This window comes from Mesoplodon densirostris, chromosome 3 (genome assembly GCF_025265405.1).
Source record: "Mesoplodon densirostris isolate mMesDen1 chromosome 3, mMesDen1 primary haplotype, whole genome shotgun sequence".
Taxonomy (NCBI): domain Eukaryota; kingdom Metazoa; phylum Chordata; class Mammalia; order Artiodactyla; family Ziphiidae; genus Mesoplodon; species Mesoplodon densirostris.
Genome location: NC_082663.1, coordinates 45,458,814 through 45,602,992, shown reverse-complemented (window position 1 = coordinate 45,602,992; position 144,179 = coordinate 45,458,814). Strand labels below are relative to the sequence as shown.

At 39.0% G+C, this 144,179-nt stretch overlaps 1 protein-coding gene and 1 non-coding gene across 3 annotated transcripts; both read right to left on the bottom strand.

Moving 5' to 3' along the window:
• Positions 1-41,044: 41,044 nt before the first annotated feature.
• Positions 41,045-114,079, bottom strand: GPBP1 (GC-rich promoter binding protein 1). Of its 2 annotated transcripts, XM_060092907.1 has the most exons (13): positions 113,904-114,079; positions 111,713-112,669; positions 79,589-79,708; positions 66,798-66,921; positions 66,438-66,661; positions 64,922-64,988; positions 63,798-63,857; positions 55,515-55,699; positions 54,756-54,896; positions 53,019-53,186; positions 52,355-52,542; positions 47,833-47,935; positions 41,045-41,539 (listed from the first exon to the last, which is right to left on the bottom strand). In XM_060092907.1, the coding sequence occupies exons 3-13, from the start codon at positions 79,649-79,651 to the stop codon at positions 41,381-41,383; spliced, it is 1,482 nt and encodes a 493-aa protein (XP_059948890.1). In that variant the 5' UTR covers positions 79,652-79,708; positions 111,713-112,669; positions 113,904-114,079; the 3' UTR covers positions 41,045-41,380. The 2 variants fall into 2 exon arrangements, with proteins under 2 accessions (XP_059948890.1, XP_059948891.1); XM_060092908.1 differs by lacking the exon at positions 63,798-63,857 and having other exon boundaries at positions 113,904-114,078.
• On the bottom strand, positions 94,902-94,974 carry TRNAR-CCU (transfer RNA arginine (anticodon CCU)). The gene has a single exon. It is a non-coding gene; the product is annotated as a tRNA-Arg (tRNA).
• Positions 114,080-144,179: the final 30,100 nt, after the last annotated feature.

The window sequence follows — 144,179 nt, the reverse complement described above, 5'->3', positions numbered from 1 at the left end:
ATATAATGTTATGTTGGGACTTCCCTGGTGGTCCAGTGGTAAAGAATCTGCCTTCCAATTCAGGATTTTATCCCTGGTTGGGGAACTAAGATCCCACGTGCTGCAGAGCAACTAAGCCCACATGCCACAACTACTGAGCTCATGTGCCTCAACTAGAGAGTCTGCATGCTGCAACTACAGAGCCCACGTGCCCTGGAGCTCGCGCACCACAACTAGAGAGAAGCCTGAGCACTGCAACGAAAGAGCCCGCGTGCCACAACTAAGACCCAACGCAGCTAAGCAAATAAATTAAATAAATAAAATATTTTAAAATTCTTAAAATATATACAATGTCAATTATACTTCAAAAAAATACTTCTCTCAGTAAAAAGTGCAAAATATAATTTTGCTTAATCTTAATATGGTTTATTTTTTATTCTTAAAATTTTCATTTATCTAATTTTGTCCCATTATTAAAAATGTTAACTAAAATTTGATTATTTCTTGCAGGAATTTATTCATATTGATTCCATATTTCCTGTCTACTATAATTCACATGCAAATTTTATTTAATAAGTTCTTTCCGTGATTTTACAGTTCACTATAATTTGAAAAGTATCCTTTAGTCAAATGAGTTCAGAAACCCCACCTCAATATGAGCTGTACAGTCTCTTGTTGATAGAACAGGCAGCCTCAGTATTTACAGTTATTTGTTAACATCAGGCATTATAAAGGGTCATCCTGGTGGCAAGATGTTGGGAGTACCCACGTCTATCTGAGGACTTTTCTGTTGAAAGCAACTAGTAGCTATGTGACACCAGATACCAAGAATCCTAAAAATGGAAGGTAAGTTGAAACCCTAACAAAAACTTTTTTTAATGGGGGAGGAGGATCATATTACCATGTTGCTTTTCAATATTTCATGACAGGTCAGTGGTTTACAATAGGATATGAAGTGTTCTGATGATGTTGGGTGGTAGGTTGGAGAGTACACTTGAGAAGGGTTTGGAAAAGTGTTATAATTTGGAAAGGAGATTCTCTCGTTTAAACTTTGGTCGAATTTGAATCCTTTGAGCTGGTCCTATTCCCAGAAGGCCAGTAGCTCTTGTGAACCCCACAGATCATCCTATGAGACTTTGAGCTGTATAAATCACCCTCTTCAGTATTTTTAGAGAGGGGTATACATGGGCATGTGTGTACATCATGCTCACATATGAGGGAAGTAGTTGTAGTACAGTAGCATCAACTTATGATTTCTGACATCCACTTTATAAGGAAGGGTAGCCAGATGGGGAAACTGAAACTCCATGAGTCTAAGAAAGATGGTTACCGAACGGTGATCACCAAATCCCAGAAGGTCCACAGAGGCCACCTGGATGGGGTGAGGGGGATCAGAGGAAAGGATGAGGGGGCAGCATTCCTAGGAGGAAGCCACCCCCACTTCCACCAGAGCAGCACCATGCCCCCATGCTTTACATACAGGCCTCCACCTAAAATTTCATTTTGAGGAAAGGTTTCAGCTTCTAGAATTTGAAAACCACTAGACTAACTCTAGGTTCCTTTCCTGCTTAAACATCCTGAGATCCCATTAGAGCTGGTTCATTATCCATTTGATGATTTAGCTGGCTAATCCCCCCCAAATTGGGGTCCCAGATATAATCCAGGCACAACAGTAAGAAATAAAAACCAATAAGACACAGCCTCTGTTCTCAAGAAATTTATGGTCCAACGGGATCCAACAACAGATAAACTAAAAAAAACTTCTGTCCAGTACTCTAGTAAAAGGACTTATAAGTTGAAGGAAGCAAAAGGAAGGAAGTCTTTCCCTGCGAGGAGGAAAAGGAGGAGATTCAGGAAATGTCTTCAGGTGGGGCTAGGTTGTTATAAACAGCAAGAAGGAATTCTAGCTAGCTCAAGCAGAAATGGGATGTAGTGCATCTTAGAGCTAGGAAGAGTTCAAGAGTAGCTCACCAGATGGAGATCAGAACTGCAGGAAGCGGGGCCTGGGGATGAGACCCAGGGACTCAGAAACATGGCTTCCAGGGTTCACTCACTGAAAAGCAGGCCCTCTGTACTACAGAAAAAATATACAGTCATCCCTCTGTTACCCGCGGGGGATTGGTTCCAGGACTTCCACAGGTATCAAAATGCTCAGATGCTCAAGTCCCTGACAGTCAGCCCTCCCTCTGTCTCTGCGGATGCAGAACCTCAGATACAGAGGGTCTACTGTATATGGGTGCCTGCAGTCCCAGTTTAGCGGCCAGAGGGGAGAAAGCACCACGCCCCTCTGCTTAGTGCTTCTCTATCAATTACAAGGAAGGATCCTTCTTGCCTCTAAGTTATGTGCCGCTGTGCTGGGGGATGCAGTACAATGACTGGCCATGTCAGGGTCATGAGTACCTTGCCCATCCCCCCACCCATCATCAAAGGGGTTAAAACCAAGACAAAGGGAGATGGGAAAGCCTCTGAGCAGAACAGTCAGCACTCAGGAGGCTTAAAACAATCCAGGCAAAGGAATCCACCTGTGTGAAGGATGGCTGTCCCACCCTCCTACCAGCCTTCTTTCTATCACACCTATTATACCATCCAGGTCACCTAGAGCCATTTCTGTGAGTGACGCTTCCAAAGGAGGGAACCGCAGGTCCAGACATCATTAGCCATTAGTTTTCTAAGGCTACCATAACAAAGTACCACAAACTGGGTGGCTTTATTTATTTATTTATTTATTTATTTATTTATTTATTTATTTATTTATTGCAGTACATGGGCCTCTCACTGTTGTGGCCTCTCCCGTTGCAGCGCACAAGCTCCGGACGTGCAGGCTCAGCGGCCATGGCTCACGGGCCTAGCCACTCCGCGGCATGTGGGATCTTCCCAGACCGGGGCACGAACCCGTGTCCCCTGCATTGGCAGGCGGACTCTCAACCACTGCGCCACCAGGGAAGCCCTATTATTTTTTTAAGGTTGTTTTTATTTTTATTTTTTATTTATTTTTAAATTTTAATTTATTTTTTGTCTGGGTTGGGCCTTCATTGCTGTGTGTGGGCTTTCTCTAGTCGTGGTGAGCAGGGGCTACTCTTTGTTGTGGTGCGTGGGCTTCTCATTGCAGTGGCTTCTCTTGTTGAGGAGCACGGGCTCTAGGCATGTGGGCTCAGTAGTTGTGGCTCGTGGGCTCTAGAGCGCAGGCTCAGTAGTTGTGGCGCACGGGCTTAGTTGCTCCATGGCATGTGGGATCTTTCCGGACCAGGGCTTGAACCCATGTCCCCTGCATTGGCAGGTGGATTCTTTTTTTTTTTTTTTTTTTTGTGGTACATGGGCCTCTCACTGCTGTGACCTCTCCCGTTGCGGAGCACAGGCTCCAGACGCGCAGGCTCAGAGGACATGGCCCATGGGCCCAGCCGCTCCGCGGAATGTGGGATCTTCCCGGACCGGGGCACGAACCTGTGTCCCCTGCATCGGCAGGCGGACTCTCAACCACTGCGCCACCAGGGAAGCCCGGCAGGTGGATTCTTAATCACTGCACCACCAGGGAAACCCTGGGTGGCTTTAAACAACAGAAATTTGTGGTCTCACAGTTCTGGAGGCTAGAAGTCCAAGGTGTTAAAAGGGCCACACTCCCTCTGAAACCTCTGGGGGAATCCTAGCCTCTGGTGGTTTGCCAGCAATCTTTGGCACTCCTTGGCTTATAGATGCATCACTCCAACCCTCCGTCTTCACAGGGCATCCTCCCTGTATGTCTGTGTCTTCACATGGCCGTCTTCTTGTAAGGACACCAGTCATATTGGATTAGGAGCCCAGACTACTCCAGTATGACCTCATCTGAACTAATTCCACCTGCAAGGACCCTATAATCAGATAAGGTCACATTCTGAGTTATTGGGGGTCAAGACTTCAACATATCTTTTGCAGGGGGACACAATTCAAACCATAACCACCATCTACCTAACCAGACACTGGACTTTAGGGCAAAAACTCTGAAAGGAAAACCTTAAGCCTTTCCTATTTTGGGTGCACCCAAAAACATCTCTTGCCATAAGGTCGAAGACAGTAGACTGAGGTATAATCTAACCAGGGAAACAGAGTTCAGTCCTTACAAGAGTGAAAAATGTTAAAAATACATAATGCGAAAAGCTCATATTAACATGAAACTCCAAGTTAGAATTCATGGTCTGTGCCTGCAAAGTCCACAGATTTGACTGCCCCATAAAATCAGTATTCTGCAATTTTCCTCATTATACAAGACCATACAGTAATTTATGGAAATATAAAATTGGAAACTCAGTCCTTAAACCATATGTGTTTTTTTTTGTTTTTTTTTTTTGTTTTTTTTGTGGTACGCGGGCCTCTCACTCTTGTGGCCTCTCCCATTGCGGAGCACAGGCTCCAGACGCGCAGGCTCAGCATCCATGGCTCACGGGCCCAGCCGCTCCGCGGCATGTGGGATCTTCCCAGACTGGGGCATGAACCCGCATCCCCTGCATCGGCAGGCGGACTCTCAACCACTGCGCCACCAGGGAAGCCCAACCATATGTTTTAATAAGTAGCAGCTAATCAGCCATCGTGTTTGCATGTCTGCTATTTTGGGACTGTTTCAACCTCTCCCAGGTACTGTAAATGTCCTTATTTGCAGCAAACTTCACCCAAAGTAGTAGCAAAATATAAGCCACAGCTCTGCAATTATGCTGCTGTGAGAATGTGCTCTCAGCAGGTGAGAAAGTGAACCCTGGCAAGGATTAGGAAAGAAACCTAGAAATGAAGTTAGCACTTGGGAGAGACCAGATGAGGGACTGCAGCCTCTGAGTAGACATCACTTAGCTCTAATGCAAAGAATTTAGCTTTGTCTAAATGTTGAGCTACATGATGAGATTAGCTGTCTCCTAGCCTGGGACTGCCCTTGTTACAACCTTAGCTGAAAGGTCGGCTTTACTTCCTTCTTACTAAGAGAGAGAAAGAAGCATGGGAAGGGTGAGGAAAGTGGAGGAGGGCAAGGTGCTTCTCCTTGTTTGTAATAGTTCTGAGTGAATCAACTGACCTTTTATTTTTCTGAAATGAGGAACAGTGAACTATCAAGTGACTTTTGCTGCCCTGACAAATGATAAACGCTTATTAAGCAAAGAAGGTCTAGTCACCCAAAGTATTATAATTTGGAAGCTTTCACCCTGTGCACTCACAGGGGTCATAGCACCCTAAATTCCACCAGTTAGCATTTGGGGGAAAGAGCTGCACCTTTTCCTGGGGTCCTGCTTTAAAATGCAAAAGTTCAGGAATTCCCTGGTGGTGCAGTGGTTAAGAATACGCCTGCCAATGCAGGGGACACGGGTTCAAGCCCTGGTCTGGGAAGATCCCACATGCCGCAGAGCAACTAAGCCCGGGTGCCACAACTACTGAGCCTGCACTCTAGAGCCCGTGAGCCACAACTACTGAGCCCTCGTGAAACAACTAGCGAAGCCCGTGTGCCTGGAGCCCGTGCTCCACAACAAAGGGAAGCCACCGCAATGAGAAGCCCACGTACCGCAACGAAGAGTAGTCCCTGTTCGCCACAACTAGAGAAAGCCCGCGTGCAGCAATGAAGACCCAATGCAGCCAAGATTATATAAATAAATAAATGTATTTTTTTAAAAATGCAAAAGTTCAGGCTTCAAGACACAACTCAAGCACAATCTCCCCGAAGTAACTATTTGGAATTCTACTCCAAGCCCCAACCCCTCAACCCACTGGCTAAGTTGGGCTAAACAGCCCCTTCTTGTTCCCATAGCCCCTGGTAAGAGAGGGTGACACACATCCTCTTTACACTTTTCCACTGTGACTTTTTTTTTTCCACTTTCACTGTCACAATTTGGATGAAGAAATACACAGTCAACTTACTCATTCTTGTTCCCTGCCTGCCCTGCCACGGTGCCCTGGCATCTCCCATTAGAATGAAACGACAGAGTATGTTGCATTTCCTTCTTTACTGCCAGTGGCTAGAGATACGTGGCACTTTAAGAAATGCCAAAACACAAAAACAACAACTCTGAATTTATTCAGTCTGTGAGTATTATATACACAGGCTCCATATGGGTCATAGCACTGAGCTAGGTGGGGAGAGAGACTAAGGAGGATAAGTTATAATCTCCACCTTCAAGAGATGTATTCATATAATCTCATTAAAGAATGAAGTAAACTAGGGATTCTCAACGGGCGGTCCCCAAACCAGCAGCATCTGATGGAAGGAACCTCTGAAATATACAAATTCTCAGGCTCCAGCCCATACCCACTAAACAAAAAACTTTGGGGGAGGAGGGCTGGGGTGTGTCATAACAAGCTCTCCTTGTTAGTACCTCTGATGGCTCAGAGGATAGCTGCGCAAAAGGTAGAGTCTAGACCCTGACAAAAGGTGGCTCCACTGAACTGTCCAGTGCTTGGTGTTGGTATCTATCCTGCAAGCTGCAATCTGGAAATAAGTGCACACTGCAAATAAACCTGCTCGCATTTGCAGTGGAACTACAAGTCATTTGGGTGCCCACAGAGTCTCAAGTCCTGCGAATAAATCAACAGGATCCTGGGTTGCACCTCCAGGCACCTAGCAGAAGCAAAAGAAAACTGGAGAAAGATATCATTCTAGGCCTCAAATTGTTTTTACGAATAATGTTTTCAAATACAGCGTCCAGCATACAGTCAAAAATAACCAGGCCTCAAGAATGCAGGACCAAGAGACAACTAATGAGAACATACTGTACAGCTCAGGGAACTCTACTCAATGCTCTGCGGTGACCTAAATGGGAAGGAAATCCAAAAACAGTGGGGATATATGTATATGTATAGCTGATTCATTTTGCTGTACATTAGAAACTAACACAGCATTGTAAAGCAACCATACTCCAATAACAATTCATTTTTAAAAATGCAGGACAATATGAACAACCAGCACAAAATGACAACAGAAATGAACACACGGGTAGTCCAGATGATGAAACTGCCAGACACAGACTCTAAAACTACTATGATTAACGTGCTCAAAGAGAGAAACACATAACTAAACAGTTTCAGCAAGGAATTGGAAAAGAGAAAAAGTGACATTGCAGATTTAAAAAGGAAACAAGTTAAAATTCAGGAACTTAAAAATACAATAACCAAAATTAACAACAATATACTGGTTTACCAGCAGATTAGAGGAAGCTGAATAAAGAATGAGTGGACTGGAAGATATGTCAGAAGAAAACAGAATTAAACAAAAATAGTAAAAGGAATGGGATACAGAAAGGAGTGGAGAAGAGACCAAAAAATCACAATGAGAAGATCAAGCCAATGTTTAGTTGGAGACCCAGAAAAAGGGGAGAGAGAAAGGGCCAGAAGCAATAGGATGTCCTATTCTGTCAGGTGGAGTGAATCTCTCTCATGGGCTCTTGGAACTGACCCTATAATCAACCACTAAGTGACAGACACTGTGGCCGGGAAGGGGATGGGGTGGGATAGAGAGGAACCAATCGCATGTATCCATTTCAAATAAATGCTTTTTCAACCAATACAATTTAAATATTTCAATTATTTAAATAATTCCCTCATGCTTACTTTAAATAACAAATTCAACACCAGTGGTTGGTTATCACATTATCCAAAAAGGAAACACTCTAGTTTGGAAGAAAGGTTCTGAAGGGGTTGATGTGAACGTGGGTTAGCAGCTGAATGAGTACATCTAAGGCTGTGCCTGAGGGAAGAGACAGAAGAGGGGCCATCAGCGCAGTCTGACACCCAGGACTCAGGGCTGGACCCCAGTCAGGGTCTCTGGGCAGAAGCTGAAGGAACTGCTTTCAGGAAAGGCACAGCAGACTGCTCTGTACACATGGATGGTGGATAGCTCAGAGTTGGCGATGCCGCAGGCCCCAGCTCATCAAGGAACACAACTTGGCATTTCCTCAGGCAGGACTTCAAAGAATGGGGCAGTCAGTCAGCAACTCGGAAACAGCAAACAAAGAGCTCAGGGTACAGCACTCTGCAGCAGGGGCAGAGGCCATGGCGAAGCAAGTGCCCTCTTGCATTTGCAGGGTACACACAACCCTGGGAATTGTGAATTAGTACCATTCACGTGGCTCCTTTATAACTCGAGAGCCGGTGAGGCGAGCAATGCACAGGTGAGGTCCTTAGGAATCACCACGGAAAAAGGAGACCCCCGGGCTTCCCTGGTGGTGCAGTGGTTGAGAATCTACCTGCCAATGCAGGGGACATGGGTTCGAGCCCTGGTCTGGGAAGATCCCACATGCCGCGGAGCAGCTAGCCCCGTGAGCCACAATTACTGAGCCTGCACGTCTGGAGCCTGTGCTCCGCAACAAGAGAGGCCGCGATAATGAGAGGCCTGCGCACCGCGATGAGGAATGGCCCCCAGTTGCCGCAACTAGAGAAAGCCCTCGCACAGAAACGAAGACCCAACACAGCCATAAATAAATAAATAAAATAAAATAAAATAAAAAAAGGAGACCACCAAGAATTAGCTTGCTGTGGTTTATCTACTCTGGTGTATTTACTCTGTTAGGTGTACAGAGAGCCAAAGATCAATTGTTCATCTGACCAACTTTCCTTCCAAGGACTGAATGGAACATTTCAATACAGAAATACTGTACAGCCTTTATTTTGTGTTCATGTCAAAACACTTCCTGTGAAAAGGCAACTGGTAAACAAAACAGAAGCCAGTGGAGAAAGAGGATTCACAATGTAAACAGAAATTTCTCACCCAGATTTTTAGTTGTATTTTAGGGAAAATCTAATGCAAACATGAGGCCAAGTTCTGATGGAATACAGTAAGATGGTCATGTTAGAGTGTTTTTGTTATAGATTTCAGCTTCAGGCTGATGACTTGATAAGAATGACTCAGTTGTTTAAAACATTTCACTAATATGTTCCACCTTCAGAACATGTCAAAACCTCAAATGTCACCAGAAATAAGATGATCTATGCTAATTAAAAGAAATAGTGTCCCTAGTCTAAGGGAAAATTTGGGATCGCTAGGGAAAAGGTACATGGATTAAATGAGTGCTTGCTGTTTTTTAGTTTTGACAAAACAGTTTATTTTAGATCTAAACATCCCCCTGCTGTACTGTAAGCCTAAAAATTGATGTATATTTTAACTGGAAAGAGAAACTAACCAGAAATAAAGAAGATAAACACATTGGCTCAACAGATTCTCAGTTTCCAAGCAAAACTCCAGGCAAACTGTAAAACAAGGCAGAAAAAGCAAAGGCCTGTAATGTTGCAGTTCCAGTGCACCTAAATGAGTACGTGTGAGAAGAGGAGTGTCTTGCTGTCTAGTGAGGACAACACGAGGCACGTGGCTCTGCCCTTATTCCCAGCTTGGCTCCTTTCCCAGGGACACTAACAGCCTCCAACGTAAGGAGATGGTTGCCAGTTGGGACTGATCACACTGGGCTCATATTTTAATAGTAAGAGCGATGTTCCAGTCTGAGAACCCACTTCATCTTCACAGCAACTCCATGAGGCACCACCATCTTACCCGAATTCTATCTACAGGTGAGGACACCGAGGCATAGAGTGGGCTCCCTGTCACAGTCACTCGGTGGTCAGCCCAGGATGGCAGGCTGCCAGCCAAGTCCTCCAACAGTGCTTCCCAAAGCGTGGTCCACACACCTGTCCCAGGTAGAGGACTGTTTGTTATGGTTCCATTTCAGATAGCAACTGAATGTTAAGTCTTCTGAAAATTTTATAGAAATGTGCCACAGAGTAATATTATTATTGTTAAAATCAAATCATTTTTTAAATGGGGCTTGTACTGGCTTTTTTTAAATAAATTTATTTATTTGTTTGTTTGTTTATGGCTGCATTGGGTCTTTGTTGCTGCACACAGGCTTTCTCTAGTTGCAGCGAGCAGGGGCTACTCTTCGTTGCGGTACGCTGGCTTCTCATTGCGGTGGCTTCTCTTGTTGCGGAGCACAGGCTCTAGGCGCGTGGGCTCAGTAGTTGTGGCACACAGGCTTAGTTGCTCCGTGGCATGTGGGATCTTCCCAGACCAGGGCTCGAACCTGTGTCCCCAGCATTGGCAGGCGGATTCTTAACCACTGCGCCACAAGGGAAGCCCAGTACTGGGTTTTTAATACCACTTTTCACAAAGGTAAAAATTCCTTGTTACACAGGTATCAGTCGGTGATGGATTGGGAAAGATAAATATCATATGATATCATTTATATGTGGAATCTGAAAAAAGGCTACAGATGAACTTATCTACAAAACAGAAATGGAGTTACAGATGTAGAAAATGAACTTATGGTTACTGGGGGGTAAGGGGGGGAGGGATAAATTAAAAGATTGGGATTGACACATACACACTATATATAAAATACATAACTAATAAGAACCTACTGTATAGCACAGGGAACTCCACTCAATACTCTGTAATGGCCTATGTGAGAAAAGAATCTAAAAAAGAGTGGATGTATGTATATGTATAACAGATTCACTTTGCTGTACACCTAAAACTAACACAACATTGTAAATCAATTATACCCTGATAAAAATTTTTTAAAAATAAAGATAAATATCTATTTGCTTTAAAAAAAAAAAAAGCAGGTTCTTCACCACATAGAGTGTGAGGAAGACTGGTCCCAAAGCTCAGAGACCCTTCAAGTTCAGTGCTGATGAGCAGGACCCTGGCTTCCCATCTGTCTACAGCAGGGATCGCTGTTAGTGGCAGAGCTCGTGTCCTGTGAAGGGGCCACCTGCCCACTGAGAATGACCACAGAGAAGACATGGGAGCCAGGGATGTTGGGGGTGCATGGGTTCAAGGCTAGCCATCTCCTAAGTTCTCTTTGGTGATCCCAGAACTCTCCTGCTGCAGTAGGTATGTAATTTTAGGAAGAAATAGTGTTTCAGTGTCCTGCAGAGATCCATAAAAATGTTAGCGCTATAAGTGACCCTAAACAAGGTTGTCTAATGCCTCTCCTTTCCCTTGGGGAATGAAACTATGAGGGGACAAGTCACCATGTTCCTCAGGAACAACAGCAGTCGCTGTGGCACCTGCAAGCCCATTTCCTTGGTTCCTCTGATCCCAAAATGCTTCCCCCAATAAATATGATGCTTGTGTTCCCTCCTCCTTGTAAAACAGGACACAAAGGCACCAACCCCTCTCCTCAGTCTAGAAAGAAAGAAAGGAGCGTGGAAAAGGATCCTCAACATCTAAAGCAAGAAAGGATTAACTGGAAGCCCCAGATGGATAGATGAAAGCCCCCCTGCCCCACGGGGGAGGGATGAGGAGGACAGTGCAGGACACACTGGGGTCAGTGTTCCTCAGATTCAAGGGTTTGTTTTCTTGGAAAGCCTATCCCAAATAAACCAAGATGGAGCTTTTGTATCTCCAAAGCCATAAAACCTAACATTTACAGAGAAAGTAAACAACTGAAATGGGGAAGGCTTCAGCTGAGGTACTTTGGACCACAGGGTACATATTTTGGAAGATGAGACACATGCGTGTGAAGGGAGCTTTGGAGAGGAAGCAGCTGAGGCCAAGCATATAAAGATGTGGGTTGTTATTGTTCATGGAAAGTGAAAGAGAAAACCCAGAGAGGTCATTCACCATGGACAAACTAAAATCCAAACTAGTCTGTTGCTACCTTTAAGAGATGCAGCCTGAAAGGAAAAATCCCAACCCTTCTGCTCAATAGAACTCGTGATAGCAATAATGGCAATGTTAACATTAAGGTTTTGTGGGTTTTTATAATTTACAAAGTCACATTATCTCATTTGATCCTAACCTTCATCCCGAGCAATAACCAGTAGAGTTTTTATAATCCCCTTTGGAAAGTAATAATGAGCAAAGATGAAGAAACTCAAGACACCTTGCCAAGATCACACTGAAGAGTCAGTGGCAGAGTAGCTTCTGGCACTAGAACTTCAGATTCTCCCTCCAGAGCTCTTCATGCATCAGCTACTTGATTCAATGTCACTCATTTCTTGGTTCATGTGTCCTAGGGAGTTTCATTTTGTCAGCTACTTACCAGGTCAGTGAGACTTAGAAAGTAAAATAATGATATTAATGTAACCTAGCCAAGTGTCTATTACTATACTAATTGGAACAGTGGTTTGTGTGTGTGTGTGTTTGGCATAGTCAGTATAATCTTCCTAGCCATTTTTTAACTGGATCTGAATTGCAAATGGACTCATAAAGACCTTTACATCAACACATTTTTACTAAGTTTTTGATGAATAATTGAATGAGTGAATGAATGAATGAATGCCAGTCAGAAGGAATACTTGCTATGTTCTAGCCTGGATGTTCACACCCCGGGGAGCTGACCAGAATCACCTGTAGTGGGTTGAGTTCCCCTTCTTCCTCACCCCCACCACCCAAATACACATGCCAGGGGCCCAGCCGCAGAGACTATCATTCTGTGGGAGAGGACAAGGGCCTGGGGATCTACATGCTTCAAGTCAGATTCAGAGGTATGCGTCTGATTAAGAGCCACTATCTAGGCCAACGCCTTCATTTTACAAATGAGGAAATAGACGTTACATGACCTGTCAACATCACACAGCTCATGGGGGTGCAACACCATAGCCCACCCCCCTCCAGTTTATGCTGGAACCACCATTAGAAGCACTTACAAGAAAACATCACATGGTACCAAGGCCTCTACGAGTCCCAGATGAAGACCTCCACTCTCTTGCCAAAAACAACTACATCTGACCACTTGAACAATCAGAATGCAGCACACCCCTTTTTTTCCTCCAGTTTGGATGAACTATGGAAAGTTCTAGTTAAGAAGATATTTTGGGTAATAATTCCCAGACTTAGCAGAGGAAACAGACTTAGGTGATTCAGAACAAAATATCTAGCCAAACGCAATTTAGCCTTTGACTAAACAGAATGTCCCTCAGGACAGTGCAGCACCTCCTGCTCGCACCTGCGAACACACACTGGACTTGGTCTCCTGGAGTCCTGTCACCTGTGAGGAGGTCTTAGCAGACACTGCATTAACTGAGACACCCACGGGTGGAGACCAGCTCCTCATCCCTCAAGATGCAGGAAATGTACTAGTCAAGCTGATTCTTTCCAGAAGAGGTGATGTGCCCTTGAGGATCAACTCTAGGAGTTTTGGGGAAAGGAACCAGGAGTTTCCTAAAAGGGAACAATTGAGTGTAGTGTGTGAATGTGCTTCATGGGAGGATATGCGGATATTGGGATGATGTGGTGGGAAATGTGGAGAAGATTGAAACTGTCAGTCAGATGAGAACAGCTCTGACATCAGGGCTGCCCTTTATAGAAGACAGCTCACGAACACATCACATTTTTCAAGAAAACAATTTTTGTCGGGTATTTTTTGCCCTCCTGAATTTGTACAGCCCGTCCTCTGAACGGTGATTTGCTGCCCCCTAGTGTTCATTTTCTTTTATTAAAAGTTTCACAAAGGCTTTTTTCCTTTCCTTCCCAGTCTCTCCAAAGAAAATCATCCCTTGACTGTCAGTGCAATAGCCATATTAAATGATGACAAAGTTAACTTAAAGACAAGAGCCTTCTTATCACACACATGACAGTTGCTCAGCACAGAAACATGCTCTGTCTGCCTCTCCTGTCGCCGCCATTCACCAACCTGAGCCATCACAGATGGGAAGGAATACAAGGACCCACACGAGAAAGCCAGAGCTACAAAGTCAGCAGCATGTCACTCTGACAGGGTCTCTTTAAGGAGAGTGCAATTCTCTCCCTGAGGGAACGTATCAGCCACCCCAATGGTTCCCAAACCAAGCTGGGCATCTCAGGAACGGTGTTTAAAATACCGAGTCCTGCAAGGAATTAATCTCCAAAATATACAAACAGCTCATGCAGCTCTATGTCAAAAAAATCAACCCAATCAAACAGTGGACAGATCTAAATAGACATTTCTCCAAAGAAGACACACAGATGGCCAAAAAGCACATGAAAAGATGCTCAACACCACTAATTATCAGAGAAATGCAAATCAAAACTGCAATGAGGTGTCACCTCACACTGGTCAGAATGGCCATCATCAAAAAGTCAATAAACAATAAATGTTAAAGAGGGTGTGGAGAAAAGGGAACTCTCCTACACTGTTGGTGAAAATGTAAATTGGTATAGCCACTACAGAGAACAGTATGGAGGTTCCTTAAAAAACTAAAAACAGAGTTACCATATGATCCAGCAATACCACTCCTGGGCATATGTCTGGAGAAAAACACAATTCGAAAAAATACATGCACCCCAATGTTCACTGCAGCACTACTGACAATAGCCAAGACATGGAAGAAGTCTAAATGTCCATCGACAGATGAATGGATAAAGAAGATGTGGTACATACATACAATGGAATATTGCTCAGCCATAAAAAGAATGAAATAATGCCATTTGCAGCATCATGGATGGACCTAGAGATTATCATACTAAGTGAAGCAAGTCAGACAGAGAAAGACAAATTATCATATGATATCACTCATATGTGGAATCTAATTTTTAAAAATGATACAAATGAACTTATTTACAAAACAGAAACAGACTTTACAGATAACGAAAACAAACTTATGGTTACCAAAGAGGAAATGTTGGGGGGGAAGGATAAATCAGGAGCTTGGGATTAACATACACACACTACTGTATGTAAGATAGATAACCAATAAGAACCTACTGTATAGCACAGGGAACTCTACTCAATGTTCTGTAATAACCTATATGAGAAAAGACTCTGAAAAAGAATGAATATATGTATATGTATAACTGAATCACTTTGCCATATACCTGAAACTAACACAATATTGTATATCAATATACTCCAATAAACTTTTTAAAAATAAAAAATAAAAGGAAAATAAAATAAAATACCGAGTCCTGGGGCTTGGCCACAGATCTTCTGAGTAAGTGGGGCTGGGAGAGCTGTATTTTTTAAAACTCCCCAACTATCAATAACTCCACTACACTTTCTGGTTTGAGAAGCACTGAACCACTACATGAGCAAGAACTGATGTGTACAGAACAGGCCTAAGAGAGAGGATATAAAAATCTAAGTCAAGTTTTGATGGCAGAGAAGGGTAAGGAAGCCTACTGGAGTTTGGGACTTTGTCTGGGGCCAAGAAGGGGCCACATAGGGTAACACTTGGATTTGGGAGATGGCACCCAAGTGAAAGGAACGCCCTTATGGGAAGGGTGGAGGGCTCTGAAGAAAGATGACTCATGCTGTTTGTCTGCCCCAAGCTGGGTCAGGCCCCAAGGCACACACCCCTCACAGTTTGCTGTTCCGTCTTCTCCTCCACAGCTTGGCATCACCAAGTCCTGTTAGTTCTTCCTCATCGATCTCTCTGAAATGTGACTCTTCTGTGTCTACAGTTGCCACTTTAATTCTGGTATCAAGGCAGGAGCTAAGGTCAAAAGAGGAGCTTATTCTAAAGCTTCTTCCTTACAAAGCCATTTACTTAAAGATATTCTGCTCGTTCTGAATATTTCAAAAGATACTTTCCACAGACTTACACTGGACTCCCCTTTCAATAAACCTTCACAAAGTGATGACATAAAGACACCTGGTTTACTATGGCCAACCGAGCACCCATATTACCTCCTCAACCCTTCTGCAACTTTGCTAAGGTAATAGGAAAGGCATATGAGAGGTATAAACCAGCAGAGACAGAGTTACAGGGGAGGACATGACAGCAGACGTCCTCCTGGAGGGAAGAAGGTAAAGAAACACAAGAAAATTTCCAAGAACTGAAAAGATCACCTCACTGACCAGCAGAATTAAGTGAAAGAGATCCACACAAAGTAATATCTCAGAAAATTCCACGGGCCTAAAGATAAATAAAGCTTCTGGAAAGAATTAAAGCAGGTCGCATACTGAGGATCATAAATCAGAATGCCATCAAACTGCTCAGTTACAACGAGAGAGACTGGCAGGCAATGGAGAAATTCTGCAGGAAAAAGATTACCAACCTGGAAACACATATCCCACCAAAGTATATACCAAGACTTAAACATGTTCAGACTTGTAAGGAACTCAAAATAGTAACCACGCACGCTCTCTTGGGAAGTTCCTGGAAGATGTGCTAAAGCAAGTGAGGGAATAAACCAAGAAAAGGAAAACGTGTGGTAGAAGAGAAACTGAGGCCTATTAACAATTTTAAGTGTTGATTTGAGCAAAAACCTATTCAAATTGGGCAGCGCCGAACCAGAAGTGGTTAGGAGCACTCTGCCAACAGGAGCCAGGAGAAGACTTACACAGAAAAGGTGCAGAAGCGAAGCAAGATTATTGATTGGCTGTAGCGGAAAGCCTGGTCAGCTGTTGGTGATGAGTTGTCCCTAGGTTTCAATCTCTTAACCTTGAGGCATTTACAGGCTTAGGTTTTGGTTTGTTCACGTAGGCTCCAAGGCATTAGAGCCCTTCCGTCTGGTGGACCCCTTGATACTTAAGTTAACACATGGGACCCAGACACGAGGAGATTCCAGCAGGTAGGGGGAGAAGGCAAGTTGGAGGGTGAGAGCTCTGTACAGGCTCAGAGCACAGGCAGTTCCGCTTAGAGCAAGAAGACTGAGAGTGGAAAAAGATATGCAGTACATTGGTAATTTGGAAAATGTCACTGGCATTTGACATATCTGATGATACGCATGAAAAAATCAGTGACAAGGGCATTAGAAAAAAGCTAAGCCAATGAAAAAGTGAAGCAATGAACTCCAGGAAAACCAAATATTTTATAAAAAAGGAAAAAAATTACTCCAGTATTTAGCTCAGCAGTAAGAATACTGTCTATCAAAACAATGTGATTATTATGTTTATATCAGGAGGTGGGGGAAGTGAGTAGGATGGGGAGTACAAGAGCAAACTTTCATCTGCCATGTTATCAAGCCAGTAGCTAAATTCTCAGGCTGGTAAGTGGAGACATAGGACTTAGTATGTGGACTCTGAGAGACACAGATAGGAAGGAGACTTTTCTTTGAATTACTATTGGAAGCTTTTGAATTTTGAACTATGTGAATGTATTATCTTTCTGGAATTGTTATATTTGTTAAAAGACTCATCACATGGAATCTCTCTGGCAGGATATTCAATGAACTAATTACAGTGGTTGCCACTAGTGAAGGGATTTATACTTTTTTTTTTTTGGAGGGGATCTGTACTTTTTAAATCTGTACTTTGTTACTGTATTATTGAAAAGATACATATTTTTCCCCAAGGCAAAAGAAATAAGAGTTGAAAATGATGGCCTCTGGGAAGTAGGACTGGAGAGAATGAAGGGGAGGAAAGGGTAGGGATATTTTATATCATTTTGTGTTTTTATATACAAAAAGGTTTTTATATTAATTTTGGTATTATATTTTAAACAGTGTACATGTTATTCTACATGTAAATTAAAATTAATTTTTTAAAATGAAAACTATGGCATTGTTTCTTGAATACCAAGTTTAAACACTGTATATTCTGCACCTTTAGGCAGGCAAAGGTGATTCTGAGCCTCTCTTCCTGTAGCTAGGGTGTTTCTAAATCCTGGAAAGCTCTCTGGGCCCCTCTGCTGGTAAGAGATAACTTGTAAGAGAGTATTAAAGTCTTAGCTAAGAACCTCAGGTAAGCTAACAAATTCATTAACTGAGTGGTTTAATTTCCATTAAAAATCCCATTAAGCTTTCTAAGTATGTTCCACATTCACTGGTGATATCATAGAAGGAAAAGTTTCATACTTTTCTGTGAATTCCAAAAACCTTATTTCCCCTCAGCCAACATTTTCACATACTCGAATAAAATCTTGTTTTCTGATACTCAGAGATGCTTTCCTCTTGTGCTAGAACAGTAAAGAGAACAGAAAATTGTAAACTTATGAATTTTTCAACCTTGTCAGGTAAGTTCCAGATGCCAAGTGGACAGAAACAAGCTGTCTGAAGACTTGTTAGTCTTTACTTTTTGAGGCAACTTTCTCCATCTCCTGCCTCAGGTGGTATGGCTCCCTGGAGAGAGCCCAGACAGGTGAACATCTACCTAGTCTCACCCACATATCTGTAGGACATAGAGAGTTAAAGAATACCTTTACAGAATACCTTTACCTCTTTATTTCTGAGTACCTAAGTAATACATGCTTGCTTTAAAAGTTAGACAATATGTTTTTCAATTGGCAATTTTCTTTTAAAGGAAATTCCAGATCTATTTTAAAACTCTTTTTTTTAGTCTTATACCCTATGGATCCATCAATTTCACTATTTGGTGACTCTCCTATAGAAACAGAAACACATGTACAAGGCCACAAGAGTGGCCACTGTGACACGGTAATAGCTAAAAAAGGGGAACAATCTAACTGCCCATCAGCAGGGGAACAGCTAAACAGATGGTTGATTATTTATGCTATGGCATCTTATTCAGCAATTGAGAAGAATAAGATAGTTAGTTTACATGTACTAACATGGATATATTTTTTTAAACACTGTGGAATTAAAAAGTGAATTGTAGAAAGATCCACACAGCATGGTATTATGTATTTTTAATACTATAAATTCTCTCCATGTACATATATAACCATGTAAGTACACAGAAAATATCAGGAAGGCCACATATGAAACACATAACAAGGGAATGGGAAGGGAGGAGGGCCAGGATTCAAAAGGGGCAACTTACAAAATACGGATTCATTAACTACTTGAGTAATTAAAAAGTAATGTAAAGATAATCATCTCTCCACCCTCATCCAATCCTACCTCCCCAGAAGTAATCAACCTTAACATACAATGTTTTCTTTTTTTAATTTTCTAAAATAGGATTAGACTATACATAATATTCTACAATTTTCTTTTTTCACTTAGTAATATTTCAAAGATACCTTTTCAGGTAATATATAGATATATTTCATTCTTTCTTAATAGTTTCACTATAATCCATAGTATGAATGCATCATAATTTATTCAAAATTCCCTTACTTATGAACATTTCAGTTTTTTCTAGTGATTTCTTGCTACCGTATCGCCTGAGTGTATGACACATACACATGTATCATTTAAATAGAATATGGCAGCAAAAGTACAGATGTATATATAGAAATATAAACTCATATGAAATAGAAAAAGAAAGAACCAGAACGATTTATCTCTGCACCATGGCACTCACACACCCACCAGCAATACACGAGGGTTCCCATTTCCCCCACACATGCTCACCAGTTTAGATGTTATCAATCTACTATCAAATACAAGATTTGGAAGAGCATCTAAGCAAGCTCGTCTACTACAACCTCCTTGCTTTACAAGTGCAGAAGCTAAGACCTAAAGACATTAAATTATTTACCCAAATCACACAGCACCTAAATACATGAGCTGGAAACTAGATCCCAAGTCACTTGCCTGGCATCCACTCCCCCTTCACCTAGTAATAGCTCCCTGATCTGGCAGAGGGTGGTGGGCAGAATATTACCCACCCCGCCGCCACCAAAGATATTCATGTTCTAATACCCAAAACCGTGAATGTGTTACCTCACATGGCAAAGGGACTTTTCTGGTATGATTAACTTAAGGATTTTGAGATGGGGAGATGACCCTGGATTTATCTGGGCTGGAGTGATACGATTGCTGGCTTTAAAGATAGAAAAGGGCCATGAGCCAAGGAATGCATGTGGCCTCTAGAAGCTGGAAAAGGCAAGAAATGGATTCTCCCCTAGAACCTCTGGAAGGAATGCAGCCCTGCTGATACCCTGATTTTAGTTCGGTGAAATCCATTTCATAATTCTGACCTCCAGAACTGTAAGATAATAAACTGGTGTTGTTTTAAGCCACTTCGTTTATGCTCATTTGTTACAGCAGCAAAAGAAATTAGTATGGGGAAAGCACCGGCTTCCTACTCTGTAGTTTGGATGGAGAATACAGAAAAATCAGCCAAGGGCATATGACCCAGGATTGGGTAGTCAGCATATGCCATGCCCCAGGCCTATGTGACTCATGGATCAGCAGGTCAACAATATTGGCCTATGAAAGTCAGACCCAAAATTTGTATTGGAACTGTTTACTAAACAGAATTTCTATTTTTCACTGGACTTTACCTGAAAGCATAGAAGTTTGGCATTTCCCAGGGCTACCATGAGGGGAAAGCTAGCCTGAGAACAGAATAACACAGAGATGGACAGAGCTAAGAGATGGATATAAACAGCTCCCTCCTCAATGCTGTTTACACACTTGATCGATCTGAATCTGAAGACAATTTCAGTCTGTTTTTCATCATTAGTAGCCTAAAACAAATTCTGCCTAATTCACCAAATTCCCAGTCATATGCTTTTGTCATTATGGTTCTTTCTGAAGATAATTTTAAGTTATTTTTTTAAGGCAACTGATATACTAGAAAACTATACAAAACCACAGAGCTAACTAAAAGCACAAGATTAATAATTACCTGGGCTTCCCTGGTGGCACAGTGGTTGAGAGTCCGCCTGCCGATGCAGGGGACACGGGTTTGTGCTCCGGTCCAGGAAGATCCCACATGCCACGAAGCGGCTGGGCCCATGAGCCACGGTCACTGAGCCTACGCATCCGGATCCTGTGCTCCGCAACGGGAGAGGCCACAACAGTGAGAGGCCCACGTACGGAAAAAAAAAAAAAAAGATTAATAATTACCTGATAAAGCATTAGCCAAGATCCCAGGCTAGTGGGTTCCTTTCCTTAAGTACAATAAGGAGCATCACATTTCAGTTAAAAGCAGAATGAATTTAAGTTTGACATGGAAAAAAAAGACCTTATGGCCTTCATAGGTTGTAAGATATAAACATATTCTAAGGGACTTTCCTGGTGGTGCAGTGGTTGAGAGTCCCGCCTGCCAATGCAGGGGAGATGGGTTTGATCCCTGGTCCGGGAAGATCCCACATGCCACGGAGCAACTAAGCCCATGCACCACAACTACTGAGCCTGTGCTCTACAGCCCACGAGCCACAACTACTGAAGCCCACACGCCTAGAGCCCGTGCTCTGCAACAAGAGAAGCCACTGCAATGAGAAGCCCGCACACCACAATGAAGAGTAGCCCCCACTCGCCACAACTAGAGAAAGCCCGTGCACAGCAACGAAGACCTAATGCAGCCAAAAATAAAAAATAAATAAAATAAATAAATTTTTTAAAAAGAGTATATTACTAATATTAAAAAATATATATTCTAAAATTACAGTGTTTTCCAGAAATCTCTGGGAATATGCAAGCGACTTGGGGACAAATACCAGGAGGAATAGTTAAGTACCTCTGGCCCTTTGCTCTGACCCTTGGAAAGAAAGTGCATGTTCTGTTGGTTGCAGATATAAGCCTAGTTGTCTAGAGCAGGGGTAGCTACTTGGTTTTGTAAATAAAGTTACTGGAAAATATCCACACTCACTTGTTTACATATTGTCTATGGCTGCTTTCCCACTACAAAAGTAGAGTTGAGTAGCTGCCCACAAAGCCAAAAACATTTACATTTCTCTGGACCTTCAGAGAAAACATTTGTCAACCCTTGAACTAGAGAGTTGCCTTATTCTGGGTCAGGCTGGGGAATAATGGCTCCATAAGAAGCATGGTTAAAAGTATGAAAGCAACCTAAGTGTCCATCAAAAGATGAATGAATAAAGAAGCTGTGGTATGTATATACAATGGAATACTACTCAGCCAGAAAAAAGAATGGAATTTTGCTCTTTGCAACAGCATGGATGGACAAGGAGGGTATTATGCTAAGTAAAATAAGTCAGAGAAAGACAAATACTGTATGTTATCACGTATATGTGTAACCTAAATTATAAAACAAATTAATGAATATAACAAAATAGAAAAAAGAAGAAGGATTAAACCAGTCTACCAGGAGGGTTAGACTTCACATCAAACCAAACACTCCCTAATGCAGTAGTGCCTGTTATGTGCAGGCACTGGGCTAGGTGCTGGGAGTATAAAGATGAAGAGCATCCAGGCCCTAACCTCTAGGAGCTTTCTGTCTCTGGGGAAACAGATACATAAACAAACAGAGCACAGCACATATGGGATTTGTGCATTTAAACAAAGGTGCATTTAAACAAAACAATAAGCAAAGAATGCTTGGCACAGTGCCTAATACATAGTAAGCAATTAATAGATGTAGCTCTTAACTCTTAACAATTTTTATTATAATTCCCCAAATGCTTTGAGAGCCACCTAACCTTAGCGGAGGTCAGAGGTATTTCACCAGATTAGGCACTGAAGCAATGGAGCAAGAAGGAACAGCATGACTCCAGGCATGCAGGATTAGGCTGTGAGTGTGAAAAATATCTATTTTGTCAGAGTGCAGTAAGTAACTTCGAAGTCTTGGGCTTAGCAATTGCAGAAGGGAAGAATCTCTTAAAGCATCTGAGACTCAATCGTGAAAGATTCCTCGTGTTGCTAACATACAAAGAGCAAAAGGAAGAAGAGAAAGACAGGTTCAAGGAAGAGTTTGTTTTAGGATAAAGAAGCACTAAAAGGCTTGTAGGCACAGCGGAGGGAAAATAAGGGAGGGAAAAGGAGACCAAAAGCCCAGGCCTTGGGAAGTAGGTATCTTCCTTGGAGAAAGCAAAGAAGAAGGGTGTTGCTTCGAAAACTAGCCCCGTACACTGAGGGTAAGGAGAGACGGAAGGAAGAGGCAGGCCCCTCATTCCAGATGGGCAGGTGGCAGGTTTAATAAGCAGGGAATTTACATACTAGGCTTGTCTTGGGCACCACAAGATGGAGCAGACCTCCGCACAGGCCACCAGAACCTTAAAATGTATATAAAGGCTTTAATGGGGTTCAGTCACGTATAGGGACCATCCAGATGGTCTCAGCCACCCGTTGTACTCTCAAGGCTGCGTCCTTGGGGCAGCTCCTAGTGTGGGGAAGGCAAGCGCATGCATATTCCAAGGACATGGAGCAGGGAGGGGCCTCCAGCTGCCCTGGTCCGGTGCAAGGGTCAACCCGCAGTTACGTCCGCTCCATGACCTCCTCCAACACTCCACCCCTCAGACAGGCTCTTACAACCTTACACCCACCCTCTTCCATAACAATCGATCCTTCAGCAGGGGGGCCATCAGCATGGAGGCAGTTCCTCAGGCAGCTGGGCCAGCGGTTCTCAGGCTACACTGGAGGCAGATCCCACAGCAGCAATAGAGGCACATGCAAGAGAAAACACAGATCAAGATAACGATTTTCAAATAAGTAATTTTTTCCACCAAGAGCTCCATGATCTGAACCACTGATCACTTAGTCCACAGGGCTGGGGGTCAGATCAACCAGGGCACTCACTTGTGTCCTCATGTGATTGAATAAAGACAATACATTAGCAGACTCATCAGGTATGAACACATAACACTTCATGTGGATAATGGCACAGGTGTCTCCTTGTGAGGCCGTCACAGTGTCCAAGGCCATTCTATTTTGAAGGACAGCTTTTCTCATTAGAGACATTTCAGCGTTCAGTAAAAACAGGCTTTGATAGCTATAATTTAAGACTTGCTGCGAGAGTTTAGTAAGAGCTTCTGTGTGTGCTTTCACATCCTCCAGGCCAATGGAGCAGCCAAATGATGGAACCAGTGGAAAACAGACCACCACCTGGCCTTAAGGAGAGGGAGGCTGGCGGCGTTAGGGATCTGATCTGGTTGTGTGGATCATACGTGCTGGCCGGAGGAAGAGGCAGTGTCTGACGTGAGATATGCTGGGGGTGGGCAGAGTTAGGGTTCAAAGCAAAGCTTTCCCAACTCTAGTGTTAATTACCTTACCATTTCCCATAATGTTCTTCAAGTGGTTAGCAATCATCTCCGGCCTTTGACACTTTAACCCAAAACGTGGTCTTCTCTCTTCAGCCACTTGCCCGCATTTGACGTCATCATCCACCTCCCTCCCCGGCTCCAGTATACCCTTCTAGTCTTCTTACCTTCCTGCCCTGCCTGTTCACTCGCTTCATGTCCCCTGCACCTGGCCTTCCTCTGCTGGGCTACACCTCTGCACATGCTCCTCTCCCAGCTCAGTCCTGTCGACACAGGTCCTTGTTAATTTCTTGCTGATTTTAAACGAAATACTGACTTAAAGAAAATATATAATTTACATGTCATTATGACAAGAAAAATGGCAACAACCTGGTTTATAAGTGTCACCATTTTAAAGATTAAGATTAGCCACTGGGACTTCCCTGGTGGTCCAGTGGTTAAGACTCCACACTTCCACTGCAGAGGGCACAGGTTCGATCCCTGGTCAGGGAACTAAGATTCCGCATGCCAAGCAGTGCACCAAAAAAAAGATTAGCCACTGAACAAGAAAAATCGAAATGCCTAAAACCTAACAGTTCTCTGTGTGAAATGTGTGAAACACATTTGATAGAGGTTTTCTCCAATTAACAATTCTAAAAATGTGTTAGTTATGAAACTAAAAGAAACTTTTCTAAACTATCAATAATGAAAGACAAATTTCAGTTAATGACATTAGGGGGAAGAGTGGATTCTCTTTCTATTCCACTTTAAAAAATAAGAAAATGGTGTCATATGAAAAAGAGATCAGAGAAAATGCAGCCAAAAACTGTACTGGAAAAAAGTATTATAGAAGTATGTCTGTGAACTAATTTTATTTTATTTTATTTTTTAACGTTTTTATTGGAGTATAATTGCTTTACAATGGTGTGTTAGTTTCTGCTTTATAACGAAGTGAATCAGTTATACATATACATATATCCCCATATCTCTTCCCTCTTGCGTCTCCCTCCCTCCCACCCTCCCTATCCCACCCTTCTAGCTGGTCACAAAGCACCAAGCTGATCTCCCTGTGCTATGCAACTGCTTCCCACTAGCTATCTATTTTACATTTGGTAGTGTATATATGTCCATATATATTCACTACCACTCTCTCACTTTGTTCCAGCTTACCCTTCCCCCTCCCCGTGTCCTCAAGTCCATTTTCTACTAGGTCTGCATCTTTATTCCTGTCTTGCCCCTAGGTTCTTCATGACCATTTTTTTTCTTTTTTTTCTTTTTTTAGATTCCATATATATGTGTTAGCATATGGTATTTGTTTTTCTCTTTCTAACTTACTTCACTCTGTATGACAGACTCTAGGTCCATCCACCCCACTAAAAATAACTCAATTTTTTGGCTGAGTAATATTTTATGGCTGAGTAATATTCCATTGTTTATATGTGCCACATCTTTTTTATCCATTCATCTGTCAATGGACACTTAGGTTGCTTCCATGTCCTGGCTATTGTAAATAGAACTGCATTGAACATTGTGGTGCATGATTTTTTTTTTTTTTTTTTTGCGATACGCGGGCCTCTCACTGTTGTGGCCTCTCCCGTTGCAGAGCACAGGCTCTGGACGCGCAGGCTCAGCAGCCATGGCTCACGGGCCCAGCCGCTCCACAGCATGTGGGATCTTCCCAGACCGGGGCATGAACCCGTGTCCCTTGCATTGGCAAGCGGACTCTCAACCACTGCGCCACCAGGGAAGCCCCCATGACTCTTTTGGAATTATGGTTTTCTCAGGGTATATGCCCAGGAGTGGGATTGCTGGGTTGTATGGTAGCTCTATTTTTAGTTTTTTAAGGAACCTCCATACTGTTCTCCATAGTGGTTGTATCAATTTACATTCCCACTAACAGTGAAAGAGGGTTCCCTTTTCTCCACACCCTCTCCAGCATTTATTGTTTCTAGATTTTTTGATGATGGCCATTCTAACTAGTGTGAGGTGATATCTCATTGTAGTTTTGATTTGTATTTCTCTAATGATTAGTGATGTTGAGCATCCTTTCATGTGTTTGTTGGTAATCTGTATATCTTCTTTGGAGACACGTCTATTTAGGTCTTCTGCCCATTTTTGGATTGGGTTATTTGTTTTTTTGATATTGAGCTGCATGAACTGCTTGTAAATTTTGGAGATTAATCCTTTGTCAGTTGCTTCATCTGCAAATACTTTCTCACATTCTGAGGGTTGTCTTTTCGTCTTGTTTACGGTTTCCTTTGCTGTGCAAAAGCTTTTAAGTTTCATTAGGTACCATTTGTTTATTTTTGTTTTTATTTCCATTTCTCAAGGAGGTGGGTCAAAAAGGATCTTGCTGTGATCTATGTCATAGAGTGTTCTGCCTATGTTTTCCTCTAAGAGTTTTATAGTGTCTGGCCTTACATTTAGGTCTTTAATCCATTTTGAATTTATTTTTGTGTATGGTATTAGGGAGTGTTCTAATTTCATTCTTTTACATATATCTCTCCAGTTTTCCCAGCACCGCTTATTGAAGAGGCTGTCCCTTCTCCACTGTATATTCTTGCCTCCTTTGTCAAAGATGAGGTGACCATATGTGCATGGGTTTATCTCTGGGCTTTCTATCCTGTTCCATTGATCTATATTTCTGTTTTTGTGCCAGTACCATACTGTCTTGATTACTGTAGCTTTGTAGTATAGTCTGAAGTCTGGGAGCCTGATTCCTCCAGCTCCGTTTTTCTTTCTCAGGATTGCTTTGGCTATTCAGGGTCTTTTGTGTTTCCATACAAATCGTGAAATTTTTTGTTCTAGTTCTATGAAAAATGCCAGTGGTAGTTTGATAGGGATTGCATTGAATCTGTAGATTGCTTTGGGTAGTATAGTCATTTTGTGAACTAATTTTAAAATGCTATTTTTCTGGATTTTGTGAGTTTGTAGCACTTGTCATCTTTTTAAAATTTATAATTTGTTGTGATTTGTTTTCATTCTAAATAAATAGTCTCTTCTGTAGTTTTTAATTTTTCTTAAAGGAAGTCCCCCAAATTGCATATGTTTTAGATTCCACAAAACCTGAATCACCCCAACTAAGCTGGGATGGTATATTAGTTTTGTACAGGCAAATAACCACACAGAGGCTTAAACAACACAAATTTATTACCTTACAATTGTGTAGATCAGAAGTCCGACATGGGTCTCACTGGGCTAAAATCAGTAGCGGGCTGTATTCTTTCTGGAGGCTCTAGGGGAGAATCTGCTTCCTTGCCTTTTCTAGCTTCTGAAGGCTGTCTGCCATTCTTGGCTTGTGAGCTCTTCCTCCATCTTCAAAGCCAGTAATGACGGTCAAGTCCTTCTCACATCCCATTACTCTGACCTTCAGTATTCACAGTGCCCTGACTTACTCTCCTGCCTCCCTCTTCCACTTTTAAGGACCTCTGTGACTCCACTGGGCCAACCTGGATAATCCAAGATAGTCTCGCTATTTTAAGGTCAGTTGATTAACAATTGTAACTTCATCCACAGTCTTAATTCCCTGTTGCTATGTAAGGTAACAAATTCACAGGTTCCTGGTCTCACGACATGGGCATCTTTGGGAGTTATTCTTCTGCCTTCCACAGAGGGTGTAAGCCTGGACCACTGTGCACCGGGCTTCTCCACACCCATACCCACACCCAAAGGCTGAAGCTATCAACAGAAGGGAGAATAAGGGTAAACCTCAGGAGACAGGCAAGGTGTGTAGTGAAGAGAGGGAGAAGGAGAGGAGATAGGGAGAGAGAGAGAGGGAACACTCACAAGCCCTGGTAACACTGAGTTCTTGGCTCCACCCCGTTCTTCCTTGCCCTTCTGCTTGAGCAAGCTAGAGTTCAGTTTCTGTCACTTGCTACCAGCAGAATCCTGATTAATAGTTCAGTCATTTATTGAGAGTCTACTATATGGCAAGCACTGCAAAACACTTCACATGTACTTGGGCTTTTTTAATCCTCACAACCACCCTGCAAAATATTAGTTTTTTGCATTTTAAAAATGAATAAGCTAAGGCTCTATGAGCTGAAGTTCCTTGCCCCAGGTCACACACCAAGGCTCAAACCTCAGTCTGTCCAAAGATTTAAACAGACTTTATAGATAGAATTTGGAGCTCCTCTTCTGTGGGTCTTTTCCTTCTGGAATTCCCCCCTAACTTTCTGTCCTGTGGTTATTCAGCCAGAAAAACTACAGGTTTTCTATTGGGGTTTTAGCTGTTCCTAACTAGGGCCTGACTCAAGACAGAAGCCATGAAAACAGGAAACTCAGACACTGCCATTCACTTCTCCAGAGTCAAACTCCCTCCAGATTTTGCTGGCTGGTCTCTCTCCGGTGCCCCTCTTCTGCCTTCCAAATCGGTATGACTAGACATTGCCATTTGAACATCTCAAATCCAGCATCCAAGGCTGGATTCTTATTCCCAAGGTACAATGTTCCTTCTGTATTTCTTATCTTAATGGCTGACACAACCATCTAAGCCAAACACAAGGCAGGTATCTTTGACTTCTTCACTCCCTTACCTACCAAATGCTATTGACTCTCACTCCTTAACACTTCAATTTCATTCCCATTAAACTGAATTGCCTGGGCTCACTTCTTTTCCATTCTTTGCCAGTATTATTGTAACATCCCAAACTCACTCCCTATTCTTCAGTTTACCCCCTTCCTGTCTTTTCTTTACACTGTGGCCAAAGTGATCTTTCTGAAATATATGTATCTGCTCATATGACTCCTCTGCTTAAAACCCTTTAGCAGTTCATTGCCTCTAGGAAAACATGCCAGACATTTAGTTGGACTGTTAAGATCTCTGCCTGCCACTTTAGCCTTTAGATACTCCTCCACACAGTCCTCCGATACTGTCCACACACTAACCCCTCTGTTGAAACACCCTTTCCTCCACCATCCAGCTAACACCTAATTATTCCTCAAAAAAGGATCAGAATTTTACCTCTGCAGAGAATTTTCTGACCCTTTTCAATATCTGTGTTCCCAGAGCCTAGGACAATGGCTGATATGTATTCGATTCTCCATAAATATTTGTTGAACAAAAAATGAAACAAAATGTTTAAATAATAGAAGGTAGTCATATTGTAAATATACTTTGTGGATGCTTCTACCCTAGACTTTTCCCTATCTAGATAAAGAATTTTAGTTCTTCCAACCTTTCCTTTTAACACTTTGGTGAACCTCCACCAAAAAAAAAAAAAAAAAAATCTCCAGCTTCATCATACTGCATTCAACCTGAAGTGAACATCCCTAAAGCAAGTGTATTACTCTTGGTTCTTTCCACTACACTGACCATCAGTGTGATTGAGTGACCTAAAAGTTTTTTTTAATAATTTGGGTAGCAAAAGGAACTCAATACACCTAAGGCATGTCATCAGAATTGCCAAATTTCTTAATAATAACTGGGAAGAGCACCCACATTTTCCATTTACGTAAGAGTTCCCTGTGAATGTGGTCACCCTCGCTCTTTTGGTTAGAAGTATGCTAGTGAGAAACTATTCAGTAATGAATATTATCATTTCAACCTGTATCAACATGAAATGGCACGTAGGAATGGAATACATGCAAAGAATTTGACATTAGCAAGATAATTTGGAGTGGAAGAAAAGTCTTATTAATACAGAGAAGCAGCAACCCAAACACAAATTGGGCTCAAGATTAAAAAATAATGCATGCAGTATTTCTCCTAAGCTGCTTTGTAGTATTATGCCACTTGAGGGCACCAAAGATTTTAAAATATTTTCACGTTTTCTGATGAAATAAAAAGTTCTCAAATTTTTTCAATGAACATTTATTGAACTTACTGTTAATATATTTTATGGACAAGGAGCCATAATAACGACACAAAGATAAACAAAACATGATCACTGGCCTTGGTGAGCGAGCTCAAGGTCTCGTGGGAGTGGCCTTAGCACTACAATGGAGAATGTAAATTTTTGAACTAATTATTGGCATTAGGTATAAGCATATCTAATCTATCCTTGACAGTGGTTCTCTAAGTAAGGTCCAGACTCCTGAGACTCATCTGAGTCCCTTTTGGGGTTTAGGGAGGTCAGAACTACTTTCATTATAATACGAAGATGTTTTTGTTTTTGTAATTTTCCTTTTCTGGCGCATGTACGGTGGAGTTTTCCAGAAGCTAAGTGACATGTGATAATGTTATTGCTCTGCTAACTAATGGAATGTGTTCGTATATTATAATTTTTTTTTTTTTTTTAGAAATCTCTAAGGTGTAGTTGGTTTAGGGTATGAATTCATGCATTTTCTGAGATTAACTAAGTTTGTTCTCTATTCTCCTCCTGGGCTCTTGCTAACTATCCTCAGTTATACTTGCTATGATCTCTGCAAACTCATTATCCAATAAATCATGGTTTTGAAGCCCACAAGTTTTTCTTGTACCTCTATGGAAACAACACTACTAAGTATACCTTGATATTTTTATATTCTTTAATATTGAATATAAAATTCAATATTTTTAAACTCTTGAAACTTTTAGATTTTTTTACCTAAATATTATTTCATAACAATATTTTTATATGAAAATTAACTAACTATATGTTGTTTCTTATGTTTAAGAACAGATGGCTTAAAATAGAGGGATTGAAAGACTGGTTCTTTTCAGTGCACAGTTGTGCCAGGGAGGCTCAAGAGGGAGGGGATATGCGGATATATGCATGCATAAGGCTGATTCACTTTGTTGTACAACAGAAACTAACACAGTATTGTGAAGCAATTATACTCCAATAAAGATCTATTCAAAAAAAAAAACAAAAGATGTTGAAAGAGCTGAAACCAACACCCAAGTGTTTTCTATCTCATTGAAGGGAGGAATCTACTCCAAAGAAACTGGGCAGGGATTTCCCTGGTGGCACAGTGGTTAAGAATCCGCCTCCCAATGCAGGGGAGACACAGGTTCAAGCCCTGGGCTGGGAATATCCCACATGCTGCAGAGCAACTAAGCCCATGTGCCACAGCTACTGAGCCTGTGCTCTAGAGCCCGCTAGCCACAACTACTGGGCCCGTGTGCCACAACTACTGAAGCCCATGCGCCCTAGAGCCTGTGCTCTGCGACAAGAGAAGCCACCGCAATGAGAAGCCCATGCACCACAACGAAAAGTAGCTCCCGTTCGCTGCAACTAGAGAAAGCCCATGTGCAACAACGAAGACCCAACGCAGCCAAAAATAAATAAATAAGAAAGTATGAGGCAAATAAATTATACAGAACATCTAAGGGAGAAGCAGTTGAAGTTATTTATGACCTTGTAATAAGTCACAATGAAAAATGACACTTTAAAAAGCACGAGTTAACAAATTTCATCTATGTAAGAGCATACAATCTAAGTCAAAAGGACCATTTCAGTTATCTAGGTCAAGATTTTCCCAAATACAAAAAGTCCTTCATAATATCTATCAACATTGGTCACCTACCTCCTGCTTGACTACTGCCACTGCTCACACCCTCTCAAGCAAACCACTTTGTAAGAACTCTAATCGCAAGATTTTTCATTCAGTGAGCTGAAATCTCCGTCGTTCCTCCAACATTCTTCGCTTGGCCCTTAAGGTAGCCTGACATACTGGAAAGCACACTAAATTAGGAAATTAGAAGACCCCATTCATAATTTCCACTGTACCCACATGCTAGCAGGGTGACTTTGGGCAAATTACTAACCTCCTAGGATTTCAGCTTGTAAAAATAAAAAGTACTAATCCTTTTAACTACACTCCAGTCACATTGGTGCAAGGATCAGTGAAGAATATATTTAAAACTACTTGGTAAACATAAAAATGTTTATTCATGTGACACATTTATTGAGAAAAATTCCTTGTTAGATTTCTCTCCACTATGCTGCACAGAAGAAAAATAATAACAAAAGCTAATATTTCTGATTGTTGACTACATGCCAAGCTCTCAAAATGGGCTTTACATGTTTTGGGGTTTTTATTAGTCTTCCCCAAAATTTTATGAGGCAGCTCCAAAGAGTATCCCATTTTATACCTAAGGAAATTGAGGCACACACAAGTTAGGTAACTTAGCCAACGTCACACAAAAACCACCTAATTAATCCCTCTTTTTCTAGTAGTCCTGCAAATACTTAAAGCCAGCTTCAGCTTTCCTACCTGCTCTCTAGTTGCCTTATCTTTGGGGGACCCTCGCACACACATTTATCTTTTGCTCAGAATAGCCTGGAGTCAAAGCAATTGATAGATGGACCTTCTGAGACCCAAGAATGCCTGTGCTAATTAGATTCAACAAGACGAATACCCATGAAAAGCCACCCAGCCTGCATTGAGAGATATGCTAGGAAAATCTAACCTCTCTTCATAATTATCTCCAAGTCAAAAAGAACAGCTTGAAACTTTGCCAAAGTGAGCAACTGCAATTTCAGCAAAATTCCTGTCTACCAAATCAATAGCTAAAACTCAAGGCAAACAACCAGTATTACACTAGAAATTTTTCATTACATCTTATAAAACAAAGAAATGTGATTTTTATTTTTTAAGAGACACACTGGAACTGGAGCATCCAAATGACTATTGTTCCAGAGTAGTCACATTGGTAGGCTCTGTACTTCATAAGACTCAGGAGAGTGCTGGGCACATAGAAGCTGCTAAATGTGTGAATAATTTTGGTGATGCTGCCATTACTTAGGGGGCATTTTTGGAATTCTTTTGGTTATGTCCTCCAAAGTCAAGACATGTATTTATTTTGGGGCTTCCCTGGTGGTGCAGTGGTTAAGAATCTGCCTGCCAATGCAGGGGACACGGGTTCAAGCCCTGGTCCAGGGAGATCCCACATGCCGCGGAGCAACTAAGCCCGTGCACCACAACTACGGAGCCTGTGCTCTAGAGCCCATGTGCCACACATACTGAAGCCTGCTAGCCTGGAGCCCGTGCTCCGCAACAAGAGAAGCCACCACAATGAGAAGCCCGCACACTGCAATGAAGAGTAGCCCCCGCTCGCTGCTACTAGAGAAAACCCACAGGCAGCAACAAAAACCCAACGCAGCCAAAAATAAATAAATTAAATTTTAAAAAGACGTGTTTATTTTAAATAATCTTTGATAGTAGCACTTTGGCCTTAGAGGACACTGCATAGCAAGTTGTGAAATGCTTCCTTCCTCTCAACTGTGAAACAAACCACGGAAAACTACGTACAACATATGAAGAATTTGAACATGCTTTAAAATGTAAATTCAATGTATTTTTGGAAATACCTAAAGCACCTATTCAAAGAGATTTTTTTTAAAACAAATTTTCAGGTACTAAGAATGTACCTAGGTATCTATACAAAGAATCTAAGACTTATGTACCCTGGACTTAGTTATGTATACAGATATTTAGGTTAAAAGGTCATGTCTCTTGAGGAAGGGTCACGTCTTTATATGCTGAGCCTCATTCATTAACACTACATTTTGTTTATGGTAATTGCCAAATAATTATTCAATTACTTGCTGTTTAGTACGAGTTACTTTGGACAAGAGAAAAAAGGTTTATTTATTAAGAGAAAAATTACTTATTAGAACCTCATTTTTGTGGGGTCATTACAAGGTATTATTGATGGACTGCCTTGGGGAACTTCTCTTGTGCAGGCCAGATCCTTGTTCAACCTAACCCCCAACATGCCAGTTATAGTTTCCTCTTCTATTGCTAACATGTACCCCTCAACCTAGATGACTTTACCTACTCACACCTGCATGAGGCATTTGAAAGTCTTCCCTACCTGTAAGAAATCATACATACGAACCCTGATGTTAAAGGATTTTTAAAGCTCCAGCTTATACTGAACCCCATAAGGTTTCCTGAACTCATAGCCTACACAGGCCTAAAATTTGCCTAAAATTCTCTTCTGCCTTCTGTGTGCCTTATTATTCATTAAAACTGAGCTATGACATCTTCTGGAAAGCCTCCCCTGAACCCTCTTACCCTGCCCTTAAGTAACCCTACACACTGCACATACTTGAAAACTCATTTGCAATATGTTTATCCTACAGAGCTCTGATCAATTTCAGCACAGGTGTTATCTTTAATCTTTGTACTTTCAGCACAGGGCCTGGCCTAGCAGGCCCTCATTTTACTGACTTTACTATTTGTTTTAACTTGGGAGGTTGCAGATGTAATAAATATCCACTACTAAAGAAGTCACTGATCAAATGTAAATGTAAACTAACAGAGTTTGTACCTCCACACTTTTTCACTCTCCATTCTGGATCAGATCCCTTCTTATCTAGGTTGGATGACAGATCAGATTAACTGAACCTGGAGCCAGTTAGACTCTGTTTAGTCCTGCCTCTAGTGAGGTATGGTAGGGTTCTCAGTCCTTGCTGCAGCAACTTACTCCTTATTCTTTTCTATGGATTTAGAGCCCATGTGGCACCTGTGGAACGGCTTAACTACATTGTTTTGCAGCTTCACTAGCTGAGGAAGTTTCCTATCTCTAGTTTCTGGGTTCAGATTCAATACACTGATTTTACTTTTTTCCCCCCATCACAGACATGAGACCTTTCCCTCACTCCAACCTCAGGAATAATTTTGGTACTGTCCTCTGCGCCAAATTGTTGGCCTGAATATGCACTACTGAGAGATTATCTGAGCTATTATCTGGGCAGTCTTACAAGCATCCATCCACCAGACTTCAAATGCAGGCACCAAAAATCTGATGGGAACCTGATGTCTTGTAATAGTAACTTCCAATACCAAACCTTGGACCCTGACTTGTTTCAAAGCTCTTGTCCCAATTTATTTCCTGTTGCAGGTACAGATTTGCTTCTGATTCTTGACTCATGTCTAACAAAAAGGATAACATACTCTTCACCACAAACTCCATCGTTTCAGAGAAAAGCTCTAATTTCTACCAAAGGCTTTGCCTAAAGGCTCTTCCTTTAAAATAACTGATTCATATTACTGTTGACAAAATCAAGAAAAAGACATTTTTTTATGTTTATAAACACACAAAGTACAGAATGCCGGCAGAGTAACGGAAGTCAAGAAATTACTGCACTTTTAGGGGATAAAAAAGTTTGTCCTTCTAAAACTCTCCATGTTTTACTAAAGTTTTCCCATTTTCTCAGTAGAAGTCTCTATTTGTATTGCATTGATAAATCTGCATTTCTTTCAGTGTGATTCAGGATTCAATGTATTTTATCCTGGATAAATACTACAATCATCTTTACAAAAACAGGAAAAATATTTTCTTAAAAGTATTTTGTAAGACTGAAAAATCATCCAGGTAATAGTGCAAAGATCAAATACCACAACCCAACTTTTACTTAAGTTCCCAAAGGTCTGGTCCTTAAGACTTAGAAGAGGAATCAGCAAACTACTGTCCCTAGATAGCTAGTTTTATTGAAACACAGAACACATCCAATCATTTACATATTGTCTATGGTTGCTTTCATGCTATAATGGCAGATTTGACTAGCTGCAACAGATTATATGGCCTAAATATTTACCATATGCCCTTTATAGAAAGTCTGCCAACACCCAATTTTTAAAAAATCTCCCAGAAGGAAATTACAGACATCTTAATAGGTGGCATGAAGCCTCTATGCCTCTCTTTGGGCATAAAGATGGTCCCTATATGCCTTACTTCTCAGTACCTAAGTTATATCCATTCTGCCACATGACTCACTCTACAACTCACTTCACCAAAATAATAAATGCTAAACATTGTCAGGACAGTAAGTTCAAATTTGAGGGGAAATACTAACTCCAAATAAAATACTTTTTCACCTCACCAAATTAACTTCTTATAAAGCAACTACTACTATTACAGTATCCAGACTAACCGAAGAAAAATACCAGTTAATTGCTAGTTTGCCCATTTCTCCAGTCTTTAAAGAAAACCACATTAAAGATGCATTAAGGCTGAATTTGACAACAAATTCCTTACTAAAAGGATATCTAAAATGTCATTACAAGGGAACCCTCCTACACTGCTGGTGGGAATGTCAATCGGTACAACCACTATGGAGGACAGTATGGAGGTTCCTTAAAAAACCAGAGTTACCATATGATCCAGGAATCCCACTCCTGGGCATATATCCAAAGAAAACTATAGTTCAAAAAGATACACGTACCCCAATGTTCATTGCAGCACTATTTACAATAGCCAGGACACAGAAGCAACCTAAATGTCTATCGGCGAAGGAATGGATAAAGATGTGGTAGGGACTTCCCTGGTGGTGCAGTGAATAAGAATCCGCCTGCCAATGCAGGGAACACGGGTTCGATACCTGGTGCGGGAAGATCCCACATGCCGCAGAGCAACTAAGCCCGTGCGCCACAACTATTGAGCCCGAGCACCACAACTACTGAAGCCCACAAGCCTAGAGCCTGTACTCCGCAACAAGAGAAGCCACTGCATGGAGAAGTCCGCGCACTGCAATGAAAAGTAGCCCCTGCTCGCCGCAACTAGAGAAAGCCCGCATGCAGCAACTAAGACCCAACACAGCCAAAAATAAATAAAAAATTAAATCTTAAAGAAAAAAAAGATGCTGTATATATATACAATGGAATTATTACTCAGCCATAAAAAGGATGAAATAATACCATCTGCAGCGACATGGATGGACCTAGAGATTGTCATACTGAGTTAAGTAAAAGACAAATATGATACTGCTTACATGTGGAATCTAAAAAAATGGTGCAAATGAACCTATTTGCAAAACAAAAATAGAGTCACAGATGTAGAAAACAAACTTATGGTTACCAAGGAGGAAGGGGGGGGGTGCTGCTGGGAGGGATAAATGGGGAGATTGGGATTGACATATACACACTATATATAAAATAGATAATAAAAACCTACTGTATATGTATAGCACAGGGAACTCTACGCAATACTCTGTAATAACCTATATGGGAATAGAATCTAAAGAACAGTAGATATACGTATTAACTGATTCACTTTGCTATACAGCAGAAACACATTGTTAATCAACAATACTCCAATAAAAATTTTTAAAAATGTCATTACAGAATCACAAACCTAACACAAAAGTTGATACCTAAATCTAATTTTCTCAAGTCATCAATGTCACCCAGACCTAATGAGCTTATTCCATGATCTAGTGTGCATTTAAGAAGGGTAAACAGCTTTTTAAAAGTCATATTCCTCTCATCACGATCTCCAGCCCATTATCTGTTCATCTTTAGCATCCCAGAAAAAGGAAGAAACCTTGAGAGAAATGGAGTTAGCAAGTCAAACTCCAGCTTTGAATTGTTATTTCCACAAATCACATGAAATGATGTCATTGTTGGAGGCAAATCTATTTTTAAAAGTTTGAAAGCACTGAAGCCCATCTTTGTAATTAGTTCACAAGAGTAAGATTTACCACTGAAGTTTGATGACTGCATTTCAGAAAACTGATTTTACTTTATCTTTAAGGTGAGGTTTACCAAATTATCAAGCTTAGTTCATAACTGAGCATAATGACAAATAAATGAAGTGGAGATGAAACAGTTCAGTTTTAGTTCACTGTGAGAACTCAACCAGATGTTTCACACCATACACAACCATTTAGAACAGTTTCTGCCTGTTTAATCTAACATAATTTTTTAAAATATGTACTACATGCTACTGGGAGTTCCTGTTGAATAACATGGTGTTAACAGTAGTGATTAAACAGCTAAAATTTATGGAAGACCTACTATGTACTCAGGATTTACACCAAGTGTTAGTGATTCTCTTCATCCTTACAGTAACTCTACGGAATAAACATCTCAAGAAGCTATCTGGATTAAGATCACAGCTCACATAAAAGGCAAAACCAGAATTCAAATCCAGGTGTAACTTCCACCATACTGCATGTCAATACATTAGAATCGGGCTTCCCTGCTGGCACAATGGCTGAGAATCCTCCTGCCAATGCAGGGGACACGGGTTCGAGCCCTGGTCCGGGAAGATCCCACATGCCGCGGAGCAACTAAGCCCGTGCGCCACAACTACTGAGCCTGTGCTCTAGAGCCCATGAGCCACGACTACTGAGCCTGCGTACTGCAACTACTGAAGCCTGTGCGCCAAGAGCCCATGCTCCGCAACGATAAGTCACAGCAATGAGAAGCCCACGCACCACAATGAAGAGTAGCCCCCTCTCTCCACAACTAGAGAAAGCCCACGCGCAGCAACGAAGACCCAACACGGCCAAAAATAAATAAAATAAATTTATAAAAAAAATACAGTAGAATCACCATTTTTTAAAGCTCTCTAATGACATCAATGTGCAAATTTGGAAACTACTACAACATGGGGTCTTATGTATACCAAGAGTTAGGACATTGCTGCATTAAACATGCTACAGTAATGTCCTAACACACCTAATGATTTGACACATAAATTTCAATCACTGTTTCAGATTAGGTTTCTACAAAACAAATATTACAAATGGATAAGGTAGAGTGAAACGTACAGGATAAGTTAAATGTCAGCAAATGATTAACTGCACAAGTTATGCCTCACAAGTATACAAGAGAACTTCAATTACAAAACCTTTTAAAGTAGGTGATGACTGAATTACACATATTCTCAAGCCCTTAACTACTAACTTTTCAGGTCCATGTGTTACATAGCACCCAGAATTATATATTAAAATAATCAAAGCTCTCTTGGGAGCTCCATCATTTTTCTAAATTCTAGCATTCAGCCCTAAGGCAAGGAAATTAACATTAAATAACAAAGTAGGATCAAAACTTCTCTGAGGCACTTGGAGGTTTTAGGGATTTTACTATTGCTTGAAATGCCCTGCTCACTCATTCCTCAACAGCGAAGTAAGGATTATAACCTCCAGAAACACGACTGTGCAAAAAAAGTCACAATATCCACCTCTCACAATTGGTGATACGCTATTATTTAAAAGCCTAGCAATATATCCCTAAGTTTATAAGCCAAAATAAAAATCTCACTTTGAAGAAAAATTTCACAAGTGCCTTTTCTAATCCAAGTATCTGAATTCTAATAAAAGCACATTTTAATAAAACATCTTTCACAAACTTTTTGAGTAAAAGATTATGGATCATCCCAGTAGAATCTGATGTCAGGTTAAGGTTAATTATATTTGGGGGGGGGGTCAATAAGTTAAGACATTATTATTTAAACTTATTCCTAAATAAGTTTAAAATGTTTATATAATCATATTCTAACATCATTACATATAAACACTAGTAAAAGGAACTAAAAATGTTTAGATACCAAGCCCTTCAACATACTGAACTGTAATTAAGGTAAACCTAATATTATCAAATCGATCTGATTATTTTTAGATTAACACTTCTACATTTCAACTTTAATAAAAATATATTTATGGAAATGTTATTCTAACCCTTAATATAAAACAAGATATAATTTTGGAAATGCTATTTTAAACCCATTACCATAAGAATTTTGCTCATTTCATTAAAAAAAAAAAGGCTGGGAAGACAGGAGAGTAGTAAAAAGGAAGGATCACAAAGGAGGAAACACTAAAAAGCTCTTCAGCGTGACATATATTCACTACCCTTAATTGCAGCAATGGTTTCACAAGTCAAAGGTTATCAAATTATATGCTTTAAATATGTAGTTTATGCCAATTTATACCACAATGAAGTGGTTGTAAAAAAGAATTTGCTGCAGAGAAACTGAGTTTGAAGCAATCAAAAGTAGTAAATTTTTTTTCAGGCCTCCATGTCCTGGGTTTGGCAATTTCACACTAGATGTACAATGTAACTAGTTCCTACTTGTGAGCTCCCTTTCAAGCAATAGAGTTCAAACTCTACCAGCTGCCCTTATTTCAACAGCAACTTAAAATTATGCTAAGCTTTAACCATTCTATCAAAATACATTTGCATGGCTCCACCCACTCAGTAGCCAAACTGGTTAAGGCTATAATGTAACACATAATCACACTGTTGTATCTTGCCACACTAAACACATTCAATATGACAATGTGTGAATACACAATAAACAAGTAATAACTGCTGATAAAGAGTTAAGGCAAAAAAAAATTATCTGAATAGAAAGCAGAAAATGCCAAAAAATTAAAAATTCCAGAATCTTTTCTGAAAGCTATTTAGAAAACACATTAGATTTCAAATGTAAACCACATTTCCTCAGATCCTTTCTAGCTTGTGTTAGCAAATACAATTTGCATCTGATAGATTTTATTAACCCATAAACGAAAGTGAAATCTAAGAATCCCAAAAACATTCAATATATGATACTGACAGAGCTTTGTGAAAGCATACTTTCAGGTTCTCTTGTGGCTAATGCTACATTTTACTTTAAGTGATTGGACTGACTTGTGGCATATTATATAATAAAAGCTGATTTTAAATGATAACTTTAAGATATATTTAATACTTTGTTACCACTCTAGGCCACCCTCCATAAATTTTGTGGGGTTGAAATTGTGTTTTGTTTAAATTTCCCCAACACCACCAGTCTCAGTGTAAACCAAAAACATCTGGCTTCTGGTGGAAGCTGGAGAACTTGGGTAGGATTACTGAAATGGAAACAGCAAAAACACTGAAGCCTTCTGAGAAAACACAATTTAAAAATCTTGAGGATTACCTCAATCAGACATAAAACCTAAAACATTTTTGCTCTAAGATTATGCTCTTTACAATCAGAATACATTTAAACATGGGAGTGGGATGGAGGAAGCTAAAGCAAATGTGAAAATCAGAAAAATCAAAAATACAAAAAAAAATTACGCTTCCAGTGAGCAGTAAACAGAAATGATTCTAAAATTAACGTGCAAATGAAAAATAAAGTGGTTAACATTCATTTAATAAACTTGTTAAGCAGTTGATAATAAAAAAGCTATTTTCCATAGCTTGCTTTCTCTAAACTCAAAAGGTAATCACCATCTTTAATAAAGTTTAACTTTGTTTTAATAAGTGAATAAAGCACATTATGTTTACAGACCAATACCTTTAACACTACAGAGAACGACAATATTCTGAAAATCCAGTTTATTTTTCATGTTGTGGACAGATCCAGTCAGTGTGATCAGTTTTTCTGCATGTGTAATAATTTATCAAAATAAGTTTTCCCACAAGACTCTTTTCCATCAACTCTGAAAATCCTGGTCTGACAACATACCCAAATAAAGCTCTTGAAAATCACCTCTTAAAATTTGGAAGAAAATGTGGCAAGTCTTTGCTGTAACATTTACTGAACTACAAATGGCTAAAGAGCAATTTATGTTTTAAAAGGTGACTAGTACAATAGTTGAGTTCAGGAAATTAATGTTTTAGTGCACTTTGCTCCAGTTTTAGCCAACATGCTACATTGTCCTTTTTTTGCAGGGGGGAGGGGTGAGGGTGAGGGAAGCCGCACAAAGTGGACTTGAGGATTTCCACTGTACGAAAAAGATACGACTCTGCAAGCAAAACAGTGTAAGCTGCCTTTTTTCTTAAGACCTGGACATTTTAAGACAGAAGCTTTGCAAAACATTACACAATTTTTTTATTATTAAATGAGAAAATCTCATTTGTTACATCGTCACATTGCTAGTCAGAGAAATGCTGCAGTGATGAAGAAAGTCAATGTTGGATCAACCAAAGTCCTCATTTCTACAACATTCATTTAACAAAGAAATAATGTTCAACACAGCCCAACACAACATTCTTGGTTTTCTTCATATTGAAGTTCCCCAAAAAAATCATCTTCTAATGGGGTATTTTACTACATAAATTATAGTTCTTCATTTTTACAATTCACCCCAAACTGTATGAGAGATGTATCACACTAAAATTTCTAAAGCTGTTAGGAAATCCTTCACACATCGTCGTCATCTGATGTGTCACTGCTACTTGTCTCTGTGTCATCATTCTCAATAGTGGGTTTGAAAGTGCTGTTTTTCCAGGGTCCAAACTTGAAGTCACAGATCAGGCCATTTTTCAAAATACCATTTTTCCTCAGACCGTTCTTCTGTAACTAAAATGTCAACAAAAATAAATTGAATAAACAAACTATCCTCCAAGAGTTACTACAAATTAAGAATGCTCTAATAATCAAATGTACCCATGAATGCAATGAAGGTAATATAACTCCATAGATTATGATATCATTTTTGAAAAACTAGTTAGATATAGGTAATTGATCCAACCAATATAACAAAGTATTTCCTATGAATAAATCACTACCTTTGGGAGAACTGCATTTATCACTTACCAAACCACTATTAAAAAATATATATATATGTATGTGTGTGTGTATATATATATATATATATATATATATATATACACACACACACACATACATATATATATGGTGTATAGTACTAGTCTAGTGAAAAGATTTTGGATCCAGACAGGGTAGGTGTGAATTCTAAGTCTGTCACTTGTTAAGGAATTAACCTTCCCAAATTTTCATTTCCTTAATGAAAACTGTAATAAATATCTTCAGGTGCTGCCTACAATATAATGAGCAACCACTAAGCTACAGCTGTTATTTTTATTATTCTGACCTAACTAGGCTATTAACATACCCCACAATCCACTGTATTCATACTCTGCAGAATAACCAGAATACAAAGTACTCCAGTAAGTAAGGAGTATTCAAATAAGGTAAGTACAAGGTAACAAAATCAAACAGAGGCCTTTGCTTAACCACAGAGATTAAGATATTGAAAAAAATAATAAGTTATTTCTGAAAATCAGAACTGAAGGGTTAGTATGGTAAGTATGGTATAAGTAAGAAAAATGTCTGAGACTCTGGTAATTTTTATCAAAATGAGAAATACAAATTTCTGTAAGACCAAATCCAGTTATATAATAAGTTAATATTTGGAACTATCTATAGGTGTCATAGTCTAAAGGGCTTTTTTAAGTCATAAGGATTAGGATAAGATCCAAACCCAAAGGGCAACTTACATCATAGCTAATTTTGCTACAGACCTTGATAACTAGAAATAACAAGTCTTATTAGCTCTCAGTTTTCCTTTTTCCCTCCGTCTTTAGCTACCTCCCTTTACTTTGAACAAATGACCTCACCACCAACTTTACTAAGAAAAACAAAAGCCATGTGGCTCAGTGTTCTCAGTCTCTGGCGTTCTCAGCCACTGTGATGGTTACAAATACGCCTCATCTCTCTTTTAAAGGTACACCTTTCTAATCCCTCAAAGTTCTATCCTTGCTTCACATGATTTATCACCCAGTGCCACCTAATCTTTCCACAGCTTAAAATCAACTGTGGACAATTATGATAAAAACCAAATCTGATCTTTATCTCTGATTTCTCTAAATGCCTGCACCCTCCCCCCACCCTGGGGGTGGGGGGGCGTGGGGGGAAATACACACACACACACACACACACACACACGTCTATTTTACATGTACATGTATTTATGTAAAATGCATAGAATTACACACATACATACATGTTTGTCTATATATACACACAGTCTCCTAAAATCAGCTCCTCCTCCTCCATTCCTGTCTATAATAATGATATAATTATCAGTTCATAGGTTGAAATTTCAAAATCCTGCTGATTCTATTTCAGATCTCAGTCTCATCAAGACCACGTTTTACTGTCATTTCTCTACTTCAGGCCCTCATTTACCCCTTCCCTAATTATTACAATATATTCCCAACTAACCATCCTGTTCCCAGTCTTCACAATTACACTTCCAATATACACCTTACACTATACCTGTACTTCCACACGTACAAATGGTTTCACATACCTAAAAATACCTCAAAAGGTTTCCTATAAAAAACACAATCTATACTCCTGACATGGCATACAAAAACCTTAATATGACCACAATGTGTTTTTTCAACCTTATATCACAGTTATAGGCACAGGCTATGAAGTCAGCCAGACTTGGGCTCAACTTCCAACTCCACTAATGATACACTGTACAGACCTAGAGAAAGTTACCCAACCACTATGAGCCTAATTAAGTTTTGTCATCTACACAGCAGGACTAATGATATTACCTACTTCATACAAATACTACAAAAATGCACTTAGCACAATTACCTAGAGGGCATTAAGAGCTCACATGACGTTACTCACAATTAGGGAGGCCACGTTAATTTATCATTCAAACTAGGGCACTTTTGAGAATGAGTAAACGTGCCATTAATAAATACAGTGGGATTAACATGCATAAACTGGGACTCTCCAAGGCAAACTAGGACTTAGACTCACCCTACTTATTACTGTTATCAAGATCTTTCATGAAAATCTTTCTACCCCATGCTCCAGCCACTCTGAACCCCAGCATACCCTGAACTCTTATTACTTCTGCCTTTGTTCACTCCCTACACCAGGAATGTCATTCCCTCATCTTACCCATCATCAAACTCAACTCAATTATGCTTTTCCAGATTACTGCAACTGGCGTTGACCTCTAGATTAATTAATTAATGTAAATTCTACATGGGCAAAAATTTTTGTGTTTTCCCAGCACTCTAGAATAGGACCTCAAGAAACATTTGATGAATTTGCATGACTGTCTCGCTCTCTCTCTCTCTCCTGTCCTCACCTTAAATATTCTGAAAATTGCTACCACATTCCGCTTTATATGGGAATCTACCTATCTTCATTAAACTGCAGCACTATGAAGGAGCTCATCTCCATAAACTCTAAAATCTTGGGCATAGTGAACACTTGGATAAATGTTTGCAGAATTTGAAGAGAAGGAATTTAAACTCAGATTCTCGACTGTTACCAGATACAATATGAATACTTTTATAAACAGCATCAGGCCCTAATGGTTTTTTAGGCATCTAAATGTCAAATGACATGTCATCATTAACATAAATATACTCATGTCTTTATCTTTAGTTTTTTAAAAAATGGACATTATACTTACAGGCCATTGCTCTCCAACCCACAGTATGCACAAATTTTTATATCAGTTAATTATTTTATTATCAATAGGGTTTTATCTACCTGCCCCAGTCATAACAGGATTTTAAAGCCAATTATCTTGGTCAGGCAATATTATGTTTTCCTTGACTACTACCTTATGGTAATGATACTAAGTGGTTTTTCTTGATGCCTTTCTTCAGATTCAAAACAAATCCTTCAAAGAGATACACAAAATGGCAAACCCACACAATGGACTACTACTCACCAAACATGGGTGAGTTTCAAAAGCATGAAAGTAACCAGATCCAGGACTATAACAATATATGGTTCAATTAGTAAAACACTGTGTAACTTGGGAGATTGGGATTGACATATACACACTACTATATATAAAATAGATAACTAATAATGACCTACTGTATAGCACAGGGAATTCTTCTCAATATTCTGTAATGACCTATATGGGGAAAGAATCTAAAAAAGAGTGGATATATGTGTATGTATAGCTGATTCACTTTGCTGTACAGCAGAAACTATCACAACATTGTAAATCAACTATACTCAAATAAAATTAATGTAAAAAAAAGGTATTCAGGAAAAAAAAAATTGTGGAAAGGCAAAACTATAGGGACAGAAAGCAAATAATCAGTGTCTGCCAGGGGCAGCTGGGAGTAAAAGAACTAAATGCAAAGAGGGACAATGAGGAACTTTTGGGGATCATAGTCATACAGCTATATACATTTGTCAAAACTCACCCAACTGTACACCTAACATGAATTTTTTGTTTGTAAATTGGACAATATAATAAACAAAAAAAATCCTTCAGAAGTATTACCCATAATCAGCTTGTGAAAAATAACATGGTTTACTAACTTCCGAATTAAAAATTTACATTAACTGGGAAGGAAGAAATATGAAAGTGGAAAAGAAGTAAAATTATCTCTGTTTACAGACAACATGATCTTATATGTAAAAAGCCTAAAAATTCTATTTAAAAACCTGTGAGAACTAACACACGTAGCAAAGTTGCAGGACATAAAACCAATACATAAAAATCAGCTGCATTTCTGTAACAATGAACAATCCAAAAAGTAAATTAAGAAAACAATTCTTAAAAAAAAAAACAATTCTATTTATAATAGCATTAAAAAGAAAAAATACTTATTCTTAATTATAAGGAATGAACTTAACCAAGGAGGCAAAAGACTTCTACACTGACAACAAAACACTGCTGAAAGAAATTTTTAAAAACATTAACATCTCATACTCACGGATTAGAAGACTTAGCATTGTTAAGATGCAAATATTACCACAAACAATCTACAGATTCAATGTAATTCCTATCAAATCTCACGGTTATTTTTTGCGGGAACAGAAAAACCCATCCTAAAACTCTTATAAAAGCTCAAGGGATTCCAGAATAGCCAAAACAGTCTTTTGAAAAGAAGAGCAAAGTTGGAAGTTTCATACTTGCTGATTTCAAAACATATTATACAGAACTTCCCTGGTGGCACAGTGGTTAAGAATCCGCCTGCCAATGCAGGGGACACAGGTTCGAGCCCTGGTCTGAGAAGATCCCACATGCCGCAGAGCAACTAAGCCCGTGCGCCACAACTACTGAGCTAGAGCCAGTGAGCCACAACTACTGAGCCCACGTGCTGCAACTACTGAAGCCCGCACGCCTAGAACCCATGCTCCATAAGAGAAGCCATCGCAATGAGAAGCCCGTGCACCGCAACGATGAGTAGCCCCGCTCACCGCAACTAGAGAAAGCCCGTGCACAGCAACGAAGACCCAACACAGCCAAAATTAAAAATAAATAAATAAATTTATAGGAAAAAAAACTCCCACAAAAACAGAATTGAAGACCAATGAATAGCAAGCCCAGAAACAAACCCTTGCATATACAAATGATTTTTAACAAGGGTGCCAAGACCATTCAATACAGAAAGTACAGTCTTTTTCAACAAATGGTGTTGGGAGAAAAATACGAGAAATGAGAGGGAAGAGAGCACCACTGGTGGGAATGTAAAATGGTGTGGCTACTACAGAAAAACAGTAGGACAGCTTCTCAAAAAGTTAATAATAGATAACCATATGATGCAGCAATTCTACTTCTGCATAAATACCTCAAAGAATTAAAAACAGGGACTCTACAGATATCGATAAGAGTCTACAGTTATCTATAGACTATCTATCTACCTATAGATATAAATGCTGCTGTGGACATGGGTGTATAGGTATCTATCTATAGATAGATAGATATAGATAGATACAGATAACTATACACCCATGTTCACAGCAGCATTATTTACAATAGCCAAAGGTGGAAGCAATCCAAGTGTCCATCAATGAATGAATGGATAAACAAAATGTGGTACATACACATATAATGGATTATTGTGTCTTTAAAAAAGGATATTCTGATTGACCCATGCTTCAACATGGATGAATCTCAAAGACATTCTGCTAAGTGAAATAAGCCAGTCACAAAAGGACAAATACTGCATGATTCCACTTATATGAGGTACCCAGACAAATTCAGAGACAGAAAGTAGAGTGGTGGTTTCCCAGGGTTGGGGGAGCAGAGAATGAAGTTATGGTTTAACGAGTACAGAGTTTCAGTTTTACAAAATGAAAAGAGCTCTGGAGGTGAGCGGTGGTAATGGCTGCATAACAATGTCAATGTACCTAATGCCACAAAACTGTACACTTAAAAACGGGTGAAATCGTAAATTTTATGTTATACGTATTTTGCCACAAATTTTTAATTAGGACGATGAAGTCTATTTTATTATTAAGTAAACGTAACTAATTTCCTCAAAGATTTCATTCAAAACATTTAAGAAGTGTTTTGAAGATTGTAGTATAAATTATAATATCTCCATATAGAAAATCACTTCTGCATGACCAGAACTATTTTAAAAAACTATAATGGATTTGAAAAAGAAAAATCTCAGCTCCCTGACACTCTACTGTACATTTTCTAAGGAATACTCTTTCAAAACGGCAACTATCAAGACATTTAAAAAAAGATGTTCTAGAATATAAAATATTCCTGTGCCAAGAAAAGGATAAAAAAATGAAGCTACATTTGGCAAAGCTACTGTTGTTTTCTACTTCTTATCCCCAAGTCATTTTTTAAATACCTGAAAAGTGACAAATCAGACATATTCTTTACACTAATTCCTAAGCACTGCAGATCCGTGGATTTAAAGAAGTCAGCATTGCAGACCTATTTTAAAAAAAGGCAAATCTGACCTACAGTGTGATGTTTAACAAATTCCTAAATAAAACTGTAAAACTTTCTTTCTCCCCACCCCCAAAAAATGCTTAGTTATATGTTGTTCTGATTAAGGAAGGGCAATTTTTAAAGTGAACTTATATGATTCAGCGCTTACCTGTTCACTAATAACCTGGAATTCTCTCATTTCATCCTCAGTTAAGGGAGCACATGTTTCATCATTTTCACTGTCTTCTTGCCAGCCCATCTCCTTTAACAATCTGGAAAGGGGGGAAAGAATAAATTTAATTTAGAACTTAACCCAAGTAAGATAATTCCTTTTACACTGTGAGCAAGAAAACATGATCTATTTTATTGGGTTAGCCAAAAGGTTCGTTCGTTTTTCTGTAAGATGGCTCTAGTAGCACTTAGTTGTCTTTAACTTCTTTTGAAACAATTTTGTTAGACTGTATTGTAACAGCTGTCATATTCAGCATGCATTTTAAAAAAAAGCTTATCAAAATTGGTGAATTTTTGTGTAGCCATTTTAACAGTGAAGACGGAACAAAGAACATGTTTGGCATATTATGCTGTATTATTTCAAGGAAGATAAAAACGCAACTGAAAAGCACAAAAAGATTTGTCCAGTGTATGGAGAAGGTGCTGTGACTGATCGAACGTGTCAAAAGAGGTTTGCGAAGTGTTGTGCTGGAGATTTCTCGCTGGACGATGCTCCACGGTGAGGTAGACCAGTTGAAGTCAATAGCGATCAAATCGAGACATTAATTGAGAACAATCAACGTTATACCATGCGGGAGATAGCCAACGTACTCAAAATATCTAAATCAAGCACTGGAAATCATTTGCACCAGTGTGGTTATGTTACGCGCTTTGATGTTTGGGTTCGCCTAAGTTAAGCAGAAGAAAAAAAACCCTCTTGACCATATTTCTGCATGCGATTCTCTACTTAATTAACATAACAAAAACATTCCGTTTTTAAAACAAATTGTGACGGGTGATGAAAAGTGGATACTGTACAGCAATGTGTAATGGAAGAGATCGGACAAGCAAAATGAAACACCACCAACCACACCAAACGCCAGTCTTCATCCAAAGAAGGTGATGTGTATTTGGTGGGATTGGAAGGGCGTCCTCTATTATGAGCTCCTTCCGAAAAACCAAACGATTAATTCCAACAAGTACTGCTCCCAATTAGACCAAGTGAAAACGGCACTCGACGAAAAGCATCCAGAATAGTCAACAGAAAATGCATAATCTTCCATCAGGATAACGTAAGACCAAGTGTTTCTTTGCTGACCAGGCAAAAACTGTTACAGCTTGGCTGGGAAGTTATGATTCATCAGCCGTATTCGCCAGACATTGCAGCTTCAGATTTCCATTTATTTTGGTCTTTATAAAATTCTCTTAACGGAAAAAATTTCAACTCCCTGGAAGACTATAAAAGGTACCTGGAACAGTTCTTTGCTCAAAAGATTAAAAGTTTTGCGAAGATGGACTTCCCTGGTGGCGCAGTGGTTAAGAATCCGCCTGCCAATGCAGGGGACACGGGTTCGAGCCCTGGTCCGGGGAGATCCCACATACCGTGGAGCAACTAAGCCGGTGCACCACAACTACTGAGCCCACGTGCCGCAACTACTGAAGCCCGTGCGCCTAGAGCCCGTGCTAAGCAACAAGAGAAGCCACCACAATAAGAAGCCCACGCACCGCAATGAAGAGTAGCTCCCACTTGCCACAACTAGAGAAAAGTCCGTGTGCAGCAACAAAGACCCAATGCAGGCAAAAATTAATTAAACAAAAAAAAAGAACAGATAAACAACAAGGTCCTACTGTATAGCACAGGGAACTATATTATTCAGTATCCTGTAATAAACTGTAATGAAAAAGAATCTGCATCAGTTTGCTGTACAGCAAAAACTAACACATTGTAAATCAACTATACTTCAGTTAAAAAAAAAAAAGATTAACAGGGAATCAACCACTTTCTCTAGTTGGGCAAACAAGAATACTATAGGGCTTCCCTGGTGGCACAGTGGTTGAGAGTCCGCCTGCCGATGCAGGGGACATGGGTTCGTGCCCTGGTGTGGGAAGATCCCACATGCCGCAGAGCGGCTAGGCCCGTGAGCCATGGCCGGTGAGCCTGCGCTCCGCAACGGGAGAGGCCACAACAGTGAGAGGCCCGCGTACCGCCAAAAAAAAAAAAAAAGAATACTGTAGCCATGACTGTTGCATTTGACTTAGAGCCTTCAAAGCTTCTGTTTCTTATATGGCCACATATCTTGTCTGATTATACTGGTTTTTGTAAAAAAATATCTTTATTGGAGTATAATTGCTTTACATTGTTGTGTTAGCTTCTGCTGTATAACAAAGTGAATCAGCTGTATGTATACATGTATCTCCAAATCCCCTCCCTCTTGCGTCTCCCTCCCACCCTCCCCATCCCACCCCTCCAGGCGGTCACAAAGCACCGAGCTGATCTCCCTGTGCTATGCGGTTGCTTCCCACTAGCTATCTATTTCACATTTGGTAGGGTATATATGTCAGTGCCACTCTCTCACTTCGTTCCAGCTTACCCTTCCCCCTCCCTGTGTCCTCAGATCCATCCTCTACGTCTTCGTCTTTATTCCTGTCCTGCCCCTAGGTTCTTCAGAACCATTTTTTTTTTAAGATTCCATAGTTACATCCCTTAAACATACTCCTTTTTACACCTAACTCATCTTTCAAATTGAACCTGTCACATATTGGCTACTTTGTAGCCTTTACACATTTTCAAACAATCTCATAAAATAACAGTGCTCAGAGACTGGAAATAAAATGTAACACTATACCCATATTTTACAGATGAAGAACCAGGATCTCTTAAGTAAAAACAATTTGCCTACTTGACAGCAAACAAAGGAGTAGAATTCTGGTTTTTTGCCTCGTAAGTTAGTATACATTGCACCAAACTCTGCTGCCTCTGGACTAAAATGCCGCAGTCACCATCACTGTTAATTACTATTTCTCACATTTCTTTTAATCAGTTAATGCTTTGTCTTCACTGTAACCTAGATGGCCTCCCTGTGGAATGGCACTTCCATTCTCAATGCCACCCAGTCCAGAGTCTACAGATCTAGACTGGTAAAAACAATCTCACACCTTTCACTAGATCCTTACTTTTATTTGTTTCACTTTTAAAAACTGAATCATAACTAAATAATAATGCAGATGGAACAAATTATTTCAAATGTTATGAAAAACAAGTATTCCTAACTGTCCATTCTCTCCTCTTTCCACTTCCAAGGGCTGTAACTGTTAACTGTTTCTAGAATAGCTTTCAAAACAAAAACTCTGTATTTCCCTATTCCCCACAACTAGGAATACACCACAACAGTGATCTGCACTTTGCCTTTTCATTAGCATTTCTTCCCATTCTCTTTCAAATTATTACCAAATCACCCTGATACCATTTTCACAATTACCACCCTCCACTAAATATTTTCAATGGCTTCCCACTTCCTAAAGAACAAACTCCTTAACCTTAACACCATGACCACAAATTCAAATTCCTTACATTAGAAAAAGCACAGGACTAGAAGTGGAAGACCTGGGTCACAAATCCTACTCTCCACAAACCAGGTATAAGACACAGGCTAATTTGTTCACTTCCCTGAGCTATTTCTTCATCTGAAGCATTGAAAGAGCTTGAATAGATCTCTAAGGCCCTGCCTTTTCAATTTATCTCTAATTCCATTAAGGACTCCACACTCCTGTCAAGATATTCTATTCACTAACCCTAAAACAAACTAGGTATGTATTCAACTCTAAATATCCTTTCATGCCCCTTTTTATTCCAAAATGACTACCCAGTACCCTTGCCCGTACTGTCTCACCCTTTAAGATTTAATTTAGGTCCCAATTAAAACTCTGACTGGTACTCAAGCCATAATGCTATCTACCCCCAAACTCCCTTGAATTTCTCTGGCACTCATTTCTATTAATTCTTTTGGTGCTTAGACAAGGTAACAACTATCCCTCTGATGTTGAAGCTATCCTCAATACCTTCACGACATACTGAAACTTGATAATAATAGTAATATATGTGCCTATTTCATATTTTATATTTTTTAACAAAAAAATTGTCATCCTTGAGAATTGTGTCACTGTTGCCTAAGTTGTTAAATCAAGCAATATGAGTAACTTATATGTATATGTAACTTAAGAATCAGAAAGTTTACAGGGAGTTCCCTGGTGGCCTAATGGTTAGGATTCAGGCTTTCACTACTGTGGCCCAGGTTCGATCCCTGGTTTGGGAACTGAGATCCTGCAACCAAAAAAAAAAAAAAATTACAGAAAATTTGAAGCCATGGAAAAGAAATATCACTCAATTTTCAGAGAAACACATGCTACACCACAGATGAACCCTGATAAAGTATTACTGAAAGCAAACTGGTGGTTACCTAAGGACAGAGAGTAACAATGAGGAGTAACTGTAAATGAGCACAATGTTTCTTTTTGGAGTGAAAAGAAACGTTCTAAAATTAGACTGTGGTGACAGTTACACAACTTCAAATACATCAAAAATTAGTGAACTGAGTAAAAAATTTATAGTATATAAATTATATCTCAATGAAGCTGTTAAAAAATCAATTTTCTATAATAAAATCAAAATTCTGGGTAGAGACAGAAGTAAAAATACTAACCTGTGTTCTGCTTCAAGTGAACTAGAAAGAACATCAGTTTGTGGGAAGGTTGAAGACCGAATGATCTGTTGGGAAATTACCGAGGCATTGCCATTCTCTTGTGGAATTTCATTTTCATCAAAGTTTCGGTTTATATCCCTTTCTTGGTGAGTACTATTGCTGTTATGCAAATTAAATGAGTCGTCATCCTGATTTTTGAAGAGTTAAAAAAAATGAGTTAGAGAATAGAATTGTTTAAAAAAAAACTTTAATAGATCCTGGTTAGATTTTCATTGATAAAACAACTGTAATGCTTATATAATCATTTAGGAGACAGTTTCATAAGATGTGAAACTAAGTTGTGAAGGGTACCAACAGCTTTCTGACTCTATGTATTCACATCTATTCAATAAAGACAAAACTAAAAGGATAAATAAACGTAGGCAAGATGGGGAAAACCAAAAACACAAACGTGAACAGGAATTTTTTTAATTTCATTTTTGCACAGGAACTACAGAGTAAGAAAATCTATTTTAGAAATGAATTCATTATTTATGCAAATAGCTACCTAGTCTTGCTTTCAGAAATATGAAAATATTCAAAGGTCCTAAATAAGTAATATTGGCCCACCTATTCCAATGACATGCTAATGTCAAACCAAGAATTACACTGCAAGTTCAATTACCTTTTCTGAGCCCGCATGGCTTTCATCTTCATGTTCCTCTTCTACTCTGTCCCTTTTCAATGCTTTCAAAAATTCACTCTTCTTATCAGTGCGCATACGTGTCAGTTTGGTTAGACGAGGCTGCTGATTAAGTTTGTCAACAGGTGAAGAGGAATTTGAGCGATTACACTAAGAAAAAAAATCAGAAATGTTGATAAATGTAGACAGAGAATATCAATATAAAGTTTACAACTACCATGACTTTCTATTTCACCTTCTTCCCAATACAAAATTGATTTTAAATTCTATTTTAAACTCTGTTTTCCACTATGACTGTCATTTTTATCTATCCCACTTAATAAGTAAACATAAAAATGTTATCCCAAAAACAATTAAGGTCTGATAATACCAAGAACTATGATTCTAAATTAGGGCTTTAAATACTATTTTATAAAATGAATCCTGAAATTGCTTAAACATTTCTATAATTCAAAATAAAGCAGTTTTTAAAATTGTGTTCCACAGAGTTCTAAGGTTCTAGTAACAGCTTCCCATACAAACTATTATCATTCTTTACACACAGGTACACATTGAGTTTATCAGATAGGGTTTTACGAGGGAAAATTTTTGTGGAAGAGCAGGAGGGGACAGTAACAGAACATGTACTGGAGTCCTTTTTGTTTTTGATACTTTGACAGTGGAGTACAAAAGAAAAGAGAATGTTAGAATTCTGTGTCACAGGTATTTTAAGCCATGGGACTAAACCAAAATGCTTAACTGTTGGCAATAACATCCGCAGAATTTAAGCCACAGACGACCAGCTGAGAATGCTTGTCCTTCCATCACAGCTCTAAAATTCTATGACTGAGAACTAGTATATGAGGGGTTATAACGTTCCACTATAGTACCCAGACCAATCTCAGTTATAACAATACAGTCACAAGTGTCTTTTGACCCTGAACTGGTCAGGGAAGTCCCTGATCTAGAAGTTTCAGAAAGCTGGCCAAATGAGAAAGAAATACGTAAGCTACTTCAAGGTCAGTAAAATAATAATATGCACCTTTCCCTTTTCTTCCTCCTCTCTGCCCTCTCTTAGTGTCCATCATCCCCAGAAGAAGATTATACAATAAAAATCCTTATTTTTAGTCAAGGTTCAATCAGACAGCATAGCATAAGTCTGTGGCAAAAGTCAAAATACCTGTTTTCATTACTCTTCTCTTAAAAATTACTCTTTCTGGTTGATAAGTATATGGGTGTTTCACTGTATGATTTTCTCTACATTTTAGGATATTTGGAAATTTTGTTAGAAACTTTAAAAATTATCCCTACTTAAACTGCAAAAAAAGTTAGCAAACAGAGGGAAGTATCTGAATCAAGTTTTCTGAAAGAACTAAAATATCTCATTTTAATGCATTCATTTAATGCATCTATGCCTTTTGTTCACTGTTAATTAAATCACCATGATTAAGATACATTTTGCTTCTTAGGAGTAATATATATATATATATATATATATATATATTTTTTTTTTTTTTTTTGTGGTACGCGGGCCTCTCACTGTTGTGGCCTCTCCCGTTGCAGAGCACAGGCTCCGGACGCGCAGGCTCAGTGGCCATGGCTCACGGGCCCAGCCGCTCTGCGGCATGTGGGATCTTCCCGGACCGGGGCACAAACCAGCGTCCCCTGCATCGGCAGGCGGACTCTCAACCACTGCGCCACCAGGGAAGCCCGACTCAGGAGTAATTTTAAATGCCATACCTCTTTCACTGAAGTTGTTGATGGACTAAAATTCTTGGCAGTTGATTTAAAAGTATTAAAGTTTCCGACACCATATGTAGACTCATGAGGGAAAGAAGTCCCAACTTTATTTTCTTTAGTTTGGCTTTTCCACTGTGTAGGCTAAAGAAAAACACACAAACGTTAATGTGTATCTAAAACAGAGTATATAGAAGAGAGAGAAAACAAACTGAACACATAAAGATGACTAAATGTGGCTCATAAAAACAATTATTTTTGTATTATACCTTAATCATTTCTACATGGTTCTCTTCCATCTTTTTTTTTACAAATAAAATCAAAACCTGGTATTCAGATAAAACATCTAACTACACTGCTGTTTTTTCAAAGTTTTATAAACCTTAAGTTAGGTTTCTTTTGCCTAATACCAAGAAAACACAAGTGACCAAGTTTCAAAAACCTTAAACTGAACACGAAGGACAGAGCATTTTATACATTATTATTAAGCAAATATATCACAGATACATCTTGCAAAACAAGTATTTATAGATTTCATTTACTACTGACTACTAAAATAAGAAAACACACATGGACAAACACACAAGCCACTTACAAGACAATTAAAATCAATGACACACAGTGGGCCAACAATGCTTTCCACTTAGAAATCAGCAGCCCACCAATACTGCCACACTTCAACGTGAAATTTTTAACATTTTTTTGGTCAAAGTAATTCAATTGATATCAACTTAAAACTTGCATGTTTAACTTAGAACTTACTTTTGTAGGTGGAGCAGCAGGTTTAGGGACTAAGCCTTTATAAACACTTGGACCAGTCCCATTCTTAACTGGTTGTGACTGAAGATTTCCTACTACTGGGAATCCAGATAGCTGTAAGTCTTTTGTATTACCTTTCTTAATGACCAGCATCCTTTGAGTTCTAGATTTAGGATTCGGGGGATATTCTGCATAAATAAAGCACGAGCAATAGTTATACAGTTTAAATTTTAGCATAAAATTAAACCACCAAAAGAATCGTATATTCCAAACTTGATTATATTTAAAAATAACAGCTGCTTCCTGAGTAAATTAAGCTAAGTATGAACTATATTCCTGCTTGAGAAGTAAAGCTAAAACAGTCAAACAAATCATAGCAAGAATTGAGCAATGTCAAGTAACAAAGATGAATTCAGCTAGATAAGTCTCCTAGAATGGTTAACTATGACCCAGCCAAAATTAACTACATTCTAGCATACTTTTCATTAATTTTTTTTAATTACAAATTTCATCCTAATGGCTCTTAAGACTTGAAATATAAAATATATTATATTTTCCTCTTCTCCATTTTGAAAAGAGAATTTTCCTAATTCCTTCATTCTTTTTATCTCACTCATAAAGTTATTACTAATTAGAAAGAAACTACAGTCCCTCTATTTCTAAATTCCTACTTAAGTTATGACTAATGAGGAAGGGAATTGTTTTCATAATACCAATTCATTCAAATATTTACTGGCCATCCACACTACACTGAAGACATTGTGCAAGTCGTAGGGGATCCAACTCAATCCTGGCTTCTGAAGATAGTACTAGAAATAATATTTGCTAACTGAAAGCTGTTCTCAGTACACCCACAGTTGCTAAAATATGAAAAATTACTCCTAGAGTTTAATCAGTCAATGTGTAATCAAACAGATGTTACAGTGAGCATATTCACAATTATGGCAGTGACGTATGTCTTTCTTCCCTTAGAAAAACTATGAAAGCATCAGTTTCACAGTTGGAGAGTTTAGAAGAAAAGAATTAACTCAAAGAAAGAAATCGCAGAAAAACTAAATTAAAATTAGCTTAAGATATGACTCTGTGAGATGGTGAGTAGCACAGATGTATATGATGATGCCCTGCATCAAACAAACCAAACTTCCTACTGGATTATCTCAAAAACTAAACTAAACAATGACTCCTAGGGACATGGGACTCTCGAAGTCCATCTGAAACTTCGAACTCTTCAAACTATAGACCTGATATGGTATGTCATTTACTGTAATGCTAAAGGATTAAAGAACAAGGACCTGGCAATTCCTTGGCAGTCCAGTGGTTAGGACTCAGCGCTTTCACTGCCAGGGCCCAGGTTCAATCCCTGGTCAGGGAACTAAGATACCGCATGCTGTGTGTTGCGGCAAAAACAAACTAACAAACAAACAAACACAACAAGAACCTAAAGCAAAGTGAGAAAAGATTCATCTTTCTGAAAGTTAAACACTGAAAGTTTATCTACTAGGGCAAACATTCCAACTGCTCAGCTGCCTACAAAGGCCCAAGATATTAAGGCTAAGAAAGATATTTTCAGGCACATAAGCACACAAATTACATCACCAATATATAGTTTTTCTGAAAAACTAACAAAATGAAGTCAAAACGAAAATGAAGAATAATGATCTCAAACAGAGGCCAATGAAGAACGCTAGAAAGTGCTGAACAATTTAAGTTACAATTACTTCTGGTAAACAGATGGTTACAGCATAACTAAAATTCTTGTAATTAGCAATTCTTTAAATTAAAATATAAGATAAAATCTTAACAGTCTGGTACTCAAAACCTAAATTAAATGAAGCTCAGGAATCTGAAGAATGACTGACTGATGCTGGGAAATGCACAAGGTAGTAAGGGTTTGCAAGGTCTGATCTCAGAGGAATTCAGGTGTTAAAGCAGGGGGTATTTCTATCAGTACAGCACAATTAAGTAAGTTCAAACATGACAGATGAAGACTTCTATTCCAATATTACGAACTAAGCAAACAAGTTTATCTTCTTTCTCTTCTAGATCCTTATGTTAGAATTACTATAAGGGAGGAAAACAAATACAACAGTAAAGAAGAGGAGAAGGGGACTTCCCTGGTGGCGCAGTGGTTAAGAAGCCACTTGCCAATGCAGGGGACACAGGTTCGATCCCTGTTCCGGGAAGATCCCACATGCCTCGGAGCAACTAAGCCCATGCGCCGCAACTACTGAAGCCCACACGCCTAGAGCCCATGCTCTGCAACAAGAGAAGCCACCACAATGAGAAGCCCGTGCACCGCAACGAAGAGTAGCCCCCGCTCGCCGCAACTAGAGAAAGCCCGTGCACAGCAACGAAGACCCAACGCAACCAAAAATAAATAAATAAATTTATTTTAAAAAGAAGAAAGAACAGGAGAAGGTTCATCAGCAATGGATGACCTCAACACATATTTCTAGAGAGTGAAGTAAAGGAAAAAACTTCAGCTTAGAGTGTGTGCACAAAGGAACCCAACAGCTGAGGAAGGGGCTAATCTGCCCTTTAGAATCCTAGATTGTAGAACTGGGACTTGGAAGTGCCACATAAGGCAGAAGACAGAAATGAAATCTTTTCAGACAAAAATCAATCACCAAGAAAAGATCTTTACTAAAGTAAATCCTAAACAACGTATTGATACTTTAGGCAGAAGTAAAATGATCCCACATTGAAAGCTGAAGGTACAAGAAGAAAAAGAAAATATTTTTATATGTAAATCATCATTGATCAAAACTAGAAGACAGAAGAGGAGAACAGATAAGCAAGCAGGCATTGTTTAAGCCTCAATATAATTCCTGACTACAAAGTTCACCTTTCCTAAAACAGGATTTCTAGACACCTAAGAGCAAGAAATATTCTGACAGTTTCCTCAAAGAGGTCTTCAGTGCAAAGAATGAGAGAATTTCCTATAAAGAAGAAGGGTGAAGCCGAAGAAATCAGTCATAGAAGAGAGGGAGTAAAGTAAAAGATGATAAAGGTACCTAAAAGATGATGATAGGGATTGGGAGGAAAGAGAAGCAGACATAGTGCTGATGTACTTACGAAGTATTCACAGTCAAATAGTACAGAGGTTAAGACCATGTGTTTTTGTGCCAGATTTACAGAATTTTAATACTTGCTCTAACCTCACTAGTTAATCTCTCATCTGTAAAATGAAAAACAGTTCCTGTCTCAGAGTTGCAGTGAAATGTTTTCTTTAAACCAAATACTAGAAAAAATGTCCAGAAGTCATATACAATCTCCACTATAATAGGTTTCCAATTGTATTTCAAATAAAAGGTATCCTTTTTCAAGAATTTTAAACCTAAAATTTAAACCTAAAATCCACGAGTATGGAAGATGAGAAAAATTATAAAATAAACACCTTTAATAAAGACTAACCTATACCTTATATAACTATGCTGAACATACTACATAAACCTGCCTGTTTAAGAACAAGAAAAGTGTTCTTAGTCTAATGGGCCAGAATGGTGGCCACCAGCAGTGGTGTTCACGTGGTAGAGTGTTCCCAAGTGTGTGTGCCACCAGTGTCTATGTTCCCAGGGTGAGCTGCAGCCTCTCCAGAGAGACTCTCCAAGACCAGCAGCTGCTGGTTACTGAACTGCTGGTATCATGAGACTGAGGACTTGGACTCCAGAGACCCTGCTTTTGATCGGGAGACACCCTATCTGAGAGCTTGAATTAATAAGAATGTGTTAGGGCTTCTCTGGTGGTGCAGTGGTGGAGAGTCCGCCTGCCGACGCAGGGGACACGGGCTCGTGCCCAGGTCCGGGAAGATCCCACATGCCGTGGAGCGGCTGGGCCCGTGAGCCATGGCCGCTGAGCCTGCGCGTCCGGCGCAACGGGAGAGGCCACAACAGTGAGAGGCCCGCGTACCGCAAAAAAAAAAAAAAAAAAAAAAAAAAAAAAAAAAAAAAAAAGAATGTGTTAAATAACAATACAAGAACAAACAAGCCAAAAAGAATGAATGGGGGCAGGGGGAGTATTGGAGGGAGGGGGAGGGGGGAGGGAGGGGAGAAGGGGAGGACGGAGGGGAGGGAGGGGAAGTTAGTTCTTGATGGTAATTATCACATATAAGTAATGGAAAGGGTGGTGGCAGCACTAGTAACTTAATTTTGCCTCATTTATATTACTTATAAACTGGCTCCTCTATTCATAGATTATCTCTACAAATTCTCCTCACACAAACCTTCTGAGTTAAAGTGTTGAATCTGTTGGATTCAAACAGTATCCAATGACGACTCCTACACTTTTACTTTATCAACTGGTAAACTACATGAAAAAGACCCAAATTGTTCAGTTTTTTAAAGAGAAAATTTATGTACTGATGAAAGACTTTAACACTTATAAACAAGAATTAGAAAGTAAGTGACTTTGGTGACTTCCTTCTATAAGTCATATGTGCTTATTATCAAGCTCATATAAACAGTTACTCTTATTCAAATTGCCTTCAAAATATCTAAAGGCAAATGTTTTGGATTTTCATATCATTATTTCCCTCTATCCTCACAGACAACTGTGATCTGATAACAACTGACTTTAAATATCCTTTTATTATCTTATTATTTCATGCTCTCCCAGTATCTTTGAATGTTATAATTAGTTTTGTTCCTTTAAATCCAAAGCCAATGGTGGAGGGGAAAGGCTCAAGCCTTTGAAGAAAGATTAGAATTAAAATACTGCCATGTATAATATTGATACAAAGTAAGCTGGCCAGACATTAAGTCAGAGCTGACATCTCAATTCCTCATCTTCTTTTCTGTCTTTAACTATATTCTCCATATAGTTGCCTTACACATACATATATACATTCTGATTCAATCAGTTTTTACTTTTATCTTTTCGATCTATCACTTAGGACACTCTTTTTTGCCTTTTATTCAATGTACCAGAATCTCCCTCACTTATTGGATTTCAACATAATTAGCTAACATGTATTAAACACCTGTGACATGACCAAGGATATGACACAGCAGACAATTTAATATTAACAGTGCTTTTTCCATTAGTGTTAGTATAGTGATCCTCCTCATTTCACAGACAAGAAAATTCACTCAGAGACTAAGTAATCTTCCCAAAGTCTAAATAATTAGTAAGTAAAAGACCTAACATTAGGGCCCAGACCTATCTGATTCTAAAACCAATGCACTTAACCACTATATTATATTACTGGAGAAAATGGAAATTAAAGTATTGCTAGGTCAGATACTTCAAAATGTATACTATCTCCAACTAAAATACTAATAACAAGTCTGTACTGAATGGTCAAAATTAAGAGGCTTGTAAGTGTTCATTACTAAGTCAGGGGTCCACCCTTTCCCTCACCATCACAGTGATGCCAGTTAATAATTTAATTTGCTCATCTTGACATAAGAGGCAACTTTAATGTGTGAATAAAAGCATACAGCCAAAGGAAGGATAAACAGTATTTTAATTAAGTTTTCACACTAATTTGAAGAGGAAACTTAACCACATAAAATACAATAACATACAAATATCAAAAGCAAACAATCAGTACCACAGCAATTAAATCCAGTTGAACACTAATTTTAAAACAGAAGAATATTTTAAGTTTTTATACAGATTGAGGTTGTTTGAATTTTGCTGGTTTTGAATTTTTTATTTAATGTACAAATCTTTTGTTTTATAGTAGTATGAGTTTTAATCAAATGAGTTTCACTAACATAATTTATGTCAAGGCAGGAGTATGCTATTCTTTCCTTTAACAAGGTCCCCACGTTACCCATATGAAAAAAGAGTGGGCTTAAGTAAATATATTTCTAAAACAAAAACAACTTAAATGATGAACGCTACGTGTAACTCTGACCAAATAAAATTTACTTGTGTCAAGTTGTCTAATCAAACTATTAATTTTTCCTTCTCAACCTTGAACATGTGTTGCATTACCTTTTTCTCCTGCGGTATATAGTAGTATGAGTATTAATCAAATGAGTTTCACTAACATAATTTATGTCAAGGCAGGAGTATGCTATTCTTTCCTTTAACAAGGTCCCCACGTTACTCATATGAAAAAAGAGTGGGCTTAAGTAAATATATTTCTAAAACAAAAACAACTTAAATGATGAACGCTACGTGTAACTCTGACCAAATAAAATTTACTTGTGTCAAGTTGTCTAATCAAACTATTAATTTTTCCTTCTCAACCTTGAACATGTGCTGCATTACCTTTTTCTTCTTGTTATGTTAACAAATGTTTTCATATAAGAAAGACATTGAAGGAAAGTGTAGTCATATCAATATATAAACAATCTACCAACAGAATGCTTTTATATAAAGAAATTTGATAAAGATTATTCCCTTCTCTTAATCCTTTTACAAAGTCACTTTAAAAACTTCACTTGTTTTCATGACCTAAACGAATTTAGTGCAATCATGTCACTCAACCTGTATGCTAGTGGTTAATACCATTAGAATTCTCTAGAAAACAACCCACCTATAAGAACTGGTCACCAGGGACTTCCCTGGTAGCACAGTGGTTAAGAATCCGCCTGCCAATGCAGGGGACATGAGTTCGATCCCTGGTCAGGGAAGATCCCACATGCCACAGAGCAACTAAGCCCGTGCACCACAACTACTGAGCCTGCGCTTTAGACCCTACGAGCCACAACTACTGAGCCTGTGCGCCACAACTACTGGAGCTAGTGCGCCTAGAGCCCATACAAGAGAAGCCACCGCAATGAGAAGCCCACACACCACAATGAAGAATAGCTCCTGCTTGACGCAACTAGAGAAAACTAGTGTGCAGCAACGAAGACCCAACACAGCCAAAAAAAAAAAAGAGCTGGTCACCAATTTGCTCTGATTTAGAAAGCTAAAAAAAAGAATACAGTTCTTAAAGATGAGCCTTGATGCTCTTAAGTACTGTATCAAATATGAGAAAAACTCAGGAATAAATTCATCAAATTCTCAAGGAATAAACACAAATATATATGCTGAGCTGAAACAAGACTATGCTTAAGTTAATTACTAGTGACTGAAGTTTTTCATTATTTAGTATCTTAAGCACAAAATGTTAGGCTCTGCTAGTGATATGTTCCTGACATTATGCCAACACAAATAGCCAGCAGGACTTCTAAAAACACACAAATCAATTTGATAGTCACTAATGTCTCCAATTGCATACAAACATACAAACACATCATTTTCTCTCTCTCTTTCTCACTACCCACATCAGTCACCCAGGTAAATTATTTTAAAATTCTCACAGGCACACTGAAGTGCCTTAAATTTTTGTTTAGTTTTAAATTATTAGGTATATGAGATAAATTAATTAGTAAATATTAATCTTATGCATCAAGCAACGGTGATACTGGTTAAGATCAAAACACTACAGAAGTTACAGATATAAATGTAGGGTGTTTCCAATAAAGCTAATTAAACTCTAAGTAGAATTAAACTTTATTTAACTATAGTTTAAATAGCTTGACTACTTTCACTCAAAGTATTTTTTATTTGGGATATTATGTTTAGACTCTTGCAATTTTTGATCTACAAAAGGACAGTTTCAGGGACAAACTGGTGGTGTTTGCTTTTTAATACATATTACATTTCTGTTATTAAATTTTGACTTACCTGGAAGGAAGTAGCACTAGAAAAGTTCTACTGAAGTCCTTCCTAAAATTCTCTCATGTCTTCCTCAGGAACATAGCTATTTTAAATGTTGCAATGGGGAAAACAATATTTGGGAACCCAGGGGGGTAAAGTAAGAAAGGAATAGTGAAGTGTGATACAATGAAAGTTTCACTGTATTCCTATGGGAAGTACTGGGAATTTAACAATTAATCAAGCCACAATTAACCATTTTCTAATGCAGACACACTTTTTAGTTTACCTAAGACACGGTATTTTTAGTTTACCTAAGACACAGTAAAGAGTACATCTTCCTTTTAAACATCTTTTCAACTAGTGCCCAAAATCCTTAGACCAACCCTGAAACAGGAGAACCAAAATCTTTATATTAATACATTTTATTCTCAATATTTTCAAAGATGTATTTGCCTTTAAATCATTTCTAAAATTATTATATTAACCAAGGATCAGTACCAATAGTATCTATAGGTAGTTTTATATGACAAATGCTCACTAGCATTCTTGATTTTTTATTTACTTTCATTTTAATCAAATCCAAATTATTCCTAATTTCTTAGAGATTTTATTTAACACCTTCCAGGTGGTTCTATATTCTTATGCAATCAGCTGTTCCCAGAAAAACTGAATAATAAGGAAACATACCTAAGAGAGGAGCTTGGGAGATTTTTTTGGTTGGGTATGTGTGTGTCTGGGCGTGTAGGCCTGGGGAGAGTGGCAGAAATACTAATTTGCAATACAGAAAAAACAATGCCATTCACATGGTTCTAACAAAAGTGTCTGACCACCCCCACCCCCACCCACAAGCCCTTAAATTGGGAGATCAAAAGAAACAAAATAATTCCCCCAGCGTATCACCCCATAAATACAATAAAGAACAGCACAGGAAGTGGCAAAGTTTAAAATAATGCCTTTACTGTTAGGACTAGTATGCTGTCATAAGCCACAATCCTTTTGTTTTGGTAAGTTGTTGATTTTCAATAGAAAACACAAATGAACATGTGTACAAGTTCCAAAGTGGATACATCACCTCTGAATTTGGTATCAAATAATTAAATTTATTTTTCAGATATCAAATCTTCATATGTTAAGTTTTTTCCATTATTTTAAACTTCACTTGAATCTCTAAAAAGCTAACTAAGTTGTACTATATGAGTGCAGTTTAATCTTCTGTAAGATGCTATCAAATTAAACTCTCAGCAGTTTTAAAGAAAAGGGAGTTATTACCAGAAAAACTCATTAAGATCTGACAATCAAAAAGGCAAATAATTTCAAACAGACTAGTTCGGCAGGCAAAATTTATACAATTATTTTTTAATACTGTCTATGTATAACCATTTTCATAAGTAAAAAAATTAATTTTTTATATCACACTATGATTGATTAAAAGTACTTATCTTTCCAGTTAAGTTTTCAACTTTGAAAAACTACAAATTAAGTTAAAGTAAATTTTTTGTTTCGTTAGATTATCAGGCTGCTCTCAAAATGACTTTAATTCATTACATTAACTTACGACCATTTTTTCAAAATGCATATTTGAGTGTACTTAATGGTACTAACGTGTAAATCAACTATCCAAATCAAGATCTTCTGCTATCTGCAATATCTTGGTTTTTAAAAGGTAAGTGCTACCTTTTTTGTAGCTTAGCACATCAAAAACAGGTATTTAAGAGAAAGTTTAATTCTAGCCTATTTATTTTAAACAACACAAATGTGAAACCTAAAAATAACATTTTATATCCCTCAAAGATAGATCAAGAATTACTTACCCCATACACCTGCAGCTAAAGACTTATTCTGATTTGGTTCTCTCTCATACTCAGGATTTAAAGATGGCTGAAAAAAAGTTGGAATAAAAATAATACAATAAATGTTTAAACTGCTCACATTTAAGAAAAAAATCCTTTTAAAAGTAATCTTAGGGACTTCCCTGGTGGTCCAGTGGCTAAGACTCCATGCTCCCAATGCAGGGGCCCAGGGTTTGATCTCTGGTCAGGGAACTAGATCCCACATGCTGCAACTAAAGATCCCATGTGCCACAACTAAGACACGGTGCAGCCAAATAAATAAATATTTTAAAACTAAAAAAATAAAGGTAATCTCAAAACTATACAGAAAAATCTGACAGACATAATACAATGAACTCTTAACTACTAAACACTAATTATTCATAAATATTACTTTCTGCTTATTCTGCTAACAATTAAAATGGTTACTATCTACACTCACTCCAAGTTGAAGAAAACAAAAGAAGGGTCTTTAAATATTCTCCTCATCCCCAACTACGTGAGGAAAAAGTATGAATTTTTTTAAAAAGGCAAACGTTAAGAGAATGTAGTCTTTGCATCAATATGAGAAATCATCCTTTCTTAGCATAAGGTCAAGAGCAGGGAAGAGGAAAATCAGACAATTCCTCAACTCTTCTGTTAGGTTTGCATCACTGAATGTTTAGTTAAACATGCTCATTTTCAAAGCAAAGTACAAATTTATATTTCAAAAAGTGATGCTCAGGGTATTAAAAAGAAAACTGAGGTGAGCACTGAATATGTACTCTAAAGCTAATCTTATTAGATGTTTACTCTCTAGAAAAGGGAATTTGTTTAAATCGCTATGAAGAGAAAAATGACATAAATTTATCCAAAGTTTTAAAAAACCACACAGTGAGACACAGGAATATAAGTAGGAGGGAAGGAGGAAGAAGACTGGGGAAGGGAAGAGTTATGTACAAAAAGCCTCACAAAATGTAAGGATTAAAAATAATTGAGGAGGGCTTCCCTGGTGGCGCAGTGGTTGAGAATCCACCTGCCGATGCAGGGGACATGGGTTCATGCCCCAGTCTAGGAAGATCCCACATGCCGCGGAGCAGCTAGACCCGTGAGCCATGGCCGCTGAGCCTACGCATCCGGAGCCTGTGCTCCGCAACGGGAGAGGCCACAACAGTGAGAGGCCTGCATACCGCAAAAAAATAAAAAATAAAAAAAATAATTGAGGGACTTCCCTAGCGGTCCAGTGATTGGGACTCCGAGCTCCCAATGCAGGGGCCTGGGTTCGATCCCTGGTCAGGGAACTAGAGCCTGCATGCCGCAACTAAAGATCCCACGTGCTGCAATTTAGACCCGGTGCAGCCAAATAAATAAATAAATATTTTATAAATAAATAAATAATTGAACCTGTCAAGTGTGATCTCTGTAGAAAATGAGCTGTGCTGATAAAATCTTAGAGAGACTTGATGCTTACACAGCACTTACAGAAACCTCATTTGTATTAAAATTATAAGAAACTTACAAAATCCTCAGCCTCAAACTGTTTGCGTTCTCTCTTGTCTTCTTTCCTCCCCGTTTCACTGTCAGGTATGCTGTTTTCATGTAGGCCCTGGCTTTTTCCAGAATGGAAAATACTGCTACGAGAACGGGAACTTCCACCATGGTATCCCCCTCGATGATTTATGTTTTCAGTACCATTTCTTCCATGTGTACGCCATCCATTTTTTTCTTTCCTTCCAAAGTTACCTTTATTTAATAATGGTAAAGTAGTATAAATTCAAAGAAGATGGGTATGCTTAAAGATTTAATCACAATCAAAACATTCTCATAAGAATGTGAAGAAAATTATTCTTAAACTCTACTGTTCCTTAGCAAATTTTACCTCCGTTAGGACGTCCAATTCCAGAATCAAAGCCATCTGAAGAGTTGTGTCGTCGACAATTCACATCATAACGATTTTCTGTCCATGAAAAGTTTTCAGAATGCTTTTCAAAATTCAGTGACGACTGAAACAGATTATAAGCATACAGGTAAACATACATATACAACTTAACTATAACTTGAAAAACTAGTAATACTCTGGCTTAATTTATTTCCAAGAATTTTAAATGGTTAAGAACATTTTATAGTTATTTTCAATGTGTTTGGTAACCGGTAACTTATAAGATGAGTTCCATTGTTCATCTATTTTTTTCTACCTAACAGAAACAAGAGCACCATTCTGAGCTCAACAACTATATTTATCCAAAAACTTTAAAGGTAAAAGACCGCTGTAAGGAAATCAAAGCAAATATAGTACCCTTATTTTATAACAAAATGTAATATTGTGTATCACACACTATTTGATTTAAATAGCTCAAGGTTTTCTTCAACATCAGAAAATTATGGCAAATGAAGCTAATTCTATTTTAAGTTCTGTAGGTTTATTTCCAAACTCCTCTTCTCCAAAGCACATGTTTTAAAAGAAAATTTATCAAAGGAAGAATGTGTAAAAATGATTTTAAAGAATTAGAAATGTATAAAAACTCACAATGATTCATAAAGGTTGCTGTTTTTCCCCAATATTAATCCATTAGTCTGATAAAATCACAATCAGAACTCCAGAGCTTTTTTGTTTTAATGCCCTGACCATTCCTCTGGATTGTACTAATATTACAATTCTCTCCAGGACAAAGAGTAGAGTTCCTCAGTTACAATACAAACCCACTGCACATACCCATTTCATCCAATTGGGCCCCTCCACATGGCTGCTGTGGGACTTAACTGGTGCAAGTTCCCCTACTGCCCCTGGCTTCATCCTCATGCTGCTTCTGTGCATGAAAGGTAAAGCCTTTGATTATCTGTCTTCTGCCAGCATCCATGAAACAACGGTAACAGGCTAGCTTGCTACGCTTTTAAGTAGAGTAAAAACCCAAGCCCTTCACAGACCCTAACAGTTTTGGTGATGAGGATGTCACGCTCTCAGAGTTAAAACCTTCTGGAAAAAGAAAAACAAGGGTATGGTCTCTTGGGCCAGACTGGGGCATAGGAGAAGACTCTCCAGGATCTGGCAGCAATTGCTCTCACCCAAGTGATTGGTGGAAGTGAGGGTCCCTCACTGTTTAGCGACCAAGTGGCAAGGGGCAGGACTGAAACAAGGTGTCCATACAGTGCTCTGATTGTTGCAAATCTCCTCTCAGTCGAAGGAAGGGATGTATTGCCATGAGATGGGGTCCCACCTGAAAGGCAATATGGTTGTGGCTGCCAAAGTCAAGAGGTCTCCAAAGCGGAAGAGCAATGAATATAGAGAGTTTTGGAAAGACTGAAAACATTAGAAGTAAGTTTATTAAGCTGAACTGCTGCTAGTACTGGAAACAAAGAAAAGGCAGAGAGAAACAAAGAAAAAGCACAGAGTATTCTGTGCTCTTCGTACTCCCTGATCCCTTCCTTCCCCACATCAAACTCAGCTGCTTCAACAAGAAAGTCAACTGTGCGAGAACTTAAGAAAGAGACAACCTCTTTTAGTTCTGTTGCACACAGGTACCCAAGACACCATCCTAACCACTCTCATGGAGGAGAGACAGTACTAAGCATAAGAGTGGCTGAAAGTTTTCAGTATGGGGCAAAGCCATGGCAGTACGGTACATGGGGGCATGAAAGGCCCCAGCCTGAGTGTTTGCTGGGGCCAGGAGGTACACAAGAGAGAAGGCAACACCAATCCTGGCTTCAGAAGCCAGAACAGCAAAAGCCTCCAAGCCACCCATGCAATCCCCAAAGGAGCAGTCTTTCTCTCCACCCTGTACTTTCCCACATTCCAAGCTAAAGAAATCATGTAATCTCCTGAAAGCTTAGACTGTAACTCTGATATGCATGTACTAATAAACTCCTTAGTCTGTGTCCCCATAGTGGGAAAAGGCACCCCAGTGCCCCAAGGTGGCCAATAGTTTGGAAAAAAAACTCAGCAGGAGAGAGAAATTAAAAGCAATCTTGCAGGTGGGGCTATTAGGCCAACTCAATGAACTGTTGTGTTTTACAGTTAGTGCTAATGCTACATGCTTGTACTGAAAATGCTCAAGATTCTCCCATTCAGGAAATGTCACAGGTTGACAGGTGATTCCCATCCCCTTCCAAGTGGTCTAATAAAAAGCACAGCTCCCAGAAGGAAAGAAAAGAAAATCAGATTATGTGGCTGAAGACTTGACGGCTCTGGAGTATTCAAAGAGGCTATTTCCCAGTAAGGCAGTGCCATCTGCCTGACACACGCACCAAGTACACTCCTTTTTAAAATGGAATGCGGGGAGTTCCCTGGTGGCCTAGCGGTTAGGATTCCAGGCTTTCACTGCCGTGGCCCAGGTTCAATGTTCAATCCTTGGTCGGAGAACTAAGATCCCAGAAGTTGCACAGCCAAAAGAAAAAAAAGAAGAAAAAGTGGCTCTTGTCCTAATGCTGAGCTCTTATTGAAAGCAAACAACTCAAACTAAGGACTCACCAATAAAGTGGTACACCAATCAAGAGCCCAAGAGGGCTCTTGACCAAATGGAAATCGTGTGTTCAACAGCACAGCTGGCCTAGCCCTAGAAGTGGCAACTACGCTTTGGAGTAAACTTTATTCCCCCGCCTGTCACCTGTAACAAGCCACTATAAGCCACTATTTCAATAAGCCTCTCAAATCAGAAAAGTTCCCTTAAACGCCTGCGCCTGGCTCACCGATGCTTCAACTAAGTTAAAAGATGATGGTGCACACAGCAGCCATCCAGCCCCAACTCTGGAAAACCAAATGGGTTAAGTGCTAATCAGCTAAACAGAACAACATAAAAGCTACGACCCTCGCCTTAGATAATATTCTTTAGGACAAGACATTCTATATTTTTCTAACTCTTGGTCTGTTGCCAATGGCCTAGTCTTCTCGTCTGTCACCTGAAGAACTACAGACTAGCAGATTAAAAACATCTCTTTGGGGTCACACACTGTGGGAAACTGCAGCTGTTGCTGAGGCAATCTGAGTCACTAATGTTGATTCAGTAAGGCTTGCTGTCTGATGAGAGTGAATGGCACTGAGAACGACTGAAATTACAATGCTGATCAAGTCTTTGGCACACCACCTAGATCCACCATCACACCAGACATGGAACACACCCACTATCATAGACTGGCTACAAAATAAAGGACTTTATCTTTCTGATGCAGAAGCCACCACTGCATGCCAACTTGTGACTCTTGCCAAAAGTTGGTCCATTTGTCTCACTGTGAAGAAGACCATATCACACGAGAACTACATCGAACCTTTGAGTACTTCATGGAGCTCTCAATGGAGTCTCACTACCACTGAAACTTTTTCAGGCTACACTGTTACTGCTGCAGTCTGATGGGCTAACTCTGGTCACACTATTGTGGCTCTTGAAATTAATTCATGTAATGTTCTTGGCATATTCCAGACCACTAACATTCCACTAACAGTACATCTTTTGTCAAAAAGGTCATCCCTGCAATGAGCCAATATTCAAAGTACTCAATGAACATTCCATATTCCCTATCCACAAGTACTGACAAGCATTTTAACACATCCCTCATTTCTTCTCACATCTTAGTAAGACAGTCTGGTCAATGAATGCAGCATAGCCAAAAAAGGATCATCTCCTCTTAGCCACTTCCTGGGTAATCATCAGGATGAAATAAGTGGAGAGTTATGAGATTATACAGACCTACATCAAAAATTCAAGATTCTGCCCTGATTATCTTGACATGATGTTTCTTTCTTTCCCCTAAGAACAACTGTAGGCCAGGCCACCCCTCAGGCTGATGGCCAACCAAAAAGGAATTCAAACAATCTGGTTTGGCCACCTGGATTCTCTTGTTGAACTGGCATGGTCCTACACATATAGACAATGACCATTTGCTTGTGTACACTTTTCACCAAGTCCCCACCATAGTGTCCAATGTAGACCAAGGTGAGGGTGAGACACCTTTATAATGGGTCTCTGAAAATCATTTTAAAATGCCCCTCTCCCAGTCACGTCCAGTTCCTCTAGATAAAAAAATCTGGGTGCGGGCTTCCCTGGTGGTGCAGTGGTTGAGAGTCCGCCTGCCGATGCAGGGGATGCGGGTTCGTGCCCTGGTCCGGGAAGATCCCACATGCTGCGGAGTGGCTGGGCCTGTGAGATATGGCTGAGCCTGCGCGCTATGGCTGAGCCTGCGCTCCGCAGCGGGAGAGGCCACAACAGTGAGAGGCCCGCGTACCACGAAAAAAAAAAAAAAAAAAAAAAAAGGTAACCTTGCCATGGGCCAATATTCAAAGTACTCAATGGACATTCCATATTCCCTACCTGTACAACCTATTTCATTCTAATAAAAATTCATATGATTCTCTTAACACTTAAGTGGTCTTAGGTTATGCCATGTATGGCAACTGAGGTTGCAACTAATGACGACACTGTCCATGTTTCTTAACCAAACCAGTGTAATAGTAATCCGAATCAAGTTTAACAACAAATTGGAGTGATCTGTGTCTCTTTGGACAAACTGGAGTGATCTGTGTCCCTCTGGGTGGTATGTTTGTAAAAGGGACGGGGGGTGGGGGAAGATAAGCCACAGAATGTCTTCTATTGAGGATATGTTGCTTTGGGGCCCATCTTATTGCCCCTATAACTGTAGGTAATAACACCAAACCTCAAGTCAGTTTCCCTTGAGTGGATTTGGGGGGTGGGGGGCGCATGCTGCGCAGCATGCGAGATCTTAGTTCCCTGACTGGGGATGGAACCTGCACCCCTGCAGTGGAAGCGTGGAGTCTTACCTTAACCACTGGACTGCCAGGGAAGTCCCTCCCTTGAATGGATTTTAATGGATATAACAGAGTGGTCTTAGACCATATACTGGTTGGCTGAAATAAATCATTTACTGGTCCCCCAACAAGTTATTCACAATTGGCTAAATCCTGGTCTCACTCACTGTGCTGCTTGGGACACTGGTAGTAGCCTTCATTAAATGCTGTGTAAGACAAATTAAATGGATTTGGTTCTAGCCTCTGTTTGTCAGGTTAATCAGAGTAGCTGAGTGAGTGGTACAACCATGTGAAAATTCAAATTTGGCCAAAAACATGTATGGCTGATGGGTGGACTATTGGGACAAGCAACCAATCATGGGCCCTGAGCATCCCTGCATGTTCTTATTGTATGCCAAGAATGCAAGGCCTTGACAGCTCTTTGTATGGCTCATTTCTCAGGGTTATGTTCTCAGAGAACATTGAGGAACAGGTAACGTCTTACTCTGAGACAAAGAGCAGACTTCTTATAAATGCGGTAGATTTCCCTCTCAGTGCAAGAACAGCATCCACCTGGGCCCCCTCCATGTCAACTCCCAGAGGTTTTAAGGGACATGAAGAACCAGTGCCACAATCATGCTGTACTGCTTGTTGTGCTAAAAGTAATAAAGCTCTCTGGGACTTCCCTGGTGGCACAGTGGTTGAGAGTCTGCCCGCCAATGCAGGGGACACGGGTTCGTGCCCCGGTCTGGGAGGATCCCACATGCCGTGGAGCAGCTGGGCCCGTGAGCCACGGCCGCTGAGCCTGTGCTCCGCAACGGGAGAGGCCACAGCGGTGAGAGGCCTGCGTACTGCAAAAAAAAAAAAAAGAATACGCCTACCAATGCAGGGGACGTGGGTTTGAGCCCTGGTCCAGGAAGACCCCACATGCCGCGGAGCAACTAAGCCCGTGCACCACAACTACTGAGCCTGCACTCTAGAGTCCGTGAGCCATAACTACTGAGCCTGCACTCTAGAGCCCACGAGCCACAACTAGTGAGCCTGTGTGCCACAACTACTGAAGTTGTGGCACTATACGCACCTAGAACCCATACTCCGCAACAAGAGAAGCCACTGCAACAAGAAGCCTACACACCACAACAAAGAGTAGGCCCCACTTGCCACAACTACAGAAAGCCCACGCGCAGCAACGAAGACCCAATGCAACCAAAAATAAATAAATAAAAATAAATAAATAAAAAATAAAGCTCTTTGTCTCTGACCCGGAAGTCTCAGGAAGTCTCACGTCTTTTGCCAGCATCCATGAAACAGTAACAGGCTACCTTGTTATAGTTACCTTGAAAGTAGGATAAAATTTCAGAGCCTTCACAGACTCTGACATATAGCCAGCACAATAAAATATGAATAAGAAACACAAGTAAGATGACTGAAAATGCAGAGAGAAAACTGATATTATTTGTGAATGAACGTTTTTCCACATTAAAAAATCCAAAAGACATTAGAGTAAAAACTACTGAAGGTTGCTAGAAACAATACTAACACAAGAGACAATATATCTGCAACAAAGACTTAATATGAAAGCTTTTTAAAACAGCATTTAAGATAGCAACAAGTACTATAGAGTACTTGAACATATATCTAGTAAAATACATGGGAGACAAAAAAAGAACTATGTGGGGCTTCCCTGGTGGCGCAGTGGTTGAGAGTCTGCCTGCCGATGCAGGGGACACGGGTTCGTGCCCCAGTCCGGGAAGATTCCACATGCCGCGGAGCGGCTGGGCCCGTGAGCCATGGCTGCTGAGCCTGCGCGTCCGGAGCCTGTGCTCCTCAATGGGAGAGGCCACAGCAGTGAGAGGCCCGCGTACCCCCAAAAAAAAGAACTATGTGACTTTACTTAAAATATTAAAGATCACTCACACACACACACACACACACACACACACACACATTCCAAAACCAATCCCCCCCCAAAAGGCAACCCAAAAGAAATAACAAAGGATGTGAACAAGCAATTCAAAGAAATATAAGCCAATGTCCAAGAAACAGTGAAAATACATTTCACAACAAAGATTGGCAAAAATGTTAACTGATAATCTGACAAAGTTTTGGCAAGAGTACAAAGTAAAGACAATAGTTACGCACAGCATACAGGGGTATAAATCCGCATACCACATGGAAGAGGAATTTAGCAATATAGAACTAAATTCCGGCAATTTTTCTTTTAACTACAGGTTAGAGCCTTGCTATTCAAAGTGTGGTCCACAGACAAGCAGAATCAACAGCATTTTGAAGACTGTTAGGACTAGGACCCCATTAGAGACCTACTGAAATTAGAATCTGCATTTTAACAAAATTCCCAGGTTATTTTCATAGCCATTAATGTTTGAGAAGCAGAGGCCAAAAGAATTCTTATCCAGGACTTCCCTGGTGGCACAGTGGTTAAGAATCCACCTGCCAATGCAGGGGACACGGGTTCAAGCCCTGGTCCAGGAAGATCCCACATGCTGCGGAGCAACTAAGCCCGTGCACCGCAACTACTGAGCCTGCAAGTCACAACTACTGAAGCCCGCGCGCCTAGAGCCCATAATCCGCAACAAGAGAAACCACCAGGGGCTTCCCTGGTGGCACAGTGGTTGAGAGTCCGCCTGCCGATGCAGGGGACATGGGTTCGTGCCCTGGTCCGGGAAGATCCCACATGCTGCGGAGCGGCTAGGCCCGTGAGCCATGGCTGCTAAGCCTGCGTGTCCAGAGCCTGTGCTCCGCAACAGGAGAGGCCACAACAGTGAGAGGCCCGTGCACTGCAACAGAGTAGCCCCCACTCGACGCAACTAGGGAAAGCCCGTGCACAGCAACAAAGAGCCAATGCAACAAACAAATAAACAAAGAATTCTCATCCATGTATACAAGGAGACAGTACATGAATAGTCATTACAGTTCTCTCTAGAGTAGCCTAAAGATATAAACAATCTCAAATTAATGAGACAAATGAAATGTGATACAGAGGCACAAAAAAGATTACTGTACAGAGCTTTAAGATAATTATAGCATATCTGCAGGTATCAACAGGGGAAAAAAATCTCGAAGATATAATGAATATAAAAACAAGGTGCAGACATAAATGATAATCGTTTATATAAATGTTTTTAAACATACAGAACAATACTATTTATTTTATTTATTTATTTATTTATTTATTTATTTATTTTGCTGTACACGGGCCTCTCACTGTTGTGTCCTCTCCCGCTGCGGAGCACAGGCTCCAGACGCGAAGGCTTAGCAGCCATGGCTCACGGGCCTAGCCGCTCCGCAGCATGTGGGATCTTCCCGGACCGGGGCATGAACCCGTGTCCCTTGCAACGGCAGGCGGACTCTCAACTACTGCGCCACCAGGGAAGCCCTAAACATACAGAACAATACTATTTATTGATATTCACATACTTAGTAATAATAAAAGAATATGCATCGAGAATACCTCTGGGGAAAAAATGAAGACAGAAAACAGACTGTGTTGAAGTATACAGCAGACTTCAATTGTTTATTTCTAGAAGAGATACAGAACTAACATGACAAAATGTTAAGATGTGACTCTTGGATGGTTAAGTGTTCGTTTAATTATTCTTTATGCTTCTTTGTATGTTTAAATATTTTATTAGAACCATCCACATGGTTCTTTTAGAATTATCAAGACAAACACACTGGAGGGAAATATCTGCAGAATATACAGCAAACAAACCCCTCAATATGAAAAGAGGTATTACAAATAAATCACTAAGAAATAAATTACATGAATAAGCAAGTTCTTAGAAACAGTTCCTAACACAAAAATATGCTCAACCATAATAATGCAAATCAAAACAATGAAGTGCCATTTTTCATCCAATTTCACGAAGATGAAAAAAAATGGGAAAACATCCAGTGTTGCCAAAACTGAAAAAACTGGTCCCCCGTTATAAAATTTTTATAGGATTATAAGTTGGTATAACCTTTTTGGAGATCAATTAGGCACTATCTACCAAAATGTATAAATCTTCCAATTCGCTGATTCTGCTGCTAGGAATTTCCCCTACAAATATATAATCAAGAGATGTCCAGGCATTCCTGTGGCTTAATCCATTAATAAGTAACCAATTAATCTCTGTAAATTCACCCAATAGAAGATTACAGTTGACAGTTGAACAATGCAGGGGGTTGGGGTACCGACCCTCTGCACAGTCAAAAATCCATGTATAACATTACAGTCGGCCCTCTGTATCCACAGATCACACAGTACTACAGTACATATTTATTGGAAAAAAATCCAAGTACATGAACACAAATAAGTCAAACCCATATTGTTCAAGGGTCAACTGTACAAAGCCACTGAAGAGTTAGATACCCATGTACTAAGTATAGAAATATATTGGAGACGCTATCCTTGAAGGAAAGAAAAAAAAAAAAGCAATTTCATTTGTTTATCCAAACCAGGATAAAAATATATTCTGGTGTATGCATAAAAACGTCCTGGTATTTCACTTCTAAAAATTGGTCTACTTAATAATCAAGAAAAGAAAGTTATTAAGCTGATTAATCTTCAAAGTCAGGCACACATGGGCTCCTATCCTAATTCTAGCATTTTGGGTCAGGTTACTTATCTCACTCAACCTCAGTTTCCTCATATGTAAGTGGGGAGAAGAAAACAGTACTTTACCTCTTATGATTTTTGTTAGCCTTCTTATAAAGTGTTTTACACAGTGACTGGTACGCAGTAATGACTCAAGAAACACTAGTTATTACATTTTAAATCTTTTTCTGAATTCTTTTTCAAAATATAGCACCATTTTCTGATTCCCAGAATACCTAAATCAAAAGTTAACAGAAACTACGTAGTAAACAAGAAGTTTCAATGAACTCAACTACAAGTCAGACTACATTTTCTCATCCTCTCTTAGCCTAAAGCACACATTTTCAGGCAAACCGACACTGCTTACATTATTGAAGGAAAGTAATTACAATGTTACTTTTCAAACTGCAGGTCAGGGCCCATTATAAAGGACATGAGATTAGTAGCAATTTGCATTTTTTATTGGAATAAAAAAGACCAAAAGAGAAAGAAGAACACAGGTAAATGACTTCTGCTTTAGTTACATCAATGTGCATTTAAAAACATTATGTAAAATTTCTTACTGGGTCCCAATCAATAGTTCAAAAGCCAATGCCCCACTTCATAGACATAAACAACCACATGCAGTTTAAAATTTCACCACATGATGGGGCTAAACTTCTGTACACCTCAGAAAACTGCTAGGTGCAGTGCTGAAAATACTGCTACCCTTGACTCAAGTGCTCCTATCATCCCTTCAAATAACAAAGAAAAGACTTAACACTGAATTGAGGCAGGGTGGTGATGGGATGAATTGGGAGATTGGGATTGACATATATACACTAATATGTATAAAATAGATAAGTAATAAGAACCTGCTGTATAAAAAAATAAAATAAAATTCAGAAAAAAAACCCGCTAAGTTGAAATAGAGAACCCAACAGTAATTTAAGTCTATCCTATTTATTCAGGATAAGATTAAAGGGCTCTGGCAGAAAACAAGAGATTAATTATAACTGAGAATCCATGAACAGTGATTTTGAGAGATAAAAGCAGTATAAGAAGTCATTACTAAAAGTGTATACTTGTTTGTGTTCGTCAAAACCACTTTGGGTAAGGTCTAAGGAGATAGTTTAAAATACTGCTAGTTAAGAGTTCAAACTGATACTACTTTCTGCAGGTAATTTAAAATAAATTAGAATAACTGATCATTTAGAACAGGCAATCCCAAGTCTCAAAATCATCATCTTCATTCATGATCTATATAACCAGATCAAGAGTCTGGTTCTAGAAAGCAGTAAGGATTCAAGAGTCTGATTCTAGGGCTTCTCTGGTGGCACAATGGTTAAGAATCCACCTGCCAATGCAGGGGACACGGGTTCGAGCCCTGGTCCGGGAAGATCCCACATGCCGCAGAGCAACTAAGCCCAGGCACCACAACTACTGAGCCTGCACTCTAGAGCCCCTGAGCCACAACTACTGAGCCCACATGCCACAACCACTGAGCCCGCGCGTCTGGAGCCCCTGCTCTGAAACAAGAGAAGCCACCACAATGAGAAGCCCACGTACCACAATGAAGAGTAGCTCCCGCTCGCCACAACTAGAGAAAGCCTGTGTGCAGCAACTAAGACCCAACACAGAAAGAAAGAAAGAAAGAAAGAAAGAAAGAAAGAAAGAAAGAAAGAAAGAAAGAAAGAAAGAAAGAAAGAAAGAAAATGGGCAAAGTGCATAAACAGACATTTAAAAAAAATGAAAACAAGTCTTATACTCATTTCAGAGAAAATGAACTAAAGAGAAAAAGGAAACAAAGGGAGGAGCAAGAAACTCATACATATATCCAGGCTCTAAAGTAGGCCTGGAAAAAAATGAACCCAGGGAAAGCATAACTGAGAGCAGCCTGGGGGGTGGGGGTTGGGGGTGGGGACATTAAAAAAAAAAGAAAACAAGTCTTATACTAATTTCAGAGAAAATGAACTAAAGAGAAAAAGGAAACAAAGGGAGGAGCAAGAAACTCGTATGTATCCAGGCTCTGAAGTAGGCCTGGAAAAAAATGAACCCAGGAAAAGCATAACTGAGAGCAGCCTGGGGGGTGGGGGGTGGGGGGTGGACACAAACAACAGCAGCAACAGCGAAGCAAATTTCAGAGACCTAAAAAGAAGAGGAAAGGGGGCAGAGTCTGTAACTAAGAAGTGATCTCAGTTACTTCTCAGTAATAGTCTACATTTCCTAACAACTATGATCCATTTTATGTCTATGAAATGAAATGTTCAATCATTTTACGAAATTCCAAAATGAGTCCTATGGAAATATTACAGAATAGAAAATGCATCCTAGATTCTAGTCTAGGCTCACACTAATTACATGAAAACAGGCCAATTAACCTTCCAGAGAACCATCTGTATAAAATAAAGTCAGTTCACATGATCATTAAGAGCCATCTTCAAACTTTAAAAATCCCCTGTCTAGGAAAATTTTCTCTCTCCAATGCAGCTTTTTCAATATATTATGATCTGACAAGTCCTTAATGGGGAACAACCTTCCAAATTGTAAAACTGTTCCTATAAGAGCTGTTTTAGTAAACTCTTCTATAAGAACTGCCTGTACCCCCAAAAGGTCCTAGATGAATGCCTTAGCATGGCAGAGCTTGATTAACAGGCAAGCAGATGATCAAGACCCCCTCTTGATTCCTTTGCACTATGGAAAAAACAAAGTGGAAGACAGCTATTGAGCCAGACAGATTGATTCTAATCAATTTCAAGGTCCCTCTTAGCATGCCTTGTAAGTGGATGACAATTTCAATGTCAAGCAAGTCTTATAACAAACTATGTCCTGTTTTGGTTATGTAAAATGAACATTTTTAAATTAGTGAGTCACCTGATACGTAACAACACTGCAAAGTTCTCAGAACTCCTAAAATTTGAGTATATGCCATTCACAGTCTCATTTATTTGAAAAAGAAGTCTTCTGGTTATAAGAAAAGACTTCAAAAACTTCCGGTTTTTTTAAAAAACATTATCTATAGGAAAGTAAGTAAAGCAAGTTATCAGAAGAATAGTATAGGAAAAGGTAAGATGCAAAAGTAATGTGCAATGTACTTACCTGGTTTGAATTTTAAAATGCAGAACTTTCAAAAAACAACTTTTGAAGTAAATGGTTTAGTATGTTGATGGTATATTGAAAATTGACTTCTTAAATAATAAAAACCAACAGATTAAATATAAAATAACTTAGAAAATAATATAAAAAGTATTTTACGACAAAAACATTAAGCTTTAGTTTAACTACATCTGTGTAGAACATGAACTAAACAGAGGCAGACTGAAAGACAAAAAGAAAAGAGAGATGCAAGAAAAAATACCTTTGTTGATGATGGTGGGGTAGGAAAATTAAGCCAGGCTGGAGCAAAGTCATGCTGCGCCATTTAGGTCCAGTCTCTCCAACTCAGCGAAACAAGGCTTCAACACCTCATGGCAAGTCCCTGTCGTATAAAAATAGAAGGTATTAGATCTATACAGCTCCTGGCCAAAATTATCTTCTTATACCTCCTTTAAATTACAATGATCTGACTACTACAAGATTTCAATTATAATGAAATTCTAGAAAAGGCAAAAATATAGTGACAGAAACTAGATCAGCGGAGTGCAGGTGAAGGGCCTGGGGAGGACGGAAATGACTACAAAGTGAAGGAAGAAATTTTCAAGGGTAACTGAGTATTTATCCTAATTGTGGTGATGATTATACAAACTATACACTTGTTAAAACTCATCAAATTGTGCACTTAAAACTGGATAATTTTATTATAAACTATCTCAATGACACTTATTTTTTTAAATTACAATAGTCTTATCACAAAGATGAGTTATCAAGTGTCTCCTGACATGACACAATAGGATGTATGCAGCACTATCTATGTACACAGCACAAGTTATTCTTGCCGCCAACCCTTACAGAATCTGAAATCTAACTAACAATTTGCAGGAAATTCAACATAGAGAAACAAATTAAAGGACAAATGAAGGAAGTAATCCACCAAATGCAGATCACACGATGAGTTAAATGATCTGGTTTCTTCAACAAATAAATAGCTTTATAGGCAGAGCAATCAAATACAACATGTGGCCCTTACATAAATCCTTACTCAACCAAGTTTAAAAAGTGAAAATTATGAAACAGTCAAAAATTTTAACATGAGCTGAATATTAAATGACTTTAAGAAATTACTAATCACTTTAGATGTGATGACTGTTAGTGCAATGCTGGTACAGTGGACCCTTAAAGAACAGGGTTTAGAACTGTGAGGGTCCACTTATACAAGGATTTTTTTTTTTTTCCACTAAATACATACTATAGCACTTCACAACCTGAGGTTGGTTGGATCCAAGGATGTGGAGCATCGGGTGTGGAGGGCCAACCGTAAAGATTTTCTGTATGGATGGACAGCACCCCAACCCCCACCCTGCTCAAGGGTCATCTGTAATAAAAGGACATATACAGAAGTCTTCGCAATTAAATCAATACATCTGGAATTTGCTTTAAAAAGAAAAAGGGAACACTGAACACGGGTGTCACTGAAACAAGGTTGTCCATATGTTTATAAATGTTAGTAGAAGTAAGTGTACAGTCTCTCTACTTATACATATGTTTGAAAATTTCCATAATTAAAAGGTTTTTTAAAATTACAATCATCACAATGGGTATCCACTGCTCTTGCATTCTAAACTTAACTTTTTGGAAGCCTCTCTCAATTGCATCAATAAAAATTTCAAGTTGCCAGCCCAATCTAAACACAGTAAACTCATAGTTTTTTAAAATGAGGGAGAAGCCAACTGGGCAACTGTACTCATTTCAATATACAGCTTACATATTAGTCAATGAAGAAATCAAATTTTCTGAACATTAATGTCTAAGTTTACTAATAAATGTTTCATATTTACAACTACATAATAATCTCAAAAGTGGAACTTGAAAAAGCAAGATGATCAATACCATTGTTAGTCTTCCTTTTTCAAAATTCTTTCAAATATAAGTGCGTGCCATGGCAGAATTTGTCATACCAATTTCCTAAAATACTTTAAAAATTGTCAAGACACTACAGAAACATTCTACTTCTATCCCAAACTGTACTGGTTCATTACAAGAAAGGTTAAGGAAAAAAACCCAAAAAACAAAAAAAAAACCCTGATACAATTTACCAATACCAATAAAACACTTATGAAACAAATGCAATATTTTAAGACTGTACCTAAATCAAAACGAACTACACAAAAATTTGGACATTTTGACCTCTAATTCTACCACCGCCATACATTATATTTTAAAGTCTTCTGAAATAAAAATGAAAACTCAAGTGTTTCAGGATGTATAAAAATTTTTATTATCTATTTTGACATGAAGCTAAATACTGTTTTGAGGTGTCTGTGATAGGATGTTACTTTTCCAACAACTTTTCAGAAACTTTTTGTTGGAAACTCTTAAAATTATAGGTTCAATAATTCAATGAGAATGAAAAATTATTTTTATAGCTTGTTCCAAATAAAAATTCACAAAAACTCCAAAGGACCTAAATAAAATAACGAATAATTTAAAGCTTTTTCATTTTATACAGCGTCTCATCCCAAATGATGGCTAAATAAGAAGTTATATTCTAAAACTTATACCTAGGAGGCAAACCACTACTACTGTCTCTGTTTCTGCAATGTCTTTATGAATTCTAATTTAAATCAAGTTCTTACAGAATAAAGCATGGATAGCTAATGGCATAGGTTTTCCTGTTCTGAAAAAAGGTAAAGAGCAATACTAGCTAATATTAGGACATTTATACAAGTATGTGAAAGGATCAGGATATGCTATCCCCAAAATATGCCAATTTGACATAAGAAAAATTTTGAGCTGAAGGCATGTGAGTTCCTGAAATCCCTTACCTACCTCAAAGCAGTGCCTCTCAAAAGAATTTATTAATCCTGTCCCCTGGAGCAACTCTAATCTTCTCCTTTTGGGAAACAAACAAACAAAAAATCCAGCACCACCACACCCAGACATTGCCACAAACTCCTAAGGACCCAGTTATCTATCTTTTCTCAAAAGTCATTTGCTTTTTCTATTAAGTATCCTTTTTCCCTGTGAAGATATAGAGATCCCAAATTCTACTCATCTCTTTGAGTTACTCATCTCTAAGTACTGCTAGGTGTGAGGACACACTAATAAACTGGTTTGTTTTCTCTTGTTAATCTGTCTTTCCTCAGTCTAATTTACAGGGCCCCAGCCAGAGAACCTAGAAAAGAAATTTTACCCCCTACACATATAAAAGCATATTAAAGTTTAAAAGCTCCACCCTATCCACTTTCTTTTTTTTTCCTTTGAATTTTTGAATTTTATTTTTTATACAGCAGGTTCTTATTAGTTATCTATTTATACACATTAGTGTATATATGTCAATCCCAATCTGCCAATTCATCCCACCACCACCATCCCCGCCTCTTTCCCCCTCCATTTTCTTTTAACTGTGCTTTATGCCATCTGATTTCATTCCATCTTCCTTTCCCTATATGTTATAGGCTGAACTGTGTCCATTCCCCAGCCCCCCTGCCCAAAATTTCATCATGCTGAAACCTAACATACCTCAGAATGTAGAAAGAAAGAAGGAAAGAGAGAGAAAGAGGGAGGGAGGGAAAAATGCTGCCAGTATGAAAATCCTAATTTCTCATCTCACCCAATTTACTACTTGTTCACCACTGACAATAGAAATCCACCAGGGGAACACTGGTTCTGAAATAACCCAAATGTAAACTCTATACGTTCTAAGTGTACATGCTTGACTTAAAAAAAAAAAAAAAAAAGACCACTAACTACTTAGAAGTCCCAAATATAGTTCTTTGAATTGAAAACTAATATACTTTGGCAAGAAATACACAAATAGATGGGACTTTCCTATTTCTGGTAATGTTTTACTTCTGAATCCACAAAATTTGTGCCAAAGAATGAGCATCAAACTTACATCTTTATAATGGTTTATATTTCAGATAAATAAGCTTTAAAAGTCACAAAGCCTATCAAAAACACCCCAAATCAACCAATGGCTAAAGCATTCTAACTAGAGGTAGAATATAGATTACTGTTAAAAAAAGAACATGGGAGGACTTCCCTGGTGGTCCAGTGGTTAAGAATCTGCCTTCCAATGCAGGGGACTCAGGTTTGATCCCTGGTTGTGGAACTAAGATCCCACATGCTGCGGGGCAACTAAGCCCACACACCGCAACCACTGAGCCTGTACCAGAACTAGAGAGCCCGCATGCCGCAACAAAAGATCCCACATGCCGCAACTAAGACCCGACGCAGCCAAAAATAAATAAATAAATAAATAAATTTTTAAAAAAGAAAAAGAGAACATGGGCTTCAGAGTCCAACAGGCCTGGATTCAAATCAGCTCAACCAGTTACTAGGCTGAGTCTCAGCTTCCTCTCTTCATTAAAATTAAGATAACTACTACTTACTTACCTTATAAAATTCATCCTGAAAACGTTAAAGTTATTTTTTTTAAAAAGAAAAAAACTAGTACCCTTCCCCACCATAATGGTTTTATAGCAACCCTTGAATAAGGTTAAGTTTTTCCAACATTAAACAGCTAACATTCCTTCATTAGGAAGGCAAGAACCAGAAGACCACTATTCATAGTCATCTTTAGTAAACCTGTGGAATACTCCTTTAGTAAGCTTAGTTTAATACATTAACAGATTTCCTTTAAAAAGTAGTCTTCTTCCCAATTCAGGCCTAAAGCCATTATACAGGGCAGAGCAAAGGAGCCAAGGGTCTAAAACTAAGTGTTAGAGCCAGAGTAGGGATGACAGGGTATTAACACATGGAACTGGCCCAGCACAGTATGTCAGCATCAAAGCAGAGCAACAAAGGACATCCATGAAGAAAGGACAACCAGGGATGGGGCAGTGAGCCCAAAAAGAGTGAGGAAGGCATCCATGCAGTAGAAAGGAAGCAGCTAGAATAAGGAGTTATAAGACTAAGCAGGGAGAGAAGGGTATCCACATGGAAGTGGCAGCTGGGGCTACAATAAAAAATTGGTTATATACAAGGAAAATGATCAAATAAATATATTCAGAATGATGAAAGCTAATAAGTTTCATACTGTTAAAGATGGTAATTAATAATGGAAAGGATGAAAACTAGAGTGAATGATGTGTTGTATGATTAACACAAGTCACGTATTAATAAAATACTAATATTCATATATATCATAAAGATAAATACTTCTGGTTTTGTGTGTGTGTGTGTGTGTGTGTATCCCTCCTCTCCCCCAGCTCTGCACACTGAACGGGCCAGGCCTAACCATAGTGACACTCCAATAGCAACAAGCATACTTAACATCCAGGTCTTGTCTTCTAAAAACCATTTTCCAATAAAAGAAACCAGGGCTTTTTTGAGAAATGAACAGCTGATTCCGGGGCTAGGAAAAGATGACAAAGCAAGTCTGGAATATTCTTTTGTGGCAAAAACCAAGGAAGTGTCCAAATAATGACTAGGAAATATCAAAAGGACACAGAAACCAGCTTGAGTGAGCTCCCATTGGTCAAATCAGAGACAATTTGAGCATTAAAAATGAGAAAATATATGGAAAGGACATCAACACAAATGGTGAAATACAGAACTCCAAGAGCCTACCCCTCCACACAAACACCAAAAACTCAAGCAAAATCTGTCAGAACCAACTTTATCAGAACTCTGAAAAAGTCTAAGGTTTACAACAATTAGGGCAGCACTGAATCAAGAAAATGGAAACTTTAAAATGATAGTAAAGCTTTATGGCATTTTCACTTGCCCTTGACCCACATCTTCTCCGGGGCACAATGGAGGTTTTGAAGACCCAGTGTAGGACTCTGGTCTCTGGTTCCAGAGTGAGCAGAGCAGACCTTATTCTCACAGAATTATGTTTGTCTGTGTAAACCTGTCTGGGGGCTACGTGAGGACCGAAGACAGGCACTTGCCTTTGTTTTGCCTAACAGGAAAGGAAAATGTGTCAAGCAGAGAGCAATCCTCCAAAACACTGTAAGGCAAATGCAGAGCCCCCTGCCAAGGACAGAGGTTTACAATTCAGTGAACAATAGCACACCCAAAGCCTGGGAGAAAAGGCTGAGAGGGAATTGGGTGGAGGGTGGGGGAGAGTTATGGCATTGCAACAAACTCCCTCATGCCCTATAAGGGAAATGAGAAAACCACACCAACACTCAGGGCAAGATTCATGCTCAGAAAAAAAACCTGAGAAGGTCCTAAGCTTTCACCCCTGGCTGATCATTAGGTTCAGCAAAACCAGTACATGAAGGCTAAGACAGTTATAAACAGTGTGTAAAGAAATGCCCTAACACAGATCCAGTAAGAAAAAAGTGGGAGAGTTCATATTTTTTTCCTTTCCCTTTATTTTTATTCCCTTTTGGCTCCAGGCATGCATCTGCAACAAAACACTAGCTGACAAGGTAAAGATGGCTCTTGTTTGAAGAGCTCGGAGAACAGCAGTATCCATGGACAGCTGAAATAAAACTGCTATTGTATTGCACTGAAACTACTTTTTGTAACCACTGAACCTTTAGTAAAGCCTTACTAAAGCCTGCAACCTGTCTCAGATATGCTGTGAGCACCAAGATGGTTTCTGGCTTGGCCCATGTGTGAAGGATTTGCAACCTTTAGACAAAATAATATATTGACCCTGATAACTTTTATATTTTGTTCATCATGGATTTTTTTGCATTAATTTAAATTTCATTAAAATGTTATTTATCTCAAACAACAACAAAACACTAGGTGATCGCAATCTAAGGGACAGAGACTTCAGAAACTAACCAACACAAAGAATAAAGACTTTCAGAAATAGTTTAGATAAGTCACTAAATGAACACAGAACCACAATCCACAGCAAGCAACCCTCAAGCATGGGGAGAAAAAACATTTGATTCCTAAAGTCTCCAAATTACAATATTCAAAATGTTCGATTTTCTAACAAAAATTACAAAGCGTACAAAGAAACAATAAAGTATGGCCCACTGTGGGGGGGGGGAACGTGGAGGGGAGGTTGTGATATTAGCAGACACTGTCCCCGATGATGAACAGACATTAACGGTCTTAAATACAAAGAGCTAAAGGAAACCAGGAGAACAATGTCTCAACAAATAGACTGGAATTACAGCAAAGAACCAAACAAATTCTGGAGCCAAAAAGTACAATAACTGAAATGAAAATTTCACTAGACAGTTTCAACAGCAGATCTGAGCCGGCAAAAAGAAGAATCAGAGAACTTGAAGAGGTCAATTAAAATTATCAGTCTAAGGAGCTGGAAGAAAAAAAAGAAAACTGAACAAAGCCAAAAAGACCTGTGGGACACCATCAAGCATACCAACACACAGATAATGAAAGTTTCAGAAGCAGAGAAAAGGAGGGGGGTAGAAAGAGTCCCTGAAGAAATAATGCCTAAACACTTATCAAATTAACTAAAGACACAGAATATACATATCCAAGAAGCTAACCAAACTCCAAGAAAGATAAACACAAAAAGATTCACACCAAGACACATAACCAAACTGTCAAAAGCAGAGAATCTGCAAAGCAGGGAGCCAAAGGCCAAAGGCAACTGGTGGCATAAAAGGGATCCTCAATCAATAATAGGCCACATTGTAATGAACAAAGACCTACTATACATAGCACAGGGAACTATACTCAATATTTTGTAATAACCTAAAAGGGAAAGAAACTGAAAAGGGATATGTATATGTATGTATACTGAATCACTATGCTGTACACCTGAAACTAACATGACACTGTATACCAACTGTACTTCAATTTTTTTAAAATTTTTAAATAATAATAATGCCACATTAACAAAATGAAGGAAAAATACCATATGATCATCTCAGCTGCTGCAGACAGGCACTGGACAGAATCTAACACCCTTTCATGATCAAAACACTCAACCTGATAAAGAATCATCTATGAAAAAACCACAGCTAGGGCTTCCCTGGTGGCGCAGTGGTTGAGAGTCCGCCTGCCGATGCAGGGGACACGGGTTCGTGCCCCGGTCCGGGAAGATCCCACATGCCGCGGAGTGGCTAGGCCCGTGAGCCATGGCCGCTGAGCCTGTGCGTCCGGAGCCTGTGCTCCACAACGGAAGAGGCCACAACAGTGAGAGGCCCGCGTACCAGAAAAAAAAAAAAAAAAAAAAAACGCAGCTAACATCATACTCCACACAACTTGTGTATGTATTCAATGGAAAAAGACACGTTCTGTTAGAATTAACCATGAAAACATGTTAAGAAAAAGAGGCCAGACACATTCAGAAGCCAGATCACATGTTGCAAAATCCCAGTTTTTATGAAATATCCAGGACAGACAAATCCATAGAGATAAGAAGCAGAGACAACCAGGGACTGTTGGGAGGGAGGAACGAATGGGTACTGGTTGCTAAATGGATACAGATTTTTCTTTTGGGGTGATGAAAATGTTCTGGAACTTGGTAAAGCTGGTGGTTTCACATCATTGTGAATGTACTAAATGTCAGTGAATTATACGTTTTAAAATGGTCAATTTCATGTAATGTGACTTTTGCCTCAAAAATAAATCAAAGTGCCGTATTACAACCCCTTGAATAAAACATATGAATCCAGAGAGATGAATACATACACTGAAAAATTTTAGGAGGAAGAGGTTATTTATACAATTTCTAAGAACCTCAAAAAAAAAAAAGTTACTACAGTTTTGCAGTGAAATGGCCTGGCAAATAGCCTGGGAAATCCTTAATCAACATATCAAAGTGAATCATCAGTAACAGAACAAACTGAAATTGCGTGCCAATGAGCAAAACAGAGCACCACTTCACTTTTATAATATCCTAACCAAAGATAAAGAAGCACAGCCTGTCTCAACAGGACAAAAGCTAACTTGAGAGACATTACATGTACTAAAACAACTGGCCCATAATCTTCAAGAATCAGGTTATGCAAGTCAAGAAAAATCATTTTTTAAAAATGATGACGCTGTGACATGTTTATTCTAATTTTATGAGTCATGTTTTTAACTTTTGAAAAGTATACTTTGACATTTTATTCCATTCAGTTTTGTTTGCTTCACTACTGCAATACCATTAATAAAGTTTTATTAATATTTAGTAAGCACTAGGTAATTTCCAGACTTCCCTAATAAAAAGTAAGAGGCCCCTCCCCTATGGAGTCTGATTCAACAGGTCTTAAGCAAGGCCTAGAATTCTGTTCTTACGCAAGCACTTAAAGTAATGATCATCAGGAGGGCTTCCCTGGTGGCGCAGTGGTTGAGAGTCCGCCTGCCGATGCAGGGGACACGGGTTCGTGCCCCGATCCCGGAAGATCCCACATGCCGCGGAGCGGCTGGGCCCGCGAGCCATGGCCGCGGACCCTGTGTGTCCGGAGCCTGTGCTCCGCAACGGGAGAGGCCACAGCAGTGAGAGGCCCGCGTACAGCAAAAAAAAAAAAAAAAAAAAAAAAGTAATGATCATCAGGAAAAGATGGTAAATACTGTAATAATTATTTACCAAGAAGAAAAAAAATCCTTGCCTATGGAACATGACCTCTAAAGGAAGCAAAATAATCTATTACTTTACTATTTTTTGCAGTTTTGGTCATGACACAGTGTCCATATCATCTGTTATCAAACTCAAAATTACAGATTAGACTCTCAAATATAAAACAGCATTAGCAAATTTCACAAGAAATCTAGACTATTAGAAATTTCCATCCTTTAAGAAGTTTCGTATTATTAATGCTTGCTTTAACCTGGAATTTTGTTAGACCCCCTTATCCCCCTCAGCTTACCTCATCAAGTTGTTCAGAACATTTCTCTGTTTTACTTACATGAAAAAAAAGTCATAAAAAAAAACAGCAGAGGAATGTTATGAGAATTGTTATTATTTGTTAAATTGCTACATATGAAAATTGCTACTTTCACCCCCACAAAAAAGAATTTTAAGGAGAAAAACACATTACTGGAAACAGCATGCTTTCAATTCTCAAGTTTTTAGGTATAATACACAAAATGTAACTGAAGTACTCCAAAACTTATAATGAGCTGACTTAATTTTCATATAAAATGCACCACTACAAAAAAATAAGCCTTACTCTATAAACAAATTTTTACTCATTGAGCTTCTCTTTCCCTCACAAAACTAAACAGTTTAAGTCATCCCTGAATGAGATTTTTTTTTAAAGGTTGGTAAAGGTAAACTTTAATTCAGAATTATACTGCAAACAATATGGACTAAATGGCATAAAATTTAATTCAAATCAACTCATTTACTAAACAGCCAATGCAAGCAAAAACAAGTACTAAACACTGAATATACAAGGGCAGTTTTCCTTCTAACAGCTAACAAGCTAACAACTGGAAAACAAGGTTGCTGCCTCAAATCCTTTATCAGAAAAGGTATAAGCAAATTATTTATCTGAAGTATTTAACCGTAAGAAAAGTGCCATCATCATCAGGGTTCAAAGAGAGTAAACATATACACTTAAAAAAATATATATGCTGGGATCAGCTTAGATATGTTCTCTGAAAAGTGGGCAGAATCAGAAGAGATAAATAATTTACCGCTAAGCTACACAGCCAGTAATATGAACTCAGATTCTTCTGCCTCAAAAGCCATGTTCTTTGTTCACTACCAGTATATTTCTCAAACTTTCCGACAGAAGTTACTTAAAGCTAATAACAAGTCCACTCTCCTGCCCCACCAAAATGTATTTTCGGAAAGTAATCAAAATAACTCATCCTCAAGTCCTATTTTTTTACAAACTTATAAAATTTCTGCATTATACTATAATATATCCATGTATGTTTTAATACAAAAATTTTTAAGTTATTACCATCAAGTAAAATAACCTTGCAGCAAGAGATGACTGGTTTACCCTATGTGTTTCTTAAACCATGTGTTTGAGAAAACACTGCTATAACAATGTAAAATCCCAGCGATGACTTAGTTCAGCTGGAATACCAACACGAACAAAAAAGAACGTAAGTGTATATATGACTACTGTTAAAAAAAAAAAAATCTTGGATACAACTGACAATGTCTCATATAATGTAGAATTGGATTTTTTTTAAACCAGGATATTACATACTACAATCAAGAAACTTCTAAATTACCGTCCCTTAAGATTCAAAGATAGTCTTTCTTATTTAATATGTTCAAACTTATTTTATTTAGCCCAAGACACAAAACCATAATGCTTAATGTTTTATTTCAATTAAGCAGAAAACAAAATTACCCTCTCCGGCACTGATGCAGGAAGGAAATGGAATTTATCACTGTTTCTCCCCACCTGCCCCCACACCTTGGCCGGTAACGTAATTCTAAAAAATAAAAAATCTGAAGCAATCAGTCACTCTGTGTGAAGAATTTAGAGTAAGCATGGAATATCTCTGAACAGGTCTCTTAAAACTATTGGGGGCTTCCTTTCTAAATGGTACTAAACCATTCTGCTACAAATATATCTGAACTAATGAATCTAGTCACTATACTCTCAACACATCAAGCCAGTAATGAACAGGTCAACCAAACACCACTTAATATGCCAGGTATATCTAAAACCGAGTAGAGAAAATACTCTGGGGAAAGTAAGCAGCGTGCTTTGAACAGCACACAGGAATAAGAAATCTGAACTACATTCAGCAGGCAAGGGAAGTACTCAGAAGTTTTAAAGTTGCAATTACATGTCTGGAAATGTGCTTTCAGAAAATAAATCTGGTAGCTTGTTGTAAAATAAAGGGGGTGGGGAGGATTCAGTAAATCACCTGGAGAGGAAAATATTAAAATCTAGAACTTTAGTTCCCATTACCACCATTCATAACAAATGTTTTCAAAAGTTTCGTTAATTTTTTAAAGGACTATTCATGAGTTCAATTCCAATGGAAAAGAGCTTCCCTCAACTTTCTAAAAACAACAATATAAAAGCCAAACTCAAAGCTCTCATAAAAAATGGAAGTAAAGAGAGCAAGAGTAAGGGAGTAGTACAGGCAATTCAATAAAGTTGGAACACTCCTTCACACCATACACAAAGATAAACTCAAAATGGCTTATAGACTTAAATGTAAGACATAACACCATAAAACTCCTAGAAAAGAACATAGGCAAAACATTCTGACATAAATTGTACCAATGTTTCTTAGATCAGTCTCCAAGGCAATAGAAATAAAAGCAAAAATAAACAAATGGGACCTAATCAAACTTATAAGCTTCTGCATAGCAAAGGAAACCGTAAAGACAACCTACGGACTGGGAGAAAATATTTGCAATGTGACCAACAAGAGCTTAATTTCCAAAATATACAAACAGCTCACACAACTCAATAACAAAAAAAACCAAACAACCCAAACAAAAAATGGGCAGAAGACCTAAATAGGTTTTTCTCCAAAGAAGATATACGGACAGCCAACAGGCACATGAAAAGATGCTCAATATCGTTAAGTGTTAGGAGAAATGCAAATGAAAACTACAATGAGGTATCTCACCTCATCTGATCAGAATGGCCATCATCAGAGTGTCTACAAATAATAAATGCTGGAGAGGGTATGGAGAAAAGTGAACCCTCCTACACTGATGCTGGGAATGTAAATTGGTGCAGCCACTGTGGAAACAGGATGGAGGTTCCTTTAAAAACTAAAAAGAGTTACCATATGATCCAGCAATCCTTCTCCTGGGCATATATCCAGAAAACACGAACACTAATTCGAAAAGGTACATGCACCCCAATGTTCATAGGAGCACTATTTACAATAGTCAGGACATGGAAGCAACCTAAACATCCATCAACAGATGAAAGGATAAAGGAGATGCGTGCACGCGCACACACACATACACAATGGAATATTACTCAGCCGTAAGAAAGAATGAAATAATGCCATTTGCAGCAACGTGGTTGGACCTGGAGATTATCATACTAAGTGATGTAAGTCAGAGAATGACAAATATTATATCACTTATATGTAGAATCTAAAAAAACAGTACAAATGAACTTATTACATAACAGAAACAGACTCACATAGAAAACAAACTTACGGTTACCAAAGGCAGGTGGGGAGGGATAAATTGGGAGTATGGGATTAACAGATGCACAACACCATATATAAAACAGATAAACAACAAGGATGTAAACAACTACACTTCAATTAAAGAAAAATTCAAAAAAATAAAAATATAAATAAGGGGGTAGTAACAATGGATATGGAGTGGGGGAAAATGGCAGAGAGAGGAAGACTGCAGAAATCTACAGGTGGGTGATGGTAGATGACTGGATGTGGAGAGCTAAGGAGGCTGAGAAACCAAAGATGAAAAACATTTCAGGGTTAGGAAATGAGGGGGACACAAAGAAGATTTGGGGATGCTAGTAAATGGTGTTAACACTGTGTGTTCATTTTGTGAGAATTTATCAAGCTGTATACTTAAAATTTGTGCACATTAGTGCATGTGTGTTACAATTAATAAAACATTCAAATGCAAATGTTTTTTGAACAGAAAACCAGGAACAAAGTTCCCAAGAACTATATGGTAACTTGGAGTGAATCACTGAAGGTCAGTGATTTAACCATTCGTGCCTAGGTACTAGAACCTCTGTAAAAACCCTAAAGGAAGGGGTACAGAGAGCTTCCAGGTTGTGGTACACCCCAAGCTCCACAGGGACCCTTCCAGACCTCACCCTATGTACCTCTTCATTTGGCTGTTCAGTCGTGCCCTCTAGCATATCCTTTAGAATAAACCAGTAACAGTGGTGTTTCCTTGCATTCTGTAAACCACTACAGCAAAATATGGAACCTAAGGATGGAGGAGGGTTTTGCGGGCATGGGAATCTCCAATTTGCAGCCAGATCAGACAGAAGTGTGGGTAACCTGGGAATCTTCTACTTGAGGTTGGTATCTGAATTGAGGGCAGAAGGGCAGTCCTATGGGACTGAGCCCTTAACCTGCAGGGTCTATACTAAAGGGTCTATAGTAACTCCAGGTAATTGGTGTCAGAAAATCCTAACTGAATTCAACTGTAGAACACCCAGTTAAGTGTGTCCACAAAAAATTGGAGAACTGCTTGCTGCCTGGTATATGAATGCACACAAGAGTATCTAACTATCATTCAAAAAAAAAAAAAAAAAGGAGTCGGGGTAGATTCTCCAAATAAAGAGCTAACATGAGCGCTGACACCACAAAGATATTTGGCTTTTCAAAGTCTTTCAACATAACATTCAATAAACACTGCTCACATACACAAAAGTCCCAAACAGCTTTTTATCACCTCATTCTTGAATATGAAATAATAATCAAACATTTTAAGGAAATGGCAATAGGAAAGAGACCACTAAAAACCACGAACACAAAGGAAACAAATAATTCAAGAAATAACTAGCGAAATGGAATTTTCAGAACCCCAAAGATAAATAGCAACTTCGGGAGAGATAAAAAGAGAACACTCCTGTAAAGGAAGGAAAAAATCAGAATGCATCAAAATTCTTAAAGATCTCCTGCTATAACACAACAAAATAGCAATCAAAGTGCTGAGGGAAAAAGTATTTTGAATCATGAATGCTATACCCAAAATATCAAGTGTGAGGCAGATAAATACATTCTCAAACAGTTCCTAACAGCCAGGAGGAAAGAGAAAGACCAGTGGGACTTCCTGGCGACCCAGCCATTAAGACTCTGCGCTTCCACTGCAGGGACTGTAGGTTCAACCCCTGGTCAGGGCACTAAGATCCCACATGCTGCATGGTGCGGCCAAAAGAAAAAAGAAAGAAAGAAAAAGACCAGTGACCAACATTTTCTAGTCAGTCCATAAAAAAATTAACTATTAAACAGAAAAGATGCCCTGCTATTCTCATAACAAGAGAAGTACAAATTAAAATACTGGAACTACTCACCTACCAAACTTGCAAAAATCTTTGTTAGGGTGGGTCCAGAAAAGCTTGTAGTCTAGAGTTAATTTTTGTCCCCCTAATTGGAGCTAATCCTTTTGAAGACTTTGCCTATACTCCATTTACTGCCTGTGCTCCATCTACTAGGTGGTCTTTCCACTGAGGCTGATGGAAACAAAGACTTTTCCTGGTCCTATGTAAATCTTCGGAATTGTTTCACCTACTCCTTTCTGGTGGTTCTATTCCCTGGCTTCAGTCACTTCCAAATGCGCATGTGCAAGTCAGTCCTAAGTCAAAGCCTTGAGTGGACCCTTTTGAGTTCTCTCTCCTACCAAGTTTCCTATTATAATACTTTGCCCCACAAATTCTACCTACTTTGACCTTTTCAAAATTTCAGTTGTCTCCTTAACTTTTAGTTAAGACCACCAGACTATGTTTGAATTCACCCTCCCTGTGCTGAAACCTATTAATTTTCTTCAAGCAATGAGCTGGGGCATTTATAACACTGACCACCCCCCGTCAACCAATATCTAAAAGCCTGTTTCATACACTTTGCCTGGCTTTTTAGATTTCTCAGATGAGTGGGTAAATCTGGTTATCTGGTTGCCTGTTAGTCCATCACAGCCAGAAGTAAAAGTCTGCATGCCAATTCAATTTTTTTTTAATTTTTCACCAGAAACGTGTCTATTTTATTTTATTTTTAATATTTATTTATTTATTTGGCTGCGCCGGGTCTTCATTGCGGCATGCGGGATCTAGTTCCCTGACCAGGGATCAAACCCGGGCCCCCTGCATTAGGAGCACAGAGTCTTAACCACTGGACCACCAGGGAAGTCCCTGCCAACTCAGTTTTAACACTACAGGATTTTCACTAAATTGAATGTTTTACCTGTATAAATTTTCTCATGGAATTTTTCTTGAAAGGATTCAACTAATTCCAATTTAACTGTTTCCCAAAGCAAAGTCCAACAACAAAATCTAGCACTCAACAAAATGAAATTCGTAATTTTCAGCATTCAATCAAAAATGATCAGTCATGCAAAAAGGGGGGGCTGCAGGAAAATGCTACCAATAACAAGAAAATAAATCTATCTTTATAGAAAGATATCCAGAAATGATGGATATGATGGAATTAGCAGACAAGGACATTAAACCAACTATATGTTTAAGGAAAGGGAAAATAGGAACACAAAGGAAAAACAGAAGCTATAGAAGATACTTCTAAAGATTAAAAAAAAGTAATATCTGAAATGAAAAACATTGAATAGGATTAACGGCAGATTAGACAACGCAGAAGAAAATGATCAGTAAGTGTACTGCTACGGTAGCGTTCAAACTAAAAAGCATCAAAGGAGACAAAGACGGACACTTTATAACTGAAATGTACGTTTAGCAAGATAATTCTAATATTTGTGCACCCAATAACAATGAAACACTTTTATAAACCAGAAAATACAGGTGATACAAGAAAAACACAGAAGACTTGAACACACCTTGCTCAGTCCCATAAAAATCTTATGGATAAAAAATTAGTAAGAGTATAGAATATTTAAACCATACTCATTTAGGTGTTCACAGATTTTATATATCAAATACTAAACCCCCAAATACAGGAAGTATATCTTCTTCAAGCACCCATCTTAGGTCACCAAAAAATCTTTAATAAATTTCAAACATACCTACAAACAGCATTATCTGACCATAATTCAATGAAACTAAAAATAACAAAATCAAAACAACAAAAAGACTCTTCTACATGTAATTTTAAAACAAAGTAAGTGAAAAGAAGCAAATTCACAAAACCAATAGTTAACAAACTGGAAAAGCTGAAGAACTACAAATAAATCCCAAAACTGTTCCGGGTGGGGAGGCGGGGAGATCAATTGAGAAGCTACTAGAAGATAAAATCAAAAATGACAAAAAATCATAAGAAATCATCTGAACGACTCTATGTAAAGTTGAAAATATAGAAATGGACAATTTTTGGAAAAATACAATTTACTAAAAATATCCCCAGTAAAGAGAAAACCTAAACAAATTACCATGAAAGCGTTCCATTACAAAAAAAAAGTCCAAAAGTGTCCTTGAGAACCAAGATTCTAAGCACTGAAGGAAGGAAATACACATGGTAAGACAGAAGGCAATAAATAAAAACCCTGTGGTCCTAAAATACAATTGGAAGTATCAGTATGAACTTGTGCAGTACTGTAGGGTAAATATACATTAAGACTGGCTTAGAATTTAAATTCTACTTTAAATATCAAGCATTCAAAATTTAATTCAATGTGATAAAGCAACTATCACTTTTAAAACTCTTCCATCCATGGATGAATGGATAAAGAAGCTGTGGTACACGCTAAAAAAAAAAAAGGAAACCCTGCCATTTGCGACAACACGGGTAGACTTTGAAGGCATTATGCTAAGTAAAATAAGTCAAAGAAAGACAAATACTGTATGATCTTACTTATATGTGGAATCCAAAAAAAAAAAAACCAAACTCAAAGAAAGAGATCAGATTTGTGGTTACAGAGGTGGACTGAGGAGGCCAATGGATAAGGGTGACCAAAAGGTACAAACTTCCAGTTACAAGATAAGTACTAAGGGTGGAATGTACAGCATGAGATAATGGATGGTAACTAAACTTACTGTGGTAATCATTTCACGATATATGTGAAGTCAAAACATTATGTTGTACGCAAACTTACACAATCATATATGTCAATTATATCTCAATAAAACTGAAAAAAGATTCAAGGCATAAAAAAGTTTTTTTAAAAAAACCCTGACCGTTTCACAAGCTACTTATCAAAACATTCAACATATATATATATATATATATATATATATATATATATAGGCTATTCCATTAAACACAATTAAGCTTCCCATAAAAAAATATTTGACATATTTGTCTTCTGAATAACACAATTCATCAACAAAAATGACATTTATGGAGCAGATACTCCAAAACTCCACTTTAAACAACTTTCTCCACAAGAATGCATACTAGTATGGAATGAATGAAGAACTGAATGAAGAACGGGAGGGAGGGAGGGAGATCAGCTCATTCTTCCCAGGTATCAGGAATGGCAATTACACGTAAAAAAACAGAGGCGCGATACTGGTAATGATTATCCTCAAACTACCAAATGTGAAATCCACCAGACCAAATTACAATGAATGTGGTATCAATTTAATTCCATAATTGGTTACTTTGTGCTGAAACTCCACATAAGTAGATTTATTAGCAAAGAACAGTAAAAATCTTTAAGAAGGGAAGCAGGTAGAGATAGAAAATTAATGACAAAGTAAACATTACAGAAAAGGGAAAGAGAATACTTACTGAGCCTACATGCAGATACCATGTTAACACTTTACATCTCAATCTTCTTAATAAGAAAAAGTATTTTAATCCCCATTTTACAAATTAAAAAAAAAAAAAAAAAAAAAAAACTTGTACCCATGGTGTCACAGCTAGTTCCAAACTAGCTGTTTGGAGGTACAAACACAAAAATCTTACTCAGTCTCTTCATCTAAATTATGGCACAGAATTCATTTTTTAAAACACAACTGTCCTATTTACAGGTTTGATAATTTGCATTTCAAATCAATTTTCTAGAATTAGGAAACCATAGATTTAAGAATATAGTTTCCTTAATTCCAGATTAACTAGTTCTTTAACTCCTTTTTATCTAACGTAACTCACTTTAAAAGCCACAATTTCACCGTAACATTAATATGTGAATTGAAAGAAACATCAATGGTAGACAAAATAAACCCGACACATACAGAAATTTAGTATGTGAGTAAAGTTGAGACAACCCTACCTCAAAGCTTACTCAAAATAATCATCAAATGGATCAAAGACTTAAAGGAGAAAAAAGCAGTCATTATATAAAAAGTAGAGGAAATTTTTATTATCTCAGAAAGGGGAAGGAAGGCCTTTCTAAGTATGACACACAAAAACAGAAGTAATAAAAATATATTTACATATGAACTCAAAAAGCATTCTATATGATAAAATTCACAACCAAGATCAAAGAAAACACCATACTGCGGGGGCGGGGGGCAGGGCATACTTGTCACATAAAGCACATATAAAGGGGCTTTTCCCTTCCTACATAAAATGTTGCTACAAATCAACAGAAAAAGAACTCAATAGAATAATGAGGAAAGAATATAAAGAGTTCACAGAAAAAGATCTTATATATAAAATTTTCATTCTCGGGAGTTCCCTGGTGGTCTAGTGGTATTAATATGGAATAAACTTCTAAGATAGTTCCGTAGTAAAAAAAGGTTACAGAGCAAAGTGGACATCATGCTACTACTTGTATAAGAAAGAAAAATATAATGTGCTTATATATACATAAGGTCTCCCTAGAAAAATTCATAGAAATAGTTTCTTCAGACAAGAACTATTACTGGACAAAAGGACAGAGAGGGTGACTTTTCCATAAAAACCCTTGTACTATTTGTAATTTGCACGAGGTGCATGTATCCAAAATAATTTTAAATCCTCTTTAGTCTGACTCAGCTTTACCACTTCTTGAATCCTCAAACTCTTTAACATAATCCACCTTTTTCTGAAGCCAAGTTAGGCGGAAGAGCAGAATCCCAAGAGCAGCAAACAAGTTTCAACAAATGAATTTATAAAGCCTAACCCTATGAATAAGTTCACCAAGGGCTAAGAGATACAGGACCCTTGATAATGAAATGAAAAGATTTGGGGCATTCCCTGGCGGTCCAGTGGTTAGGACTTCCACTGCAGGGGGCATGGGTTCAATCCCTGGTCTCAGGGAACTAAGATCCCACATGCCTCGTGGTGTGGCTAAAAACAAATAAATTTTTAGAAAATGAAAAAGACTTGGAAATTCAGGTACCTTAATTTAAGGACATAAATGGTTATGAAGACAAAAATATATATATATATATTCTCTCACACAGACGCACACACAATCTGATACGCAATTTGCTTTAGGGCTTTACAAGTACTATCTCATTTAGTCCTCACTATATCCCCAGGAAGTTGATATTGTCTTTTCTACAAAACAAGAATAACAGATTTTTATATAGATGTGAAGCACATTTTAAAGTTCTCAGGGTCACAGTACAGTCAGTGGCAGCTCAAATTCTTAACCACTCTACACACCCTACACATGCTGTAAATAACCCAGGATACATTAGGTAGAGACCATGCGTTATATAAAATATTAGCTTTAAGTTTAACAAGCACCTAGGTCAGTCTCTAAGTTCTGAGTGTAAGTTTTAATCTTACCTGTCAGGCACTGTCTTCAGCTATAGCTTCATATCAAACTATACAAAATACAGATCTCAATCTGCTAGACAAAAAGTCTCTTACATGGCAAAAAAAACAAAAAAAAAGACGAGTAATTTGAACTACCGCAGCAGTCACAACTTGCTTTCCACTAACCTAGCCAACTTTGTCTCCAAATAAGACTCTTGTCCTCTCATCGAATTCAGTCCTTGGAAGGCCCTAATTTTAAGGACTAAGGTGACAACATTTTTACTCACTTTTCCCCATTTCCACAATGTGCGTATAAAAGGTACCCCTTTTAAATGAAGAAAGACCAGAGACTACAAATCTAAAACAATCAGTTGAGTTAAAAAAAAAACGTGAGGCAACTATGCTTGCACAGGAGAAGTCCTTAAGACATCTTGATTATCAGGTAGTTTTCAACCTAGCTAGCATGCATGAAGCAATGATTTCATTATTCACCTAATGATACTTGCTGCAGTAGCCTCAAGTTTAGCATCCTGCTAGAGCTTTAGCAAATAAGGCCCCCTGCAAGGGATCTGTAAGATCCAAAGCTAGACCAAACTGAGAAAATTTGTAATAATACCAAAAATAATTAAAGCTCTACGGACATAAATCTGCATTTCCATCTTTGAGGAGACAATGTAAAAGGATTATGTTTCCTCAAATAAAGACATTAGTTAATATAAATGAACTCTTATGGCCTTCCTGATTTCCAAAAATGAGGAGCCTGAATTAGCCACCCACATATTTCAAAGTCACTCCTTGAACTCTAAAGTGTGTTTTATCTTTTTAAACCTGAGAGGGCAATTTCACTAGATTTCAATCCCTCTGACTGAATACTTCAAAACTGGGGACAGTTTTTGAAAGGCCAGGGTCATAATAAAGAAGTCTTTATCAGGTAGTCCCCTCAGAAAGCCAACAGCAAATCCAAAGCCAGCCTTGAATCTAGCAAACAGACTAGAAGCTCATGTAACAATTTAAGTCTAGGCAGATAAAACCGCTTCTAAATGATCAGACAGCAAAGAAACTCGGCTGTAAATAATCTCCTAACAAATTTTACCTAGTCCCCACACAGTTAAACAGCAGTTCTATAATAAAAATACCAATTATATATACTCAATTTGGGGGGAAAAAGAGTTAAGTTACATTATCTAAGATGTTAACAATTATTTTGCTGTTAACAATTCTCTTGCTCTGCAAGTAACTGCTCTGCAAGTAACTGCACTGAGCATATAACAATAAACAAATGAGACAAGGTACCTTCCCTCAGAAGTTTATGCAATAAACATGGGTGAGAGTAAATAAGATAACTAAGAGACTGATCTGAATGAAGTAAACAGGATAATATAGAGTAACAAGAAAAATCAAAGGATACAGGAAGGGGGTTGACCACTTTACACAGAATGGTTAGAGAAAGTCACTCAGAATGTAACATGAGTCAAAAACTGAGCTAACAAGGAAAAAAAAAAGAGGCAGAACATAAAGGCCCAAAGACAGGAAGGAAAATGCTTGGTGTAGTGAAGGAAGAGAAAGAAGGCCAAAGGTCAATGGTCTAGGAAGACAGTAAACAAGGTTGCAGAGAAAGGAAGGGGACAAACAATGAAGACGCTGGTAGGCTATAGAGTCTGCATGTTATTCTTAGGGTCCAATGGAAAGACATTCTGCTCTGCGAATCATAAACTACAGGAGTGTAAGAATGGCACAATAACAAAGTTACAAGGCTATACAGCAAGTAGTTCAAATAAGAGACGATGGCGGCTTGTATAAGCCCAGTGACAGTGGAACAGAAATGGACATAACAGAAATGGACATATCTGTTTGGGAGAGCAAACAGATTTGCTAATTGATTAGATGGGAGGAAAAGAAGGAATCAAAAGTGAGCCCTGGTTATTTAGCTTGAGTAGGTGGATACTGTATCCATTTACTGAGCTAGGGAAGAATGAAGAAAGTATGGGGCTGTGAAACACTCAAAAAAGCTCAAGTTTTGGATATGTTAAATTTGTAAACTAAATGGAGAAGTCAAGGTTAGTTAAATTACAATAGTAAAATATGGGGAAGGTCCTTTGCATAAAGATGCCATTTTAAACTATGGTACCATACTGCAGGTTAAACAATTACCTCAGAAGAGTGAAATGCATTATGCTTCAACAATTTTAAACTGGTCATAAATGCAACCTAAACATACCTGATTTCTGCTCAGTTCTGTCCCTTCAACTTACATTTATCTATTTTCCCTTATCCACAATCTTCCTCCTGGTTGATCATATGATCCTCAAACACTACTATCTATCTGACCCAGCCATAACAATACTACTACTACTGTTTGTTATCATCTTACAATTTCAAAGCATTTAGCATTCATTACTTCACTTGATTCTAACGATAACTTTGTGAAACAGGAAAGAACCAGTTTTACTACAGCAGGAAATAAAAGTCTTACAAAGGCTGGCCTGGCCAACAACAAATAGCTATTATTTACTAGATGGGATGAAATCAGCGTTCAAATTTAAGGACTGTCTGCTCTGAAGTTCTGTGAATACAGAGTAAACAAACCACATGAGTTCAAGAACCTTACATTTTTGCCTTGTTTGTTAGTAAACAAGAACCAGTGAAAGTACAGGCACATAGTAGACACTCAAATATCTACTAGGCAATGAACATCTCTAGCATAGACTAGTACTCAAGAAATAAAAAGCCCAGATCCACTGTTGAGCCAATGTTTTAAATAAGGTAAATAAATACCTTTGTAAGTAAGTAAATACCTTATTTAAGTAAATAAGGTGGTATGTTTGTATCCTACTTTCTCATTTCCAATATAGAAATGTTGTCATTTATTTTCCAAGTATGCTCAAGTATAAATTAGATAATATCTAACATTTCAAGCCACTCAAAAGAAGATTATTGCTCTATGAATTCAGGATGGCATTATTTTGCAACCAGTCTTATTTCACATATCCATAAAAACAATTTCCCCTTTTAATCTGAATTTCCTATAAAAGATTTTAGGAAAGAAAAGATGTCAAACAGGCTGTACAATAGAGCAGAAAAAAAAGATCAAAAACTACCATTTGTATTTATCGACTACTATTTTGTGGAACTGACATAATACATACATATCAAGGAAGAGGCCACAAATAGTTCCACATGCGTAAGGTCAACTGATATTCAACAGAGGTATTCCAACATGATCCAATGGGAAATGAAGTCTTTTCAACAAACTGAACTGGGAGAGTAGAACATCTAAATTAAATAATAATAAAGAAATGAACCTAAACCCTTTCACAGGCCAAAAATCATTCAAAATGGATCACAGACATAAAAATATAAGCTAAACTACAAAACTTTTAGAAGAAAGCTAAAAAAGCAGGAGAAAATCCTGTGACTTGGGGTTAGGCAGAAATTTCTTATGACACAGAAAAGCACAAATCAGGGACTACCCTGGTGGTCCAGTGGGTAAAACTCTGCGCTCACAATGCAGGGGGCCCAGATTCGATCCCTGGTCGGGGAACTAGATCCCACATGCATGCCGCAACTAAGAAGCCACGTGCCGCAACTAAAGATCCCACATGCCGCAACGAAGATCTCACATGCTGCAACTAAGACCTGGCACAGCATGCATACATGCATGAATAAATAATTTTTTTTAAAAAAAGCACAAATCATGAAGAAAAAAGTAACCAATTTTACTACAAATTTTGAACTGCCTGATCTTCAAAACACAGTTAAGAAAATGAAGACAAACCATAGATGGGAGAAATTTGCAAAACGTGTATCTAATACACTTGTAGCCAAAATATATAAAGAATTCTTACTATTTAATAAAACAAGCCAATTTTTTTTAATGGACCAAAGACTTTAACAGACACTTCACCAAAGCACATAAAAAGATGCTCATCATGTCACTACACCATATGATAGCTTTAATGCTGGCTAACTACCCACTCAACTACCCTGGCAGTAAATACTATAAAAATAAAGGAAATATACTCCAATTAATCACTGTATTATTAATCAACGTGAGGTACTTTTCTTCCTTAAAGGACAAGAATACTTACGAACAATAGATCATCTGCTTCTTTTAAGAAGGGCAAATAACCTGTACACGGTGTTTTGGAAATTGGGGGGCAGGGAGGTGGGTGTCTGATCACACCTGTGCTATTACATATTGAAATACATTATTATGAATGTCTTTTTTTATAGCTGTATATCATTGTGATCTTATTATATGCATAGGATATTTTATTTCAGGATAGTATACACACTTTAAAAAGTGCACTTTAAAAAGGTTAGGGATCTGACTGGATTCTGTACCACTGCTCTAGAGCTGTGCTTTCCAATACGGCAGCTAGTAGCCATATATCGCAATTTAAATTTAAACTAATATTAAATAAATCTTAAAATTCAGATCCACATCTGCACTAGACACATTTCAAAACTCCATAATGACATACAGCTAGTGACTATAATACTGAACAGTATAGACAAAAAAATGCTTTCATCTTTTCACAAAGTTCTATTGGACAGCACTGCTCTTACAATACAACCTATTACTTAGAACACTAAGGAAGTTAACTGTAACAGGAAAATGAAGATAAACAGAATTCAAATTATGGTTCTGTCACCTACTGAGAAGCCTGAGTAAACTATTTAATTTCAGACTGAGTTTCTTAAACCACTGAATGGAAATAGCATTTCTTCTACATGATAATTGGGAAAAGCACTTTATAAATTAAAATATTATATAACATTATTTATGAAGTGATCCTAAAGGAGAATATTCCTGAAAAAGAACTCATTTGAACATTTTATTATGAACAAGTCACAACTGTATCACATTAAGGAAAATAAAATTTAGTTGCTGGCTAAGAATAAAATATCTTCTAAGTTCCTGAAACAAAATAGTATTTGACTTTCTTTATATTGTCACCCTACAACTCTAACTATGAGCCATAATGGGTGGGAGTCTAGGTTCTGGATACAGAATGTATGGATTCAGAAATACCACTCACTTACTGGCTGTGTAACCTTAGCAAGCAATTTAAAATCTGTGACTTCATTTTCTCATCTATAAAATTAGGACAATAGAACCTTCTCACACACTGTGTTTATGAAGATTAAATTAGTTAATACAGGGCTTCCCTGGTGGCGCAGTGGTTGAGAGTCTGCCTGCTGATGTAGGGGACACAGGTTCGTGCCCCAGTCCGGGAAGATCCCACATGCCGCGGAGCAGCTAGGCCCGTGAGCCATGGCCGCTGAGCCTGCGCGTCCGGAGCCTGTGCTCCGCAATGGAAGAGGCCACAACAGTAAGAGGCCCGCATACCACAAAAAAAAAATTAGTTAATACAGTTAAAAAGCTTAGAACACTGCCTGCAACATGGTAAGCATTAATATTAATTAAAATCCACTCATTATGGTAAATGTTGGTATCAAGAATAAAGAACTATAACTCAACAACAAAAACAATCCGGTTTACAAATGGGCAGAAGACTTGAATAAATATTTCTCCGAAGACATACAAATGGCCAATAAGGACATCACTAATCAGTAGTGAAATACAAATCAAAACCATAATGATACCACTTCACACCCATTAGAACACAAAACATGGAAAACAACAAATGTTGGGAAAAAATAGGGAGAAATTGGGACCCCTGTGAACTGCTGATAGGAATAAGAAATGGTGCAGCCACTATGGAAAAAAATATGGTGGTTCCTCAAACAATTAAAAAAAGAATTACCATATGATCCAACAATTCCACTTCTAGGTATCTATCCAAAAAAATTAAAAGCAAATCTTCAAACATATATTTGTACACCCATGTTCACAGCAACATTATTTACAATAGCCAAAAAAAAGATAAAGGCAATCCATGTGTCCATCAATGGATGAATGGATAAGCAAAATGTGGTACACACACATATAATGGCTTATTGTGTCTTAAAAAAAGGATATTCTGATTGCTACAATATGGATGAACCTCGAAGACGTCTGCTAAGTGAAATAAGCCAGTCACAAAAAGACAAATACGTCATGATTCCACTTACATGAGGTACCTAGTCAAATTCATAAAGACAAAAAGTAGAGTGGTGGTTTCCAAGGGTTGCGGGGAGCAGGGAATGAAGAGTTATGGTTTAATGGGTACAGAGTTTCACTTTTACTAAATGAAAAGAGCTCTGGAGCTGAGTGTGGTAATGGCTGCATAACAATGTCAATGTACCTAATGCCACAGAACTGTACACTTAAAAACGGTTGAATTGGTAAATTTTATTGTTGTATTTATGCATAATGTCATGTATATTCTGCCACAAATTTTTAATTAGGACAATGAAGTCTATTTTATTATGAAGTAAACATAACTAATTTCCTCCAAGATTTCACTCAAAATATTTAAGAAGTGTTTTGAAGAATACAATATCAATAGGTATGAGGTACCTAGAATAGTCAAACTCATAGAAAGTCAAATGGTGATTGCCAGGGGCTGGGGAGAAAGGGAAATGGGGAGTTAATGTTTAATAGGTACACAGTTTCAATTTGAGAAGATAAAAATGGTTCGGGAGATGGATGGTGATAATTGCACAATAATGGAAATGTACTCAAGGTCACTGAACTGCACACTCAAAAATGGCTAAAATGGTAAACTTTGTTTATTTTACCATAATAAAAAAAGTTCCCTCATTACACAGATTGGGAGATTAGAGCAAGGAGTGGAAAACCTTACATATCTCACACAGTGGTTCAAAAGGTAGAAAGACTTAAATCTTCTAAAGTGATACAAATTTAGAATACACTTTCTCCTCTAAACTTAGAACAACTCAAACCTCCTATTTGTGGGGTGAAGACTTTTAGCTAGTTATACTGACACAACTACTGGGTGTAAAGAATTACCCCTATTGTAGTTTTTAACTATGTCCACAAATTCTTTTGACAAAAGGTGGAGCCTAACTCCTCACCCCTTGATTGTGGGTTAGACTTAACAACTTGCTTCTCATGAAGAAAGTGTGGCTGAAGTGACTTCTGAGAATACGTCATAAAAGGTATCACGGGGCTTCCCTTGTGGCGCAGTGGTTGAGAGTCCGCCTGCTGATGCGGGGGACGCGGGTTCGTGCCCCAGTCCGGGAGGATCCCACATGCCACAGAGTGCCTAGGTCCGTGAGCCATGGCTGCTGGGCCTGCGCGTCCAGAGCCTGTGCTCCGCAACAGGAGAGGCCGCGGTGGTGAGAGGCCCACGTACCGCAAAAAAAAAAAAAAAAAAAAAAAAGGCATCACGCTTCTACCTACCTCTCTTCTCAGATCACTTCCTCTGGGAGATGCAGCTGCCATGTAAAGAAACTCAAACAGCTACAGGTCTGCATATGGTAAGGCATATGGTAAGGAAATTGAGTTCTCCAGACAACAACCAGCATCAACCTGCCAGCCCAATGAGTACACCTTCTTGGAAGGAGATCCTCCAGCCCCAATCAAGCCTTCAAATGAGTGCAACCCATGAGATTTTCATGAAAAGACATGGAGGGAGCCAGAACCACTCAGCTAAACTGCTACGAAACTTCTGACCCACAGAAAATCCATGTGCTATATACTATTTTTCTTTAAACTCACTTGTTGAAAGAATATACAGTTTACCCTTAACACAGTTTAGAACTGTGCAGGCCAACTTATATGTGGATTTTTACCAACAGTAAATACTACACTATCCACAACTGGTTGAATTCGTGGATGCAGAACTGCAGATACTGAGAAACCTCAGAAATGGAAGGTTGACTGTATGTTATGTGTGAATTTTCCACTTCAAGGGTAGGTGCCCATAATCCCCACGTCATTCAAAAGTCAACTGCGGGCTTCCCTGGTGGTGCAGTGGTTGAGAGTCCGCCTGCCGATGCAGGGGACACGGGTTTGTGCCCCAGTCCGGGAGGATCCCACATGCCGCGGAGCAGCTAGGCCCGTGAGCCATGGCCGCTGAGCCTGCGCGTCCGGAGCCTGTGCTCCGCAACAGGAGAGGCCACAGCAGTGAGAGGCCGGTGTACCGTAAAAAAAAAAAAAAAGTCAACTGCGTATTTATGTTCACTGAAAAGCTAACTTGTTTTTACTAGTATACATATGTAAAGACAAAAATGACACTTTTTCAGTTGAAGAATGTTTTTAACATATCTGCAAGTTGAGTTTCAACAGAAAAAAACCTATGTAACTAGGATTTTTTAAATTCTTATTCTTGCTTAAAAAATTGTTTTAAGTATGGAAAAAACTTTTAAATATAGTTTTAAAAATATATAACCTGAAAACTGGATTAAAGGGTAGAAAATGAAGATCAAAAATACTGCACTCCTCAAGCTGTGAACAGAAAGATGACTAAAGAACAAGAAAATGAGTAGGATATCTTGTATAAAATGATGCAGAAACCACCAACTACTTGAAAAGATACAGAGCAAAAGCCTATAACTATTCTGCTAGGTGGGGCAGCTAACAAAAAGGGGAAAAGCAAGCAGGTGAAACTGAAAAAGACAGACCCAACCACAAAGGGTCTTCAACAATTTTAACATTTTGTTTTTTACAATGCTACTGTTGAAAGAAATGAATCTGCTCTCCAAGAAAATACATGGAAGCACCACCAAAATTATCAATTTCAGAGACTTCTCAAACCACAGCCAAAAAGAATTCATGTAAGGAGCCCCTCACACATACATCATTAAAAGCAGGGAGGGCAGGGAATACATCTCTTTCCAACCTACTCTTCCCTAAATATTCCAAATACATGACCCTAAAGGCTGCTAAAGCAACAATAACAAGAACTATAATTTAGGTAGATTTCTCTGGCCACAGGAGACTTTGTGGAGAACTGAATGTAACTAAAGGCTAACACATGAGTTAGGAGTTTATTTCCTTAGTCAAGGACCAAGCTAGCACAATAAATGGAACTGGAAGTAAGTAGGCAGCGCATGACTGGCATGCAGGTAATGCCATTAACAGAAACAAGAGATAGAATGACTTCAGAAACTAAAATACTGGTTTGACATGTAAAATACATTAAGCGGAATTTTAAAACGTTACAATTAAAATAAAACTTTACCTCTATATTACACCTCACAATTAACAAAGCCATCAGTTTTATGAAGAAACTAAGGCCAAGAGAGGTTAAGTAAATATACAAGGTCATACAGGCCCTTTTCTAGATATTCCAAATCCCAGACCAAAATATCTCCTTTCTAACTCCCAGAAATTACCCTTTTTCTACATCACTACCCTTACCTGGATCTAAATTGTTATCAAAACATTTTCATCAAAAATTAAGCAAAAAAAGTGGTTGACTCAAAGAAAATCTGGCCTGGGTTTAGTTTCTATCCTCACTTGTAATTTTACTTTCAGATTAGAGGTTCCCATCCTTATTCCCTTCTCTTGCTAACTTTAAATTTTATTTTCAGGGCTTCCCTGGTGGCGCAGTGGTTGAGAGTGCGCCTGCCGATGCAGGGGACACGGGTTCGTGCCCCAGTCCGGGAAGATCCCACATGCCACGGAGCGGCTGGGCCCGTGAGCCATGGCCGCTGGGCCTGCGTCTGGAGCCTGTGCTCCGCAGCGGGAGAGGCCACAACAGTGAGAGGCCCGCGTACCGCAAAAAAAAAAAAAAAAAAAAAAAAAAAAAAAAAAAAAATTAAGTTTCTTCTCTCTTACGTTCACTCCACAACCTGAAACATTTTAATTTTTAGCTAACCAAAGTTATCACTCAAATAGCTACTAACAAATAGCAAAACTAACAGTAGTTTATCTTCTTTCAGCTGGTCTCCAAGCTCTACTAGTAATCAATATTAACCAAAGAGAAGCAGTAAATAAGAAAAACAAAAACATCAGTGATTATGCTCAAACAGAATGAGTTAATAAAGTAAAATCCACATGAAGGCAGTATTAAATATGACTAGTGATTAAGCATTTGGGACTCTGGAGTCAGACTTGGAAATTTGGTCAAGACTCCAACCTAACCTTGGTCATAACCAAGTAACTCTCTCCCAGTCTCAGTCTCCCTAAAATCTTAAATTTCTCACCTATACCACTGTAACAATAGTACTTTCCTCTAAGATATACTATCTACACAGCAAAATACATGACACTATCATCATCTATAAACGTTAGTCATTATAATTGTTATTTTAGACCTATATCTTTTTCAGGCACAGAAGGGGGAAAAAAGGAAAAAAAATGGGAGTAGGGGAGACAGAGGTACTTAAGGGGGGAAAAGAAGCAACCCAGCAATTGTTCCAGTTACTACTGGTACTGTATATTTCAATGCAAAGAAAATAATGAAATGTTTATCAAAAACCCAAGTTGAATGAATCTGTCCTTGAACAACTGCTGTAAACAAATTTCACGAACGTCAGGATTAGAGTTAACTGAACCTGGTCGGGCTTCCCTGGTCGCACAGTGGTTAAGAATATGCCTGCTAATGCAGGGGACACAGGTTCCATTCCTGGTCCGGGAAGATCCCACATGCCGCGGAGTAGCTAAGCCCGTGCGCCACAACTACTGAGCCTGAGCTCTGGAGCCTGCAAGCCACAACTACTGAGCCCACGTGCCACAACTACTGAAGCCTGCGCGCCTAGAGCCCATGCTCCGCAATAAGAAAAGCCACAACGAGAAGCCCACACACCGCAACGAGGAGTAGCCCCCACTCACCACAACTAGAGAAAGCCCGCGCACAGCAACGAAGACCCAACATGGCCATAAATAGATAGATAAATAAATTTATATTAAAAAAAAACACCCTGGTCACTGAATAATCGTTATCCTGATACTACTGCTTGGAGTAACATCATCAATAGGAAAAATTTAAAGAAAAATAATCACAAATGGTAAATGTTACGTGGTTCTTTTCTATAAATAAAGGCCATTCACTTCCAGTTCAACTTCTCAATCACATTTAAAATGCATGTTCTTAGACAAGTAACTTGAAAATCCACTAAGTTAAGGAATACATAAAATACAAGCCCTCTGAAGCATAAAAATTAAGGGGGGAGAAGAGGGGTTGTTCTCATCATAATTTTACATAAATCAAGGTGGAAACTCAATTAGGAGTACTACACACAGCTCTGACCCAGAAAACACAAATATCCTATTCTAACAGATTTATTGAACTCTAATCTCAATTTTACATCAGAAAATAAATACCATATATGTATATCTAAATACCTACAATCTTTCGGACTCGCCTACCTCTTCTGCTCTAAGTGAGCTAACAAGATACAACAGTATAACAACAACAACAAAAAAGTTCTGTGTTCAAAATAAATGAGCAACTGACCAGTTATTAGGCCATCTTGGCAAAGTGTTCAAAAGTTACAATTTTTTTAATCTCAGAAAAATAATTAAATGAAATAAACTCTAATTTTAGCTACACTGATCTGTTAATATAAATTGCTTTAAAAATAAACTTTACTTAACTTTTCAAAAACAAACACTTCTACTGAATGCCTATGATTCACTGAAAAACTAAATGCAGTAACAAATCATAACACCACTCAATCCTCAAATATACAAATATTATTAAAAGATGATACTCTTATTCGTCAAAAGATTTCTATTACAGCAATTAACATTCACAACTTTTTTAACAAGCTTTGTTTATAAACTTAAGGCAGCATAACCTTCCAAGGGAGAAAACATACTCTTTTTTTTTTTTTTTTTTTTTTTAAGTCATTTGAAAGGTTCTTAGTGCACCTTGCTCACTTCCTCTCAGTTTCTGTTCCTAGTAATGAACTGACTTTTTGGAAGTCAGATCTTAAGGAATAATTTGAAATACAAAACCACTTCAAAAATTGTTTCAAGAAATTTCTATAATGGATTAAAAAGTTAGGAACTGTTACCCCTTAAAACAATTTACTTCATGAAATACCAGATTAAAAGTCAAGCCCTATAATTTGTTTTAAACAACTACCTAAATCTAAATTGGAACACTCAACTGCATTTAGAACACAATTTTCACTCATTTAGAAAAGTAAACTGGCTATTTGTTGTGTTTTTTTCCTACCTTTCTACCAATCCATAAAGCCATACTGACCATATGGATTTTGTCTTTTACTTTAGAAGCACAAAAACTTCAAATTTGGACTATTCCATCTGAAATATTCTTAACTTTTAATTCTTTCTGCATTTCAATTTACTTAATAGTTGTTTTCAGACTGCCCAGGAAACTGAAGCCAAGCAATCTTATTGCAAGAAACTGAAAGGCTTCCAAGAATAACACAGGGATAAAGTTGACTCTCATTACAGTTTACAAACGGACATTTGATTTGCTCACCACACGGTACTTACAATTTCCAACAGGACTGCACAGGAAGGTGTTGGGTTCTTCTCTGTAATCTTTATGTTTTCCAGTTTGTTTTTTTATTTTGTATCCTCTGAAATAAAATCCAAGTTCTTTGAAGATACTTAACCTATGGCTACTTGACATAGAGTTACTTCAGTCAGCTACCCATATTTCTGTTTTAAAGTTTTCATATGGTTATCTCCAGAATTAGCCAAGTTCCTTGGATTTAAGATTTTAAAGTCTTTATTATTCCATGTACTTGTAACTGTTGTACTTATCCACTCCAGATGAAATATCCAATTTACGAGCCAAAAAGCAAAAACAAAAAGAAAATTTCACATCTGAAGAGCATTCCTAAACATCAGCATAAACAGAGACACACAGCTATCTCAATACTACCATGCTGCTGGGAAACTGCAACATCTTAAATTTCCATGTAAATAAAAGATAAAAGCAAAAAAACTGTATTCGTTCAATGTCTTCATTTAGAAAAGCTGTCCCATTGTGACATGAAAAGGGCTGAGGTCAAAAATTCCTAAAATTTTAAATAAAGGTAAAAATAAACTGCCATGAAACTTCAGCAATATTTAAACAGTAATTTGAAACTGCAGAGAAATTACTCAGTACACAAATCAAACATATCTTACAGTTTGGCTGAAGAACACCAACAACAGGGGAGGGATTGCGGGGGGGGGGGGCAAAAATACCACCAGCTGAAATACTTTAACCAGTTATATTATCCGTTTGAACCAAAATACTGAAGAAATGCCTGGGTCTCTTTAAAGCTTGTAGAATTGTTCACTACTACCAATTCACTTCAGAGATGATTCTTGCCAATTTTAATAAACTTCTGGGGCAAAATTATCCAGAAACATTGTAATTCCAAAATGGCCACTTGAAATATCCGGGGCCTTTTACACAAAACCTAGAAGATGATCTTCATATCTGAGTAATTCAATCACCTGTAAAAGTTATAAAAAACAATTTAAATTACACAGTGAGCTTTAATTTTGAGCTAAAAATTAATTCCCATCCTAAACAGTCAACCTCTGGAGAGAAATGCACTTCTATACCAAGCAAGCACCCAAAAAAAGTCAACAGTATGAAAAGGACTTCAGGATATGTAGAGACAAGGGAAAAACGATGGGAGATGGTATTATGGAGGGCAAGCGCTGATTTCAACTGGGAAGGGGGTGCGGATATAAGCTAACAGGATTATATAAGCAAACCTCCTTATACTTTGAGTAAATATTACGAACTATGAAACGAGCAAACAATCTGACAAAAGACATTCTGTATTTTCTATTCAATCCACCAAAGGAAAACGAATAGATAGGTGTGCTGCCACCGAGCATTATTACTAAATGCAACTTAGAGAATGAGGGATATAAAGAGAAAGACGCTCCCTCCAAATCAGAATGTCCAAAAGAAGAGGCATGTTTTCCCCGCTCAGAGTAGGAAGGTTAGTGCCTGAGAAGTGGGGCTAGAACATTCCTTAAATTCGCCCGAACGTGAGACTTACCCGGCTTCTAAGGGCAGCAGGAGATGTAAGGATTCCCAATTTCCTTGAATTAACGAAACAGGTTTCTTTCTCACAGCACTGAGGGGGTGGAAGAACCTAGCCCTTCTCGTAAACCGCGTTCAGAGTGGTTCTCTCCCCCAAACAGACCAGTCCCCTCAGACCCCACGGGACTCAGAGGGACTAGACAGCGCTCGCCTCAGTCCACAGCTCGGGCCACGGACCTCGAGAGGCGGGCTGACCGGCCGCGCTGAGAAACCACCGAAGGCCACAACTCGGCCTCGACTCCCTCAGCCCTCCGAGAGCGGCAGCGGTGCGGAAGGAGGCGGGCGCGTGCGAGAGGCCGGAGCGGGGAAGACCAAGCACGGACGGCGCCGGACTCGTTCCCAGCCTCCGCCAAACAACCCCCCCCCACCAGCCGCCCAGGCTAAGCCACCCACCCCCTCCCCACAACTGCCACCTCCGCTCCACCCGGGCCAACACCTAGAAGGGCCTCCCCGCGCTGTCCTTCCCTCTCTCTCCTTGCTCTCCCGCCACCTCCCCCCCGCCGCCGCCCGCGGACAGCCTCACACCTCGCGCAGCCAACGCCGCTCCCGACCCCTCAAACCTTAACGCCGACACGGGCACCCCCCCTCCCCTCCCCAGAACACGGCGCCGAGCCCAGAGGACGCTGTTACCTTCTGCGACACCAGAGGTGCCCCTGGCCTAGGGATGCCGCTGAGCTCGATCCCGGGAGGAGGTTTTCGGTACTTTGAATAATCCCCTTTTGCCGCTTTTCCCTCCCCCACAACCAGTCTCAGTCCCAAAATGGCGCCGACCCGATCCGCAATGTTCTGGGCCAAGTCTCGCGAGATCGGGGAAGGTGGCGAGGCGGGGAAGGAACTAGAGGAGCTGAGGAGACGGGAGGGGAAAGGCGGGGCGAGGAGAAGGAGGTGGGAGATAGGGTGTGGAAGAATCGGTGCGAACGAACCTACTGGGCGGGGCAGCAGGAGGAGTTCCTCCACCAAAGAACCTTCTGGCCCAAGCAACCGCTCACGCCCCGGCCAAACAAGCTCCGCCCCCTACGTCGGGCGGCTGGGGGGAGGGGAGGAGGGCGTGGTTATGTCTGGGGGCGGGGCTTCGAGGAGGTCCCGGAGGCAGGGGCGCGCAGGGGGCGGTGGCTCCGCGCGGTGACGTCAGGAGCAGCTGGAGTTGGGGATTACCCCCTGCTGCTGACGTGAGGACGGTGAACAATCGGGAAGGTTCGGTGGAAGGGGGAATTCCCCGCTGCTCCCTGAGGAGCCCCTCCTCCTTCCCTTCCCCCAGTCCGGGGCCAGCCCGGAGCCTGGGATGGTGGGGCCGCTGGGGGGGGCGGCCAGAGGGGAACGCTGCTTCGGGAGGCGGCCGCGCGGGCTCGAGTGGCGCGCGCCGCGGCGTCTTCCACTGCTAGATGTTCGGAGGTGCCGCGGCGCGCGCGATGCGCGGAGTACCGCGCTGGGGCCTGGGCGGCTGCGAGATCACAGGCTCGCCTGTACACTGCCCCTCCGCGGGCGGAGCGCCGGCAGGGTTGGCGCAGGGCTAATCGGGCGCCCTGAAGCAGTGGATCCACTACCGTGTGCAAATATTAGAGGGTGTCGGACATGAATAATATACGTATGGGAGTCTGGTGACTGAAGAGGCGAGACTCGCTCTTTGGAAACGAAGCCCAGATTCTCAAGGGATAAAAATGGCTACTGGATATAATCGTGCTAATTATCGTTTCTCTCTTTATTAAATCTACAGCAGGGGAGAATTATTTCAAGTGTCTCGGTCCCACACAGCTCAGACGATTTTGTGTAGAATTCTGTAGGCGTCACCATTTTCTAGTTGCGATACCTTTTCGCGTTGTAACTGAAGGCTCACTTTGAAACCTGTGAAATTGCCCTGCCAAGAGGAAGAAAAGTAACAATGTTTGTTTACGGATTATGTGGGGGGAAGGTGTCTTAACGAGGGAAAATCCAGAGAATAAAAAGTACTTGGCTCTTCGCCCTCCTCCAAGCCACAAAGCCTTCATACACGGAAACTTTATGGTTCTTTTATATGCATTATGGGGTTTGTAGTTTAATGGACTGCTTCTAAAAGCTCCCTGAAAGAATATTTGAATGTAAACTCACCAAAAATTACACCTCCCAATCTTTTACTCTTCGGAGGGGAGGTGGACACTTGGCAATTAATAATGCCTCGCTGAGTGCAAAGGAATTAACACTTGATAGATTCCTTGTCTGTGCCATGCACTTAATCCTTATTCCAGTCTCTGAAGTGGGTGTTACTTTCCTCATTTTGTAGATGAGGAAACTGGTTCAGGTTACACGACATGGAAGTTGGGTGCCACAACTTGCCTGTACCAGACTTTATCGCAAGTCCGTTTGGGTCTTAATTCACCTTCTTTCCACCACACCACATTACTTCTGTAGAAGTAACTTATGTTTTGGGACAAGACCTGCTTCTCCTTCTGTTTCTAAGCATGTTGTCAATTCAATAAACAAAGGAAAAGTATTGATAATTTAAAAACACTAATTGTGCCTTTCCTATGGCAAAAGACATTGTAAAGTTGAAAAACAAATAATGAAGTAGAGAAACAGTTGTAACATGGATGACAAAAAGGTTAATATTTAATTATAGACACTTGGCTGCTATCCTTAATATCTAATAATGTTTAATTTACATAGTAAATATATCAAGAGCTCTTAGAAATTAAGGAACAGATAACCATACTGACTCTTAAAGAGTAAAGGACATGAACAAGCTAATCCTGTATGTGTCAGTAATTATACGGAAAGATGCTCTACCTCACTAAAATCAGAAACATCGAAAATAAAACTAATAGTGACGTACTACTTTCTCCTAGCAGATCGGCAAAGATTTAAGAGTAAAACCTAGATGAAGGTATAAGGAATAGGCATTTGCATTAACCCGTATCAGCTGCTCTTCTACATCTTAGAATTTTTATTTGTAAAAAATAGGAAAGGTGTCCAATAATTTATAAAGATACTCATTGATAAGTTGTTTAAAAGTACCAAAAAAAAAAACCGGAAACAACCCAAATGCATATAAATACAGTGAGTAAATAATGGTATATCCATAGATGAAATATGAAGCTGTTAAAAATGAGGATATAGCGCTTCCCTGGTGGCGCAGTGGTTGAGAGTCCACCTGCCGATGCAGGGGACGCGGGTTCGTGCCCCGGTCCAGGAAGATCTCACATGCTGCGGAGCGGCTGGGCCCGTGAGCCATGGCCGCTGAGCCTGCGAGTCGGGAGCCTGTGCTCTGCAAAGGGAGAGGCCACAACAGGGAGAGGCCCGCAAAAAAAAAAAAAAAAAAAAAAAAAGGTCACATGAAAAGATGTTCATAGCATACCATTAAGAAAAATAAGAGGTAGATTATAGGACTGTCCATTTTTTGTCATCTAAAAAAAGTATATATCAAAGGATAAAGTCTGACTGAATAGATACCAAAATGTTACCAATGCTTATTTCCAGGTAGCAGAATAATAGAGGATCTTTACTCTTCATACCTGTTAAGGGCCTATGTTACTTTTCTAATCATTAGGAAAAAGCTAACTAAAAAATTAAATACAAGAACTTGTCTCCAACCAGTAACATGTTCTCCATTATTTTATTCATTTAGTGAAATCTAAACAAAGGATTTATCACATAATAGAGTATTTTAATTTATTAATGAACATACATTATAGTAGTTTGAAAGAACACTTTTTTAACCAAGCCCTATATAAGAAATATTGAATAAGTTTGGTAATTCTTTCAATGATTTTATAAATATTAGTCACAAAGAGATTAAGTAGCTTGCTCCAAAATAATGTTAGCCCAAGTATATATGATGTGTAAATGAAGGTATTCATTTCCAACTTACTTGTGATAGTGAAAACCAGAGAACCTAAATGTCTACCAACCGAGTACTGGTTAAAAAACTAAGGTACATCCATATAGTAGAATGCTGTACAGCTGTTAAGAATAAGGTAGGCCAACATATGCAAAGATGTTCAATATGTTAAGAGATAAAAGTATGTGGCAGGGCCTTCCCTGGTGGCCCAGTGGTTGAGAGTCCGCCTGCCAATGCAGGGGATACGGGTTCGTGCCCTGGTCCGGGGAGATCCCACATGCTGCAGAGCGGCTAGGCCTGTGAGCCATGGCCGCTGAGCCTGCGCGTCTGGAGCTTGTGCTCCACAATGGGAGAGGGCACGACAGTGAGAGGCCCGCGTACCGCAAAAACAAAAAACAAAACAAAAAAAAGTATGTGGCAAAACAGTATATATAGCATCAGAATGTATTATTTTTCAAAGTAGGTATATTTATATAGAAGTAACTAAAGAATAACTTTAATATCATCAAATCAGGATTTTTTTGTTTTCTTCACTGCTATACTATTTGAATATACTATTTTATAATAACTTAATGTTTAAAACTTTATTGCCCCAAAATCTGCAGCAATTGGGGAGCAAAATAAAATATTTCTGTAGGAAACCATGTGACTATATCCAGTGTTCCTTTTCTGTGTTCCCATTGTACAACCCTGTGCTTACCTCTATGATTATCTACCCATTTTTACCTCTACCTTGATCCTAGAAAGTGTCCAGGAGCTTCCTTATCATCCCCCACACTTATTATACTAGATTATAGTTGCTGATTTTCTTACTTGTCTCTACCATGGAACTCAAAGATCCCTGAAAGCAACAACTATGTCTTATTCATACTTATTCGTAGCAACTAGTATAGTTTCAGCCACAGCATAAATATTTGTTAAATGCATGCTTTCCCCACTTTTAGTCTTTGTTTTAGCCACACACTACTCGCAGTTCTCAGAATTTCCCTTGTTCTTGAACATTCTGTGCAGATATTATTCCCTTTTACTAGATTACCATTCTCCTCTCCACTCTCTACTTTGCAGATTCTTATTTCTTATCCCTAGAGACCCTGTTCAAATGGCACTGAGGTAAATAACCATCAGATAAAGGTTGGAACGTCCTTCTCTGGACTCTCACATGGATTTACACTCACTTTTATCACTTTGTGTCCCTCCCTTTCTAGACGGTGAGACTGTGGTCAGGGACACTGTTCTATTCATCCTCTGCCCCTAAATCAATGCTCAGCCCATAGAACATCTTCAGTGAATGTGACTGGCTGGGTGGTTGAATGAAGGGTCCAGAACCCACTGAGCTCCGTTCCTATGCACCAGCACAGACTGACCAGTCTCTGAGGTCACTGCCAAGGTACAGAGGTCCTCTCATATTCTCTGTTTACTGCCGATTGTGGTCCTACTATTGCACTCTGGTGGTTCACAGACAATCCGAGTTGAGGCTCAAATATCTCGCTTGAAGAAAATCAGAGACTCACACAGGTTTTCTCCTTGCTATCATAAAAAATATTTGCTTGCTCCTCTTTTTTCTTGGCAAGTTTCAAAACTTTGTGCTGATCTGATTAATGGGTCCCTCTCCTCAATGGATTTGATAAGTGGAGAGCCCATTCCCGTTTTGTTCATTGCTGTGTCCCCAGCACCTGGCACGATGTTGGGCACAGAGTAGGCACGCCATAAATATTTCCTGGATGAATGAAGGATTGGTTAATGAAAATGAAAACATTTTGAAGAGAAATGTTTCAGGAACAACCCTGCTCTACAAGAAATAAAAAGGTTTTTTTTCCAGTTATGTAACAAATGAAAAAATGATAGAGTATAACTCTAACTTTGAAAAGATCTGTTTTGTCCTTAATCTTGTCGACATTTAAAGATAAATTTGATTGATAAGTTTGGGGTTCATTAGTAAAAATTTTTAAGTATAGAAGTTGTACACGTAGAAAGTTTGACAGACACAGAAGAGTATAAACAAATGAAAATTACCTATAATCCACCACCCAGACATAACGGCTCTTAAATATTAATGTATTCCTTTTAAGTATTTGTTCTTTGTATATCTTTGTATCATAGCTTTATATCCAGGACTTCCCTGGTGATCCAGCGGTAAAGAATCCACCTCCCAATGCAGGGGACGCGGGTTAGATCCCTGGTCAGGGAACTGAGCCCTGTGCACCACAGCTACTGAGCTCGCGCACCTCAAAAAGAGAGCCTGCGTGCCGCAAACGATAGAGCCCCCGTGCCCTGGAGCCTGCATGCCACAACTAGAGAAGAGAAAACCCGCACGCCACAACTAGAGAGAAGTCCGCGCGCCACAACAAAGATTCCCCCATGCCGCAACTAAGACCCAGTGCAACCAAAAATAAAACAAAATAAATAAATAATAAATAAATAAATCTTAAAAAAAGAAACATTTATTTAAAAAAAAATTTAATAAACCTTTATATCCATTTTTTTTTAATCCATGTGTTCAAAATTTCCCATATTTAAAAAATTCTGGGCTTCCCTGGTGGTGCAGTGGTTGAGAGTCCGCCTGCCGATGCAGGGGACAGGGGTTCGTGCCCTGGTCCAGGAAGATCCCACATGCCGCGGAGTGGCTGGGCCCGTGAGCCATGGCCGCTGAGCCTGTGCATCCGGAGCCTGTGCTCTGCAACGGGAGAGGCCATAACAGTAAGAGGCCCGCGTACCGCAAAAAAAAAAAAAAAAAAAAAATTCTTCCTTTTGTCTATGTTCCATTTTAAGGATTAACATAACATTTGATTTCTAAATTTAAAAATTTTTTTACTAGTCTTTATGATCTCTTTATTTTAACACAGTAAGGATGGTTACTATTTTTGAGCCACTTTTCTAACCTGCCTTCCACTAGAAAAGGTTCCTGATCCTGTTAAGTTTCACTCAATTTAATTCATGATTATAAATTTAAATTTACCAAGCATTTTCTCCTTTTGATGAGTTTTTCAATTGTACATAGAATTAATTACTGGAGAATTGACCACTTACTCCTTAATCAAAGCCGATACGTGGGTTGACAATTATTCCTCCCGGATCCAGTTATGGGTGGCCCAGTTTTCCTAACTGGCACTTCCACATCTGTATTCCTCCCTCTGTCCTAGAAGGTATGGAGGAACACTATTAGCATGAACACAATTATCAACAAAATTTTTAAATGTTCTCTCCAATATGTGACTTCCAAAACACAGACTCTTCTTGCATGGCATCTATAATTTTAAAGCTACAGCAGGAATAAATGCATGTAAATCATTGTACATAAAGTGAAGAAAACGTTTTGTAGAGTTTTTAAAAGATTTGTGATCTATTTCAATATGTTGTTTCCTCTGCCATCTCTAGAAATGGTATACGAGGAACCCTGGAGGTGTAATTGCCACCACCCCCTACACCTTGTTACTGACCAAGTGGCATGAGAGAAATTCAGTCAAGAGCTGGGCTACTCTGCTACCTCTTGATTCTAGGTACAATAAATATGTGGGACACTGCTTAGGAATATTCTCTGTGATGGCATTTCCCTGGTATTTATCCTCTTAGCTTTCCAAATTCATTTTGGGGTAGCACCCTCCAAAACTTTTGGTTCTGAATACCCATTTTGTGAAAAGAAATCCATCATGTACTTTAGAAACTTTATTGAACCAATAGCTTCCCAGTGCAATTCAGTGGAAACCCCTGCCTCTCCAAATAATACTACTTAAATGCATTAATGCCTCTTGTAACACTGAGTCTAATTGCCTAAAGAGCCTATAGGGATACAGACTGGAGGCTAAATGGCATGATCAAAAGCCAGTCAAAGTATATCAGATATGGAAGTAAAACTAAAGATTTCTCATTTTGATACCTAGTATTAAGCCTTTAAGTTTCAGAATTAAATAATCATAGATCACTTCAACTTTACTAAGACCAGAAGCTGCGTTGACACTAACTGGCTTTTAAAAAATTCATAGGAATTAATATGGTAATAGTTTATGTTATCAGAGCATCTTTTAAATTTTCACCTTTTTCTTCCTTTTTAATTATGAAAATGATACAAGTTTATTATAAAATCAAATAATACAAAAGTGTATAAATTAAACAGCAAAGTCCTACTGTATAGCTCAGGGAACTATATTCGATATCTTGTAATAAACTATAATGAAAAAGAATCTGAAAAAGACTATATATATATATTCTTTTTCAGTTGTATACAAGTATACAACTGAATCACTTTGCTGTACACCAGAAACTAACACAACATTGTAAATCAACTATACTTCCATAAAACATTTAAACATTAGGAAAAAAAACCTATTGGAGATAAATAACATTCATGGAGGATGTCCTAAGCATCAGATGGCTCAATTCATTTTAGGTCAAGGATCATTGTGAGAATCTAATGGTAATAACGTACACCATCCCCAGGGGGAGAAAAAGTACATTTCTACATACATACAAAAGGTACATGCTCTGTCAGAGGGTGCACAACCCCCTGTAGCCCATCTGACAATGATCTAGGAGAGTCAAGGGTGTCTCTAAATTAAGAACCACAGTCCGACTCACAGACATAGAAAACAAACTTGTTACCAAAAGGAAAAGGAGGGTGGAGGGATGAATTAGGAGTTCGGAATTAACATATACACACTACTATATATAAAATAGATAAGCAATAAGGGCCTACTGTATGGCACAGGGAACTATATTCAATATCTTGTAATAACCTATAATGGAAAAGAATCTGAAAGAGAACAAATATATAAATATGTATAACAGAATCACTTTGCTGTACACCTGAAACTAACACAACATTGTAAATCAGCTATACTTTACTAAAAAGTTGTTTGTTTTGAAAAAAAAGACTATATAAATTAGAAGTGGGCTTCCCTGGTGGCACAGTGGTTAAGAATCTGCCTGCCAATGCAGGGGACATGGGTTCGAGCCCTGCTCCAGGAAGATCCCACATGCCGCGGAGCAACTAAGCCCATGCACCACAACAACTGAGCCTACGCTCTAGAGCCCACGAGCCACAACTACTGAAGCCCGTGCACTCTAGAGCCCGTGCTCCGCAACAAGAGAAGCCTGCGCACCACAATGAATGGTAGACCCCGCTCGCCGCAACTAGAGAAAGCCTGCGCGCAGCAACGAAGACCCAACACAGACAAAAATAATGAATTTTTAAAAATCAATAAAAAAAAATAAAAGCACTCCTTTACGAGTGGACATCTGGTTTAAAAAAATAAATTAAAAAAATAATAAATTAGAAGTAAAATCCTACTATACCTCCAGAGTTAAGCTTTTGTGAACGGTTTGTTGTGATCCTTGTAGGTTCTTTCCTATGCATACGTGTTGTACACATATATATTTTAGCAAATTGGTCTATACATACTATTCTGCAATTTGTTTTTTCAACTTAGTAATGTATGGACATCTTTCTATGTCAGTACACTTAGTGCTAACTTATTTTTAAGAACTGTGTAATAATCCATTGGAAGAATTCACCTTATTTAACCAGTGTCTTATGGAAGAACATTTAGATTGTATCTAATTTTTTCTTCTATAAACTGTAGAGTAATAAATGTTTCTGAATTTAGAGGGTGTGTCTGGAGAGGAAGGAGAGGGCAGTGGTGGAAAAATTATGGTAATATGCCAGAGGGTGACCCATTGAGCCAAGGATGGTAGTTTAAAAGGAAGATTTGACAAAATAACATTATTTATTGAGCATTTATGATGAACCAGGTCCTAGATAGATGCGACCCATGCTGCCATTTTTCATTAATAGTGTTACTACTTTTACTTTAATAGACTCAGATTCACCTGGATTCCACATAGTAAAGGAAAGATCATGGGCTTTGGAATTAGGCAGACCTTGGCTTGAATACTAGCTCAATTCAATTCAGATTTAATTATATGAGGCACTGTTGTGCTGTTGAGGATACAGAAATGATTAAAACACAATCTGTCCTCCAGACTCTTACAATCTGAGGGATGAAGCTGACATAATACCTGTTTTGTTCACTGCTGTATCCTACAGTGCCTAGAACAGTGCTAGCAATAGTAACCCCTCAACATTTGTCAAGTGTATGGATCTCAAGACTTTATCCCAAGTGCTATGTTAGAGGTATGCAGAGTGCTGTGAGGTGGCTTTCAAAGAAATCTTTAAAAAAGCTGAGTCTGGGGGCTTCCCTGGTGGCGCAGTGGTCGAGAGTCCGCCTACCGATGCAGGGGACACGGGTTCGTGCCCGGGTCCGGGAAGATCCCACATGCTGTGGAGCGGCTGGGCCCGTGAGCCATGGCCGCTGAGCCTGCACGTCCGGAGCCTGTGCTCCGCAACGGGAGAGGCCACAACAGTGAGAGGCCCGCGTACCGCAAAAAAAAAAAAAAAAAAAAAAAAAAAAAGCTGAGTCTGATGAGTTGAACAGAATTCCAGGAGGCAAGGGCCTTCCAGTTAAAATCTGTTGCAGAGCCAGGGGTGCAAAGATGAAAATAAACCAGAGCAAGGCATTTCCAAAGATGCAAAAGAAGTGACTGCCACCACACAGACTGCTAGGAGCCGTGAGGGAGGACCAGAGAACAACACAGAGAACACATCCCAAGAGCCTTGACCCTGTGCTAGGGAGATTAGGTATTTATCCTGAAGGCTTTGGAGAATCTTTATTTTAAGTAAGAAAGAGACATGTTGGATTCATGTTTTAACAAAGGGCCTCCTTGTAATCCTCTGAAGAAGAGATTAGGAAAATGAAACTCCACGAAGGGAAAAGCTAAAATGCTATGGCAGTAATCCAGGTGAAAGATGATGATGCCTTGAGACTGCCGTGGCCATCTTTCAGTTTCTCCTACACACCATAATTCTCCTCCATGATTCTTCTAACACACCACGATTGTGTAAAGGGTCATCACACAAACTGTTCCTTTTGGCTGGAACACACGTGATCTCCCACCTTCTGCCACCTGTTCTTATGAACTTTCAAGTTTCAGCCTAAATGTCACTTCCTTAGGTAGTCGTCCCTGACCCCCTAGTTCCCCTTGTACTCTCCCTTATAGCACTGATCGTAACTATAAGTTCAACAGTTACTTTTATGGTTATTTTTTTGCTATATGCCTCACCCACTGGACTCTGGATTTCATGAGGAATTGAGTGAGTAAATAGGTGAATGGACAGAGAAAGATATGAACAGATTCAAGAGTGGATACAGAAAATGTTATGTTTAAATGTTTGTGAAGGTAAGGCAAGAAAAAACTAGTTTCCAATTTGGTCACCTGTGTTGATGCTGGTGGCATTTTCTGAGCTATGAAATCAAAGCAGAGAAACAAATTAGGTGGAAGATGGAAATCACAATTCAGATTGGGACATGTAGTGAGTATGAATCTCAGATCACAAACTCAAGTGCACAAGAAATAGAACTCATCTAGGTTTCCATAATAAGCCCTATATCTCAGTGTTAATTTCAGTAACCTCCAGCGCTGACTCCAATGATAACTAAGGCTACTGATTGTCTCAGTCATAACTATCCTGCTTCACTCTTGGAGTTATTTTGCATCTATTTTATTTGTGTCTTTTCCTCCTTTTTTTTCTTTTTCTTCCTAATTTTCTCTCTTTCCAAGCCATTAAGTCATTAAAGCAAAGTTGTCACAGTTGTTTGACATCTCTGTCAGGATTCCAACAAAAGTATGTGTGCTTATAAATTAGAGCATGAGTGATCTTGATTGGAAATAAAGAGATGATTTCTGGTAGAAATTTACTAAATATTAGAATGGATAACAGAGTAGTTTGAAGAATTGCCATCTTTTAAGTTTCAGACTTGAAAGAAGTTTAAAGTGGAGACTTTAAAAAAAAATAGCGGGGGAGGACTTCCCTGGTGGTGCAGTGGTTAAGAATCTGCCTGCCAATGCAGGGGACACAGGTTGAAGTCCTTGTCCAGGAAGATCCCACATGCTGCAGAGCAACTAAGCCCGTGAGCCACAACTACTGAGCCTATGTGCCACAACTACTGAAGCCCGCAGGCCTAGAGCCCATGCTCTGCACCAAGAGAAGCCACCGCAACGAGAAGCCCGTGCCCCGCAACGAAGAGTAGCCCCCGCTCACTGCAACTAGAGAAAGCCTGCGTGCAGCAACTAAGACCCAGCCAAAAATAAGTAAATAAATAAATTTTTTAAAAATGATGGTGGGGCACCTAGCCAGCACTCCTCTCATTTGAAAACAGAATGCCGGTTTCTTAAGAGAACCATTCTGTATAGTATGAGTGGGACTGATCCCACCCCATTAGCCATTTCCCTCCCTATTCCTCAGTTCCAAGTGTGGATCTGTGTCCTGTTCCTGCCTAATTGGAATACTATCTCCATGGCTACAGTGTTGATTTGGAGCACCTGACTCAAGCTAGATCCATCAGAACCTTCTCTGAGACTTTTCTACAGATTCTATCAGGAAAGCATTCTCTTTCTACTGGGGTTACTAAAAACTGACGGGGTGTAAATCTGAGATTTCCAGTGGAGAAACTCTGGACTTTCCATCCTGCCTACCATGTAGCTCTCAGAGGCAAACATAATCAGAACCCTAACATCATTTTAGTCCTTGGATCTAGTCCTTCCTGAAGTAATGACCATCTCTGGACTTCATAGTAATGCAAGCAAATAAATTTCCTTTATTGCTTTACTAGTTTGTGTTACGTTTCTGTCAGTTTCAGTCTAGGAGTGTCTATGAATTCAGGGTCTTTGTCCTTTAGGCTGGCTGATACTATGCAATGTTTTCTTTCATCTATGATATCCAGAGTCAATTGTGAAAGACCTTTGGTTTCTGGTAGAGGAACTGGCCATCTGAAACAACCAATGGGATAAATGTAACAATTCTGGTGTTTTTCCTCCCTTCTTGTGTCAACACTGTGGCTAGCCCAAAGAAAAATCAACTTCACTTATTCTATCTATAAATAAGTTTCCCTTTAAAGGAGGATTTCTTTTGTGGAAAATAAATTGACAAAGAAGCAATTTATCCTATCCAATTGTCCTCCATCATCCAGGGCAAAAGCTCTTTTCACTTCCACAGAATGAAAAGGGAATCTGAGGAAGACTCTGGGAAGTCGCCCTACAGTTAGCATTCTTTTCTACTGCAAAGGATGAATTCAGCCAGACTTCCAGAAGTGTAAAATGAATAGGTGAAGGAAGGCAATCACTTTGAGGGGAAAAAGTTGGTGACTCAAAGAGTGAGAGAAATGCAGAATTGGAATGAGAAAATAAATTGGATAAGAGAGAAAGAAAACTGAAACAGAAAAATAACCTGATTTAGAATTTTCTTTGTTGCTCTTTGCTTTAACTTACATGCAAAAAATTTATTTATTGATGCCATAATCATTCATCCATTAAAAAAAGAACAAAGTCACGTAAAGCCTACTCTGACCTAGGCACAGGCTAAATGCTGAGGATGCAACAAGGAATAAGATACCCATGACCCCATCTATATTTATAAAAATCAAAGTTTGATTGTAGGCAGGATTGAGGAGAAGAGAGAAATAGTTGAGGGAGATTAAGAGGTACAAATTTCCAGTTACAAAATAAGTCATGGGTATGAAAAGTACAGTCATGGGTATGAAATACAGTTGATAAGTATGTAATATCTGTGTATTGTAACAGATAGTTAACTAAATTTAACATGGTGATCATTTTTTAGCATATTATATGTAATATATATGTAACATATATTACATAAAACATGCGCTGTATAATAATGTAATCTAGTATAATGATACATAATTATGTGATCTATTATATATAATAGATTATATATGTATGAATCTTTATATATAATTTTGTACCAAAAAAAGCAGTATTACACATTCTTGCATATACTGAACATCACTAAAAATCATCAAGTATCATCAAGTAAAAATCATCAAGGAAATTTTCAACAAATTACAAAAAAACTGAAATCCCAGTCTTAAGTTTGTTTGGGTCATTATTAAAAAAAATACCATAAACGGGGTGGCCTATGAACAATAGAAATTTATTTCTCAAATTCTAGAGGCTGAAAAGTCCAAGATCAAGGCACCAGCAGATTCAGTGTCTGGTTAGAGCCTGCTTCCTGGTTCACTGTGTCCTCACATTGTAGAAGGGTCATTGTGATCATTTTGAAATGTATAGAAATATAGAAACACTATGTTGTGTACCAGGCACTAACATAGTGTTGTAGGTCAATTATATTTCAAAAACAAACCAAACAAACTGATCAGATTTGTGGTTGCCAGAGGCCGGAGGTCGGGGAGGTAGGGGGAGGGGTACTTGGATGAAGGTGGTTAAAGGGAAAAAACTTCTAGTTATAAGGTAAGTAAATCCTAGGGATGTAACGTACAACATGATAAACATAATTAACACTGCTGTACTGTCATCCATACCAGCCCCTGAAAGCTAAAGGATCCTTGCCTTAATTTATCCCTGTGTTTGTTTCTAAAGCACCTGGTATTTGACAGAGATGTTTTGCAGCTGTGCTTTAAGAGAAATGCCGTGGTCAACTGCTCTGAACCGGTCAGCTCTGACCTGACCACAGGAACATGCCTGAGCAGATGAGACCTGGAGGTGTCCAAAAGTTACCTTTGCTTCATTACCATGCTAAGGTCTCTGCCCAAGGGGGGATGTGTACTCTGCTAGGCACAATTTGTGCCACATGCAAAGAATCGTGGAAGACTGCGCAAGCCCCTCTGCCTCTGGCTGCTCCAGGACATCTCTGCCCCTTTCCTAGAGCCCTGATGACAAGTCTGCCTCCTACCCCTTGAAATTCCCTTAGTCCCCTCCCCTGGGGGAGAAGGGAGAGCTCATGCTCTAAAAACATGCTCTAAAAACACATTCCTTGGTCAATGAATAAAGTTTCTGCTCTGCTATGTCAAATCTTCGATTGGCATTTGCAGCTCTGGGCAAAGGACCCATCGACGGGTCATTGATCCATTGGGGGTCAGTAACAGTATGTTATATATGAAAGCTGTTAAGAGAGTAAATCCTGAGAGTTCTCATCCCAAGGAAAAAAATATATCTATGTATCTATACATATCTGTATTTTTTTCTGTTTCTTTAATTTTGTATCTGTATGAAATGATGGACATCCACTAAACTTATTGTGGTAATCATTTCATGATGTATGTAAGTCAAATCATTATGCTGTACACCTTAAACTAAAACAGCACCGTGTATCAATTACATATCAATAAAACTGGAAGAAAAAAGTTTAAATAAAGACAGGATGAGTAAAAAAGAAATTGATTGTAGGAAGAAAAGAGAAATGAATAGCAAGAACCTACTATATTATTGCGGTGATATTCTCCCTCCCCGCAAATGCTCTGGGTACTGGGCAAAGGGAGGAAGGTGCTTAGGCCATCCTCAAACCAATGAAGAGGGAAGCTTGGAAGACAGGACACCTGACTCAGGCCTGAAAGTCTCAAAGTTGTGGTGACCTGCTTTTCCGACAACAGAGCTAAGCAGAGAACTGTGTTGGGAATGGCCTGCACCTGAAGCTTGGTGGGGTAGGGGATGCATGAGTGACCCACAGACCAGATGTGGACTCAGGGAAGGGAGCTGGACTTGACCCAAGATGACCACCTGAAAGGGTGTGGTGACTTCAGCAGAGAGGTGGGTCACTGGAAATCCCTGAAAACGATCAAAGTAAAGCAAAGCTGGACTCTAAAGTGGTACGGACACATTTTAATCAGTACTATACTACTGCAATAGGAAAAAGAGTCCAATGTGAACTGAACTCAACTTTGAGTTGAGTTTGTTCAGAGGTGGCTGGGCAGTTTAAAAGGAGAATAGTGGAAGAGCGGAGAGCAGGGGCTCAGTAGAGTGAGGGAGGTGAAAAATCATAAAAAGCTGGGAGAGCAAGTTGGTGCCTGTGAAACCCATCTGTGTTTGTTAACTGGCCCTTATCAAAGTTAGACGTCTATGCCTCCACAGAGACTAGGAGGCAAGGCTCTATCTGCAGGTGTTGGCTGGAACAGTCAATTCTTTTGGCAGCCTTGAGGTTTCTAGGGAGGCCCTTTAAGGGAGTGAGGCTCATCCTAGGGATGCGGCCTTGAGCTGTTAGAAACAATGTTTGCATTTGTTCTAATCTTTATAGGCCAAGGTCGAGGCCTACTGGAGAGGGGGCTCAGAGGTGCCTGGCTAGAAGGCAGTCAAGGAGAGAATCTTTGTCAAAACCAGGGGCCAAGGGAGGATCCCACATGGCCAGTAGAGGAGCCAGTAGGAGCCTACGAATATAGTTTTTAAGGTTAGATATTCTCAAAGTGGGAAGGGTTTACTAAGTTTTTAGAAAAGCACTCTGTGGGAGAGAAGCAGCATTTGGAATCTGTCCAATCCAGAAGGCACCAACACCAGATTACAACTGTGTAACACCTTTCAGCCCCTTGTCCAGTTTCCTCTTCCCACTCCCCTCTCAATAAAACAAGAGGCAATGCAACCTTGACATTGCGGGTAGGGGAGTAGAAAACAGGGAAGAAACTGACCACATCCCTCCCCCCACTAAAGGTTTAAAATCTGAAAAGATTAGAGCCTAAGGAGGGAGCTTGACTTGGTGGGAGCTTGAAATATAGATTATTGGACCGAATTGGCCTATTTATTATCTGAAAGTGACAGTGAAAATACTATGGAACATGCCCAAGATTTTGTGCTGAGACAGACAAGAACCATTCTAGAGAGTTTAAACACAAGGCTGCAAAAGAATAAGGGTTGTTTTCTGTTTACACCCTAGCAAGTCTACCTTATTTATGAAACTATTCACACACCCTCCTCCAGTACCTCATCTTCCAAATATCCCTTAAAAATGACTCTATTTGCATATACAAAGCATAGGGTGCTTATGCAAATGTTTATGCTTATATACAGAACTTATAAGAAGTCTCCTGGTTTACATGATGTTCTGAAAGGGTCTATTGATCCCAAAGGAAAAAGGTCTTACACTAGGCCAGTGGGTCTCAGCGCTACGAATCTACTCCCTCCTCCCTCCCTTTTTTAATAATAAATGTTTTGTGTTGCCCCCGTTACTCTAATAAACTGGAAGTCATCTATAATAAAACACAGTTCAGTGTGTAAATGCTTAGTCACAGTTTTACTAAAAGGAATGCATAATGGGATACTCATATGTCTGTAGTGTTAAAAATTAAGATAACAGGCCCCAAATGGAATCACTTATGCTAAGGCCCATGTTGCCAAACCAAGACTTAGTTACAGTTTCTATTCTCCCAGAAACAGAATCTTAAACCAGTTAATCAGGAATCATCTGATCAGCACTAGCTAGGTACTCTGCCTGATAGATTCCTGCCACCCCCTGAAGGAAAGTAACTTTGCAATAACAAAAGGCTTTTTTGCTTCCTGTAACTTCCTTGTTCCTACACCCTTCTACAGATAAGTGTTTCATGTTGTACAGCTCCTCAGAGCTCCTTTCTACCTGCTAGATTGGTTGCTGCTCAATTCTAATCAATTTTTGCCTAAACTCTTAAAATTTTTAATATGCCTCAGTTTATCTCCTAACAGTTCCCATATGTGGAATTACTGACTGCAAAAGCTACAAGTGCAGACTAAAACAAGTGTATTATATTGATTTAAATAACATTAGCTGACATGTTACTAGTGGTATTATTTGGAAAGTTCTGAATGCTTCTTGGTAAAGTTCTCCATAAAAGGAGGTACAATTTTCCTTCAGTTTATTCAGTAGTTGCCTTCCTAGAAAATTCAGCATACCTTAAAGCCAAGCAAGAGAAGTGAGGTTGATTAGATCTAGCTTTACTAAATGCTATCTTTGTAACAATCAAGAAAACACCCTCACAAATTCCCAGCTCACCCTCGGGGGCTATCCTGGCCTTGGCTGTTGTGGTACTGGGAGGGTCTGTGAAGGGCTTCTACTCCCACTTCTCCCTCAGCTAAAGGAGAATTTCTGGATTAAAGAGAAACCTCTTTGTAGCATTTTTCTTTTAGAAAAATTGAGATCTGCTAGATCTCACTATCTAATAAAGCTAAATCTTGATTGTATTTTGGATGCTCTAAAACTCCCCAAATCACTCATGTTCTCAACCCTTCCTTTGTGGTGATTTTGTTTTCAGAGGGTTCTCTGTCTGTATTTGGGGACTCTCCTGCCGAAACTCCCAGAACCATGTTGACTGACCCTGTTACAAATTTACAAGACTCCAGTTCAGGTCTCCTGGAGCTGCGTGATCAGCTTCTCCCATTTCCCTCAGCACTGATCCCCAGCCCTTACCCCTTTCTTTCTTTTTTTTTTTTTTTTTTTTTTTTTGCGGTACGCGGGCCTTTCACTGTTGTGGCCTCTCCCGTTGGGGAGCACAGGCTCCAGACGCGCAGGCTCAGTGGCCATTGCTCACGGGCCCAGCCGCTCCACGGCATGTGGGATCTTCCCGGACCGGGGCACGAACCCGTGTCCCCTGCATCGGCAGGCGGACTCTTAACCACTGCGCCACCAGGGAAGCCCCTTACCCCTTTCTTCAAGCCTTCTAACCAATCCATCTCTCCAGCTGAACCTCACTTCCTGCCTCACTGAGATAAAGTTGTATAACCCTTCCATTTGTTGCTTCTCTCACAACAACTTTCCAAATTTGCTAAAACAACAGCTTTCTACAGCAGCGTGCATCCTGGCACCCTGTTATGGAGGAAAAGGTGGAGTGCTCAAGAAAGTTTTTACTGCCAACAGGAGGGTCCCAATCCAGTTGAGTCTGGTCTCTAGGGGATGAGGTTTAGGGAGAGAGAAGTAGTGTAGTATTTTTAAGCCAAAACCCACAAACTGTCTCTATCCTGTATTAGGACAGTGTTGCTGTGAGCAAGCACTGGGTGGGGCTGGAGGACATCCTCTGTTTGTGGGGTTCCTGCCTTAGGAGCAGAACTTTCAGCTGCCTCTGCTTCAAGCTAGGTGGCCAAATCACGATCTGAAACCACCTTCCTTTTGGTGCAATCTCCATGCCATTGCCTCCATCTAGAAAGAACCAGGAGTATAATTTTAATCACCCAAGAGGTCCACTTGGGTCAGAGGAAACCACCTGGCAGAAATTCCTATAGAGATAACTTTATCATTCATAAATTGGGTGAAGAAATAAATTTGCAAAAAGCATTTTGTTACTTACAGAACCAAAGAGTGTTTTGAGAGTGTTTTTTTAATATATATAATTTTTAATTTTTAGAGAGAGGATTTTTTTTTAATTGAAGTATAGTTGGTTTACAATGTTGTGTTAGTTTCAGGTATATAGCAAAGTGATTCAGCCATATACATATATATATATTTATATATTCTTTTTCAGGTTCTTTTCCCTGATAGCTTATTACAAAATATTGAGTATAGTTCCCTGTGCTATACAGTAGGTCCTTGATGGTTATCAGAGAGTGGATATTTTTTGAAGTAAATGGTTTTGTGAATTAGAATGGCAAAGTTCTGAAACGCGTTCATATGGAATTAAAAGTGTTGCATAAATCATTACCATTGTGTTGTAATGTTCTGATTGTCTTAAAATTTTACTGTTCTTCATCTGTGTCAAGTATGCCTTTATGGCCCCTGACTTATTTTTAAGGATCTGCTATCACTTGTTGTCAAGTGCAGTACTTTCCTCTGCTTTCAGATGCCACCTCCCTAACCTTCATAAAACTCTTAGATGGTTGGTCCATTTTCCCCTCACTAAGAAATGGGTACTGCCATTTAAGAGTAACCTCCAGGTGGTTAAATTATGAGTAATTATTTTACTATTTTGTATTTTCCAGATTTTGAATAATAAACATGTATTGCGTTTTTTCTTTTTTAGTTTTGAGAGATGTTAAAATACAGAAAAGTGCAGAGAAAAACATAACTAATACCTGTGTTCCCATAATCCAGAGCTCATCTATAATGTTTATAATCAAGAAAGTAATACAAAATTAGTAGAGGTTACAGAATGGAGGCATGAGATGATGTGCTTACCTGAAAGCCTGAAATCCACCAGGTGGGCTTTCAGCACGAACTCACTCCATCCCTATCACCTTTGTGCTGCTGATTTTTTTTTCTAAATATAAATAAAACATTATCTTGTAAAACGTAAAAAGGCAGACTGAAAGGGACTTCCCTGGTGGTCCAGTGGTAAAGAATCCACCTTCCAATGCAGGGGACACAGGTTCGATCCCTGGTCGGGGAACTAAGATCCTACGTGCCGCAGGGCAACTAAGCCGCAACTACTGAGCCTGCGCACTTCAACTAGAGAGCCCACACTTTCTGGTACCTGCACGCCACAATTACAGAGCCTGTGCACCACAACTACAGAGCCTGCGTGCCACAACTAAAGAGAAGGCCGCACACCGCAACAAATATCCAGCGTGCAGCAACTAAGACCCAATGCAGCCAAAAAGAAAAAGAAATAGAAGAAATGTGTATACTTAAAAATAAATAAATAAAAGCAGACTGACAGTGGAATCTGAATAAAGAGGTCATTACTAAATGTGTAAAAAGTTAAATTGTATTTTCTCAAGCCCAGCTACTCTAGAGAGTGAAATCACAGGTAAGGAATAATTTTAAAAGATTATGAAGCTGACTTTGCTCTGAAAATAATGATCTAAAGCTTACTATGTGCCAGATACTGTTTAAGTGCTCATTTAACCATGACAACAATGTGGTAGGTTTATCATTGTTATCATTATTATCCTATTTTATGGGTGAGGAAACTGAGGTATAGAGAGTATAAGAGACTTGCCTACAGTCACACAACTGGTAAATGGCAGAACTGGGAATTTTAACCAAGAAGTTCTAACTCCAGGGTCTATATGATTAACCTCTATACTCTGCAGACTTCTCATAGGTGGAAATGTTAGAACTTCAGACCTAAACCAAGTCCACCTTTCTCCCAGTGGAACCCAAGTTGTATACCAGTTATCCATTGCCTCACAAAAAGCCATGCCAAAACTCAGTAGTTTTAAGCAACAACAATCTTATTTAGCTCACAAGTCTGCAATTTGAGTAGGGTTTAACAAGGAAGGCTTGTCTCTGCTCCATGCAGTGTCAACTGGAGCAGGTCATTTGGAAGCTGGAAGATTCACTTCCAAGATGCCTCACCCTCATGGCTGGTTAGTTGGTGCTGACGATGCTGAGAATCCGCCAGTAATGACAACTGGGGGACATGATCCCTTCCCATGTAAACCTCTCCACAAGCTGCTTCAACTTCCTCATGGCATAATGAATGGGTTCCTAGGGCCAGTATCCCAAAGAGATGGGAAGTGGAGTCTGCCTGGAGCTGGAAACTATCATAGCATCCATTCTGCCATATTCCATTGGTCAAGCAAACACAGAGCTACCTCTCAATGGGAGGAGAGCCAAAGCATTTGGGACCATGTTTTAAAACCTCCATGGTCCCTGTTAGAGTTCATCTCCAAGTTTGTATAGCTGGGATTCCTCAGCTTTTATTGACCCTTTGGATCCCAATGAACTGATGTGACTTCAAAGTTACCAAAGTTACTCCTCTCATCCGCATCCCGAAAGACCTAATAAGTAACACCCCACTCTAGGAAGGAGAAAGATCCACCAGCCCCCATGTTCCACTAGTGTTGACAGTGGTATTAGACCTCAAACCTTAAACCAAGCCTCCTGCCACTTACAACAGTTCTCTTGTTGTAGGACTTTTCTGAAGTGCTCTGTTAGTTTCTCACAATATCCCACCTGGAGCCATCATCTTGTAAGCCTGGGTCAGAAGACACTGGAAGACAAGGACCTACTGTAGAGCACAGGAAACTCTGCTCAATGTTATGTGGCAGCCTGGATAGGAAGGGAGTTTGGGGGAGAATGGATACATGTATATGTACGGCTGAGTCCCTTTGCTGTGCACCTGACAGTATCACAGCATTGTTAATCAGCTGTACTCCAATATAAAATAAAAAGTTAAAAAAAAAAAGACACTGGAAGAAACAGCACACAATACTACTCTCGAAATCAAACTGCTTTCTCTCACCAGTCTTCCCTGCCTCTGCCTTTGTTCTCTGACTGTCCTACTTCAGGATGAATTCCTTCTGCAGCCCAGGTACTGAGTCTATGAGGTTAAGAGGGGCCCCTAGGTGTCCGCCCCACTCACCTCCTTATTATTCTCACTGTTCCCATCTTTACCCAATACACATCTTGTTTGAGAGCTTCAGCTCCTGGCAACACAGGCTGCATAATTTTCTTTTTTTGTTGTTGTTGGGTTTGTTTTTTTAAACGTTTTTATTGGAGTATCATTGCTTTACAATGGTGTGTTTGTTTCTGCTTTATAACAAAGTGAATCAGTTACACATATACATATGTCCCCAGATCTCTTCTCTCTTGTGTCTCCCTCCCTCCCACTCTCCCTATCCCACCCTTCTAGCTGGTCACAAAGCACCAAGCTGATCCCTCTGTGCTAAGGCTGCATAATTTTTGAGGCCCAGTGCAAAATGAAAAGGTGGGACATCTTGATCCAAAAGCAAAGACAAAAATGCCCTTAAAGGCACCAAAATATAAAAATTTTTCTTTTCTTCTTCTGTCTCTCCTGACTTGTAATGGTGTTTTATTGTTCTAAGAAAAACTAAAACAAAAAATTATTGGCATGAATTTTACCATTCATGTATGCAATGCAATGTTAGTTTTAAATGCAAATATCAGAGCATTTACTTGCATGCAGAGTCACCAAAATTACACAATTCATATTTCATAATTTGTATTTGCATTTTGTATTTTGCTCTTACCAGAACAGCGAGAACAGCGAGACAGTGAAACCCTGAACAAAACTAACTCAACTGTTTTTATTTTACTTTTTTTTAATGCTATAATTAAAACCCAGATTCTTTTATTCATTTCCAAAGAGAAATTAGAAGGTAAATGTGAAAAGAATTTCAAATGACTACTACTCTGGGTACAGGGGTTCTTTTGGAGTGATAGAAATGTCTTGGAACTAGATAGAGGTGATGGCTGAACAGTTATTTCACTTCTTGATATGCATACATTCTACTAACACATTCTACCTTCACCTTTCTGATGAATAAGGAATGACGAAAAAGGAAAGAAAAAAGAAAAAATGAGTTGCCTTATATTTCCCTTTCCTTTTATGTCATCATTTTCACTTGGTTAATACAAGGGATTAACATAGGTAAGAAAGGATATGATAAAGTTCCTTGGTGATTGTTGTTTCTTAGGACACCACTGCCTTTTCCCTCCCCCTGTTTTGGAAACAAGTTCTGGTTCGAGCAGATAACATAGCCTCTGGGGGCTGTCAGGGCCTCACTCTTTACTCAGTCATAGACGCAGTATGCTACCTTTCACTTGCTTTGAGTTTTATAGAGCTCCCACACATTGTTAATCCACAGAAATTCTGTGCCCATGGGCCTCACGAATGGTATGTGCAAATAGAACAGCAACAAGTAGTAGACACATATATTGTGCATATCTCCTCTCTTGATGCATGGGCTTCATTGTCCTAACAAACTTCACTTGCAAAACATAAGTTCAAAGATAAAATTTTTAAGAATTTTAAGACTCCGACAGCAGAGCATTAAACCCTTTCTGAGCCCAGAGTCCTGTGCTACTGCATAGGTTGTATGTCAGTGAAGCACACTATGGTTCCAGGGCACAAATTCAGCCTTCTCAGGATGTTTACCAGGTCCTTAGCAAAAGGCAGAGCCTGGGAAACTACTGCGATATTTGGTGACCTCATTTGGAATCAAAATAGATTTTAAAAAATTATTTTATTTGAAAATGGGATGGAGAATTTAATAACATTATGAGTTGAGAACTTAGACATTCTCTAACTTGCAGCTCTCTTCTCTAGCCCTGTCATGGTTTGGTTTTTCTAATTTCCTTTCCTTTACCTATTCTATCTCTCTAGTTTAAATGGAAATATAATCAACATTTAGTACAAGGCACAGATTTTAAACATATAGCTCACTGACATTTTGCCTATGTATACACCTATGTAACTACTTCCTAGGTATGATGTGGAATATTTCCATCACCCCAGAAAGTCCTCTTGTGCCCATTGCAAGGGAGTAATCACCAATCACTCGCTAAAGTTTGCCACTATTCTGATTTCTAGTACCCTAGAATAGTTTTGCCTATTTCTCTTTTCTAAAACTTTATAAAAATGGAAGAAACAAAAAATAATTAAAAAAACAAAAAACAGAAGAATTAAAAAAAAAACAAAACAAAAACCAGAGCCCAATATTCTTTTGTGTCTGTTCTGCATGTTTTTTGAGATTCATCTGTGCTGTTGCAGGTAGAATTTGTTTATCCATTCCAGTGTTAATGGACATTTGGGTTGTTTCTAGGTTGGGGCTACTGTAAATTAAGCTGCTATGAACATCTGTGTAAAAATCTTTATGTGGACATTTGTTTTCATTTGTCTTGGGTAAGTATTTAAGAGCGAAAACACTGGATCATAGAGTGGCATATATTTTACTTGAGTAGAAACTGCCACAGAGTTTGCCTAAGTAGTTATATAATTTTACACTCTCACCAGCAATGTATGAGAATTCTCTTTTCTATTACTTCCTCCTTTTTCTTTTTGTTTTGCCTCCTTGCTTCCCCATCCTCATATTCGTTTCCATATAATTGAGAGGAGAGCTCTTAATTTAGGAGCAAACTATGTTCATGGCTAAAGAAGAGAAGGAATTGAAAGTCTGAGGGTCCTTAGCAATTAATTCTTAGTAATATCTCAAAGAAAACTTGTGTGTGTACATCGTGTGTGTGTGTGCGCACGTGCGTGTGTGTGTGTGTGGAGGGAATGTGTGTTCTTCATGTGTTCTTAGATAATCCATGGGCCAGCCAAATTTAGGAACCAATGTTTCTGAAGTTCCCACCCAGCTGGGAACTTTAGGAACATTGAACATATTCCCCTACTCTTCATATTTCAATTTAATCTTAAAAAATTAGCCATCCAAGAATAATGTAAGAAATTACTTTATTAAAAACTTTCAGGTATTTATTAATGGTGATGATGTGCAACCTACATGTGACATTTTTAGAAGAGATAACAGATAGTACCAGGATAATGTTATCTGTTTTTATTGAATTCACTTAATGGTTTATTATTTGAGAGGCCTCAGCATTTCTTCTTCTTCTTTTTCCTTCCACAAAATCTTCCTTGTTGGTAAAATAACTACAACATTTGAGAGATGAAAAAAGAGATATCTATAGGTAAAATAACATTGCTAAGATCCTATGGCAGCAGTAGGGTCCAAATATACATCTGTGATTACCCCACCTGTCCCAGTTCAAAAAGAAGCTGGGCTTGCTGGTCCACAGCAGTGGCTGAGGGACCTGATCCCAGAAGAGGGCAGCCAAGAGCTGAGGAGAGACTCGGCTGAGACCAAGGGTGACTATAAACGCGATTCTTGTCCATTGTAGGGATTCCCAAAGAGATATAAGACCAGTTTGGGGCCTGATGAGCTCCAGCTTGACTAGACTAGGAATAAAAGTAGAGGAAGCTAGGAACCAGCTCAGGTAACCCAGAGTGAGATTAAGAAAAAGCAGAAAATTGCTGGCATGTGTCAAAGTCAGGGACAAGAGAGAGATGATACAAGATCAAGATCCACAAAAAGAACAGATTGACCTACAAGCTTTTTCTATTTTTTAAAAAATATTTTTCCTTTAAAAACATTCATGATCATTATGATACACTGGAAATTACAGCAAAGGTTCGTTCTAATGATGAGTTTGGGGACACTTCTAGGGCTAGAAGCCAGAAGAAAACTGTGATATACCATTGTACCAGGCCTTCAGCCTCCCTTGGAGTATTTTTGGGATTAAGGGCTAATGCTTAATTAAAAGCCATCCAGATGTTAACTGAGGCCTCCTATGTTATGAGACCTAGATAGTATTGTCCTGAATGCTCATTGCTTACTGTGGGAAGTCCAAAGCCCTCTCTGAGATTGCTGGGAATCTCTGGGAAGGAAGAGGCAGGTGTTGGGTATTACATTCTCATGGTCACCCTTATGTGTGAAAAGCAAAAGCAAACCCTGGATTACTTTACAAATAATTGTTATTTCCCCCTCTTCATTCTTCTTTCTCCTTCTTTTCTGCTTCTTCCTCCTTCCCCTTGTTACTGTGATGGCCTCTGGCTCTGAGTTCCTGTTTCCATTGGACACTGGTCAGTTAACGGATTGTCTATTTCTTACCCAGGTTGTCACATTCTGCACCATGTGAATCCATTTGTGAATCCCATTCCCTTTCTCAGCTGATACATACTCAACACCACCAGTTCCCTTTCCCCCTCAATACACACAGATGTGTTTATCTGTTATTGTGAGATATATTTGCTTTTATCAGAATTTAGTGCAAATTTAGGGTGACCGATGGGGTATGAATATTTACAGCTCAACAGTGAACTCCTACCACTTGAAAACTAGGCAATTCTTAAAAGTCTTTTCCCCAGGAATTGTTCTGTTGGCTACCCACCCATATATGGGCTCAGCAACACACTAGCTATCTTGTTTCTCTTCCTTTCTCTTGGGTCCTATTTCCTAAGCACTTTCTCCTTCCTGGATTGCAGCCCCCAATGCAAATTCTTATGCTTTATGCAGAGCACACAGTTCTGGCTGGTGTCTACTTCCAAGCTAAGGACCAGACCCACTTTTGCATATCCAAACCCATCCAAATATTCAGCAGAACAAAAAGGCTTTTATTTATCATGCTCCATTCTCCTTCTAAGAACATTGTGGTTGTAAATTTCATTTTCTACTTCTCTGCCCTGAGCAAGTAGAGTGAAGGAGATTTAGCAGGAAGCTGCTGGGAAGAAGACTCACTGGTAGAGAAGTGGACCATCCTAAGGAAGAGATTAACATTTGGAGAACAAGTATCTGCACTAACATGGCAGTTTCAGTCTGAAACCCAAAACTTAGACGAATTCAGTTTGTAGGGAATAACGCATGCTAAGTATTCTATCCAAAACAAATCAAAGGAGAGTAGAGACAAGACCCCCAAAATGGGGCTAACAGATAAGGTGATCAACAAGTTCCAGTGCAATTACAGCCTTCCCTTGGTATCCATGGGGTATTGGCTCCAGGACCCCCTGTGGACACTGAAATCCGGGGATGCTCAAGTCTCTTACATAAAACGGTATAATAGTTGGCCCTCGGTATCCGCAGATACAGAAGGCTGATTTTACTAGGAGACCCAATAAAGCTCGCCCATATTCCTAGCACCTGTGTTGTGGGACCTGAAGAAAGGGTATGGAAGAAAACCCAAACTTGAAAAATCCATGTGAAAAGGATTTAAGCAAACATCCTAGCTGCTTTATATGGATCTGAAGACTTTCTTACATCCATGATGTAATTAATATTTTTTCCACTTGGGGGGGAAACAAGTGTCATTAAATAAAACTTGTTGCTGCCTACCATTCTTAAATAAGTCACAGTAATCACTATGCAATTCCCCTTCCTATAAGATAAATTGTACCTATTACAACAAGGGTAAAGAAAATGTATTGATAGTATAATTTCACTGAAAATCTATGATGACAATAGTGTAGAGCTCATGTAGGAAGACAGACCACTGGAACAGAATAGAGCCTCAGAAATATAAACTTGGTATTTGATAAAGATAGCACCAAAAAACAATGTGGAAAGGACAGTTGGCTTCTTAGGTAGCATGAAAAAATTGGATCATTATACAAAGAAGAATTGAGTTTGATCCTGCATTTTTACTACATGCTAAGGAAATTCAAAATGGATTTTACAACCTACTAAGGTAATAAAATATGTGAGGACCACCTTTATGAACCAGGGGGAAAACTTTTTAAGCAACACCCAAAAATACAAACATGAGATAAAGAAACAATTCTTGTGACTGCATAAAATTTAAGGATTTCTGTTAAATGAAGTACAAACGGGAGACAGATGACTGAGAAGATATTAGCAATGACTAAAATCTACAGGGCATTTAAAACTAGAATATACAACAAGGACCTACTGTATAGCACAGGAAATATACTCAATATTTTGTAATAACCTATAAGGGAAAAGAATCTGAAAAAGAATATATATATATATATATATATATATATAGCTGAATCACTTTGCTATACACCTGAAACTAATACAACATTGTAAATCAACTATACTTCAATTAAAAAAAAACTAGAATATACAGAGTTCCTGCAAATCAGTGGGAATAAAATTGGAAACTGAATATAAACATAGATAAAAGATATGATTAGGCAATTTGAAGCAAAGGAAGCCCAAAGGGCTAACAAATAATGAAAAGATACTCAGCCTCACTAGTAAGCAGATAAATAAAAATTAAGCAAAAATGATACACAATTTTACACCCATCAAATTGGCAAAAATTTAAGAGGATGATACATATCAGTTTGGCAAGGATACGGGGATGTACTGTAAACTGGTACAGGTATTCTGGAAAGCGTTCTGGCAGAATTCAGTGAAAATAAGTTAGTGCATGCCTCAGACTCAATTATCTTGGGGAATATACGTACCAGAGAAATTCTTGCATGAATCTGAAGGAGAGTTATACAAGGATATTCGTTGCAGTGTTTATCGTGGTGGTGAGCCAGAGGTATGCTAGGGGACAGGTACATAAAATGTAGTGAATGTGAAATGCTATGCAGGTAGAAGCAAGATGTATATACAGCAATATGGGTAGATCATAAATCTTAGGACTGAGGAGGAAAGAAATAAGAAACAGAACAGAATACAAAGCATATATCATTTATGTAAATTAAAACCACAGAGGTATGCAATATAAAACTATATATTTTACAAGAACATATGCATATTTTGCAACCTGTATCAAACACATTAGAGTGAGGAGAGGAAAATGGGATTTGGATTGAGGTTAAAAGAAATTAAAATAAACCAGTAATAAGCATTACATAGGTGGTCTTAATATTAAGCAATGAATTGAGAGGTAGGATTAACTAAATTTTCCATAACTGAGGTCTAATATAAAAGGTAAAAGATAAATAAATGATGAAAACATATGCTTATTGAGCATTAACCACCTTGAAAATATAATAAAAGTAACAGATAATTACAATAAACATGGTAAAAATACATTTAGGAACAATTGCATTACTGGATATTTAAAGATGACATGAACTACAGGATTTTGGAAGGGGGAAAAGAAAACAAAACAAATACCATAAATACGTTATTGTTTCCAAGTCATTTTATAACTTAACATCATTCCAATCAAAACACCAATAGGATGTTTCTTAGCACGAGATAAAGCTGATGGAAAGTTCACTAAATATAAAGAGTACTAAACAGGTGAAGGTATCAAAGAATAGCTTCAAAAAGAAGAGCAAAGAGGAGACAGTAGCTTTCAAGCCGGTAAATCATATTATGATGAAACAGTAATTAATATAATGGCACAAAATAGACCCATGTAACTGAATAGAAACTTCAGAAATAGAGCATTATTACATACCATAATTAAATATAGAATTAAAAATACATTACGAGAGGCTTCCCTGGTGGCACAGTGATTAGGAATCCGCCTGCCAATGCAGGGGACACGGGTTCGAGCCCTGGTGCAGGAAGATCCCACATGCCGCGGAGCAACTAAGCCCGTGTGCCACAACTACTGAGCCTGCGCTCTAGAGCCCGTGAGCCACAACTACTGAGCCCGCATTCCACAACTACTGAAGCCTGAGCGCCTAGAGCCCGTGCTCCGCAGCAAGAGAAGCCACTGCAACGAGAAGCCTGCGTACTGCAACAAAGAGTAGCCCCCGCTCGCCGCAACTAGAGAAAGCCTGTGTGCAGCAACTAAAAATAAATAAATTAATTAAAAACAAAGACACTACAAAACAAAGGTAGAGGAAAGGATGATTTATTAAGACAACTAGATGATAATCTAGAGAAAATTAACTTAGAACTATAACTTATATATGTACCAAAATAAGTCTGAAGAATATTTGCTTTTTTAAATCAACTCTTCTAAGCATTTTACATGTAGTATTCCATTTACTCTTTACGATAACTCTGTAAATAGGTATAATTATTATAATAATTTTATACATGAAAAACTAAGGCAAAGAAAACAAAATTTTTTTTTTGGCCACACCGTGTGGCTTGCAGAATCTTAGTTCCCCAACCAGGAATTGCACCCTGGTCCCGGCAGTGAAAGCTCCGAGTCCTAACCGCTGGACCATCAGGGAATTCCCCAAAGAAAATTTTAAAAACCTATTCATCAAACCATTAGTATGTGCAGAGTCAGGATTTGGACCCAAGCAATATAATACCAGAAATATGTTTTGTTTTGTTTTTCAGAAATCTGCTTTTATCCAATGCATTATGAAGAGCCTACCGTTCTCCAGGCACTGTGCTCAGTGCTATATATACATTGTCTCAAGTAATCCTTGTGGTGGATTGTTTGCAAAGAGAGCAGACAAAATTCCTCCCATCGCTGTAGGCACTTACCACTCCTCCTGTCAAGAGGTGGAGCTGATTTCCCCTCCCCTTGAACTTGCACTGGCTTTATGACCTGCTTTCACTAACAGAATGTAGCAAAAGTAATATTGTATGAGTTCCAGACGTCAAGTCTCAAAAGGTCCCGCAGCTTCTGTTTTTATTCACTTGGAGCCCTGAGCTGCCATGTAAGAAGTCTAGCCATCCTGCGGGAGAAACTAGATGGAGAGGCCCAACCAGCCCCCAGGTGTTCTGGCCATCCCAGCTGTGAATGATTTTGGATCATCCAGCCCCAGCTGAGCCTAGGCAAGATGAACAGAAAAACTACTCAACTGAGCTCAACCCAGAATGCAGAATTGTGAGCAAATAAACTGTTGTTTTGAGCCACTAAGTTTTGGTGTAATTTATCACACAGCCATAGATGACAAAAATTTTCCTTTTAATTCTATGAGGTAGGAATCATTATTGTTCCAAGTCTGCAGAGAAGGAGCCAAGGTTCAGGCTGCCTAAATAACATGTCCAACATGTGACCGGTCAATAACTTGAGCAGGTGTGTCTGATTGCAGAGTGCCTGCCCTCAAACTCGGGTCATTCTGTCTCTGAAAAGAGAACTCACACCCCTGAGTCATTCTGTTTCCCACACAGAACTTATTATTCTATAGAGACGCATTCCATGCTGCTTCTTGGGGGTCAGATCCCTAAATGAATTTTCAGGAATATAGAGAAATCTGTGGATT

Bases quoted from the DNA above. Each gene is read 5' to 3' on its own strand.
- GPBP1 (XM_060092907.1), bottom strand. From the start codon at position 79,651: ATGGCGCAGCATGACTTTGCTCCAGCCTGGCTTAATTTTCCTACCCCA. The intron at 55,700-63,797 runs GTATGTTTCCTT...TTATTTATGCAG, and splicing joins CTCCCAAGCTCCTCTCTTAG to AATATCCCCCGAATCCTAAA. The intron at 54,897-55,514 runs GTAAGTTCTAAG...GTTTTTCTTTAG, and splicing joins CTGCTGCTCCACCTACAAAA to CCTACACAGTGGAAAAGCCA.